General features: G+C 43.4%; 2 protein-coding genes and 1 pseudogene across 4 annotated transcripts; 1 reads left to right on the top strand and 2 right to left on the bottom strand.

Moving 5' to 3' along the window:
• Positions 1-42,981: 42,981 nt before the first annotated feature.
• On the bottom strand, positions 42,982-44,174 carry LOC147460672 (uncharacterized; annotated as a pseudogene).
• Positions 44,175-44,199: 25 nt separating this feature from the next.
• On the bottom strand, positions 44,200-44,843 carry LOC147460671 (uncharacterized). The gene is made up of 2 exons (XM_086503735.1): positions 44,287-44,843; positions 44,200-44,206 (listed from the first exon to the last, which is right to left on the bottom strand). The coding sequence occupies exons 1-2, from the start codon at positions 44,841-44,843 to the stop codon at positions 44,200-44,202; spliced, it is 564 nt and encodes a 187-aa protein (XP_086359861.1).
• Positions 44,844-45,685: 842 nt separating this feature from the next.
• Positions 45,686-104,237, top strand: LOC147460670 (oxidoreductase, zinc-binding dehydrogenase family protein). Of its 3 annotated transcripts, none has more exons than XM_086508392.1 (11): positions 45,686-46,198; positions 46,387-46,608; positions 46,708-46,799; positions 46,879-46,977; positions 95,924-96,052; positions 96,141-96,258; positions 96,520-96,598; positions 96,841-96,950; positions 97,041-97,162; positions 103,421-103,577; positions 103,704-103,838. In XM_086508392.1, exons 1-10 carry the CDS (start codon positions 46,118-46,120, stop codon positions 103,542-103,544), a joined length of 1,176 nt encoding a protein of 391 aa, XP_086364518.1. In that variant the 5' UTR covers positions 45,686-46,117; the 3' UTR covers positions 103,545-103,577; positions 103,704-103,838. The 3 variants fall into 3 exon arrangements, with proteins under 3 accessions (XP_086364518.1, XP_086364517.1, XP_086364516.1); XM_086508391.1 differs by having other exon boundaries at positions 45,690-46,198; positions 46,399-46,608; positions 103,421-103,526; positions 103,704-104,237; XM_086508390.1 differs by having other exon boundaries at positions 45,690-46,198; positions 103,421-103,526; positions 103,704-104,237.
• Positions 104,238-144,179: the final 39,942 nt, after the last annotated feature.

Here is a 144,179-nt window from a genome sequence, read left to right as displayed (position 1 = left end):
TCGATGGAAACTTGCTTGTCCTTTTGAACGCTTGCCATTATTTTTAGCCCAATAACTCAACTTTATCTCCATCATGCACCCAAATAACTTTGCCAAAAGAGATTATAGTATAGTAGTTATTTATATTCTTTACATCCCCTCCTTTATGCAAAAACTTGACCCAATTAGTGCTCTAATCACAAGGCACACCATGTTGAAATCCAAGGTTGAATATTTCACACATCCAATTATGTGTAAAATCTCTCGTCTAGTTAATCATTTTCGTCTTGATACCTTGAAGATCTCTTGCTTTGCTAGTGGCCAACTCTTTGAGTCCGCCACACACATCCTCAATAGTAAAAAAAGAGGCATACATGGGAGTGAATCATAAAATGGAATCTTTCCAACATTTGGTTGCTCGTATAGTTGCTTACAATGTGTGTAGATATCCATAAGACTCAAGTTACCAAAACGTTCAACATGCTTGTCCTTCAAGTTTCTCCAAAATCTTTCACATATGCGTGCTTTTCTTGGACTTGAGAAAATTGGTGCTTGACTTCCCATGTTCTTCTCTTTTTTTTTGAACATTTTGACATTCTTTATCAAACCACCTTTTGTGTGATCTACATTTGTTGATACCATGGACATGCTTTATTGCAAAGATTTATTCGGCCGCACAAGAACAAATAAATTTCTTGACAGCTTTCCATTTAGTTTTCAATGGTGCGTTATATTGAAGCTTTGTCATCCATAACTTTTGCAAACCATTTCAATATACATTGGTGCCCGTTTGAAACCCTTAACAAAGAGATAACTTCTCTTCTCTTTGGTTGAGATTTATCATGCTAAGTTGAAGGCATATGGCTCTACGTAAGAAAAAAGATGTCATGCTTGGCACTGTCTTGGTCGATATGTATGCTAAATTTGATGCGCATGAGAAAGCACAAAAAGTGCTTGAGGAGCTTCCTCTCCAAAATTTCACCTCTTAGAATCCTCTTGTCCCTCTCAATTACAATTGTTCGATAGTCTGTTAGGAATGTCAACAGATGCAAAGCAAGGGCCTCTCTCCAGAGGTAATCACCTATGCATGCATCTTGAAGGCATGTGGCTCTATGCAAGAAAAAAGATGTCATGCTTGGCATTGTCTTGGTTGATATGTATGCTAAAAAGTGGTACACTTGAGAAAGCACAAAAAGTGCTTGAAGAGGTTCGTATCTAGAATGTCGCCTCTTGGAATCCTCTTGGAGTGTCCCTCTCCGTTGTGTTTTGTTCGGAATGTCCGCAGATGCGAAGCGAGGGCCGCTCTCTAGATGCAATTACCTACGCATGCATCTTGAAGGCATGTGGCTCTACGCAAGAAAAAAGATGTCGTGCTTGGCACTGCCTTGGTTAAATGTGGTGCGCTTGAGAAAGCACAAAAAGTAATTGAGGAGCTTCCTATATGGAATGTCACCTCTTGGAATGCACTAATTGCGGGATGTGGCGCAACAAGAGCAGCACTAGAAAGCTCTAGACTGTTTTTATTTGAGGACAGGGAAACATAGAGAGGCAAAGACGCATTGGGAGAATGCACTACGGATATGGGCACCCAGAAGTGGATCTTACAATTGGTTTGATATAGATTGCCTTTATCTATGAGAGCGTGAGCAAAAGGGAGCAAGCCATTCAGTGTGCTCTAGGGATTTTTGAGAGCCTCCTTGTATGCCAAATATGGTGCGATTGAGAAAGCACAAAAAGTGCTTCTTGTCCAGAATGTCGCCTCTTCCAATGCACTGATTGCGGGACGTGCACAATGAGAGAAGGGTTAGAAATCTATAGGTTGTTTTCGCCAGATACAAAGTGACGACCTCTCTCCAGATGGAATTGAAGGAGTACGAGCGGAAGTGCGACGCGAGAGAGAGTGCGAGAAGAAGAGCACGACGATATGGTGAACTCGCTCTACTGTAATGTGTAGAGCATAGTGAGTTCTTATTAGGTTTTTACAAAAGAATATGTGTACATACCTGGCGGCCCGCCCACTTACCTGGGCGACCACATTGGGCTTTATACCCCAACACCCTCCCACTTAAAGTCCAATGTGGTACTTTAAGTGTGAGAGAAGCTACTATACAAGCTAATATACAAGAGATGTAGAGAAGTGATGTACTACCCTACACCTAACTGCTTGCGAAAATGCGCAAAGCTCTCTGAGGGAAGTCCTTTTGTAAGTAGATCAGCAGGATTTTCTGTGGTGTGAACTTTGACAAGATGAAGTTGCTTATCCTCGAGCATTTCCCTGATGAAATGATACTTCACAACCACATGCTTTGTCTTTGAGTGATAAACTGGATTGCGAGCCAATTGTATAGCACTTTGACTATCACAATATAACACAGGCATCTCTTCTTTGATTCCCAAATCTGTTACTAGTCGATTAAGCCAAATTGATTCTTTGCATGCCTCTGATGCTGCAACATATTCAGCCTCTGTAGTAGACCGAGTAACACAATCTTGTAATCTAGAACGCCATGATACTGCTCCACCAGCCAATGTAAAGACATACCCTGACGTAGACCTTCGGTTGTCTAAGTCACCTGCATAATCTGAGTCTGTAAAACCCTTTACACTTAGCTCCTGACTCCCATAGCATATGCGCATACTCTTTGTAGCTTTCAGGTATCTCAATATTACTTTCACTGCCTCCCAATGTTTCTTGCCTGGGTTTGACATGTATCGACTTACTACTCCCACTGCAAATGCAATGTTTGGGCGAGTAGCAATCATTGCATACATCAAACTACCCACTGCAGACGCATATGGAATCTTATCCATTTCAGCCTGTTCTTCCTCAGACATAGGACAATCTTGTTTGCTAAGTTTCACATATGGTGGCAATGGAACACTCAATGCCTTTCCCTTCTCCATATTGAAATGTTGCAAAACCTTGTCAATATAGTCTCTTTGAGATAACCAAATCAACTTCTTTGATCTGTCTCTCTCAATGCGCATACCAAGTATATGACTTGCCTCACCCATGTCTTTCATGTCAAACGATTTTGCCATCTTTGACTTCAAAGCTGAAATTTCTTCCAAGTGCTTGCCAGCAATCAACATGTCATCCACATACAAAATAAGGATCAGCCAACTACCATCCTTAGCCTTCTTTGTATATAGACAGTGATCGAACTCACTACGTTTGTAGCCTTGAGAAAGCATAAACTTGTGGAATTTATGGTACCATGCCCTCGGTGATTGTTTTAAGCCATAAAGACTCTTTAACAACTGGCATACCCAATCTTCCTTGCCTTTCTCAACAAACCCTTCTCGCTGCTGCATGTAAATTTCCACATCTAAATCACCATGCAAGAACGCTGTCTTGACATCCATTTGGTGCAACACCAAATCTAATATGGCAACCAATGCAAGAAAGCATCTCAATGTAGTCATCTTGACCACCGGAGAGAAGACTTCATCAAAGTCAATGCCTTGTTCTTGCTTAAAGCCCTTGGCAACAAGCCTTGCTTTGTACTTTGGCTGACTATCATGAGCGGTGATCTTATACCTGTAAACCCATTTACAAGGTAGAGCCTTTTTGCCCGGTGGTAATTTAACTAGCTTTCATGTCTTGTTTTTATGCAGAGCTGTCATCTCTGACTGCATGGCCAATTGCCAATTCCCGGAGTCCTTCATTTGCACTTCTTCCTTGTAACATGAAGGCTCATTGCAATCAGTCAACATGACATAGTTCATAGATGGAACAAACCTATCAGGAGGTCGCGTGACACGTCCAGATCTACGCACAATAAGTGGCTCAGGCTCAGCCACAACCTGTGGTTCCACTCTATCCTGTCCTTGCTCCTCTTGAGCCCTGACATTTTGTCTTGCACGTGCAGGTCCATCTTCTTGGAAGACAACTCTTCTAATCTCCTCAACCCTCTCTGGTTTAGAATGATATTTGCATTCATTAAAGTGAACATCATTGCTGCGGACAACCTTTCTGGATTCGGGATCCCAAAGTCTGTACCCCATCTCACCAGAATTACCATAGCCTAGAAAGATGCACTTTCTACTGTTTGGCTCAAGTTTGTTCCTAAATTCTTTTGGAACGTGAGTATATGCCTCACAGCCAAAGACTCTGAGATGCTTGTATGAGGGCATTTTGCCTGACCATACCATCTCTGGCACTGAATCCTTCTGCAAAACCTTGCTAGGAGATCTATTTACAAGATGAACAGCTGTTGATACAGCTTCAGCCCAAAACCCATTTGGCAGCTGTGCATTAGACAACATACTTCTGACCTTCTCTTGTATGGTCCTATTCATCCTCTCAGCAACACCATTTTGAGGAGGATTGTAAGGAGTAGTAAGTTCACGTTTTATACCTTTTGACTCACAAAAGTCCTGAAAGGCCTTTGAAACATACTCTCCACCATTGTTAGTGTGTAAGCATTTAAGCTTCTTGCCACTCTGATTCTCCACAAGTGTCACAAACGTTTTGAAAACATTAAACGTTTCATCCTTGTGCTTGAGAAAGTAAACCCATACTTTCCTCGAGTAATCATCTATAAATGTCATAAAGTAAGAAGCTCCCCCTAGAGATAGGTTAGGCATAGGTCCACACAAATCACTATGAACAAGTGCCAACTGTGTATCTCTTCTACTGCTTCTATGCTTATGTGGCTGCTGTGTTTGCTTACCATACAGACAATGTTCACAGAATTCAAAATCATTAAATGAAAAGCCAGGCAAATAACCAGAACGAGACAAGATTTCCATTCCCTTCTTGGACATATGTCCTAACCGGCTATGCCACAAAGAAACGTTCGGCTGCTCGGTTACATTGATTACATTTTTAGAGACATTTGATACATAAATCATGTAAAGTCCTCTAGACTTTACTCCATGTGCTACTGTCATAGAACCCTTGGATATCTTCCACATGTTCTGTCCAAAAGTGGTGACGTAGCCAACATCATCAAGTAAACCTGTGCTGATCAAGCTCTCTGTAATTGCGGGAACATGTCTCACATTCTTCAGCGTGAAAGAAGAGCCATTCTGAAACTTCAATTGAACATCTCCAACACCTAAGATCTCACATGTCTGCCCATTGCCTAGCCGAACATGATCTTTAGTGGTCACATAAGAGGTAAACCACTCCTTGTTTGGAGACGCATGAAGTGATGCCCCTGAGTCTATAATCCAGTCACTCAGTGCATTTCCATCAGATGCTGTAAGAAGAGTTGAGTCCATTGTATTCTTCAAGAAGTAGATGTCTCCTGACACTAGACTGTCATCCTCTGCAACAGTGTTTGTCACATTTATTTCTTGAATCTTCACTGAGGACTTGTTCTTCTCACCATGGTCTTCAGCTTTCTCTTTGCCTTTTTCTGCTTTCCATTCTCTGCAGTCTCTTTTCATGTGACCCTTCTTGCCACAATGGTAGCATTCTATGTCACTCTTGCCTTTAGCACTGCGGGACTTGCTACGAGACTGATTCCTCTTTCCACCTTTGTACTTTTCTTTGGTCCTTCCCTTGACAACTAAGGCTGTTCCTTTGCCTTTGTCCATTGTCTTTCTATTGGTTTCTTCAGTAAGCAGACTTCCTTCTACACCTGCTATGTTCAAACCATCTAGAGGTGCAGAATTACTCAAAGTTGTGCGAAAAGTGTCCCAACTATCCGGCAATGTGATCAACAGGAACATAGCTCTAACAGGTTCATCAAACTTGACACCTTGAGCTGACAACTGACTATAGGTTGTGTTGAATTCATTCAGATGATTGGACATAGGTGTCCCTTCTTTCATCTTCAAGTCAACAAGCTTCTTAAGCCAGTATACCTGTGAAGCTGCACTCTGCTTCTCATAAAGATCACTCAGCTTTAACCATGCTTGATAAGCCGACATCTCGTCTGCTACATTGAAGTAAACGCTTTTTGCCAAAGTCAGCATAATGATAGAAAGGGCCAATTCATCCATTTTGCTCCATTCATCTTCGTCCATATCTTCTGGTTTTATCCCCTTGAGCTTTATAGGTTTTATCTGCTTCTTTTGTACCAACACGTGCCAAATCTGCTTCTTCCACAATGGGAAATTGGTTCCATCCAGCTTCTTGATATTGTAAAGAGCAGTGTCCTGTGATCCAGCCATAGCTACGCTTCACAGTGGTTTACTTTCCTGGGAAAAATTCGGCAGAGTTTCCCCTGTAAACTGACCTCTGAACCAATATCAACCTGTCAAATGAACCAAGAAAGCTTCAGATTCTGCATAAATTCCGGCAGAGTCTCCTTTGTAAAATGGCTCTGGTGTACTAAAAACAGACCAAAAAACAGCTCAAAAAACACTGTCTCTCTGACACTGTAAGCTGCGGGTAAACCTATCCTGCACCTGTACTGTCTCTCACTGTCTTGTCACTGTCCTATAAGCATAGACTACGACAATGCCTCAACGGTAGTAAAGCAAACATGCAATCCCAACTGTCTAACTCACAGTCAATACATCGTAGGTGCCTATCTAAGGGTGCTCGAGGGATGGCTCCAAGACCTGTATCACTGAAAGGATCTCAACATTCGAGAATCCCCCAGCTCAATAAAACCTCACTCGACCCTCAACAAAGGCTGTAGTAAATCTGACAGTACATAGACTTCCCACAAAGTCATACATCCACAAATTTCCCACTGTATGCTGTAACCGCTGCGACGGTTGTTTGCTACGTGACTCACAGCCAGCAAACCCTCAACAGACATACATCATCTCTGACAATACATCCCATGTGGAAGTACCTGCAATGTCAGGATGAAATCTGGAATATCAAGCAGCAAACACAAGCTACCTGATGAACTAGTGGATGTCGCCTACAGTCTGTGTGTAGATACGCCCATGTCGTATGTGACACGCCTCCAAGAACTGTGAGCCGTCCTTCGATGTGTAGACAGCCACAAATCAACACTCTGGGAGTGTCGATATCCTCAGCACCTGCATTCGTAGGCCGAAAACCCCAAATTTACAGAGTCGGATTTGCACCCGTCGAGACCACGTAGTCGAAAATGGCCTGCGCAGACCTTTGTCGAAGCCGAACGGTGGCCGAGATGACCTGAGAATGAAATTCTGAGAACACCAAGGCCTTCGGGCGCTCCCACAGGATTTGGGGCCGTGTCTTCGCCTGTCGAATTTTACTCCAATCTGAGCTGGTGACTCTAGCCTCCTGTAGTGCTGCCCCGAGCCTCGATCTGAGCTCTGATACCAGTTGAAGGAGTACGAGCAGAAGTGCGACGCGAGAGAGAGTGCGAGAAGAAGAGCACGACGATATGGTGAACTCGCTCTACTGTAATGTGTAGAGCATAGTGAGTTCTTATTAGGTTTTTACAAAAGAATATGTGTACATACCTGGCGGCCCGCCCACTTACCTGGGCGACCACATTGGGCTTTATACCCCAACAGGAATCACCTATGAATGCATCGTGAAGGCATGTGGCTCTATGCAAGATGTTGATATGGGCACAAAAACTCAAAAGTATATTGTGAGTCAGAGGCTGTTGAAGATGTCGTGCTTGGTAGCACTATCTTGGTCGATATGTATGCGATGCGAGGGACTCTCTCTAGATGCAATCACCTATGCATGTATCTTGAAGGCAAGTGCTTCTATGCAAGATGTTGATATGGGCACACAAATTCACAATTGTATTGCTAGTTTAGAGGCTGTTGAAAAAAGATGTCGTGCTTGGCACTGTCTTGGTCGAGATGTATGTCAAATGTGGTGCACTTGAGAAAGCACAAAAAGTGCTTGAGGAGCTTCCTATCAAGAATGTCCTCTCTTGCAATGCACTGATTGAAGGATGTGCGGAAGAAGAGCAATGCCAAAAATCTCTAGACTGTTTTCAGCGGATGCAAAGCATTGGAATGCATTGGTTGCAGGATACACACAATAGGAGCAGATTCAGAAAGCTCTAGGCTGTTTTCAGTTTCCTATGGGGAGTGTGCACTCTTTTTCAATAAATGCAAAGCATTGGAATGCATTGGTCACAGGATATGCACAACACGAGTTTTGCCAGAAAGCTCTACGTTGTTTTCAGCTTCCTATAAGGAGTGTGGAATATTGGAATGCATTGATTGTAGGATTTGCCCCACCAGAGAAAGCTCTAGTCTATTTTTAGCAGATGCAATCAACTATGCATGCATCTTGAAGGCATGTGGCTCTATGAAAGATGCTGATATGGGCACAAAAATTCACAATTATATTGTTGGTCAAAGTTTGTTGAAAGATGTTGTGCTTGGCACATGGGTATCAGAATTCATGTGTGATTGCTAGTCAAGGGCTATTGATTGCAAGATATGCGCAATACGGATATGGCAAAAAAGATATGGCCTACTTTTATCAGATGCAAAGTGAGAGATTCTCACTAGACAAGGTCTCTAGGAGTGCTCTGGGCTGCTTTAGACAAATGCAAAGTGAGGGTTTCTCACATTGAGATTGTTGATAAGGATTATTGGTGAAGAAATATCGTACTTGGTGGTGCTTTGGTCTGCTCCCACGATAGCAAAAAAGGCTCTTGATGGGCTTTCCCTCCGGAATGTCATCACCTTGAACGCATTGATTTGTTGGAATTAGGGTTGCAGAGAAACACACACAGCTTGGAGAAGACGAAGGAAGCTCAAGGCAAACAATAGAGAGAGTGTTACTTAGTGTGCAATGGAAAGATAGATAGCCCTAGAGTGATGGGCATATATACAATGCATGGGGGAAAAAACCTCCTAAAGAGGGAAAAAATGCCCCGGTGGTCCTAGTGTGTTCACACACATCACTACCACATGTATATGGTAACAAATCCCCCCTGTAGTGATGCAGTGAACGAGAGCTGGCACATGAGTAAAGGGAAGTGCCATGCCCTGAGGACAGGATCAGTCCACAAAGGGGAGTAAGCCCAAAGCTTTGCGGAAAGCTTCAAGCTTCTCACGAGACAATGCCTTTGTGAAAAGATCTGCAAGGTTGTCCTGTGTTGGCACATAAGCCAAGCTGATCTCTCCTACTGAGAGCCTCTCCCTGACATAGTGGTAATGCACCTCAATGTGCTTTGTGCGAGCATGAAAAACTAGGTTCCTCGCAACTGCCAATGCGCTCTGACTGTCAGTGTAGATAGTGTTGGCAGTGTCCTATCCAACACCCAAATCAGCCATAAGGCGTCTGAGCCATACACACTCAACCGTAGCTGTGAAGACTGCCCTGTACTCAGCCTCACAACTCGAAGTGGCCACAGTAGGTTGCAACCATGATATACATGAACTGCCAAGCATGAAACAAAAACCACTTGTGGACACTCGAGTCTCAAAACAACCAGCCCAATCTGAGTCCAAAACGCATGTAAATATGGCGGCAATGATCCCCCCTTGGGATAAAACAAGCCAAGATGTAACGTGCCACTAAGGTAGCGGAAAATCCTCTTGACAGCCTGCCAATGCTTAGACCCTGGGCTATGCATAAATCTGCTGACCTGTGAGACTGCAAACTGAATATCCGGCCTCGTGTTGCATACATAAATGAGGCAGCCAACAGCAGTTTGGTAAAGAGTGACATCAGCAGGATCACCAGCATCATGTAGACTCAACTTCAAACCTGTTTCCATGGGAGTGGCAATAGGTTTGCAATCCTCAAGTCCAAACTTACATAGCAATGTCTCTATGTAACTTTTCTGACACAAGGCAATACCACCATCACACTGCTTAAACTGTATACCCAAATAATGATGCAATAGCCCCAAATCTTTCATCTTGAAAGTAGCATTCAAATGAGCCTTAAATTCAGCAATATGTCTTTCATTGGTCCAGTGATCAGCAAGTCATCAACATAAAGAACCACAATGAGAAGTACATCACCCTCACGCTTTACATACAATGTGCTTTCTGTTGGACTGTTACGAAAGCCTTGTTTGACCAAATGAGTATCATACCAAGCACGAGGAGATTGCTCCAACCCATACAAAGCCTTGTTACATTTGCACACTTTGTCCTCTTGTCCTTTTATGACAAAACCGCGAGGCTACGTTACATAAACTTCCTCAAATATGTCACCATTCAAGAAAGCAGTAACAATGTCTGATTGATGTACATCCCAACCAAAATGAGCTGCCAATGCACATAGAAAACGCACAGTAGTCATACGACAAGTGGGAGCAAAAGTCTCTTCATAATCTATGCCTTTTTGCTGTGCATAACCCTTTGCAACAAGTCGAGCCTTATGGCGATCGATCTCACCATCCGGCTTGCGTTTCAACTTGTAAATCCACTTCGTACCAATGGCCTTTTTGCCAGGAGGCAAATCACATAAAGTCCATGTGGCATTCTCTATAAGTGCATCATATTCTGATTGCATGGCAGCCATCCAATTTTCTGAATTCTATCCTTCATCAAAAGATAGAGGCTCCTCAACATCATGTAAACTAGACACAGCCAAAGCATAACAGTCTGATGCATAAGATGCATGGCGAGAGCCTGAACGAGTACAACTAGACAAAGGTGCATCCAATTTACTGTCATGCAAAGTGTGCACCAGTCATTTTGGCATACCTCTAGCCTGCTCATTTTCAGCCCTTTCCTCATCAAGTACATCATGTACATCTGCATCAGTAATAGGCTGATCTAGAAAATTTTCAGAAACCCCCATAGGCTGTACATTTGCCTCATTGGAACTTACATTCGTATTTCCACCACTGAAAAGAGGCAACAAAGCGTCACAAATGTCCTGTGAGCTTACATTATTGTCTCTGGTACATGACAGCAAGGGCTGAATAGAATCTTCCACAAACACTACATCCCGTGAAACCAGAATACGTTTTGTTTGCGGATGATACAACCTGTAACCTTTTCTTTCAGCACTATAACCAACAAAAATACATTTGCCAGCCTTATCATCCAATTTTCTGCGCTGCTCTTGTGGCACCAAAGCATATGCCAAACAGCCAAAAACACGCATGTGCTCGATAGAAGGCTTTCTATCATGCCATGCTTCATATGGAGTAATAGACTGCAAAGCTTTCGTAGGACACCTGTTAAGTACATAAGTGGCACACATAATGGCCTCAAGCCAAAAAGAATGCGGCAAAGCTTAACTTTTGACCATACATCGTGCCATTTCCGTCAGTGACCTGTTTTTCCTCTCAGCAACACCATTTTGCTGAGGTGTATAGGACACTGTACATTGGTGTTTTATCCCACGACTAGCCAGAAATGCATTAAATTCATGAGACATATACTCCCCCCCTCGATCAGAACGGAGGGTGCACATAGTACATTTCGAGACATTTTTAGCCATAGCCAGAAATTGTTTGAAGCACATAAAAACTTCGGACTTCACTTTAAGCGGAAATACCCATGAATGCTTGGAGTAATCATCAGTGAAAGTCACGAAGTACAGGTAATTGCCCAAGGACGGAGTTTGCATGGGCCCACAAACATCACTATGCACAAGCTGCAACCTGCATGTGGCCCGAACTGAACCATCCTTTGGAAACTTAGAATGCTACATCTTACCCAAAATACAGCCTTCACAAACATGTTTGACAGGTGCTTCAAGAGGTGGCAAAGAAGCAACCATATCAGATTTCTGCAAACGCAGCAAACTGGCAAAATTCAGATGACCAAAACGTGCATGCCAAAGTTTTGCATCTGAAATAGCCCTTGAATCTGCAACAGCATTTGCAAAATTTTGTCCACACTTGTCATACAAAGTGAGCTTATACAACCCACGGCACAAAAGGCCAGATGCAACAATTTCATCACCAAAACTGAGATCATGAACTATACATCTGTCATCCACAAATTTGACTACAAGTCCAAGTCTAGCAAGTGCGGATACAGACAAGAGATTCTTCTTGATCCCAGGTTCATAAAGTGCATTAACAAGTGTGAAGGAACTGCCATTAGCAGCAGTGAGCACAATCTTTCCAACTCCCTGAACTGGATAAGAGGCGTTGTTGGCACAAGTGACTGAATTCCCATGAGGGACAGACTCAAGAGAGGTAAACAATTCACGATGTGAGGTAATGTGCTTTGTAGCACCACTGTCGAAATACCACACATGTGAATCTGCATCAACTGACAAGCATGCATCATGGACAGCACGATTGTAAGTGCACTCTGCGCTAAAAGCCCATTCTGCATCAACATCAGCAACACAGTCTCCTTTCACAGAAGACTCAACAATGGCTGCATTTGTAGTGGAACCAGCATTTGCACTAGAACCACCCTCTTTCTTCTTAACCTCTTTGGCCTTCAACTTAGGACACGACTTGATCAAGTGATCATTGGATTTACAATAATGGCAACGCATCTTCTTTTTGCCCTTATCACCAAAATTGCCGGACGAAGTACTGCCAGCAGAAGCATTAGGAACAGAATTTTTTCCACTCGCAGTAGAACCATAAGAAGTGGCTGCATTATTGTTACCACCCTTTCTTTGAGAAGCAATAAAAGCCTGTTCAACTGCACGCTGCCTAGTCCTGTTTTTCTGGAAAGTGACTCTTGCAACAGCAATGTGCATAATGCATCAAACTTGACAACTTCAGGATTTCCTTGGGTCATAAGTCTCCAAGTACTAGCAAAAGTCTGGTAGGAATCTGGTAAGGCATCAAGAACAGTCTGCACAATGGAACTGTCTGAAATGACTTCACCTGCAGAAATAAGCTGCTCATTGATATCCTTGACACTAGCAAGGAAAGTGTCCATATCATCTTCCTCATGCATAATCTTTGACTCCAGCTCTTTACGCAGCAAAGCAATTTTAGCCTCATTGAGGCTTGCATAAAGACCTGCTAAAATATCCCAAGCCTGTTTTGCAGATTTTGCTGAACGGATGTGAGGAACAATGGTGCGCTTCACAGACAACGCAATCAATGCATGAGCCTGCGCATCCTTAACATCCCAACGAGCTTGTTCTGCCGTAGGCAAAACAACTCTAACAGTTGCAATCCTTGCAGCAAGACCTGCAACATCCTCAACATCGCCTACATCCTCAGAACCAGGACGTACATCAATGCCCTGCACAATGTTCCAGACACCCTTCGACACAAGAACATGTTGCATCATATAAGCCCACATAGGGTAGTTGTCCCCATCCAACCTGTCCTCAGCAGCAAACATCTTGAACACATCTGTGTTGTTGTTGTCAGCCATGGTAAATGCTGCACCTGATGTGAAAACTGCCCGAAAATAGGAGAAACGGAGCGGGAACAACCTGTGCTATACAGCAAAAACCGTAGAAGACTATAAGGCACCTGTTATGCAGAAAACGGCACTGACAGAAATTCTGCACAAAATGACGAAATAGCCTGTGCAGTACTGTCTGTAGTGGAAACGGAGGCCGAAATGAGCCCAAATCAAAATTCTGAGCAGACCTAGCTCTACGAGCACTCCCAAAATTTTTGTCGACCTGCGAACGCTCGCCAAAGCTCACTGAAATCGGAGAAAGTGAGCAGGCGTGTGCTGGAGCAGCTGGCGACTAAGCTCGGGAGGACGTGACCTGCTCTGATACCAATTGTTGGAATTAGGGTTGCAGAGAAACACACACGGCTTGGAGAAGACGAAGGAAGCTCAAGGCACACAATAGAGAGAGTGTTACTTAGTGTGCAATGGAAAGATAGATAGCCCTAGAGTGATGGGCATATATACAATGCACGGGGGAAAAAACCTCCTAAAGAGGGAAAAAATGCCCCGGCGGTCCTAGTGTGTTCACACACATCACTACCACATGTATATGGTAACATGATTGTTGGATATGCCCAACTGCATTGTGCCAAGGTAGCTCTAGAAGCAGATGCAAATGGAAGGCTTTTCTCCAAATGCATTCACCTACGCTTGCAACTTGAAGGTCAATGGCCTTATGCAAGCTATTGACATGGGTGAGAGAATTAACGAGAAGATACCTCGTCTGACGTTGTTGGTGAAGGATGTGATGCTTGGTAGTGCTTGGTTGACATGTATGCCAAATGTGGTACTATCTTGAAAGCATGGAAAGATGAAAAGTTCTTGATTGGCATTCTCTCTGGAATGTCATCACCTACAACATGTTGGTTGCAAGATATACTCAATATGCATGTCGCAAGAAATCTCTTGACTGTTTTTACAGAACCTCTTTCTCCAAATACATGCACCTACGCTTACACCTTGAAGACCTGTGGCCTTATGGAAGACTTTCACATGGGTCAGAATTCACGATGTGATTGCCAATCAACGGTTGTTGGGAGTATGATGTCATGCTTGGCGGTGGTTTGATCAATATGTGTACCAAATGTGGTGCCCTCCCAATAGCACAAAACCTTCTTGAAGGGGATCCTCCTTGCGATGTCATCTCTTGCAGCAAATTAAGTGTAGGAAATGCCCAACATCGTTGATGCAAGGAAGTGCATCAGCGATAGACATTCAATCGCGCGGTGAGTTAGTTGAAAGGCAAGAGGGAAGATAGACATGCCAATAACCACCCAACCATAGCTATATATAGGCCCTTGTCCCTCTGGATCTTAGCTATATATAGCCCCTGTACCGCATGTGTATCAGCCAGCCCTTGGCCATAGGGCCGTGCCCTCCTATAGTCCTACCCTTGGCATGACATTACTCCCCTCTTGGAGAAGCGTTTTCGTCTGCAAAAACAAAAGTGGTAGGATCTTCATAAGAACACTGACGTTTTCCACAATGGTATCCCTCATGGATCCAGATGTTTGTTTGACCGAAACACGGTTCAGTAGGAGGTCCAATGAAATCAAGAATAACATTTTGATTTTGCACATTGTTGTCCATTTGCAACCATCTTGTGTTACCGGTTCCAATCCAATCATAGTGTGTAGACTCCATTGAGAACGCACATGAGCATGCGAAACGAGTTATCACAACAAAGATGTACCTGAAAGAGTACCTCTTTTCACTTTCCATGAAAATAACTTGTTGACATAACTCATCAGCCAAGTGTAAGTCCTTGACTTGTTATCAAATTTCATCAGTAAACAACCCCACCATAACTAGTGTTCAAGGTTGAGAACCTGTCTTATACATGAAGAGACTAAAACTAGTCGCAAACATGCTTTAACTGATGGTAAGAAAATTCCAAGTAGAGCAATAAATGCTTACTAATTGGATTGCTTGGTGCTAATGTACGCACTTTGCATATCCTTTAGCACAAGGTTACACTTTGTAATCTGCCTATCCTCTTGGATAACTGAAAATACTGAGGTGTGTTTCCCCCACGGTTTACATACGGTCTTCCCAGATGACTGGTAAATGGGGATCACAATATCGAACAACATTGCTGAGGAATCAACGATGTCATGAATAACCATCGTGGTTAACTTGAAAGACCCACAAGCACCCAAACCGAGCCATGACCTCTGTTGATGATTGGTAGACTCCACAAGGAATCTCATAGAGATAATGCACACAGAGTGCAAAATGCTTCATAAGCAAGTAATGTGATGAATATGCATGCCGCTCCAAATCAGCCTTTGCTAAACACTAGGGCCCATAACACCTAGTGTGCATGCATTTAGCAAAAAACCAATCCGAACCTGTTTATCCATGATCATCCTTGCCAATACTTATGGCGAATGTGATGCTCCTAGCACACATTAAAGAGGAATGTAAATAGTTCTAAAAATAAACTAAATACTGTCATGTGCAATCATTTGCAAGGCGTGCTAAAACGTTTGAGCCATAATAGAAGGTGAAACAATAATTACTTCTAGGTACAAACAATGAAACCTTTTCATTAACACCCCATAGCCTTGCTATATGCATAAACAACCATATGTAATGTTGTTTAGCTGCACTTGTACCTTAACAAGTCATTCTAAGTATCCACAGTTTCTGGCCACCGAAATTGCTCCTGATACGTCGTGCTAAAAATGGTCTAGAAAACATATTTGACCAGCACTTAGGGACTTTGTCGTGACACATACTTGAAATAGTGGGCACCAGTGTCAGTCCCAGAGACTCATATTCTCCACATGTGGAATATGTCTCATGTAAGGATGTCTAAAAAAAAGAACATCCTTGAAGTAAAAGGTATACTTGTGCGTGGAGGTAATTGTAAACAGTCTATGACGGGAGTGAGAGGGACCCTCATTAGCCTTGCTCCACACTGGCTAAACTGAACTCCTTGAGTTCCTAAACCATGTTGCATCCCATGTGACAACATGTGCCAAATAAACCCTACAAGTCGTTCTAGAACTGCATGATGAAGAAACTTATGTTGGACACTACAACCCAAATTTCTTGGCTCTTACATGACCTTGTCATTTCTCTTAAGAGCAAAAATGGAGGATAACGTAGTTTGTGCCTCCTGTGTGGAAAAAACAAACAAAAAGAAACAAAACCAAATCAGATGTGTACCTGAAGGCTGAACATAGTGTTCACTAATCTGTAATGAAAAAGCACATGCCCAAATTTTTTGCCTGCAAAGGCTTAGGAACATTAATTGAAAAGTAGTGAAATGCAAGTAGTATTGCACATGTAACCTTGGGTAAAAGGCCAGAGGGAAGATAGACATGCCAATAACCACCCAACCATACCTATATATAGGCCCTTGGCCCTCTAGCTCTTAGCTACATATAGCCCCTGTACTGCATGTGTATCAGTCGGAGGGCCGTGCCCTCCTATAATCCTACCCTTGGCATGACATAAGCATTATCATTTTTTTATTTTTGGCACTGAGAACGCAGTTAATGAACACACTAAAAATTGCACGTTGCCATGGGAATAGCACGTTCCCTCCCATTATAAAAATTGGGGAGGACCGTGCAAACTCTCCCATGCAAGGAGACTTGTATGTTTTTTTTTTTTGAAACATAAAATGAAACAACAAACAATTAATAACATTGATATCTTGTATGATCACGGACATTGAGCTTGAAAAAAATATAACCCTCTTTGTGGTTTTTTGTGAGGTACCCTTACGAAGCACTACGATCGGTATCCCATTTTTGCGAGGTACACATATGAACCACAACAATCGGTATCCCAAACACTTTCAGGTAAAAAAATCTAACACGCTTTTATGAAATCTCTCTCTCTCTCTCTCTCTCTCTCTCTCTCTCTCTCTCTCTCTCTCTCTCTCTCTCTCTTTGCTTCATTTTGATGTTCCTCCTCCCAATTAATAAATATCTTAGACATAAATAACAGCATCAAATAATTGATTTTTTTTCATTTGAGAAGTGTTGAAAGGGCATATATAGTTTCCAATATTTTGCTCAATCTTAGGGTGTTTACACATTAATGGGTGGGCATGCAAGTTCACTTTGGGGTGGGCGGATGAGCTTTACACACCTGCCTACCCAGTTTTGAGGATAACTTAGTTAAAAGCTGCAAACTCTAGCAATTGATGCGCACCCCTTATTGGTTGCGCCTGATTCTGGATGTTGTCGTGATGTGAGCTCCATCCCTGCCCAATGATGGACAAGGAAGCTCAGCTGTCCCTCATCTTTGGGCGCTGTCAGGGGATAAGTGTTCAAAACTTGAGCCAGGTCAGCGTCGGGCTGCTGGTTGTGGAAAAATTGAGAGCGAAAAATTGTCGCACCGCACAATACAACAGTAGTTAATTACTTGGTAATGCTATCGACGCACAAAACTTGCTTGAAAATTGGTAACACCGACGAAACTGATATGCAATCAAGAAGAAGTGTCGTTAACGACACCATTAAATAATGCTAATGATAGTTTAGGAGCTTAAACTCCCATTACAGATCACTCCAGGCCGTTAACGGCTCCGCAACTCATCAAAAAGAAATAATTAAATTAGGTTGCCTGCTCTGATGAGAAAAATCCTAATGTGCCGGTTCCATCTGTTCGATTTGTCTTCTAACACTATCTTGCCTTTTCTTTAGCACTAGACTTTCCAATTTCCCTTCATGGTCGGCTTGCTCCGAGCTCTCAAAACTCGTCCTGCTTGCTATGCCGAACCTTGGCCTTCTTCCCCGAAGACTACTTACGAGCCTTGTTTGCTCTCTCCTTGCTTAAGCCGAGAGAGAGAGAGAGAGAGAGAGAGAGAGAGAGAGAGAGAGAGAGAGAGAGAGAGAGAGAGAGAGTATTCCCTTGGTTCCTTCCTTAGCAAAGGCCGAGAGCGAGCCTTGTGCTTTGGTTAGCGAAGGACAAGAGAAAGAGAGTGTCGTTCTTCCTTAAGCCGAGAGAGAGAGCCGTGCCTTGGTTGCAAAGCCCTTGCTTGGCTTTGATTGTCGAGCAAGAGAGAGAGTTTTTCACGCTTTGATTACTCCTCGCCTCGCCTTGCTTGAGCCAGAGATCGGGAGAGAGAGCCCTGCTTACCGCTTTTCTCCCCTCTTCCCTTCTTTGCTTCTTCGAACCCTCCTTTTCTTTCTTCTTCACGTCAAATTGTACTTGCCTTTTTGCCCTCGCTAAGCCTCCCTTGCTATATTTTGCTAAGCCCATCAATCACGGCGCCGTGAGACTGATGTGGTGCGTGACTTATAGTGATGACGTGGCAGCAGACGGGGTCGAGCTGCGCGAAAATCAGCGAAACTGGGGCCGAATGAGAGCGCACGCCGCTGCTGAGCATTTCTCGTTTCACTAGCGAGAGCATCCTCGTGTTCCCCTGCCTCGCGCTAGCAGAACACTCCTTGCACGCTGCCGTCGTTCTGTATTTTTATGCCATGGGCTCCCCCTTCTTTTATTCACACCACCCTTTTAAAATAGGGTGGCCATTCAACCTCATGTGGTCGGCCACTTTAATCATTGGGCGGCCTTATTATTTGAATGGGCGGCCATTTTACTGCATCTTGGGTGGGCATAAGCCCTTGTTGAGCACCACATTTAGCATACATGCCGACTAAGGCACCGGCAAACACGAAATTCTCTACACTCAATGCACCCCACGTTACGTCATTTCAAATGATGAGCTCATCAAGAGCTTTTTGTGCTTTCTTAACGGCACCACATTTGGCATACATATTGGAAAATCAATTTGGGCGGCCACTTAACCTGCAAGGCAGCCACTTTATAACTCATGTGGGTGGCCTTTGGCCATGGGTAGACCTTCAGTATGGGCGGCATCCGGCCTTGTTGGCTTTTCTTTTGGGCGGGCTTATGCCTTGTAAGGACACCACATTCGACATACATATCTTTAAGCTGCAAGTATAGGTGATTACATTGAAGCAAGGCCTTCCCATCACATCCGATAAAAAGCATCAGAGTTACTTTCCTGTCAGGCGGGTATTACCAATACAACCATTGCCGGCCAGCACTGCATCAATTGACATCCTGGTCATGAGACTCCTCAAGCTATTTCTGCTCCCACATCCCAAACCCTGGACAATAGACAAAACTTCCTACTGAGACACCGCTCGAGCCGACTGGCCTGGTACGAAACTGGCCCCCGGTGAATTTTTATCGGCCAATATCTTGGCGACCGGGACTCCGATCACTGATCTGAAACGACCGATGCGCTCCACGAAGTGAGCACTTCAGGACCGTGCATTCATTTCAATTCTGTCACCTCAGCTGCAGTTGCCCAATCCGGTACGGATCTGCAATCGAATTAAACTTCAAAGTGCCATAACTTCTTCACCGTAGCTCCAATCGACGAGCCGTAAAGACAGGCCGGTAGAGAACTTCAAGCACTACAGTTCTAGATCATAAACTCTCATCTGTGCTCACTTCAAGCATTGCCCTTTTTGGCATCATTTAAGGCATTAGTTGGCCCTTTAAAGCCGCATCTGGCATACACTAAGCATTGAACTTGTCCTGTTACCATGCCTTAACTACTGTTCATTAATCATGTAGGCTTCAAACAACTTGATGTGCACTTTTCTAACATCTTTCTTAGCATGGGAGCGGAGCTACACGACGGCGCCCCTCTTTTTGTGCAGCTAATCATTGGTCGACAGCTGGAATCCACGCCATCACACCCAAGCTTGCCTCGTGACTATTTGACATCCCCGTTTGGAGGTGGGATCTACGGCCAACCTTCCAAAGCGATCGAGGGCCGTCGATGGGGCTTGGGAATGAAGAGGGGAATCCAGAGGGAATGGAGGGGCCAGCCACTTGCAAGAGTTTGTGACGGCGGCTCAATGAGTTAACACTGTGGGGACCACCTTTTGCCTCTCTCTCTCTCTCTCTCTCTCTCTCTCTCTCTCTCTCTCTCTCTCTCTCTCTCTCTCTCTCTCTCTCTCTCTCTCTCTCTCTCACACACACACACACACACACACACACTCAAGTAGATGCGAGTTGGGATAACTTCGGGTTCACAATCAAATTCAAGGGTGTGGGGATGATGGCGATGGGCACAAGGTTGATTTCAATGTAATCTCTCTCTCTCTCTCTCTCTCTCTCTCTCTCTCTCTCTCTCTCTCTCTCTCTATGTGTGTGTGTGTGTGTGTGCACGCACCATGTCGCAGGCTTGTAGAACGACCGTTTCTCTCTTGCTAAAAGTGAAGAAATGAAGAATGGTAATGCTTGCAAGAAGTGAAGAAACAGAGATGCGACAGAAGCTTTCATTTTCAACTTGGTCACATCATGTACTTCGTGTACTTTTGAATTGGTTTGCATTTTGAGTTTTCATGCTTTGCTTTCATTTTCTCAAAAACGAGTCCATCTTTCTTTTGAGGGTGTACCCATTGCACGTGCATTGGGGGTTTCACGTTGAGTGGATAGCTGAGCAAGATTGAAAGAGAAGCATGTTCGACCTCTTATCCTGTAAGGACATGGGTCCTACGGGCAAGGCCATTGGCACGACTGGACAATGTGTACGCTAAGGGGAGGCTATAAGATAGCACGATTGGGTGGAGACTAGCACAAGCATTACCACCTCCCTTTCACTGGTATCCAAGCTATTTTTGGGAAAGGAGACAAGTGGATTGCATGTGCATGCGATGCGCTGCTTCTCTCCCACGATCCGCAGACATCAACGCCTCCGTTGTGCAGCAAAAAGAAGGCAAGCATAGTTTTATGTGCGCAATGCGCGAAGACAAACAACGATAGCTGACCGCAATCGCCCCACATACGCCCTCCACAGCGCACGACTAAGGCGGGCGACCAAGGCAAACTCGATCGGCAACTCTACGGCACCGAGGCTACGAAGTCTTCGTTGGTACCGTTGGTTACACGCATATGAAGGCCCGATTAACCCTTGCATAAAGGAGGGTTGAACTTGCCCCATGAGGGTGAGAGGACAACACTTTAACATCAAGCTATTGAGCCTTGTTATTGTGTATAACAAAGAAAGATAGCATACTTGTGTTGACAAGAAAGCTAGAAGGAAAGGGAAAGATTCAAACTTCAACGAAGTAGTTTCACTCTTCCTTTTCACTTCTTGAAGGCAAGTTTTCCTCCAAAAAATCTTTTTCCCTCAATGAGGTGGCTTCAAAGTGAACAAAAGCCTTCACAAAAACGACGAGTTTTTGTGAAGAATCCACGAAGATGTTCTTACGATGAACGACACGTGAAGCGCTACAATTTCCGCAAGGCGAGGTTCGCATGCGATGCAAATCACCGAGCATAAAAAACACAAAGACTTCAAACTTTACAATGTACAAGTTGACGGTTTTTTTTTCTCTCTCTTTACATTAGTTTGTGTTTACCATGGCTAGTGAGGATATCCCACTTACGCACACTTTTGATTTTGAGCACGTAGATCAAAATCAGGGCACCATGGGTATTACTGACACTAATATGCATGACGATGATGATCTAGGAGATCATGGTCTTGTAGATATGACTACTTTCAAGACTTTGAAAAATCGCAAAAGCGTACTTGAATGCAACCTTTCTGCACTCAATGCAAATGTTACAAATCTTACTCTGCGAAATTTATGAATTCACAGACAGCTCAAGGAGCCACAAGTGGCACGGTTCACGAAAACCAAGCTCGCATGACTCAAGTAGTCCAAGAGACGAGTGCTTCAGAAGATGCAGAAGGTAGCAATGCATTGCTTAAGAATATCACCAATCCTGAGTTTCACGGGGAAGAGCGTGATTGCAACAAGGATGCAATCAATACGTTCTTACACAAATGGAGTGATATTCATAGATTGAGACACACCTCGGATATGAAGATGGCTATGGAAACAAGCCTATAAGTGGTGGATGACATTTCCAATAGATGCTCGTTCTCCGTCTTGGACTGCGTTTCAAGCTTCCTTCTCCAAAGAGTTTTTGGACTCCAATGACGAAGATAAGAATTGGTTAGCATGGGATGCATGCCGCATGTCTGGCCTCTCTCTCACACAGTACCTTTCGAAGTATCGGGAAATCATATTAAAACTAAAAGGTCTAGATGAATTCCAAAAGATACAGGGTTTTAATAGGGGTCTTGACAAAGACTATCGTCTTCATGTCAAGACCCAACATCCAAAAACTTTGGAAGAAGCCATCAGTCATGCCCAAAGATATGATGATGACCAAGAGAGGAAAGGAAATGTTCCCTACTCTAAGAATAATTTTGCTAAGAGCAATGTGACTAAGAGCCAATGGCGAGGTAGATCTCCCATACGTTCCAAGAGGAATAAGAGACAATCTACCTCTCTACACCCGCAAGAGGCTAAGAAGCCTAAGCAATCGTGAAATACTCCACGTGGGTCTCTCAGCAGTGCTGATTTTGAGCGTGTAAAGAAACACAATTTGTGTTGTAGATGTCTTTCGGACCAAGAAAACAAGAAAGATTGTCGTCTTTTGCAAGGCAAAGAAAAGGGCATGCACATAGTGCAACGCCTCACATTAGAATCATCTCCTAAATATTGTGATGTAGAGGTTCTTTATATGGAAGAAAAGCACAAGTGTTGTGTGCCTGCTTCAATGTGGCAACCCACCTTTGGCCCCCATGATTTGATTCGCATGCATGGCACTATTAACGGACAGCGTGTTCGTATTTTAGTGGATGATGGTGCAACTCATAACTTCCTGAACTATAAGCTAGTCAAGAAATTGAAGCTTACACAGACTCCGTGCTCTCACAAGTATGTGGTCGAATAGATGTCTGGCAATGATAAAGCAGTATGGGACACGGTACTTCAAGGGGTTGAGCTTATTGTTCAAGATCATACGATGACCCTTAACTTTCAAGTTATGAACATGGACCGTGCTGATGTAGTTTTAGGACGAGAGTGGCTGCATGGTTTAGAAAACACATTGCACACTAGTTATGAACACAAATCCTTATCCTTTATGGTCAATGGTAAACATGTGCTTTTGCTTGGTGAGAAAAATATACCATTTGAACCTCTTATATGTATAGCCAAGCTTTCCATTTTGCAGAAAGCAGATTTAATAGATGAAGTCTTTTCGTGTTACTGCTTGTCTCCAAGTTTTGTGAATTCTCAAGAGCAAAGTGTTGTGAATTCTAGTAATGGTATGCAAAGTGTTAACACATCTAACGAGCGAAGTGCTCTCAATTTTGATTCTATTGAGCAACGTGTAACTGTTGTAAAACAAACATTACAGGAATTACAAGATTCTCCATCCCAACATAACTCTAGTTTACTTTCTCCTTTTGCACGGAAAAAGCTGACTCACTTACTCACAGAGTATAGGGATGTATTCTCAAGTGATTTACCGTCGGGTTTACCCCCTACACGTGATGTGCAGCATGGCATAGATGTCTTACCAGGCACTAAACCGGTGAGTAAACCACCTTATCATATGAGTGCTAAAGAAGCCAAGGAGGTTGAGAGTCAGTTGGCTGACTACCTCGCCCGTGGTTTCATTAGACCTAGCACTTCGCCTTGGGCATCACCAATTCTATTAGTAAAAAAGAAAAATGGTACTATGTGCATGTGCGTAGATTATCGCAGATTAAACGCCATAACCATCAAGAACAAGTATCCTCTGTCTCGCGTGGATGAGTTGTTTGATCAACTCCATGGGGCAAGATACTATACAAAGATAGATCTTCATTCAGGATACCACCAGGTGCGTATCCTTTCGCAAGATATCTCCAAAACTGCCTTTAGAACACGGTTCGGGCATTTTGAATTTTTGGTTATGCCTTTTGGTTTAACCAATGCTCCAGCTACATTTATAGCACTCATGGATAGTGTCTTACGTCCCTATCTTGGAAAATTTGTTGTGGTTTTCCTTGATGACCATTTACAGTAAGACTGAAGATGAACACATAGAACACTTACGATTAGTGTTTGAACGGCTATGAGCTCATGCTCTATATGCTAAGAAAAGCAAGTGCAATTTCTTTAAAACAGAGATACATTACCTCGGTCATGTGATCTCTTATTCTAGCATCAAGATGGGCACTGACAAGGTCGTTGCCATTCTTCGATGGCCACATCCCAACACGGTTGAGGAGCTTCAAATATTCTTAGGCATGGCTGGATTTTATCGACAGTGTATCCATGATTATGCCAAAATCAGTGTTCCTATGATGGATCAACTTAAAGCAAAAGGTAAGACCTTTTCTTGGGAAGAAGCCCAAAAACACAGTTTTGAACAGCTTAAGGTAGCTATAGCCACTGCTAACATCCTAGCAATCGTTGACCCACTTAAGCTGTTTGTGGTAGAGACTGATGCTAGTGATAAATCAATTGATGCGGTACTTCTCAAGGAGGGAAGACCTATAGCCTTTGAGAGTAAAAAGTTAGATAGAGCTCAACAAAATTATTATGTCTATGAGAGAGAGCTCTATGCCATAATTCACGCTTTATGAAAGTGACGACACTATTTATATGGTGCCGAGTTTGAATAGTTTTTTACCATGAGAGTATCAAATGGTTTACTACTCAAACAGACTTGAAGGACCGTAAAGCTAGATGGACAAAAAACTTTCAAGGTTATGATTGTAAGCTACGATATCGCAAGGGGCGATATAATGTAGTAGCGGATGCACTAAGTCGGATGCCTCAGATTAATTCACTTGCTTTCACGAAAATAAAGAGTGGATTTTTGGAGTCATTACGTGGCAAGTGTGCACAAGATCAATCATACACTAAAGTGTGGAGTGTTGTTTTAAAAAGGGAGGATCCCTCACACTCACATGTCTCTGTACAGCCAGATCAACATGTCTCGGCACGCACAAATAAAAACTCCAACACAAAGAGCTCCTCCCCTACTCAAGAAGAGCTTAAGTGATGGAAGAAATTTTCCATTGATGATGGCTACTTACTCCACAAGGGTAGAGTATGTGTGCCAAAGGACTCAGACACTAGGCGCCAAATCTTATTTGAGTGTCACGATAGTCCAAATGCTGGTCATCGAGGTATTCATAAGACGCATGCCTTAGTTCAATGGCAATTTTGTTGAGATGTCGAGCTCTACATCTTGAGCTGGCATCCACTACGGGTCTTGGCCGCTTACGACATTTACTCACTGGCGTGTTAGGTGACCGACACGGAGGATCTCTGCCAGTGATTCTACAGCTGGACTACACTTATAGTGCCAGCCTAGTACGCTTCTAGCGAGTTCACACTTAGTGACCGCATGTACATATGTGCTACTTTTCAGTTTTAGCACTTAGTCATTTTGTACTCTCTTTTCTGTGAGAAGAAGAAGAAGCTTTCCATCTCTGTGTGCTTTGTGTTTATCTTGTGTAGCTCTCTTGCATCCTCTTTCTTTACATGGTATCAGAGCTTGGTGCAGGCAAGAGAGGCTAAGAGAGCAAGAGCATCACAATCCCTTCGTTCGTACAAGTTTCTGAACAGGTCTCCAAAAGTGCAGTACACGGAGATTTACTGTACAAGTACAGTGGTTGTATGCACGCTTGATTATGGACACTCGTTGAGTGTAGAAAGCGTTACAGGTACCACGATAGCAGGTTCAGCAGATTTGCAGGTTTTTGCAGATTGCAGCTATTTTGTCTTAGTGCTTCAAGATGTCTGACGGTTTCAATCAGATTGTTACTGAGAAGCTTGAGAAAAATAACTACCCTGCATGGAAGTTCAGAATAACAAATTTCCTAAAAGGAAAAGGTTATTGGGACTATGTAGAAGGAGACAATGAAAAGGAACCAGAGATTCCCGAGGCAAATGCTACAGCAGAACAAAGGAAAGCTTTGAGGGACTGGCAACAAGGCTAGAGCAAAGTGATGTATTGGCTTTCTATGAGCATCACAGATGGCATGATGGGCTATCTACAGGATGCTGAAACCCCCGCCATTGCATGGAAAAACTTAGGCAGAGTGTTCGAGGTGAACACCAAGGCCAAGAAGCTTCAACTAAAGTCGGAGCTAAATCAGGTTAAGAGGAACAACCTCTCCATTAATGATTATGCTTTGAAGATCAAGAGTATCATCGAGGCTCTTGGATCTATTAAAGTCTCAGTGGAAGACGATGACATTGTCCGTGCATGCTTGGATGGTCTAGGAGATGAGTATGTACATTTCAGGTCTTCCATGAATACAAGAGACGACATCCCCGTGTTCCAAGATTTGATTTCTATGCTTATTCTTGAGGAGAAGAACCTTGGCACATTTTCTTCTCATGGCATAAATAATTCTGAACAGGCCTTCTATTCTAACTCCAACAGAGGTAGAGGTAGAGGTCGTGGTCGAGGCCCAAGGGGTTGCAGGGGACAATCTCAAGAAGGTCAATCAAATCAAAACAATACAGGTGGCAGGGGAAACCAGTCTCAAGGCAGGGGGAGTCAAAGAGGTCGTGGTGCAGGATCAAGCAGGCAGCAACATACTGCAGATAGCAGAGAATGTTGGACTTGTGGTGAAAGAGGTCACATGTCACGTGACTGTCCAAAGGGAAAAGCAAGTGGAAAGAGAGAACAGGGCAACTATGCATCTACTAGCAGATATGCAGATGACAGCAAAAACGAGCGCATGTTTGTTATGCAGCATGTAATGAATACAATGACTGCAGAGAATTCCACCCAAGATGATGTTTCGTATGTGGATTCAGGTGCCTCTAATCACATGACTTCTCGTGGAGAGTGGTTTAGAGATATGCGCAAACCAAATGTGTCAGGCTATGTGCAGACAGGAGATGACACAGCTCACCCCATTGCTTGTAGGGGACATACCTCTAAATACGAAGAATGGGAAATCAAAGTACTTAGCAGATGTACTTCATGTCCCAAACATTACAAAGAATCTTGTTTCTGTTGGACAAATGGTTGGGCAGGGTTTGCAGGTTCGCTTCAATCCAAATGGCTGTTATGTAGAAGATTTCCAGAATGGCTGTAAGCTGATCACAGAGGGAAAATGTGTAGGCAGAATGTTTACACTGAATGTAGACATGCTTGAGGTAAAAGCTGCATTATTTGCACAGGGCACAGGTGTTGTGGTTGATGTTGACATTTGGCACAAACGCATTGGCCATGTCAATGAGCAGAGATTGCGTAGCATGCAATCAAATCAGATTGTAAAAGGTTTGCCCAAATTCAAGGTGGATGGTATGCATAAAGTGTGTGCAGCATGCCAGTTTGGAAAACAGTCAAAGGACTCATTTCCACATGAGCGCAATGTATGTAAAAAGTCACTTGAGGTGATGCACACAGATGTTTGGGGTCCAACCGATACTGCAAGTATACATGGTTGCAGGTATTATGTCTCTTTCATTGATGACCATACAAGGAAAGTATGGGTCTACTTCATGCGTAACAAAAGTGAAGTGTTTGGTCACTTTCAAGACTTCAAAGTCATGATTGAGAAGGAGACAGATATGCAAATCAAGACATCGAGGTCAGATGGAGGGGGAGAGTACTTCTCCAACGATTTTTCAGATTTTCTGCGAATGCATGGTATATGCAGGCAGTTTACATGTAGATATACTCCACAGCAGAATGGGGTCGCAGAAAGGAAAAACAGACACATTGCAGAGGTTGCACGTGCATTGATGAATGAGAAGAACATGCCTCATCATTTCTGGGCTGAAGCTGTAAATACAGTTGTGTACATTATGAACATGACACCTACAGCTGCGGTGCATGTTGTAGCGCCTGAGGAAAAGTTTACAGGTACAAAGCCTGATTTTGCACACTTGAAAGTGTTTGACTGCATAGCTTACGTGCATGTACCAGATGAGTTGTGTAGGAAATTGGATCCTAAAGCAGAGAAATGTATTCTTGTGGGATATTCCCTTGAACAAAAGGGGTACAGGTGCTACAATCCTACTACACGAGAATTACGAGTGAGCAGAGATGTAGTCTTTGATGAGATGAGCAGCTAGTACAGTAATGCACATGGCACTATTGGGGCTGATGTAAAAGATGATGTGGTTGTACAAAATGTGAGGCCACAGTCACAGGTTTTGAGTGGACCACAAGAGTCGTCTTCTCGTGGCTCTGTTGAGAAGCCATGGAATGGTAGACTACGTACGCAGGTTACTCCACCAACAGGTACAGGGAATGTATCACGAAAAGGAAAGGAAAAGGTTGATGAACCTCCCTTTATGGCTGATGCATCATCAGGGTTTTCACATGTAGACATGGATTCAGATGGTTCTGAACAAAGTCTTGATGAGGAATTTGGAATTCCGGCTGTTAGGACACCTGGTGTAAGGAAAGTACAAGAAGATGCTAGAGGGCAAAGGAGTGACCCAGAACCGCGCAGATCTAACAGAGTCAGAAATCCAGTTCAGAAATTGACTTATGATGGGTATCTAGCGCATCACCAAGCCTACATGGCTAAGGTGATACAGGATGTGGAGCCCACATGTTTTGAGGATGCAGTTGGAAATGTGCATTGCAATGATGCAATGAATGAAGAGATGGCTGCATTGGAAGCAAACGACACATGGGAGTTGGTGCCATTGCCAAGCGGCAAGAAAGCTATTGGCTGTAAATGGGTGTATAAAACCAAGCATAAGGCTGATGGTAACATTGAGCGTCACAAGGCAAGGCTGGTCGCAAAGGGTTATGCACAGACGTATGGCATAGACTATGAGTAGACCTTTGCTCCAGTGGCAAAGATGACGACTGTGAGAGATGTCATGGCAATGGCTGCATCTAGAGGATGGATTATGCATCAAATGGATGTAAAGAATGCCTTCTTGAATGGTGAGTTGCAAGAGGAAGTGTATATGGATCAGCCACCTGGTTATGTCGATCCAGGTTACCCAGATTATGTATGCAGGCTTCTCAAAGCTTTGTATGGTTTGAAGCAGGGCTCTAGAGCATGGTATGACAGGATTGCCAAGTATCTTGTCAGTATTGGTTTTAGGAGAGCTCATGCTGATCATTCACTCTATGTACGTGAGAGTGATGTGGGGATTGTGGTCATTACCATATATGTAGATGACCTTATTATTGTGGGTGACAATGCTATGGAGATTGACCATGTGAAGGGTCTTCTCAAACAGGAGTTTGAAATGAAAGATTTGGGCGAGTTGCGCTACTTTCTTGGCATTGAGATGATCAGGACTCCAGAGGGTGTATGGTTGTCATAGAGACATTATGCTTTGGACATGCTGTCAAAGTATGGTATGGCTGATTGTAAGCCAATTTCTATTCCCTTGGATGTGAATGCAAAGCTGAGTGCAGAGAAGGGTGATGTTGTTGAGGATGTCAAGATGTACAGGAAGATTGTGGGTAGTCTAATCTACTTGACTATCACGAAGCCAGACTTGAGCTACACAGTAGGCTTGGAGAGTCAGTTCATTCAGCTTCCGAGGAAGCCACATTTGGATGGAGTACGACGCACACTTCGGTATGTACAAGGGACTCTTGACTACGCATTGTTCTATGCAGCATATATGCCATTAGCATTGTATGGGTATACAGATGCAGATTGGGCATGTAGCATTGTTGATAGGAGATCTACGAGTGGATTCATGTTCTCTTTTGGGAGTGCTGCTGTTACTTGGAGCAGCAAAAAGTAGCCTACGATTGCTTTATCGAGCACAGAGGCCGAGTACAGAGGTGCAGCAGTTGCGGCGTGCGAGGTAGCTTGGCTACGCACATTACTTGAGGACTTGGGAGTGCAGGTGGACCAGCAGATTGTCATCCATTGTGACAACCTCAGCAGCATGCAACTGGCTAGGAACCCAGTGTTCCATGCCAGGACCAAGCACATAGAGGTCCATTACCACTACGTTCGAGAGCGAGTGTTGGCGGGCGACATCGACTTGGTCTACGTCAGCACAGAGGAGCAGATAGCGGATATCTTTACCAAGGCCCTCGGAGCTGAGAAGCTTCGACGTTTTCGGACTATGCTTGGACTCTGCGACATGCAGAGCTCGAGGGGGAGTGTTGAGATGTCGAGCTCTACATCTTGAGCTGGCATCCACTACGGGTCTTGGCCGCTTATGGCATTTACTCACTGGCGCGTTAGGTGACCGACACGGAGGATCTCTGCCAGTGACTCTACAGCTGGACTACACTTATAGTGCCAGCCTAGTACGCTTCTAGCGAGTTCACACTTAGTGACCGCATGTACATATGTGCTACTTTTCAGTTTTAGCACTTAGTCATTTTGTACTCTCTTTTCTGTGAGAAGAAGAAGAAGCTTTCCATCTCTGTGTGCTTTGTGTTTATCTTGTGTAGCTCTCTTGCATCCTCTTTCTTTACAAATTTTATTGGCCAGGCTTACATCATGATGTTCAAGAGTACGTACTAAACTGCCAGCAGTGCCAAGTTAATAAGGCAGAGCACCTCAAGGTAGATGGCTTTTACATCCTTTAGAGTTTCCACAGGGTAAGTGGGAGAGCATCTCTATGGATTTTGTAGTAGGAATATCTACTACAAATCGTGGCCATGATGCCATATGGGTAATTGTAGACCATCTCAAAAAGATGGGTCGATTCATTCCCACTAAGACTACGGTTAAGACACCCGAATTAGCATGGCTATTTGTAGAGCATATATATAGACTCTACGGTCTTCCAGCTAGTATCATTAGTGACAGAGATTGAAAGTTTGATAATCACTCCTGGAGAGCTGTGTTTCAAAAGTTGTAAATTAAACTTAATCTAAGTACGGCTGATCATCCAAAAACAATGGTCAAACCAAAAGAGTAATCAAGTGCTAGAGGATATGCTATGAGCATACATTAGCACGAAGCAAACCAATTGGGAAGACTACTTACCTATATTGAAATTTACTTAGAATAGTTCAAAGCATGTGACTACAGGGTTTAGTCCATTTATGCTTTTATATGGATTTCAACCTAGATCACCCGTTACGATGGGGTTGGCTAAGGAGAAGATACAACAAGCGAAGGATTTTCTCCAAGACCATTTTGACATGCTTCGAGTTGCTCGACAGAATGTTAAGCAAGCTCAAGATCGATATAAGAAGTTTGCAGATGAGCATCGTCGTCTTGCTACTTTCGAAGAAGGAGACAAGGTTTTCCTCAAAGTTCCGGAGCATTCAGAAAGTTTGAAGACGGGAAAAGTTGCTAAACTTTCACCACGCTATTGTGGACCGTTTACCATTCTCAAACGTATAGGTCAAGTGGCCTATAAGTTAGCTCTTCTAGAGCACTCACAAGTTCATCCTGTTTTTTATTTTAACCGTTTGCGAAAACAGCTAGGACAGAATGATAATGTCATTGACACAGGTGTGTTAGTTGACCTTATCGAGCCGCCAAGCATCCCTCGTGAGCCTGAAAAGATTTTGGATTCTCATGAGCTTCGCACCAGACATCATGTCACACGATTGGTGTTGGTAAAATGGCAAGATAAAACTGAAGAAGGTTCTACATGGGATAATGTCTCTACACCTAAGAAACGTTTTCCTACGTTCATTTTCGAGGACAAAACAATTCTCCAAGGGGGGGGTAATGCAAGGACATGGGTCCTACTGGCAAGGCCACCAGCACGGCCAGGCAGTGTGTATGCTAGGGAGAGGCTATAAAATAGCACGATTGGGTGGAGACTAGCACACGGATTACCACCTCCCTTTCATATCCCCATAAATCCCCAAGGTATGCCGTTATTTTTGTGTGTTCTTGCATTGCAAAAATGGGCATTGCTATATTTTGTGTGTATGTGTGTGTGTGTGTGTGTGTGTGTGTGTGAGAGAGAGAGAGAGAGAGAGAGAGATTGTTGGGTTCTCGAGGGGATATAGTCGACCTTGACAAAAGGAAATGTGTGTGTGTGCGTGTGTGTGTGTGTGTGTGTAAGCACGTGCAAAAGTAGTAGGTATCACATTGAAACTTACATCGCTTGTGGATTGCAATATAGAACACTCATTATATGGTGATTCAATGGCCGACGAAAACAACACATACTCTGAAGATGGTGTCCTTGAGGATGGTAGGACAGCTAGAAGATGTCTTGCAAGCATCGAGTGCCATGAGCGCAATGTTCGTTACATCAATCGGGTGGACCTTATCAACCATATGTGGGATGTGCATTGCCTTATGTTGGGGTTAAGGCCTATGTGCCTTGACCGGTTGCCCAGGTCATGGGTGCCCGCCCACTGTTACCCTATACTTATAGTGAGTATACCTGTATAGGGGGAGCTGCCACTTCACAGTCTCCCCACCCACATCGTGTGTGTGTCTCCTTTTCTCTCTCTTTCACTCTCCGTCTGTGGTGCTCCCCGATCCCCTTCAATTGGTATCAGAGTGTAGGTGCGGAGGGAGCGCGTGTGTGCACAGTCATGACGACAGCAGAGAGCCAGTTTCATTCCCAAAATCGCGTCCGCGCGCGCGCACTTTCAAGAGTGCAAACAGGGTTTTGACTTCGGCATCGGCAAATTCAGCTTTCCGAGAGCCTTTCCACCAAGCGCCTTGATGTTTTAGCCCCCTTTCGAAGCCACTTGAGCTATCTAAAACCTCATTCGAGCTACGGATGAGGAGCTGCATTTTTCAGCCCTCTTTTGGCAGTTTATGCTGCGTTTTTTGGCCGAAACGGAGGTTTTTTGGCATAGCTTTCACACCCGGACTCGGATACATGTGATTCAGGAGTCTACCTTGGGGTTTTGGCACGCTCCGGACGCGCTCGTCATATCAGAATTTTAAAATTCTAAACACTGAATTTTTTGCTGCAGCAGTTGTTTATTGTGTGTCGAGGATTTCACACATGGTTTGCTCTCAAATGTGAGAGTGATATTTGCTGCAAGTTTCCTCACAGGTGGGAGCATACACTGTATGTCTTATGTGGTTTGATGCTCAGGGAGACTAATGTGATTGCATTTTGAGCTCGGCAATGTATGCCTCGAGCATGTTTTTTGGCAGTCATCACAGGTAGAGCAGATATTTGTGTACTAGATTTGCAGGTGTTTGCAATGATGTATGCAAAGTGTGGAGATTGGTGCATGCATTTGGAGTGCGGTTTGATGCGCTTTGGTTGCTCATGGTTTTGAGCGTGTAGTCAGTTTGATTACTGGTTTTGTGGCCGTTTTACTGACGAAACTCTGGTGAAATTTTCCCAGGAGTTTTATGCGCATCATTTATGCGATCTAGGTAGAGATTGCGGGTTGCACTCATCATTTGCGTGCGGTGTTCTCTGCAGGTGGGAGACTTGTGCGTGTGTATGCATCGATACCACACAGTGTGGGCTTGGTGATTAGCTCACGGTTTGACAGGCGTACAGTTATCTTTTGGCACACTCACAGGAGTGAGTATTGTGATGTATGCTTGTGTGGCTACGAGCTAGGTAGCCGGATTCGAGCACTAATGGCTTGAGGTTTTTTAGCAGGTTTTACAGGTTTACAAGTTTACAGGCAGGTTTGAGGGCTTATTTGGGCGCTGAATTTTCAGCCATTGTTTCCTCTTTGCAGGTGTCCATGTATGGCTCAGTTGTAGGTTGATCTGGGACACGTTTGTGACTTGTTTATGTAGCTGTTTAAGAGCTGAATTTTGAGGTTGTTTTGGGGCTGATTTGCAGCCATATTTTACAGCCATATTTACAGACTTTTGTTGATACGATTCGAGCCAGTTTAGGGCTGATTTGGTTGACATTTGCTACTCATTGTTGGTTGCTCTTTTGAGAGCATTATGGCTGATTTTTCATTTGACTTCCAACGTTATGGTCTGACACAGTTTGATGGTGCAGATTTTGTTGCTTGGAAGGAGCATATGCTTGTTGCATTGGCAGATTTGGGGCAGGATAAACCCTTGTGTGGTTTATCGGCGAAGCCCGAGTCTATGCGTGATGATGATTGGCAGGATCTTGATGAGTTAGCCATGTCTACGATTCATTTGCATTTGGTTGAGTCTGTTTACTGGCAGGTCTCGAGGGAGACTACAACTCATGCTTTATGGCAGAGTTTACATGCTATGTACGCGACATCCATGTCTACAGGGGAGTCTAGTCCCACTTCTATGTCCATGGGAGAGATTGGTCCCACATGCAAGTCTCGACGGAATAGAGACTTGACATGTTGGCATTGTGGACATAGAGGGCACATTAGGCGACGATGTTTCAGGTGTTTGAGACAACGGAGGCGACAGATGCGTGATACAGATTTGGGTACGACAGATGCTAGTGAGATCAGTACGGTGGTTACTGAGTATGCTTGTGACGGCGATGTCACATTTACATCTAGCTTGTCTTCAGACAATCTTATGTCTACGGATTGCATATCGGATTGCACATTGTCTTCACATTGGTTACTAGATTCAGATGCTACTTTCCATGTCACGTCGCATCGTGAGTGGTTTAGCACGTTTTCTAGTGGGAGACTTGGTTGTGTGCACATGGCTGATGGTGTTGTGTATGACATTGAGGGTGCAGGAGACGTATGTTTGTCCTTGCTCAGTGGTATGAGATTTACCCTGCGTCATGTGCGTTATGTGTCAGATCTGAGACGTGATTTGATCTCAGTTAGACAATTACGGGATAGTGGATGTCAAATTTCGCTACGAGAGCAAGATTTTGTGATGCATTTGGGTTCGTTAGTGATTGCGAGAGGTGCCAAGAGTGGTACAGGTTACCCATTGCATGTGGATCACGAGAGAGACGGTGTTGTCTCTGTGATCATGCAGCCAGGTAGAGAGCGAGAGAGCAGGCGAGTCTCTTTTGCTTGTGGGTTGCAGGATGCTTTGCATGGAGTGCAGAGCAGTGACCTTGTTGTGCAGGTTGCGTCTACAGATGCATAGGTAGAGCGGGACAACTCTAGTGGGTCACAATAGGATGAGTCATCAGAGGTGATGACAGAGATGACTCACATGGATGCTGAGATGTCGGCTATTGTGGAGTCATTTCTTGATATGCTTATGCCAGAGCTTGATGCAAATTCAGGACAGATGGATACTCTTGGTACACATGTGATATGTGGTGGGCACAAGGAGTCACTCCAGAGCTCGGAGTCAGAGTGCCATGGTCTCTATGATAGGGGACAGGATTGCCATGAGTTGAGTTCTGAGTTGGAGGTGGCAGAGGTTGCCAGGGTTGCATCAACGTTCGGTGTCCTCATGTACGAGATGTTGATCTCGAGGCCCGACATAGCAGCTGCACTGGGAGCATTTGCAGCACGGTTGATTAGTTTTTCGATGACTGATCTCGGCATAGAGCATAGGGGAGGTTTGCAGGTATTGGACCGATACTTGCAGGAGTGCATGAGCTCTTGTAGACTCTTTGCACAGCTTGGAGCTAGCTCTGTGTGGCTTCCGCAGCGGGATGTTTGTCTATCAGTAGAGCCGGATGCACTAGCTCATCGAGAGTCAGTGGGCATAGGTTGAGAGAATATCTCACCTTCTATTAGTTGTACACTAGTAGATCTTTCTTAAAGGCACATTGGCCTTTAAGTGGGAGGTTGTTCGGGTTAAGGCCTATGTGCCTTGACCGGTTGCCCAGGTCATGGGCGCCCGCCCACTGTTACCCTATACTTATAGTGATTATATTGTATAGGGGGAGCTGCCACTTCACAGTCTCCCCACCCACATCGTGTGTGTGTCTCCTTCTCTCTCTCTCTCACTCTCCGTCTGTGGTGCTCCCCGATCCCTTTACCTTAGGGTGGCCATTCCCAAGCGAAAGCCAGGACACTGCCTTGGAGCTCCCAAGATTGGAGTGGCATCGCGATCGTATGAAAAACAATGTCATGCAAGATTTTGGAATGCGGAGCACAAATTTGATAAGAATTTTAAGGCTCAAAAAGCTAGAGAAAAGAGGAGGACTGAAATAGAGTGGGAAGATTTAAGTGAAGAAGAAAAGCTTCTTGTGCCCTCAAGAGATAGCTATACCGAAGAAAAGGTGACAGATGCTATGAAGGACTATTTAGAAGATAAAGAGTCACGGATGACCCGCATTCGTAAAAGGATTGCAGAGGGGTACGAATTGCATGTAAGTTTGTACTACAATTGTTAACCTCCATTGAAATGTACATTTTAATTCTTCCATTGTTGATTGATGTCGCATTTTTATAGAAATGTCCACCAATTGGCATTGGTAAGACACTAAATGACACATCTCAAGAAGATGCATTGCTTGTCACACCAGTGAGTCTTTTTGGTATCTCTACTCTTTCTTCCAAGAATGTTACTATTTCTTAACAATTCATAGTTGAAGTATAATCTTGTTTCAATGGAAGAAAACTCGTACTACAACGGATGAGCGTGGCCCATTATTAGCACATGTAAAGGAAATCATCCCAAAGAGGTTCTTAGATGGCAATCCTTTGGTGTGCACAATGGATTTGCGTAGGGCCGCTTTGAATCTTTCGCCATCCAAGTCAAATATGGCCAAGGTATAATTTTACTTCTTTGCTCTAATTGAATATTGTCTCTTATATTCCCTTTGTTTGCTCAATGTGTAAATTTTAGATGCGGCGTTGGAGTGTTGGGGGGTCCTCCAAACACATTGTCGGAGACTCTCCACTTACCCCTCAAGTGTGCCACTAACCTTGGTCGTCTCCAATGTATCCATTGCCATGGAGGATGGTTTGGGCTTAAGTAATGACCCAAAGCTCTTAAGTGATAGGTGCTAATCTTACATTGCAATCATCATTGTGTAATGCAAACATCATTATGTAATGCAAACCTCTTTAGACCTCAAGTGTTGATCGCTCCAAGTACTTACCAATAATCACCCAATCACACATGGGTACACCAATGAGCTACCCTATAATAATCTAAAATTGCACTCTAATATGTGAACCCCATGTGATCCCAAGAATTGAGGCCCAATAGCAAACCAAAGTACTCAGTGATTCACAGTCACGTGATTACCATGTGATCTACTAGTAATTTTCAAGTAATATTCAAGAGGTCCAAAAGTGATCTTTTTGTGAACCCCATGTGATCTCAAGAATTGAGGCCCAATAACAAACCCAAGTGATCAATGATTCACATTTATGTAATCCCCAAGTGAACTACTATTTATTGCCAAGTAATATTTAAAAGATCCATGGGTGGACTACTTGTGAACCCCATGTGATCCTAAGAGAAAACCCAAGTAATCAATGATTTCAAAGTTATGTGATCCCCATGTGATCTACTAGTGATTTACAAGTAATATTCAAGAGGTCATAAAGTGGTCTTCCTGTGAACCCCGAGTGATCCCAAGAATTGAGGCCCAAGAGCAAACCCAAGTACTAAGTGATTGATAGTCATGTGATCCCCATGTGATCTACTAATGATTTTCAAGTAATATGCAAAAGGTCTAATAGTGATCTTTTTGTGAACCCCATGTGATCCCAAGAATTGAGGCCCAAGAGCAAACTCTAGTGATCAATGATTCACAATTATGTAATCCCCAAGTGAACTACTAGTTAATTTCAAGTAAAATGTAAGAGATCCCAAATTGAACTCCTTATGATTCACATTAATGTGATCCACATGTGAACTATTGGTGATAGCCAAGAGATTCAAAAGTGATCTAGAAGGTCTATGCAAGTGAGATAATTGTGAACTCATAGTGAACTCGTAGTTATTTCTAGGAATAAAAGCCAAGAGGACACCCAAGTGAGCAAGAATTCATAGTGATGTGACCCCAAGTAATCAAATGTGTGAATTGCTAGTTATCCAAATGCAATTCCAAGTGAACTAAAAAAGAACCAAAAGTGAAATTAAAGAGGTCACAAGGAATGAAACCTAAGAAGGACCCATGCTAGCATTGATACACAGTGTTGTGATCCTTAAGTAATCTTTGAGTTAACCTTGCGTGTTGCAAAAGTGAACCTATATGTGATTATCAAGTGAACACTCAACATGTAAAGGACCAAAGGATACAAATTTAGAACATCATGAGTGTCTCAAGCGTGTAAATGATCAAAATTATACAATCACAAGCCTCCATTGAGAGGCCATGACATTAAAAAGAACCCCCCCTTGCTCTTGAGCCAAATCAAAATGTCTTTCACCGTTCTCCAAATCACCATAGGTGCAAGCCACAATTCTTGCCATAATGTGGGTTGGAATATCACATATCTTTATCATTTTTTCGAGTAAATGTTGCTCGCTTCCTATGGGGGCATGCCTTGATGTTAGGGGCAACAAAGCATGGGATGTAGAGCATTTGTAACTGATTTGTGGATCCACCATGTAAGTTTTAGTGTAGCAATGTGGACACTGAAGGAGATCGGGGAGCACCACAGACAGAGAGTCAGAGAGAGAGAAGGAGACACACACAATGTGGGTGGGGAGACTCCAAAGAGTGAGCAGCCCCCTATACACTTATGCTATGTATAAGGTATACAAGTCAGTGGGCGCCCAGACTCTGGGCGGCCGGGCAAGGCACAGACGCCTATACCCCAACAACCTCCCACTTAAAGGCGACTGTGCCTTTAAGCAAGAGAACCTAGTCTAAAGACTACAAAAGGTGAGAGAAAACCGCTCTCAACTCATGCCCACTGGCTGGCTGTGATCGTGTGCATCCAGCTCTACTGATAGACAAACATCCCGCTACGGAAGCCACACAGAGCTTGCTCCAAGCTCTGCAAATAGTCTATAAGAGCTCATGCACTCCTGCAAGTATCGGTCCAATACCTGCAAACCTCCCCTATGCTCTATGCCGAGATCAGTCATCGAACGACTGATCAACCCTGTTGCAAATGCTCCCACTGCAGCTGCTATGTCGGGCCTCGAGATCAGCATCTCGTACATAAGGACACCGAACGTTGATGCAACCCTGGCAACCTCTGCCACCTCCAACTCAGAACTCAACTCATGGCAATCCTGTCCCCTATCATAGAGACCATGGCACTCTGACTCCGAGCTTTGGAGTGACTCCTCGTGCCCACCACATATCACATGTGTACCAAGTGTATCCATATGTCCTGAATCTGCATCAAGCTCTGGCATAAGCATATCAAGAAATGACTCCACAATAGCCGACATCTCAGCATCCATGTGAGTCATCTCTGTCATCACCTCTGATGACTCATCCTGCTGTGACTCACTAGAGATGTCCCGCTCTACCTGTGCATCCGTAGACGCAACCTGCACAACAAGGTCACTGCTCTACACTCCATGCAAAGCACCCTGCAACCCACAAGCAAAAGAGACTCTCCTGCTCTCTCGCTCTCTACCTGGCTGCGTGATCACAGAGACAACACCGTCTCTCGCGTGATCCACATGCAATGGGTAACCTGTACCACTCCTGGCACCTCTCGCAATCACTAGCGAACCCAAATGCATCACAAAATCTCGCTCTCGTAGCGAAATCTGACATCCAGAATCTCTAAGCTGACCAATTGAGATCAAACTCACTGTCCAATCTGGTACATAGCGCACATGTCGTAACAAGTAAGATGCACCACTCGGTAATGACAGTCTCACATCTCCTGCACCTGCTATCGCATGCACCGATCCATCGGTCAAACGTACACTGCCAAGCACCCCGCTAGAATAGCTACAAAACCATTCACAATGCGGCGTGACATGGAACATAGCATCTGCGTCTAGCAACCACTGCGAAGGGAGTGCACTATCCACATGTATAGCATCTCGTGCATAGCTCGAGGTAAAAGTGACATCCCCGTCACTAGTATACTCCGACACTACATGTGCCTCAACTGTCAAAGCAACTGAGTCCATGGCATCACTACATACATCTTTGAGACTGCCATGTCTCCTACGATGTCGCATACGACGAAAACAACGCCGTCTAACGTGTTCAGAATGACCACAATACCAACATGTCACCTGTCGGCGTGCTCGTGAATGTACATGTCTCACACAAGTCCGTGATGACTCGGATCTATCATACATATCATGTAATCTGCGCCAAAGTGCTCTCGTAGTAGTCTCATGCATAACAAGAGCATATACAGATTCTGCAAGGTGCAAAGAGAGTGTAGATAGTGCCATCTCCTCTAGCTCCTGCCACTGATCGTCAGACATGTTTGAAGGTCTACCTACATCACCACTCAATGGTCGATGCAACCCTCGCTGTGTCAATGCGTCAAGCATACACTCTCTCCATGCCGCAAAGTCTGACCCATCAAACATGCGCATCTGTGAGAGGTCACAATCTGATCGATCACCTGTCTCTGCCATGAGCACAAGTAGCAAGCTAGATAGCAAAACCACCTCACCAACAACACCTGGAAACTGTCTACAAATATGGCCAGAAACACAATGTAAAACCTGTGAGACACACTCCAAAATAGAGCTCCCTCAATGTCAATACAAGCCTCGCTTGCTCTAGTATCACACTGCAATCTGTGAGCTAATCACCAAGCCCACACTGTGAGGTATCGATGCATACACACGCACAAATCTCCCACCTGCAGAGAACACCGCACGCAAATGCTGAGTGCAACCTGCAATCTCTACCTAGATCGCACAAATGATACGCATAAAACTCCTGGGAAAATTTCGCCAGAGTTTCGACGCACAATGGCTATCAACACAAAATAACCATTGTCCTGCAAGCTCAATACAATGAGCAATCAATGCGCATCAAACTACACTCAACATACATCAACGGAGTGACCGCGCATAAGCAAACGCCAAAAGATTTGCAATCCGGAAACTTGATCAATGCGAAAACAATGCTCTCAAGAGAGCTCACCGGCACTTGAAAGTGCTCGTCAAAATGCATGTATAATGGGCATCAACCATGCGCCATAACCATATGCAAAGACCATGAATCCAAGCACAAAATCACTACCAAAGTATCCTGTGAAAACCAGTGAAAGAAGCTCCACCTGTGTGCTCCAAAAACCTGCGTCTCTCAAGAGACCGCTTCGGTGGTGTGTAAACGCCTCCGTACTTCGTTGCCCAAGTCTACCAAAAAACCCTCAAACCACAAGCTTAACACAAGCTACAATTGCATCTTCAGCTCAGAATTTATGCACTCAACTTCAAGCATCTCCCGTGCTTCCAAAAGTGCATCAAACTCGCACACAATGCGACAACAGAAAATATGGAATTTCTGTATACAGTCAGTCTGAGCTGAATATCAGCAGAACGGTGAGGAATTTGCAAAAAGTTTCTTCTGCAAAGTTGTAGAGCACGTCAAAACGGATGGGCTCCCATTACAGAATTCTCAGATATGCATTCTACAAGGAGAAAAACGAATCTGAAAACTGTGCTGCTGCGCACATAGTTTTAGGGCAGCACCTTCACTTACACACAATCTTCCACACTCCTTTCTGAGCTTCCACAAGAGCATACATCACTCTCAACTGAGCTCACAAGCTCCCATTGCATTCTCACAAAGCTTCCAAGCTTTCTTAATCTCTCTACCGTTGAGAGCGAGCGAGCTATCGCCTCGAAGCTCTCAAAGCCATCGTGCTCTCCGTGGTCACCATAGCTCTAATACCAATTGAAGGGGATCGGGGAGCACCACAGACAGAGAGTGAGAGAGAGAGATGGAGACACACACAATGTGGGTGGGGAGACTCCAAAGAGTGAGCAGCCCCCTATACACTTATGCTATGTATAAGGTATACAAGTGGGCGCCTAGACTCTGGGTGGCCGGGCAAGGCACAGACGCCTATACCCCAACAGACACCATATGCGAGGAGCATTGTCGAACCTTACTCTATAACGGCCATGTTGGTGCTTTCTCCTCAAGACGCCAGTCATTCTTGTCGGCTTGGTGGGTTGAGGTTGGAGGCCTTGTGTCCCCTGACTGGGCACTTGGCGCACACCATGACTTAGGCGAGTTTGGGTAACATGTGCCTGTATTTGTCGAATGCTTCCCCTTGTTGGTATCTCAATATGCTTGGGTGAAAGAGTACTTGCAAGGATCTGCTTGCAAGCTTCAAGTTGTTGTTTGAAGGCCTCATACTGAGAAGAGCTATTCTCCTCTAGGCCACCTTCAATTTATTGAAGATTATGTCGAACATCATTGATGCATATCAACACCTCATGTTGACTACTAGTGCTACTAGAATGGACCTCCTCATTAGGTTGCTCTTTCACTATCTCATCATTCTCAAACATTTGATCCTCAACGCTCTCTTGGATCCCTTTGCCATAATCTCTATCCAATCTTGGAAGTATGGCACACAAATGTTTAAAGTGCTTAGTCGTGTGGCATAGATGTGTTTACAAAGGCTTGCAAAATCAGGACAATCACAATAGTTGCTTTGCAAGCTTACATGATATCATACTCCTCGAAGGGAACCACTTCGTATATTAAAATTTAATGTCATCTCACTGAGGGTGAACAAAGAGGAAGGATCTTCCTCATATTGTTGTAGAATTTTCTCCCCCTCTCGTAACCTTGTGGTCCGATGCTTTGACGATCCATATCGGTTAAAGCATTCCGAGTTAGCTGCAACACACCTTGTGCTTATTAGCCACCTATGTGGAGCAAGATCTTCTTAAAAAAAGGGTATAGTTACCTATTTCTTGTTTTTGTTTAAAGAATTCCAATAAAGTCCCCCCCCCCCCCCCCCCATGTAGGTTCCACTACTTGAGTCACTGACAAGGGCATGAATCAAATGCAAGATCAACTTGTCGATTAGGGCATTCAACAAAGTATATTTTATGTATTGCCACAATCTCTCGACCAAGTTTGTTGTATCCACATTCCCATGATTAAACATGCGACCAAACTTTGGCCACTTGTTGCGCCAAGGTCAATCGCTCCCACACCAACCATTCGTCACATATCTTTGCACGCTCGTGAACTCTGAGTAGTTTTGAAGGAGCCCTTGAAAATATTGCTCAAACTCTCAACCTCTGTGGCACTATGCATAAGTGCACACATGGAAGAGTAGAGATGTTCGCGCATTTGCTTTGGTACCTAAAGCAAAGAGTAAAGCTTCTTTGTTGCTTGAGCCCACGAGTAGCTATAGCAAATGTTAGAGTTCTTACATACCTTTGGGAAGGTTCTCCACCCAAGCTTTCTTAGCATGAAACCAACATAGGATGACATGACCAAGAACTTGTTGACGAGAGCCATGGACGTCATAAACCCAATAGTAAGGGTCCTCCTCCACCACCTTATGAATAGCCTCAAGATCCACCAGCGATTTATCAATAACTATTGATGTGGGGCACACATTACTCATTCTTGCAAAAATTTTCTTTAGGGTTATCTCAATTGCAATTTGTTCTTGGTCAGTTCTTGTGTCGTTGGTACATAGCATGAGCCATATTGGTAAAACTACACCATTTTGATTAGGCAAAACTGCAACATACAAAGGAAGGCCAAACACGTTTGTCTTGAATGTGCTATCTATTGCCCAAGAGTTGTGTGTAGAAAATCTCATGGCAATGTCTAGCATCCATTCATCTTGAATAACAACAATAAAGGGCCCTGGATTAGGATCTTGTGCTGAGGGATTATACGGTTGGCAATAACACACCTTCCCCCCGACTTGGTAAGTTGCAAACCTTGACCCACATAGCACTCCAATCATCAAGTTAGAAATCTTTCATGTGAAGACCAAAGAAACAATGTTACTATGTAAAAACAATTGCAATAATGCTTAATTTGTAACATAAATACGAGTCACCTTGATTGCGTATTTGGTAAGACATCATTGAAATCTCCCTTTGTATCATAAAAAAGCGATAAATTGCTTGGTCAATAGCCGAAGATCGCTCATAGTACAGCTTCTCTTTAGACAAAGACATTTTTGCGACATGTCTTGTTGTACCCACATCGAACAAATCTTCCATGCAACACTCAATAACATTAGGATGCATGGGTAAATGATACAAATCCTCTCTTGATCCAGGTATATGCCCCTCATGAATAGGGTAAGTGGATATGTGTGCAATCTTTGAGGCATGTCGATATTGAACTCTCACTTGGAAAGGACAACCACATCTCTTGGACCTTCTAAGCCACTTCACAGTCCCATTTCTACGAGTCGTTCTTCCTCTATGCATAAACAACTGTAGTTGTGCTTCCATTTTGGCTCTTAGATGAGCGAACCTTAACTGGCCTCACCTTGTGTTGAACCATAATCTCAATTAGAGCTTGCTCCACACATGAAATATCAACACTTTGATGTTCATGCTTCATGGCATCCTTAATAACTTTGGTGACATGCATTGATTTGTGGCACTCATCACTACCATTAATCTCTTTTTCACACCCGCAACTTTCCACAAGGGCCTTCACATATGCTACGGGTACCCCTTGTTGCTTGATGTCCAAACACCACGAGGCCTTCAAGTTTTTAATTGTATCTTCATAAGTGTGGTGAGAATTATTATCTTCACAAAAATGACATTGAATGATAATACTCTCCCATTCCTCAATGGGTGAGATTTTCAAATTTGGGGGAGTTGCCGTGCACAAACACCAAAAGCCTTCTACATCTGTCCTCAAACATAATCTTTCTTTCATTCTTCTCCACCTTTTTAGGTCAAGCATGCCACTTGGGTCACATACCTGCAATTCCTTTAGGCTTGGTAAATGTTCTCCTTGAAGTGCAAGCTTCATCAAATTATAACTCCATTGGCAAAAGGAGTAAAAAAACCGAGACACATACTTGTACGAATCAAGCGTGGAGAATCCATGTAGCCCATCTTGTTTCTCCAAGCCAAGAAAAGATGTGTCAAGCGAATCCGTGCATGGACTACAATACACTCTTTCCTCACTATCACTACAATTCTCATCATCTTCGTCACTAGTGGAGAAAGAACTCGAACCACCATTTGAAAGGGAATCTAACCATTGGAGGTTTCCACCATCTTGCACTTGAGGCTCAAAATCCATAAAATCCTGGTGTGCTTGAGCCAAATATGGGGTAATGGTACACCCCACCGAAGACGCTTGGCACTCCAAGTTCACAATATGTTCACTTGAAGTTGACACAGTTGTTCACAAAGGGATCACATGTGGTTCACTTGTGATTTGCACAGTTGTTCACAATGGGATCACATGTGGTTCACTTGAAGAACACAATTATGGCTGTAAGTAATTCACATGGAGTTCATGGTGGATAGTTCATGGAGAAGCGTGAGAGAAGGACGGGCTTAGAAAGTGAAGGGGCTAAGTAAATGGGCATGAAAGAGACTAGGAGCATTTGAAACCAAATTTTAGGTACTCATTCAAATTAGTAAATATCCCATGCTTTAATTGCCAATGATGAGGAAATGATAGGCCAACCAACTTGAATGGTCGGCCACTCTTTGCAAGCGTGTGATCACTTGGTTAAATATCACTTCGAGTTTGCTTCTTAGTTCACTTTTGAATTACTTTGGGTTCACAAAGTGATGAACGACTGAGATCTTGTCCACCTCTCAACTTTTCCCTCGACCATCGATCCGACCTCCAAAAAGGGGTGTCAAATAATCACGGGGCAAGCTTGGGCAGGCTGTGTATAACCAGCCTTAATTCGATGCGAACACACAGCTAAGGAAGCATTCAGTTTATCGTGTGTGAGAGTATGGGATACCAGCTGGAGAAAATTGATAAAATGATGGTATTAGTTTGGGAAGGAAAGAGGAAGGGTTTACAACCAAAGCCCAAAGGAAAGGAGCGGGGACGGGCGGGTCGGTCACTTGGAGGCCATGTGCTTACTTTCCTTTTTCATCTCTCTCTCTCTCTCTCTCTCTCTCTCACTCACACACACACACACACACAATGTTTGCAAGGGCGTCTTTCTCTCTCAGCTATTGACGCAGAGGCTACTCCGGTCTCTCTCTCTCTCTCTCTCTCTCTCTCTCTCTCTCACGACCTGCTTTCATAGGGATGCGCGACCTCTGCAGAGGAGAGAATCCTGTCTCGTAAGGGCTGGGGCTTACTCATGTAGCTTGTATGAGGCTGCCTCAGCAGAGCTCGCGAGAACAGAGGCTCAACCTCCTTCGTCTTTGCTGCACGACGTCGCTCCTTGGCCTTAGGCAGACCAATGAGTCTTTGGGATTGTTTGGGCATCTTGCTAATAAATGAATTTTTAAAAAGAACTCCCAGTAGTGGGATGCCCTTCCACTATCGTGTGTGAGAGAGAGGGAGAGAGAAGAGCTGATTTTTATGATCAGCGCGACAAGATGGTGAGAGCTGTTATTGGAGACGAGACATACGTGGAGGGTTTCATAGACTCGGTCTTACAATCTGGCATTACACTACAGGTAGCTTATTGATCTAAGAAAAAGAGAGAGAGAGAGAGAGAGAGAGAGAGAGAGAGAGACTTGCAAAGCACCCGTGACAACGCTAACATTTTTACCATGTTTAGATTAGACGATGTTTTCATTTATGTGCTTGGACACCTGTGTTGGCTTATGTGTACTTTTTCTCACATCCTTGATGACAAATGCAGTTATTTTTTCAGGTTGGGCTTGCAGTTGGGAGAGTAGGTATCGGATCAGGAAGAGATGCAGTGTTTGCTCTTATTCCAACTCCTCAAAACGAAGGACAAGAGGTGGCCCATCTGGAAGGGGAGTCTGCAAAAGAATTAGATAAGAGGAAAGGGACAAAGGGTAAATCTCCTGCTCAGAGCTTGCAAATTGACATGGACTGGGTGGCAGAGCATGCTCGTCAGGTAAGAAGCTAAACAGGAAAGTGTTAGTCTTTCGGATTTGTTCTGCAACTTTCTCCAACAAAGGCTCTAAACACTAAAATTTTATGGGTTTGCCTGTAGGTTTCAAAGATGCTTGTTGGTGGTATAAGGGTAGTGGGTTGCTTCATCCTTGCTAGCGAGAGTGTTTTCAAGAGCTCTGCAGCTTTGCTATGGTAGGTTAGAGCATACGGAAAAATTTGTCTTGACTTTCCCAAGCATGTGTAAACTTGTTTGTCATGTTTTTTTTTGAAGGCAGACATCAAAGATGGTGGCCTTGGCGTTGGACGCAAGCTTTAATAAACTTTCTCTTGACGATCTGTTGCTTATGCATTTTTCATTTAGTCCAAGAAGGTGCACTATCCTCAAACTGACGTGTTGAGTACTTTTTATGGAAGTCTTGATTGGGTAGAAGTGGGTCTACCCTTGATAAACTCAGTTAGATATGCTTAAAAGGCTTTATTGTTAGTAGAATCCATGTTTGATCAATTGTCGAAGTTGACTTGGGTTGTTTTGTAGATGTAATTGCGGACGATTACTCTTCTTTCAAGAAGGGGGGATGTCACAAACTGCTGATGTGTCAAACCACTGAAGATCCTAGCCAACGAGCAGATTCCGCCTGAGGGGCCTAAACCCCAGTAGAAGCAGAAGAAGATGAAGGCTACACCAACTTATAGATCCTCACCCGAGTGGCCCGTTATTAAAATGGATTAGGATTAAAAATCTTAACCCCCAACAACCTAGGGAACCCCGATCGATGGGCCTAAAGCAAATCAAGCGCGCGTACACACACGCTACGTAAAAAGAGATGACATGGCTAGCTGTACGGATGCCCGGGACTTATGGTGACATGTTGATGTGGCAACTATACAGACGCCGTTGCGCTCAGAATTGATGACGTGGCGCTGTTGTACGGAGACGCTAGCTTTTGGGGACGAGATGCTTTTAGACTTAATGCTTTTCATGTAACTGCTTTTGGATGGCCAAGGGCCTTTAAATATGTACAAGGGCTCATTCGTTGGCATTCTACCTGCGGGAGAAGCAGAGCAGAGCCGCACGTGTTGTACCTCGTTGAAGCAATATAAAGAAATACTAAAAGGGGCGTCGCAGTTTGGGGCCAGTGCACTCTCAGGATGCACTCTGAGGATGGAACTACGTCACTCCGTGTCTCGTGTGAAGTCTCTCTTTCAATTCAATTGTTTTGAAGTGCTTAAAAGTCTGTTTAGTCTGTTCTTTTCAGTTGGCACGTGGTGCTCGCCACGTTACGCTCTGTTATCAGAGCAAGTACTCGCTTTCAGCTACTTGCACAAACTGCCACAATGTTAAAATGCTGAATGCTATGCTTGATGTTGAGGGATTGTGGACGTTGGACGTCCCTGTGGGTACTAGGTTCTGATTGTCACGAGACTTTGATGACCACTAACCTTAGTTGTTGGTTTCTTTCCCTTGATATTTATTTAATTTTTGGGACCTTCTTTTTGAAGTCACAAATGGCCGGACATTGTATGACCATTGTGAAACGTCCAACAGCCGAAAGTTTCATCCGCAGCAGTAAAGGTCAGGTCGACACAAGTTGGTCGTGCCAATTGGCACTAAAATCCGAGTTGTAAAAGTATGTCTAGACTCAGCTCGAAGTCATTCAGGCCCACGCAACACTTGGTATTAGGAAATTAACTCAATAGAGCAAATGGGACACATGGCGGCTCCAGAGCTATTTGCCAGACTCATCAGCAAGAGGGGGTGGCCAAAATCGACGAAGAAGAGAGAGGGAGCTGATTTTGACTCCTTATGAACTCCAGTGTGTGTGAGTAGCGGGTGTAGGTGATCACAAGTGACAACTTTAATGGAAAACTTGCCTTCTCCTTTGATCTATGTAGCATGATGATTCCGCTCTCGTGCACCTATCTCTCCTTTTGAATACAGAATTATGATGCCCAGCTCAAAGCCTACTCATTTGTATGTACAATTGTGAGGGTTCATGCGCGATTGCTGAGGCAAGAGTCTCTTGTCCAGGTACTGGATTAGCTAATTGCTAATCCCCCGTAGGTCTAGGTTGTTTCGGAGAGATTTCACGGAAGAAATCTCGTCCGAATCACAGGGTAAGTACCCCTACAGGTGCAGGAGCTCGAGGGCTTGCTACGGATGCGACCGGCATGTGAAACGGAGCCCGAAACAATAAATTACAGTCTGCTGTGTATTTTTGCAGGTTTAGGGTTTTGACCCTTTTTGATCCCTAATAGCCCCAAGAACTTTGGAGAAGTGAGGGGATCACTGTACATGTGTCTTGGTGCATTTTCAAGCAAAAAACAAAGAATTTAGCGTGCTGCAATTTCTTGCCAGGCTTGGGAAAGTGCTCTAATGCACCGGGAATGAAACCGGCCCGTGGGGCGGTAGGCTTTGGCTCTCACCCGAAATTCTTTACTTTACTTTAGACACAGAGAGAGAGAGAGAGTACTTTGCAAAAGGAACCTGCAATGGGAATTAACACTTAAGCACACACACGGCTCGGAAGCTAGAATGCTCCGAGCAGACGCCGACAACCTGTAGGCCCCAAAAATGGCGCCCCTTTCGGTATTTCTTTATACTCTAGGAGGGTAAATTACAAAGAAGAGTCGTGGGAATCCTCTAACTGTATCCCGCTAGATACCACCCATGCTGGCAAAATTTCGGCACCGTATTAGCCCCAAAACTTGCTCGAAACTAATTCCCCTACTGGAACTCGCTTCTACTAGCATAAATCCTCTGATTCCTACCCAAAAGCAGTAAATTCAGTACGCTGTATTTATTGGTTTTTCATCTGTTTTCAGCCCTAAACAGCCCTCGAATTGTCGTCTAACAGTGGGGCACGGTTTCCAATGCTTCTAGCGTCATTGCTGTTGCAAAATGGTCCAAAAACAACGCGTACACAGCGCTGAAAACGCACCTGTTTGGTGAGGTTATGACCCTCACCGGTGCCTGCTTTGGAGTAGCAAGTAGCTACTCCTGTTCCTGCTCGAGGAGGCTCTTGCCTCAGCACAAAAGCATGAAACCACACAGCTGTACATCAGTCAAACGAAGAGCCCTCTTGTGGGGTATCACATAATTGCACATAGGGGGGGGAGAGAGCATTGTGTAGTGTGCAGGTCATCACTCCTAGCACCACATTGTACATAGAGTGGAAAGGAAGCACTCCATAGCTCTTAACCTGTGACAGCTCTTGCAAAATGAGGCCTCCCAGCTACAAATTCAGTGCCACTTCTTCATGCATGAGGAAAGTGCACAAAAATGTGCCACTTGGCATGATTACAAGCATTTTCTTGTTTCGGGGTTGCCGCCTAAAAATCTCCCGACTGATTGCCCAGTTGACTTCGCGGCAGAGTTGTAAAATGTTCCCCTTGTCATTCCGAAGGTAATGACACGAACACATTTCATGGCCCAAAATAGCAGTTTCCTAATTTTTAGGAGATGCTTTCGTTGGGCTCCCATTGGTCATCTGACCATCTATCCTCATTGGGTCCGCATCCAAAAGTGCAATGTTGCCAACTGTCGGATACTTTCTGTTGGTGATTACACCTTGACTTTATGCCTTTATTGAGTTCACGTCCTAGTATCCACCAACTTGCTAAGTGCGATGGAGGGACCTACATGATCTTGCACTGAGCCTAGACATCCTCTTACTATACGAATTCCAGTGCCGACTAACTTCCCGTCTGCGGGTGAAACTACCGTTCACATTGGCCATACAATGTCTGACCATTTGCAACTTCAAAAAGAGTCTCTAAATAAAACAAAAATTATTGGAAAGAAACCAACAACTAAGTTAGCAGTTGCCACGTCCTCGTGATATAGTTAACAACTGCTACGTCCTCGTTACATACCCCCCTCTTGAAATCGCAAACGTCCTCGATTGCATACTATAAAATACACGCCACTGATGATCTTGTGTTGTTAGCACTCTTTTATCATCGCATGTATTTGCAAGAAAGGTCGTAACACATAGATACAAATGACTTAATGAGACCTTCATGCTTTTGTCATTTCCATCTATTACACTGAATTCATATGTACCTTTGATGTGCTAGCCCTATCATTAGACCTCCTTTGCATACGTTGGGTTGGGGCATAAGTAGGTTGTAACCCAAAGGCTTCAAGGTAAAGCTGGTGACTCTGACAGTTCATGCTCTGCCATCCACTTTGCATTCATAGGCGGATAGTTCTTAAACTTCACCAAGTAGCGTCTTGCAACTTGTCCTTTAACTTTTCTGTCCTTATGTGCCAAGACTTGCTCAGGTACTAGGATCTCATCAAGTTCCTCAACTTTTGGCTGATCCTCATATGGCATATCTTCTGGCACATCACCCATGAAGGGTCTTAGAAGACTCACGTGAAACGCAATATGAATCTTCCACGCATCAGGCAATTTTAGTCTGTAAGCCACATCGCTGATCTTGTCAAGCACTTGAAAAGGCCCATAGTAACGCATATTGAGCTTAGGAAACAGTTGTTCCTTGCCCTTCATCTTCTTTAACCTTGCCTTTTTGAACCTTAACAATACCCAGTCACCAGGTGATAACAGCAATTCACGACGGTGACGATCAACAACCTTTTTCTGCTTTGCCCGAGTCTTCTCCAAGGCAATTTTAATTTTCTTATACATTTCATCCATGTTCTCAACATATCGATCTGTCTCAAAGATCTTGTCCTTTGTATGCAAAATGGGAGGAAATTTTTTGCCGCCTTCAACACTTTCAAAAGGTGCCTTGCCAGTCGACGAATGCACCGTATTATTGTACGCATACTCCAGCATAGGTAGATACTATTCTCACTTGCCGTTATTATCTGACACATAGCATTTCGACAGATCCAAGACAGTAGAATTAGCCTCTTCTGACTGCCCATCAGTTTGTGGATGAAACGAAGATGAGAACTTGAGCGTAGTGCCCATGTTCTCAAACAATCCTCTCCAAAACAAACCTGTCATGCGAGGATCACGATCACTAATAATTGATTGTGGCATACCATGGTACTTAAACACATTGTACATGAACAAGTGTGCCATCTGATCAGATTTTATCTTCTTCCTAATAGGGATAAAGTGGGCCTGCTTGCTGAACCTGCAAATAATGGTCCATATATTATTCCCTGTTGGCGTTCTTGGAAGATCAAAGATAAAGTCCATAGCAATGCTTTCCCATGGATTATCCAGAATCGGCAGTGGTTGTAACAGCCCTGGTGGCTTTTGCCTGTCAAACTTGACCTTTTGGCAAATCACGCATACTCGCACAAAGGCATCCACATCTCTCCTCAAGGTAGGCCAATAGAAGAACGTCTCTACCGCTTTAACTATCGCATCAATACTACGATCCCCTGCATACGGTGGGACATGACTCTGTTCCATGACCTTATGTCGCAATGGCCTAGTGACACAGTCTGCCATGCATCATCATAAAACCATCTTTGAGGAGGTAGTGCTTATGATGTTGCCCTTCTTGCAACTGTTTAAAGATCCTTACAAAATCTTCATCAATAGCATATTGTTCCTTTATGTCATCTAACTCATGATGATAAGGAATTGACACAGCTGAAATTTGTGGCTTCCTTGATAACGCTGAGCCACAACATTCTTCTTGCCTTCCACATGCATAATCTGAAAGTGGAACATAGAAAGAATGTTTGCTCATCGCATATGCTTTTGGGATAACTTTGACTGTGTCAAGAAGTATTGCAAGGTCTAATGGTTTGTTTGGACAACAAAATCAGCACCTAAGAGGTAGTGCTTCTGGTTAGAAAGTGCATGAATCACGGCCAAGAGCTCTTTCTCATAGACTTGCATAGTCCTCTTTGGTGCAAAATTGGCTTTTATAAGCTACTACCCGTCCATCTTGCATTAGCATTGCTTCGATGCTACTGCCACACGCGTCACACTGAACCACAAATGACTTCTTGAGATCAGGCAAAACAATTACTGGATCTGAAGTCAACTTTTCCTTTAAGAGACTAAAAGCTGAAATCCCTTTTTGGGTCCATCTGAAAGTGACCTATTTCTTTTGCAAAGCGTGAAGAGGTGATGCTATCTCTGCAAAATTCCTGATAAACCTTCTATAGTAGGAACACAATCCCAAGAAGCTTTTGACATCGTGCACAGTCTTCAAGTATGGCCATGTCTTGATAGCTTCGACCTTTGCGGGATCCATTCTGACACCATCCATTGAGACTATGTGGCCAGGAAAGTGGATCTCTTCCAAGAAGAATTCACTTTTCTTAGGATTGACAAGTAGCTTGTGACTGTGCAGCTCTTCGAACACAATGGTCAAGTGATGCCTATGCTCCTCTTCATTCTTCGAATAGACTATCATGTCATCGAAGAACGTCCCAACAAATTGTTGATGCGAGCGGAAAATCCGGTCCATCATTCTGTTGAAAGTGGCAGGAGCATTTGTTAGCCCAAACGGCATCACTAGAAACTCATAAAGACCAAATGTTGTTCTGAACGCAGTCTTGTGCACATCCTCTGGCCTTATGATCGTAGCCACTGCTAAGGTCTATCGTGCTGAAAATTGCAGCACCCTCTAAACAATCAAGAATATCATTAATCCTAGGAATAGGAAACCTATTCTTGATGGTATTCTTATTCAACGTACGGCAATCAATACACGTGCGCCATGAGCCATCCTTTTTCTGCACTAGGAGCACTAGGAAGCAAAAGGGTGAAGAACAGGCTGACTCAACCCCTTCTCTAATAACTCCTCAACTTGACCTATAATCTCTTTTTGCTGCGCCGCGCTAACCTTGTAGGGAGGTCTATTTGGTGGGCTACACCCTGGCACCAAATCTATTTGATGGTCCTCAGGTCTCTCTGGCGGCAATTGCGACGGTAATGAATCAGAAAAACAGTCACTAAACTTTTGCAAAAATGCTGATCTTTTTTTATCTAACACAGATAAATTTGACCGACAATTATATGAGACATCACGTTCAAAAATCAAGTACACAAAAAGATGATTCTTTATTACAGAAGTGATAGCAGAAGCAAATACAATAGGGACAGACTCCCCTTTGAGCTTTACATCCAAAACATGAGTTTTGTCCCTATGCTGAAGGGTGATCGTCTTGTCGAAGGCATCCAACACGCCATGTACTTTGAACATCCACGGAATTCCAAATAGCGCATCGCACCCTTCCAATGGCATGATATAAAATTCTTCTATGTCTACATATGACTGAACATGCAAACGCAGCTTTCTAATAATAAAAGTAACACACTCTGAGTGGCCAGGACATGCCAACCCTGCCTCTGCCGTGTACCCCATTTCTTCAGCTCTGATGCCCAGCTTCATAGCTAACTCTGGTGAGATAAAGTTTGCTTTGGCACCTGGAGCAAAGAAGATGAGTTCCGTCTGATCCCTAACTTTACCCCATGCTTTGTATAACTCGCTGGCATCTGTACTATGCCTATCACCCACCATGTCTGGCACCAAACCTGCCGTGGGTTTAGGCTTCTTGCCTTTTTGGTCTTCTTTATCATCTGAGTCAGCTGGTCTTTTCTTAATTGGTAGCAAAGTGACCAGGCTGCTCGCATATAAAGCATTTGTTTTCAACCATTAGGACCTTCTTTTCCTTGAGCGACTTACACACAAAAGGCTTCCTTTTCTGTTTCTTTGCTTGCGCTCCAGAAGTCCCGGCTGAGTCCTTGTCTTTGGTGGCCTTTTCTGACCCCTGTAACGCTTCAGGAGCCGTTTTCACAAAGGGCTTCTTCTCTGAATTTTTCTTTTGCTGACCTCCTTTCTCATTGCTCGGAAACCCACTGTACGCTTTACAAAACCTCCGATTGTACTCCAACAAGCTCTTGCATATAGCCGAAGTAAGCTGGTCCCAATCTGTCATGACGTCGGCTTCAAATTCATTTGACAGCCAAGCAGATGCAAACATTTGCTTGAAGTAGATCCAAGTGGCGGGTGCCTCTCCTTGCATTAACAATGTCGTCCACCATGTAAGCGCATTGTCTTTTAAGAAAGTGGTAGCTTTTCTGACCTTAAGAGGCCTCTGTAAAATTCCCTCCTGCATAAGTTGTATCAAACTGTTGGAGGAAAGTGAGCCTTTGCTTTATCCTCGAAGCCGCTGAAAGTGCTAAACTTTATAGTTGCACCTCCTTCTTTGTAAGCTTTCGGCTTTTCCAGTGCCCCCAAATTGTCATAAGGAATAGTCTGCAACATGGGCACTATAGTAGGCATCATCGGCACATCTTGGCCATTAACATTCTGCGTCATAGGTGCCATATCTGGTTGCTGTCCAAAAAAACCAGCCATGCCAAAATGACCCTGTGGCACCCAAAACTGGCCCTGGTTGCATTGAAAACCTTGTTTGTAAGGTGCAACGAAATGAATGTTTAAACTTTGCTCAAGATGAGTGCTCCGAACTGTGCTCAAGGTTCCTGTTTGTTCTTATGGAAGGGAGAGCCTTCCGTTCTTAATGAGAGAGTGCAATGATCACAAACAAAGTGAATGGACACTGTGCGTGCAAGTGTATGAGACTGAGAGATAGAGAGAGAAGAGAAATACGACACCAGAGACGTTGTAAAACCCTCCTCCGAAGGCCCCACTCTCGTCGGCGAGAGTGGTCTACTATTGATCGCACAAACCAGTACAAACTGAATGCATGCGACTGATGCAAATCTAGGCTGGGTCGATGTCGACGACGGGTATGACGAGACCAATCTAAGGGTTGAAATCTGCTACTCTTGTACTACTGTCCCAAAACGCTACTGGCTGAAATCTGAGGCTGAATGGCTGCTGTCCTCAAAAACGCTAATGATCTGAGACTAAAACGCTGATGTGGGCAGGCTCTTAATGGCTGAAAATGCTGGTCTTTAGGGCTGAAAATTGCGGGTCTTATCTGCTGAAAAACGCCAGCCAAAAGGGGGCGATTTGGGGATCTTGGAAAAGCTAGGGGCTGGGACTGTCCTTGCTGAGATGCTTGATGAAAAACGCTACTACTGAGAAGCTATGGCGAGGCTGGCTGATGCTGAAAACGCCGAGGCTGAAGTTCCTTTGCTTGGAGGAGAAAACGCCAGGGCTGAAATCGTCTAAGGCTGGGTCTTGCCGAGAAGTGTCTCCAGAGGGCCTGTTGCATGTGAATGCTTGATGCTCTCCTTCTTCTTTTGCCAATTAGTGCTAGCCTAGGTTTGCTTATATACAAACTTACTGAATTTGCCCTACCTACTTTCCAACAAAAGTCACTTAAAAATAATAAGTGAAAAATGTCAAAAATAGGGAAAATAGGCTAAATGCACTGGAAAATTCCCCTGAAGGATTCTGATGGGAATGCTTATGATCATGTTGTGTGCAACCAGAGGATATGCATCTACACTAAGTGTCTGGACATGCACGGTCTACGAATAGACTCACAAAAGTGCCAGATCACTTCTGAATCTAGACCGATTGGACTGACGGAACCCTTGTCGTGCTGCAGCTTGTCCACGGACACATAGGGTTGGATTTGTCACGTGACATCCCCTCCTTTTCAAAGTGAGGTACTGGTACCGAATTGTATGGCGTCGAGGGAGATTGCCAATAGCATCCGGAATCCTGAAAGGGACTCTTCACCGGCCCACTCTGATGTGTGGATCGTGCGGTACTTGAACTTCATAAAGGTCTGCAACGCTTGCTTCTTTGGGCCGCGCCGAAAGCGACACAAAGTCTTTTGTGGCTCCTTCAATGCTTCAACTTCGTCGAGAGTCATGCTTCTTTCTTCTTCAAGAATCTCCATGGCTGAAAATTCCTGAAACCACTTCCAACACAAGAACATGAACATACCTATTCCATGTAAAGTAAGTGGAAAAAATCTCGTCTTCCTCAAAGACTGTGCATGCAATGTAGCTGAACAAATAGACGGAGTGCCAAATGGTTCACCACACACACGCAAACAATGAGATCGAATCTTGTCGTGCTGATCTAAATCCATCAATTGTGGCAAAACACAACGGAAATGCCCATGCTTGGTGCTCATACTTTCATGTGCTCTTTCTACGAATGTGTCATGCCAAGGAAGAGACATAGAATGTGACTTCCTTGAATGCATACTTTTCAGCTTTTCATGAAAAATCCGCATACATCTGTGCTCATTCATGAGTGAAATGTGCTCAACGTACAATATGTCATGCCTAGGAAAAGGGATCACATATAGACGCTGATTAAAATACAGGAAACGATCACGAATGAAACACTCGAACAATGCGTGCGTACTAATCATGCAAACATATAATACTTCTTGAAACCGGCCTGTTTAATCCAAAAAGGGAGGTAGACCTTAGACTTAAACTTATTTGCTTTCACCCATTTAATTTGTCGCCCACTTTACTTGTACTTTCAAGACACAACAAAAGGGGAAAGGGATACAGGCTGCTAGATTGCACCTGTATGAGAAGATCGACACCAGACTCGCCCCTAAATTAGGCGCCCCTTGCGGTATTTCTTTATTCTTTAACAGAGGGAATAAAAGCTGTGGTTCCCTACAAGCTGCCCCGCACAACCTTGGCTGAATTTCAACTGTTTTGGCCCGATTTCCGCAGCATAACTGTATTAGGACCCTTCACAGTCAGTATTCCCACGCATTGGATGACTTTCCCGACGCATACGGACACTTTGCCAAACCTGGCGAGAATCTGCAGCACGCTGAATTCTCTGTTTTCTGCCCTGAAAATGCGCCAGATCACCTGTACAACGGTCCCCTCGCGTCCCCGAAGCTCCTGGGGGTATTAGAGTCCGTTTAGGGCCAAAACCCTAAACGTGCAAAAATACACAGCAGGCGGTAATTCACTGTTTCGGGCTCCGTTTTGCGTGCCGGTCGCATCTGTAGCAAGTCCTTGAGCTCCCGCACCTGTAGGGCTACTTGCCCTTTGAATCGGACGAGATTTCGCACGCGAAACCTCACCGAATCACCTGTACCTACGGGGATTAGCCGCTAGCTAATCCAGTACCTGTGCAAGAGGCTCTTGCCTCGGCAATCGTGCATGAACCCACACAACTGTACATTGGTCAATTGAAAAGCCCACTAGAGGGGCATAACATACTGCCATAGGGGAGAGAGAGAGCAGTGCGTAGCGTGCAGGGCATCACTCCTGGCACCGCACTGTACATAAGAGGGAAATCAAGCACTCCATTGAAGCTCATAACCTGTGACAGCTTGAAAATGAGCCCCTCTCCTCTCTAAAATCAACGCCCCCTCTTCATGCATGAGGAAAGTGCACAGAAATGTGCCACTTGACACATTTACAGGCCATTTCCCGTTTCGGGGTTGCCGCCTAAAAATCTTCCGACCGGTTGCCCAGTTGACTTCACTGCAGAGTAATAAAATGTTCCCCTTGTCATTCCGGAGGTAATGACGCGAACACATTTTCAGGTCCCAAAATAGCAGTTCCGTAAATTTTAGGAGATGTTGCCATTGTATCTCTCTAGGTCATCCGACCCTCTTTGTACATTGCAACCACGCCAAGAACTGAAATGTAGCCTTTGTAGCAAAGGATTCCTCTTTGGCTAGTCAATGACCCCACTTTGGTTAACCATAGTCCTTGTCAAACCTTAGTGCTCTCTTGTTCTCAGGCTTGGACTCCCTCTGAACAGTTCCACACTAGCTATGCAATGCAGGACAGTTAGATTTCCCGAGGGGTGTTTCCAAAAAGTGAAAATGAATAAATAATAAGGAAGAAATCAACAAAAAGGATAGATAGTAGTCACACGCTGGTGACATACCCCCCTCTTGAAATCTCAAACGTCCTCGTTTGCATCTATGTCGTACATGCTCACAGTCAACACTGGTGTATTCAACACCTGTCAATACATGTACGACACATACATGCTCATTGTCAACCTTGGTGTATTCAACACCTCGTCGACACATGTATTGCCTGCATGTGAACTCTGTCCCAATGACATAGTGGTAGCTTCGCACTTTGCCATTGCTTTGAGTCATTAACTTTCCAATGACAAAATGGTAGCTACGCATTTTGCCACTGTCTTTTAGTACACGTTGGATCCAGTAACACTTTCAAGCATACTCAAACCGACAGTTTAAGAATGCAGTTACACACGTACCCTTTAATAGAAGCAATTACTGTATTCTTGACAAACTGGCAAGAAATACTCACTTCTATAGCACTAAGCAAACTTTTGGACATTCCATAAGAGCAATTGCCAAACTGACAATCTGTACAGCTCTAACATTCATGTAACACGTACTTGATTTGAGCTCACTTTAAATACCATGTACATCATTTGTTTCAGAAGCCATTGTCACACTGACAATCCATGTAGCTTTGAAACTCAAGGGGTCGAGGTAGGTTGCAAATCGAAGGTTTCAAGGTAAAGTGATAACACAGTTGGTGACTCTGCAAGTTCACCTTCTTCCATCCACTCAGCATCCATTGGTGAATAGTTTCTGAACTTCACCAAGTACGCCTAGCAACCTTGCCTTTCACTTTTCTTTCTTTATGTGCCAAAATCTGTTTTGGGACCAAGATCTCGTCAAGTTCCTCGACTTTCAGCTGATCTTTAGCTGGCATATCCTCTGGCACATCACCCACATAGGGTCTGAGAAGACTCACATGAAACGCATTGTGAATCTTCCAACTCTCAGACAATTTCAGCCTATATGCAACATCATTGATTATGTCGCATACTTGAAAAGGCCCATAGTAACGCATGTTGAGCTTTGGAAGAGTCTTTCCTTGCGCTTCATCTTCTTTAACCTTGCCTTTTCAAAGCGTAGAAGCACCCAATCACCAAGTGAAAATACCACTTCACGACGGTGACGATCAATTGCTTTCTTTTGCTTTGCCTGAGTCTTTTCTAAGGCCACTTTGACCTTCTTGTACATTTCATCCATGTTCTGAACATACTTGTCTGCTTCAAATATCTTGTCCTTTTTATGGAGTATGGGAGGAACTTTCTTGCCACCTTCAACTATCTCAAAAGGTGCCTTGCCAGTTGATGAATGCACTGTATTATTGTATGCATACTCCACCAACGGCAAATACTGCTCCCACTTTCCTTTATGCTCTGACACATAGCACTTCAGCAGATCTAGGACAATAGAATTTGCCTCTGCCCATTTGTTTGAGGATGAAATGACGAAGAGAATTTGAGCGTTGTGCCCATATTCTCAAACAAGCTTCTCCAGAACAAACTTGTCATGCGTGGATCACGGTCGCTAACAATCGACTGTGGCATGCCATGATACTTGAAAATATTGCTCATAAACAAGCGTGCCATGTGATCTGGCTTTATCTTCTTCCTGACAGGAATAAAATGAGCCTGCTTGCTGAATCTACAAATGATGGTCCAAATACCATCGTTTCTTGTCTGCGTTCTCGGAAGATCAAAGATAAAATCCATAGCAATACTTTCCCATGGTTTATCTGGAATAGGTAGTGGTTGCAATAACCCTGGTGCCTTTTGCTTGTCAAACTTGACCTTCTGGCATATTAGGCATTCTTGCACAAAGGCATCCACATCTCTTCTCAATGTAGGCCAGTAGAAGAATGTCTCAACCGCTTTAACTGTAGCATCGATACCACGATGCCCTGCATACGGTGGGACATGACTCTCTTCCATAACTTTGCGTCGCAATAGCTTTGTGACACACAATCTGCCATGCATCATCATGAACCCATCTTTGAGAAGATAGTGTTCATGATGTTGTCCATCCATTAGTTGCTCGAAGACCCTTGCAAAATCTTCATCATTTGTTTATTGTTCCCTCATATCATCAAGTTCATGATGATAAGGAATTGACACAGCTGAAATTTGTGGCTTCCTTGACAAGGCCCACAACGTTCTTCTTGCCTTCCACATGCACAATCTGAAAATGGAACATGGACAAGATATTTGCCCATCGCATATGCTTCTCAGATAACTTTGTCTGTGTCAAGAAGTATCGCAAGGTCTGATGATCCGTTTGGACAACGAAATCTGCACCTAGCAGGTAGTGTTTCCAACTTAAGAGCGCATGAATCACGGCTTGCAGTTCTTTTTCATAGACTTGCATAGTCTTTTCTGGCCCTTGCAAGATTCTACTCTCATAGGCTACTACCTTGCCATCTTGCATTAGCACTGTACCAATGCTACTACCACAGGCGTCACACTGGACCACAAATGACTTCCTAAGATCTGGCAACACAATGACTGGATCTGAATTCATCTTTTCCTTTAAGAGATTAAAAGCTGAAATCTCTTTCTGTGTCCATCTAAAGGTGACTGCCTTCTTTTGAAGAGCATGTAAAGGTGAAGCAATCTCAATGAAATTTCGGATAAACCTTCTGCAATAGGAGCATAGTCCCAAGAAGCTTCGGACATCGTGCACCGTCTTCAAATCTGGCCATGACTTGATCGCTTCAACTTTAGCAGGATCCATTCTGACACCATCCTTTGAGACAATGTGTCCTAGAAAATGAATCTCTTCCAGAAAAAATTCACTTTTCTTTGCATTGATGAGCAACCTATGGCTGCGTAGCTCTTTGAATACAATGGCCAAGTGATGCCTATGCTCCTCTTCATTCTTTGAGTAGACTATCATGTCGTCAAAGAATGTACCAACAAACTGCTGGTGTGGACGGAAAATTCTGTCCATCATCCTATTGAACGTAGCAAGAGCATTTGTGAGACCAAAGGGCATCACTAAAAATTCGTAAAGGCCAAACGTCGTTCTAAAAGCAGTCTTGTGCACATCCTCTGATCTAATGCAGATGTGATGGTACCCACTCTTTAGATCTATCCTGCTAAACATAGCTGCTGCTCCTAATTTGTCCAGAATATCATCAATTCTAGGTATAGGGAACCTATTCTTGATGGTATTCTTGTTCAGTGCACGGTAGTCGATGCACATACGCCATGAGCCATCCTTTTTTTGCACCAACAACACTGGAGAACAGAATGGAGATGAATTGGGCTGAATCAACCCCTTTTCTAACAGCTCCTGTACTTGGCTCATTATCTCTTTCTGCTGAGCCGCACTAACCCTGTACGGAGGCTTATTTGGTGGGTTACTGCCTGGCATCAAATCTATCGCATGGTCCTCAAGTCTTTGTGGCGGTAATTGAGTCGGTAATGAATCGAAAAAATAGTCACTATACTGTTGTAAAAACATTGACCTTTCTTTATCTAGCACATATAAATTTGATTCATCACAATCTGACACTTCACGTGCAAAAACCAAGTATGCAGAAAGATGCTTTTTCATTACAGAAGTAATAGCAGAAGCTGATACAGTCGGAATAGACTCCCCTTTAAGCTTTACATCCAGAATGTGAGTCTTTCCCCTGCTCTGTACAATGATCTTTTTGTTGTAGGCATCCATGATTCCCTGTACACGAAACAACCAAGGAATACCTAGCAACACATCACATCTGTCCAGTGGCATGATGTAAAATTCTTCAGCATCTACATAGGACTGGATATGTAGGCGCAACTTTCTGATGATGGGTGTCAGCCTCTGTATGGTCAAGACATGCCAAACCTGCCTCTGCTGTATACCCCATCTCTTCATGTCTGATTCCCAACTTTGAAGCCAATTCTGGGGAAATGAAGTTGGCTTTGCCACCTTGATCAAAGAAGATAAGCACTGTTTGATCCCTGACCTTTCCCCATGCTCTGCAAAGCTCACTTGCATTTAATATGGCTTGTCGCCCACCATATCTGGCACTAGACCAGCCATGGGCCTCTTTCCTTTCCTGTCCTCCTTGTCTTCAGAATCAGCTGGCCTTTTCTTTTGAGGACAGTTGTAAGCAATGTGGCTAGGCTGCTCACAGATAAAGCATTCGTTCTGTGACCTCAGGACCCTCTTTTGCTCTTCCGACTTGCGAGGAAAACGTCTTTTCCATTTCTTTGGTGGTCCTTTTTTGATTTAGCCGTAGCTTTGCCTTTCCCTGCGTTGGCTGGCTCCTGAGTCCCTTTAGGAACCTCATTGGAAACGTACTTCTTAGCTGAATTTTTCTTGGCTGATCCTTCCTTGACGCAAGTATTAAATTCACAATCTTCTCCCTTGAGCAAACCATTGCTAGTGTTTGCTACCTCGATGAGTTGCGTCAAAGTAGTAACTTTGGTCTTCGTGCAGTACTTTCTCAATCCTTTTGGGTAGGCCACAACAGTATTTTTCAATCTGTTCTGTCAATGGCACAAACCTATAGGAAGTTAGTGGAAGTAGAGCTTTCCAAAACTTCCGATTGTAGTCATCCAGATTCTTGCAAGTGGTAGCATTAAGCTGGTGCCATTCTGTCATGACATCTGCTTCAAAGTCATCAGATAACCATGCTGCTGCAAAAATCTGCTTGAAGTAAATCCATGTGGACGGAGCTTGCCCTTGAAGCAATAAAGTTGTCCACCATTGTCTCGCATTCCCTGTCAAGAAAGTGGTTGCCTTGCGGACCTTTGAAGCCTCTGTAAAGTTTCCCCCTGCATAGGCCTTGTCAGACTGTTGGAGGAATGAGAGAGCCTTCTTCCTGTCATCAAACCCTGTAAAGGTCGTGAATGTCACACCTTTGCTACCTTCTTCGTACGGAGTTGGCCTCTCCAGTCGTGTTAAGTTGTCATATGGAAGTGACTGAAACATGGGAACACTGTTAGGGTTCATCTGTGTTCCTTGACCGCTATTAAGTTGACCTGGAATGCCATATTTGGCTATTGATTTAATATTCCAGCCATACCAAAATTTGCCCGTGGCATCCCAAATTGGCCCTGAGTGCTTTGAACCCTGGTAGCATGCCCGTGACACCATACATGGGGTTAGGCATCATTGTTTGAGCACCCCCGAACACTGTTCCTGGCGTATAAAACCGATATCCAGGTGCATGACCAGCCATGCTCTGGAATACCAATCCACCTCCAAAATAGCCAGGGTGTACTGAAGGTGGTGGGAAGACTTGTTGCGTAGCTTGTAGGTTGCTTCCCTGCCCATTAGAACCAGCTATAGGTTGCTGAAAAGTGGTTGGCTGAACTGGTACAGCTTGAAGGATTGGCATTTCAGCCACTTGTTCTTGCACCTTAGGCACAGGTTGTGGAAACTGCATGTTCTCCGTCAAGTGTACAGGTGTTTCCATTGACTCTGCAGTATGAATCACCTGTGCTTGAGCCTTAACAGGCTTTTGAATATGATCCAGTGACCCAACTTGCTGAGACGGAAGAGGAGGTTGCAGAAAGGCTAAAAACCTCGGATTCAACATTACTTGTGTGAACGTAGCCACAACAGTAGCCAACTAAGTCTTGAATATATCATCATCCGTCTGTGGTGGTCTTGAAGACTCACCCACTTCATGTGTCTGTGACCCTGCGAAGAGGAAACCTCTTCAGTCACATCATCTGGTCTGTCAGCCATAATTGCAATTCCCTGTGTCTGGTCTATGATCCCCTGTGTCTTCAAGGACCAAGGCTCACTTCTATGGGAAAAAGTGATTTAATCCTGGGGATGGAACCATGAAACCGGCCTGTTTAATCCAAAAAGGGCGGTAGACCTTAGACTTAAACTTATTTGCTCACCCATTTAATTTGTTGCCCACTTTACCTGTACTTTCAAGACACAACAAAAGGGGAAAGGGATACAGGCTGCTAGATTGCACCTGTATGAGAAGACCGACACCAGATTGACACCAGACTGGCCCCTAAATTAGGCGCCCCTTTCGGTATTTCTTTATTCTTTAACAGAGGGAATAAAAGCTGTGGTTCCCTACAAGCTGCCCCGCACAACCTTGGCTGAATTTCAACTGTTCTGGCCCGATTTCGGCAGCATAACTGTACTAGGACCCTTCACAGTCAGTATCCCACGCATTGGGTGACTTTCCCGACGCATACGGACACTTTGCAAAACCTGGCGAGAATCTGCAGCATGCTGAATTCTCTGTTTTCTGCCCTGAAAATGCGCCAGATCACCTGTACAACGGTCATCTCGCGTCCCCGAAGCTCCTGGGGGTATTAGAGTCCGTTTAGGGCCAAAACCCTAAACCTGCAAAAATACACAGCAGGCTGTAATTCACTGTTTCGGGCTCCGTTTTGTGTGCCGGTCACATCCATAGCAAGTCCTTGAGCTCCCGCACCTGTAGGCTACTTGCCCTTTGAATCGGACGAGATTTCGCATGTGAAACCTCTCCGAATCACCTGTACCTGTGGGGATTAGCCGCTAATCCAGTACCTGTGCAAGAGGCTCTTGCCTCGGCAATCGTGCATGAACCCACACAATTGTACATTGGTCAATTGAAAAGCCCACTAGAGGGGCATAACATATTGCCATAGGGGAGAGAGAGAGCAGTGCGTAGCGTGTAGGGCATCACTCCTGGCACCGCACTGTACATAAGAGGGAAAGCAAGCACTCCATTGGAGCTCTCAACTTGTGACAGCTTGAAAATGAGCCCCTCTCCTCTCTAAAATCAGCGCCCCCTCTTCATGCATGAGGAAAGTGCACAGAAATGTGCCACGACACATTTACAGGCCATTTCCCGTTTCGGGGTTGCCGCCTAAAAATCTCCCGACCGGTTGCCCAGTTGACTTCACTGCAGAGTAATAAAATGTTTCCCTTGTCATTCCGGAGGTAATGACGCTAACACATTTTCAGGTCCCAAAATAGCAGTTCCGTAAATTTTAGGAGATGCTGCCATTGTATCCCTCTAGGTCATCCGACCCTCTTTGTACACTGCAGCCACACCAAGAATTGAAATGTAGCCTCTGTAGCAAAGGATTCCACTTTGGCTAGTCAGTGACCCCACTTTGGCTAACCATAGTCCTTGTCCAACCTTAGTGCTCTCTTGCCCTCAGCCCTGGACTCCCTCTGAACAGTTCCACACTAGCTATGCAATGCAGGGCAATTAGATTTACCGAGGGGTGTTTCCAAAAAGTGAAAATGAATAAATAATAAGAAAGAAATCAACTAAAAGGATAGATAGTAGTCACACGCTGGTGACACTTCCTGTGAGGGTTCTCTAGACCTATGCTAGAGAGCCAAGATCGGTTCTTCTTGAGGGGGTTCTTTGGACCTAGGCTCGAGAGCCAAGATCGATCCTTCGTGATTGATCGAATCTGTAACGAGGTTAGCTTCACTAGAAAAAGCATCAACTAACACATCATCCTTCTTGTGAATAATCACATCTTCTTCATGCAACTCATCATGCTTGTGAGCAATCACATCTTGTTCATGCAAATCATCATGCTCATCATTATCATTCAAATCATCATGTTTATCATTGTCATTCAAATCATCATCATGCAAATCATGTGTGTCATGCTTTGGAGAAGAAGAGACTGAGAGAGTCTCCTTTTCCCGAATCTCTTGCATCTGTGCCTGAACTTGAGAAAAGAGTCGCAACAACTCTTGCATGTGTCGCTCTTGCTCATGCTCACGCTGTATGGCCGCCTTTCTTTATGCTTCTCTTTCTGCGTGTCTACGATGCATTTCTGCTTTTCTTTCTTTGCATTCACGATCAAATTCTGCCATTTTAACAGACTTTGACATTCCAAGTCAAGAATCTGTTGCTAAACTGGCTTTATTTGACAAGAAAATAATTCTAAATGAATTATGGGATTTATAAGTGAGAGGGTTTTCTCGCTTAGAACAACAGGAAAAATAATTCTAAATGAATTATTGGAATTTTAAGTGAGGGTTTTTCTCACTGGAGACATCCGAGTACAGAGTATTCCTAGTGCGTTGTTCAAAGTAATGACGAAAGCACTGAGAACGGGAATATCTGTAAGGCCACTAGGAACGAGTACTTCTGATGCGTCACATCGGATGGGTGACAGGGAGCATCGGAAAGAAGTATCTGACCATCTGGGAATGGACATCTCTGATGCGTCATAGGATGGGTGACATAGAGCATCGTGAAGGAGATTGTACCGTAAGTTCGGTAGGAAAGGACTAGGTGATGGGTATTCTTGATGCGTCACAAGGTGGGTGACGGGTGCATCGGAAAGGGAACATCCATAGTCGGGAGGAAATTCCGAACTGTGTTAGAATTGTGCACAAGGAAAAGTAAGCACAGAAGGAATCTAGACTTAACAGTCGGACAATTAGTCTTACTCAAGTTTGAGAAGGTAAGACTTAAGAAACAAGCGTCTCATAAGGGGAAGGTGGTAAAACTTTCTACCCGTTATTATGGGCTGTTTAAGATCACTGAGCGAGTAAATGATGTCACGTTCCGATTAGCGCTACCGCCTAATTGGAAGATCCATAATGCTTTCCAAGTCAGTTTACTCTGGCCGTATGTGGGACCGCCTCCAAGCCAGCTTAGTGCCGAGGATCCTCCTGAGGTTGAGGAAACGGAAGAAATACTCCAACCGGAGCTGATAGTAAGTCATCAGGAGCGGTCTCTCAAATCCGGAAAGATAACACGGAAGTATTTGGTTAAGTTTAAGAACTATTCGAATCTAGATGCTTAGTGGATGACGCAGGAGGAATTAGCAGCTTATCCCGAGATACTGGAGGTATATGTCCAAGCACTACAATTGAGGTCAACTGTTTAGAAGCCAGAGGGATGTTGCTAATTGGACTATTTTCTTATTTTTAATGATTAATCTCTTTTTTAGGATATTTTATTGTGTGCACTAAGAACTGTTAAAAGATTGTAGCTACAGGAAGTGCCATCAAGAACGGACAACTCTGATGTGTCATTTGATGGGTGACGGTAAACATCGCGAAGGAGTTTCCGTAAGTTTGGTGGAAAGGGTCAGGTTACGAGTGCCCCTGATGCGTCACATGATGGGTGAGGGGTGCATCAGTAAGGGGGCATCTCGTAGGCTAAGGAGGAAATCCGAACTGAGTAAGAAAATACGTGTAAGAACGCAAGCACAAGAATAAAGATGGGTTCAATGAAGCTTTTTACGAAAAGTAGGAACAATCGCGGGAAGGCAGACACTTTCCCGTGAGGAATCTATGTTTGCATTGCATTCGTGCATGTGGTTGCATCCAAGGACGCCTGGGAAGTGTTGTTAAATGCATTGGTTTTAACTTATAAGGTTTTATTGAGTTTTTGGGCAGGTTCAGACCAATTTTAAACTATGCCGGCCGCCCACTTAATAAGTGGGCAGCCACTTAGAAGATAAAGCAACAAAACCAGCCAGTGAATTCTCTCTCCCTCGTGCCGTGACCAGGGAGCTATAAAAGCACCACATGCCCTCACTCACGGGAGGTACCGACATCAGCAAGAGAAGACTCTGCCGCAAGAGATCGCGAGACTACAAAGCACGGAAGTCGCTTTTCTTGCGCAAGAGCGACATGTATCTATTGTGAATTCGCCATACGAATTGTTGTCGCGTGTTTGTGTGTTTTGTTTTGCAGGAATCTCCCGTCTTACGGGAAGGCCCTTCACGGGAAGTACGGCTTCACGCCTAAGTCCCTGACGGGAAAGTACGGCTTCGCGCCTAAGTCCCTTACGGGAAGGAACGGCCTTGTGCCCAAGCCCTTTACGGGAAAGCACGACCTTCGGGTCTAAGATTACAGAACAGAGGGGTTTCCTCGGGTTCTCGTGCTTGTATACGAATTCTCCCTGAATAAAAGAATACTCTTAACGGGGGGGACCAGCCCATCTTCTGGTCCCCAATACTGTGTCGATCTTCTCCCTTCTCATATTTGCAAAGTATTTTAATTTTCAGATTTTCAAGTGCTCGTGTACGCTCCCGTTTTGTGACAGTGGTATCAGAGCATGGTCTCCTCTCTTTCTCTGTAAAGGAGGACGACTCTGGGAAGATACGGGAAGAAGCCATGACAAGCCAAGAGAGAAGTAAGCAGGCGGAACCCTAAGTCCTGCAAGGAAAAGCTCGCAGAGTTGGATTTTTTTTTTTTTCTCTCTGTAAGAAGTCGACACAAGGCTTGAGATTCTCTGAGAAGGCGACAAGAGCATGATGCTCAAGAACCTAGAGAATCCAAGGAGCGGAATGCTCGAGATCCTTCAGAATCCATAAAATATCCATGAACGTCAATCCAGAACTATAGCCATGAAATCCCGTCATTTCGGGAAGGATATGAAGAAGGTCTCTAGACCTGGGAACACTTCCAGTCAAGTTTGATACTTTTGACGGAAGGGAAGATGCCCCGAAAGCTACCGCTTTCATTCGACAGTTTGAAGTTGCCTTTGCAAATGGCAATTTGTGAGAAGCTTCGAAGGTGAGGCATGTGACCAAACACCTCAAGGGGATTGCAAGTGCTTGGTGGTATACCCAAGCTCAAGGAACTTACAACGAGACTTGGCTTCAATTCAAGGCTGAATTTTTCGACAAATTTTTTTCCTCTACGCTATGAGGAAGGCATCCAAGAAGATTGGGATCGGTTTGCCCGATAGAAATACGAGCGAGTCAAAGCAAGTAGTGGTTCACTCTTGCCAAGGTAGCTCCATTCTTGATCCTCTCTGAGGAAGGAAAGATGAACAAATTTAACGAAGGACTTTTGCCCGAATTTGTAAACCCATCTGCAAGATACTTTGCAGCAGATGGTGGAGTCAGCAATAAAAGCTGAAAGTGTACACCTTGATGTACATAGAATACAATCCCCGCAGTGGGACGAGAACCATTGAACCCGGAAACAACGAATTTTTGTTACCTCTCCTCGAAGGATACGTTGCTATCCGGAGAAAGTTTGGAGTAAGGGAATTCAATCCACTCCTGAGTTTTTTGAATAGAAGACCCTCAAACTTCAAGTGAGAGGGCAGGTCTGATCAAAGTTACGTCTTTGAGGAAGTTACAAAGCGTTTTCTTTTTCGCACGAGGATTGCATAAGTCTAGCCAAGATTGATCACTCTTGAGTGCTTATGAGAGTAGGGTTGAGTCAGAACATTGTTTTATACGATGAACTACTTTGCTTAACCATTCGGAAGGTCTATAATTGATATGGTATCCGGTAATTCTCGAACAGATTACCTGCTACTGCGGATAGGAAATTATGAAGGAACCATTCTGAGCTTTCCAACAAAGAAAAGCTTTCATTAAGCTTGAGTACCTTATGAACCAACACCCCTACCCGGTAATATGGTAGTGCTTTTTGCACAAGTGAATGAACACTCTCTTTAGGAGGGAAGGAACAAGCGACGACTACGGCCTGTGCTTGAGGAATCCAAGGATTAAAATCCTAGATTATTTGATGAGCAGGTTTTGCTCTAAGATCGAGCCAAGTGATCATCAAGTTGAGCGTCTTCGCTCTAAGGATTTTACGAAGGGAAGGTAATTTCCCAGGTTCACCGAAACTTTAACACAGCTTAAGAATTATGTACACTTTTGAGTACATGGATAACACACGAAGATGCAGATCTATGCCAAGGAACTGGACTAGAGTTTGTTATACTCTCTTGAGCGCCTTTTTGTGCGCAAGGATACTCCGACACGAGAATCTCTATTTGAGATGTGTTCGGTAGAAGGAATTTGAGTTTCTCTATGGAGAAGAGGTTTTCTGATGGTCGTTGATCATTGAGTACGCTATGTGCTTTTACCATTACAGTAGCAACTTTTGGTTGCGGTATATGTTTCTCCATGAGCAGGTCAAGTAGCATTTACACGCTGCTGGAATAAATTCGAACTATTTTGTTCGTAAGAATATAATTCGCCAACCGTTTTAAAAACGGTAAGAATTACCTTAACCACATATGGGAGAACATCATTGAGATCTAAAGCGTGTTCGCCCTTAAGTAGGCCGAGTTTGAACTTATGTTCAGAGAATGATATGGCTAGAATTTTATCTGCCTAAGATTTTGCGAGGAGTCCTAGATGCTTGCAAGGATGGCCTCTGCAAGGAAGAGACGCTAATGGGCGTCAGGAAAACACTGCTGGTGATAATAACTTGCAGGAGGAAAAGATTGGAAGGAAGTGCCGCCGTGCACAAGGAATCTTCGGACTGGAACCATTAGCCTATGTTGAGCGTCGGCCCGAAACAAGAACCTTCTTTAAGGTGATCGCAAATTGTGAAAGAAAGACATCGAGCTTAATGCTCTATGACTTGAGCATTCCCTATGTGGGAGGACACCAGAGGTTTAATACCCTCTAGACTAACAGCGCAGGATTATGCGTAAAGACAGATACCTAGATTGATTTCTAGGAGGATTATTCTTTTCGGATTGAGAAGGTGGAATTGAGTTAATAGACTCTGGAATGAGGAAACTTCCAATCTGTTGGAAAGACGTGAATGACAAGGTCTTACATGGCTCGTAAGTTTGATAATTGGTGAAGGATATCCTCGAGGTACTAGAGGAAGGACATGAACCGGTAAGGTAAGTATTGAAGTATTGAATTTTTGAATTTTTGTTTAAATTAATTTTAAAGTTCTCTTTTGAGAAAGAACTAGCTCAACTCACCATTGAGCAAGATTTGGAATCTTTCCGGTTTCTCCCTGGCAGTTCAGTTGGACCTCTACAGTTGAGGACAACTGGTTATAAGTGAGAGGGATGTTGCTAAACTCGCTTTATTTGACAAGAAAATAATTCTAAATGAATTATTGGATTTATAAGTGAGGGTTTTCTCGCTTGGAACAACAGGAAAAATAATTCTAAATGAATTATTGGAATTTTAAGTGAGAGGGTTTTTCTCACTGGAGACATCCGAGTACAGAGTATTCCTAGTGCGTCGTTCATAGTAATGACGGAAGCACCGAGAACGGGAATATCTGTAAGGCCACCAGAAACGGGTACTTCTGATGCGTCACATCGGATGGGTGACAGGGAGCATCGGAAAGAAGTATCCGACCATCCGGGAACGGACATCTCTGATGCGTCATAGGATGGGTGACATAGAGCATCGTGAAGGAGATTGTACCGTAAGTTCGGTAGGAAAGGACTAGGTGATGGGTATTCCTGATGCGTCACAAGGTGGGTGACGGGTGCATCGGAAAGGGAATATCCATAGTCGGGAGGAAATTCCGAATTGTGTTAGAATTGTGCACAAGGAAAAGCAAGCACAGAAGGAATCTAGACTTAAGAGTCGGACAATTAGTCTTACTCAAGTTTGAGAAGGTAAGACTTAAGAAACAAGCGTCTCATAAGGAGAAGGTGGTAAAACTTTCTACCCGTTATTATGGGCTGTTTAAGATCACTGAGCGAGTAAATGATGTCACGTTCCGATTAGCGCTACCGCCTAATTGGAAGATCCATAATGCTTTCCATGTCAGTTTACTCCGGCCGTATGTGGGACCGCCTCCAAGCCAGCCTAGTGCTGAGGAACCTCCTGAGGTTGAGGAAACGGAAGAAATACTCCAACCGGAGCAGATAGTAAGTCATCAGGAGCGGTCTCTCAAATCCGGAAAGATAACACGGAAGTATTTGGTTAAGTTTAAGAACTATTCGAATCTAGATGCTCAGTGGATGACGCGGGAGGATAAGCAGCTTATCCCGAGATACTGGAGGTATATGTCCAAGCACTACAATTGAGGTCAACTGTTTAGAAGCCAGAGGGATGTTGCTAATTGGACTATTTTCTTAATTTTAATGATTAATCTCTTTTTTAGGATATTTTATTGTGTGCACTAAGAAGTGCTAAAAGATTGTAGCTACAGGAAGTGCCATCAAGAACGGACAACTCTGATGTGTCATTTGATGGGTGAAGGTAAACATCGCGAAGGAGTTTCCGTAAGTTCGGTGGAAAGGGCCGGGTTACGAGTGCCCCTGATGCGTCACATGATGGGTGAGGGGTGCATCAGTAAGGGGGCATCCCGTAGGCTAAGGAGGAAATCCGAACTGAGTAAGAAAATACGCGTAAGAACGCAAGCACAAGAATAAAGATGGGTTCAATGAAGCTTTTTACGAAAAGCAGGAACAATCGCGGGAAGGCAGACACTTTCCCGCGAGGAATCTATGTTTGCATTGCATTCGTGCATGTGGTTGCATCCAAGGACGCCTGGGAAGTGTTGTTAAATGCATTGGTTTTAACTTATAAGGTTTTATTGAGTTTTTGGGCAGGTTCAGACCAATTTTAAAATATGCCGGCCGTCCACCTAATAAGTGGGCAGCCACTTAGAAGATAAAGCAACAAAACCAGCCAGCGAATTCTCTCTCCCTCGTGCCGTGACCAGGGAGCTATAAAAGCACCACATGCCCTCACTCACGGGAGGCACCAACATCAGCAAGAGAAGACTCTGCCGCAAGAGATCGCGAGACTACGAAGCACGGAAGTCGCTTTTCCCGCACAAGAGCGACAGGTATCTATTGTGGATTCGCCATATGAATTGTTGTCGCGTGTTTGTGTGGTTTGTTTTGCAGGAATCTCCTGTCTTACGGGAAGGTCCTTCACGGGAAGTACGGTTTCACGCCTAAGTCCCTTACGGGAGAGTACGGCTTCGCGCCTAAGTCCCTTACGGGAAGGAACGGCCTTGTGCCCAAGCCCTTTATGGGAAAGCACGACCTTCGGGTCTAAGATTACAGAACGGAGGGGTTTCCTCGGGTTCTCGTGCTTGTATACAAATTCTCCCTGAATAAAAGAATACTCTTAACGGGGGGGGGGACCAGCCTATCTTCTGGTCCCCAATAATGTGTCGATCTTCTCCCTTCTCTCACATTTGCAAAGTATTTTAATTTTCAGATTTTCAACTGCTCGTGTACGCTCCCGTTTTGTGACAAAATCAATCACGACAGCACCAAATAACCACTTCAAAACAATTCACAGATCACAATAGATTTGCACTGGCCCGGTGGAATTCCGTGCCTAGAGATATTGGCCCCAAACACTTGCGCCCCTTTCGGTATTTCTTTATGTATAAAAAAATCAATGTCAGAGTACAAGAGCGGTTAGGGTTTCACTCTCAGACTCTTCGTCTAGATGCTCTGCAGAGTGAGCCGTACACCACGTATGTAAAGATTACAAGGGATGCCAAAAGCAGAGCCCCAAAAGCTTTCCAAAACAAAAACAAAAATTCTCTCTCTCTTTCAAGAGAGTAAAAATAAAGCAAATCTATTCTCTCTCTCACAACTCCAAATTGTGTAGGCAAAAACCTGGCAATTTGCGTCGCTAGGAGGTTGCCTTTTTCCCTTGCCGTGATTCTCGCCGCAATTCATGAATTCCGTACTGCTTGCCACGTGGCATTTGAGCCTCCAGTAAATTAGGGTTTCAACCACTTTAGGGTTTCGGCTAGCAGTTAGGGTAGGGTTTCTAGAGATTAGGGTTTCTGGCAAAAATTAGGGTTTGCAGGAATAAGGGTTTGCATGAATTAGGGTTTGTGGCAGTTTCTGCTCTCGGTAGCCACGTCATGACTTTGTGACATACCCCCCTCTTGAAAGCATTGTAATCGCCCTCGATTACGCCTGCAAAATTGACAGAAGCCATAAACCGTCTTAGCAGACACTGACTGTTAGTACCCACGTACTAGGAACATACATCTAGCACATGTACCAAATCGACAGTCACATCACACGACATCACATGACATTCAACATTTATTCGGATCTTAGACCATGATTTATCGGCAATGTAGCTAGCAATCGCATGTAGATCCAATCAGAACCTCATCGATGTCCGACTGACTAACCCCTATTGCAACCATGTCTATTCGAGATCAATCAGACCTAAATGTTGCAGTCATTTCGTCTATCAGTTCCTGCACTCAAAAAGAAGTCAAGAACAAATTAGTATCATAATCAGGAATTACATTTCATAAAGTCATCCAGCAGAATACTGTCAGCTCTCAGTATCCCTGAAGCTCAAAGAAACATCAGTGACTTTAGTATCAAAATCGAGGTATCTATTGACAAAGACTCCGCTCCATTCTTGTGCATCCCACTGCACCAGATCTCCGGCCAAGCTGAATTCTGGGTTCCATTTGGAGTAGACTATGCTAAACCAAAAGCATCGAGGTAAAGTTTCACAATCCGAGGAGTATCTGCTATGTCCTCCTCCTCCATCCACTTCGCATCAAATGCAGGATAGTTCTTGAACTTAACCAAGAACCGCCTTTGGACTTTACCTTTCTTCGTATCCTTATGTGCCAAAATCTGTTTAGGAACAAGGATCTCCTCGTTTTCGTTCACTTCGGGTTGCTCATCAGGCTCCCCATCATCAGGCACATCACCTTTAAAAGGTTTCAAGAGACTCACATGGAATGCATTGTGAATCCTCCAAGTATCAGGCAGTTTCAACCGGAAGGAGACATCATTTATCTTTTCAGTGATCTGGAAAGGTCCATAGTATCGCATACTAAGATTTGGAAAAATCCTCTCCTTTCCCTTTTTCTTTCTCAGGCGTGTCTTCTCAAAACGTAAGAGCACCCAATCATTCTTCTTCAATTTCAAGTCGCGACGATGGCGATCCGCTGCCTTTTTCTCTCGTCCTTGAGACTTCTGCAAAGTCTCGTGAACCTTGGCAAAAGCCTATCTAAGTCTTGCGTATATTCATCCGCTTCAAAAATCTTATCTTTCGTGCTTAGGAAGGGTGGAACCTTCGCAACACTTTCAACAATCTCAACTGGCGCCTTCCCCGTCGAAGAGTGTATCGTGTTATTGTAGGCAAATTCCACCAAAGGTAAGTACTTTTTCCATTGAGTCTTCTGATCCGAGATACAAGACTTCAATAAATCTAAAACCACTGAATTGGCAATCCTAGATTACCCGTTAGTCTGCAGGTGGAACGATGACGAGAACTGCAACCGCGTGCCAATGTTCTCCCAAATTGCCTTCCAAAACAAACTTGTAAATCTGGGGTCTCTGTCGGAGACAATCGTCTCAGGCATGCCATGTAATCTGAAGATCTGGGCCACAAACAGTCTCGCTAAGTGATCCAGCTTGACTGTTTTCTTCACTGGAATGAAATGAGCCTGTTTGCTAAATCTGTCAATAACAGTCCAGATACCATCGTGACCACTCTGTGTTCTCGGGAGAGAAAAAAAAAAGAAATCCATTGCAATACTTTCCCAGGGGCGGGTGGGTCTAGGGAAAGGCTATAACAATCCCTGTGCCTTATGCCTGTCAAACTTGACCTTCTGGCATACTAAGCAACTACGCACAAACTCTTCCACATCTTTTCTTTGAGTCTCGGCCAAAAGAAATATCTGTGTACCCCTTTCATGGTGGTAGCAATGCCGCGGTGACCCGTAAAAGGTGGACAGTGGCATTCAGTCATAACGTTTTCCCTCAACGGCTGTGTAATGCACAACATGGTTTTTCTCATCAAGCAGCCTTCCCGAATGGAGTATCCTGCTACTGTCTCCCCATCCCATATCCGTGTATCTGTGGCATATTGGTCGACCATATCCTCGAAGCTCCTATGATGTATCGCGGAAAGACCATATCCTCGAAGCTCCTATGATGTATCGCGGAAATAGCCAGAACCAACGGCTTCCGAGACAAAGCATGTGCCACCACATTCTTCTGTCCCTGCACATGGACAATCTGGAAGTGAAACTGACAAGATGTTCGCCCACCGCATCTGCTTTTCCGAAAGCTGCTTCTGTGACAAGAAGTAGCGCAAACTCTGATGGTCTGTAAAGACAGTAAAATCCGCTCCGAGTAGGTAATGCCGCCACTGAGTAAGAGCATGGATAACCGCCAAAAGCTCTTTCTCATAAATCTGTGCTGTCATCTCCGGCCTAGAGAACAATCGGCTCTCGTAAGCAATGACATGGCCTTCTTGCATTAAGACCGCACCCAGACTACAACCACAAGTATCACAATATACTTCAAATGACTTCTGCAAATCCGGCAAAGTCAAAACTGGTCCCGTAGTCAATTTCTCTTTCTATGTCTGAAAGGCAGTCACCTCTGTGGATCCCCACGAGAAAGGGACTCCTTTCTGTGTCAAGATATGCAAAGGGGAAGCAACCTCTGCAAACTTTCGAATGAACCGCCTGTAGTACGAACACAGTCCCAAGAAGCTTCTAACTTCATGGACATTCTTCAAATCGGGCCAATCACGTATAGTCTCTATCTTGGCCGGATCTATTTGCACTCCTGCTGCTGAGACAATGTGTCCCAAAAAGTATATCTCTGAAGCAGATGATCTCTGTGTTCTGCATCATTCTTGGAGAAAACAATGATATCATCAAAGAAAGTGCCAACAAATAGCCTGTACTCTCGAAAAATCATGTCCGTCATCCGGTTAAATGTCGCAGGAGCATTGGTTAAGCCAAAAGGCATCACCAAAAACTCAAATAACCCAAAAGTCGTCCGGAAAGTTGTCTTGTAGAGTCTGCCCGTGCCAATCTTGCTAAAGCACGAGGATCCCTGTAATCTGTCGAGGATATCATCGATCCTAGGAATCGGAAATCTGTTCTTGATGGTGATTTTGTTGAGAGCTTTATAATCGATGCACATTCTCCAAGAACCGCTTTTCTTCAAAACTAACAACACCGGAGAGCAATACGGTGAAATACTAGGCTGGACAAGACCCTTTTCCAAGAGGTCTTTCAGTTGGTTCATAATCTCCTCATTCTATGCTCGGCTCATACGGTAAGGTGGCCAGTTCGGTGGTGTGCTTCCTGGTATCAGATCAATGATATGATCTTCAGGCCCTCTAAAAAGCAATCGGCATGAGTGTGGAGAAAAATCTTGGTGGTCTTTTGTTTAGGTCAAAACATATTCAACCTTTATCCATTGTTCAGTTCTCTCCCAAAAAAATGAGTAAAGAAACTAAAGTTCATCAAGTACAATCTTTGAGCCCTTCATTTGTTAAAGTCGCTTTCTCGGCCCAGTAGTCAACCACGGCGTAGTTCTTGTGGTACCAAGGGCTTCCGAGTAGAACGTCACTCGCGTGCCCTGAACACCCCTGTCATTGCAAACGAAGTGTGGACCACTAAGTTCGAGCATTCCCCTTAAAGTAAGAGGCAACTCTCCAAATTTTGGAGTGCTCTGAGTAGCGTCCTCCCGCGAAAGCCTTGTCAAACTGCTGTATAAAAGACAAAGCCTTCGAAGCATCTGAGTATCCTGAAAAAGTGTCAAATTTGATCGACTGTCCACCTTCCTTAAACTCTCGGACTTTCTTGCTTTTATCTTCCAGAAAGTCATAGTGGTTGGCTTTATAAAAATTCTTCTTGTTCGCATAAAAGTTGCCGTCATCAGAGTCTGAACTGTCTGTAGATGAGTCCTCGGTAGAACTGTCAGTCACTGGGCGAGATTTAGACTTCTTTGCCTTTTTCTTGCCCTTTCCGAAGCGTTGTTTCTTGCTTCGCTTTTTTCCTTTTCTGTCTTCTTCGCTCGAATCTGAAGAGCTAGAAGAACTGTCAGAAGAAGAAGAAGAAGAAGAAGAAGAAGAAGAAGAAGAAGAAGAAGAACTGGGTTCAAATCGAACACTCTTCTTCTGTTTCTTTGCCTTCAAATGTCGACTAACGACCCAAATAACCCAGGAAGTCAGTGCCTTTCTTCTGCTTTTTGCCGTGCTTTTTAGCTTTCTTTTGCGCGTCAAAAAGCTGAGCAATCCGTGCACCTCTTCTAATTCCTTCTTTGAATATTTCTTTTGATCAGAAGGTTTCTTGAGAGCGGGTTTCCGGGGTGGTGTTGTGGTTTTTTGCCACTGCGCATGCACTTCCTGAAAAGAAGTCTCGCTCATATATTTTGCCAATTTCGGATCCTTCGCAAAACTGAGCATCATCTTTGTTGCATCGCCGATCAATTGACGACGCTCCATCTCTCGTCGCTCCGCCTGAGTAGGCCAAGGCGGGCCATACTCTCTACCGGAATCTTCGTTGTGATCCGTGCTCGCAACTCCAGATGCAGAGGGAGTCGATTGATCCTTGCGTGAAGCCATAGGTGTTGCGGAAAAAAAAATTGGGGATCGGATTTCCCGTAGAAGAGAAATTGGCCGTGCTCTGATACCACTGTAACAGACTTGGACACTCCCAAGTCAAGAATCAATCACGATAGCACCAAATAACCACTTCAAAACAATTCACAGATCACAATAGATTTGCATTGGCCCGGCGGAGTTCCGTGCCTAGAGATATTGGCCCCAAAGACTGGCGCCCCTTTCGGTATTTCTTTATGTATTAATCAATGTCAGTACAAGAGAGCGGTTAGGGTTTCACTCTCAGACTCTGTGTCCAGATGCTCTGCAGAGTGAGCCCTAAACCACGTATGTAAAGATTACAAGGGATGCCCAAAACCAGAGCCCCAAAAGCTTTCCAAAACAAAAACAAAAATTCTCTCTCGCTCTCTCAAGAGTAAAAATAAAGCAAATCCATTTTCTCTCTCAACTCCAAATTGCGTAGCCAAAAAGCTCGCAATTTGCGTCGCTAGGAGGCTGCTTTTTCCCCTGCTGTGAATCCCGCCGCAATTCCCGAAATCCGTACTGCTTGCCACGTGGCATTTCAGCCGCCAGTAAATTAGGGTTTCAACCACTTTAGGGTTTCAGCCAGCAGTTAGGGTTAGGGTTAGGGTTAGGGTTTCTGCAGATTAGGGTTTCTGGCAGAAATTAGGGTTTGTAGGAATTAGGGTTTTTGGCAGTTTCTGCTCTCGGTAGCCACGTCATCACTTGTGACAGCCATTCTTTCTGCTTGTCTTGCTTCGCGTTCTAACTTCAGTTCCTTAAACATCTGGTCCAAAGCCTCCATAGGAGTTAGTGCAATCCTTGACGTAGATGGGGAAGCGGGAGCGTTGAAAAAACCTCCTGGTGGGGAAAAATCTTCTTCGCCTCTCTCATGCTCATCACCTCTAAGCGAAGTATCTATTCCGCTTTGAGTGATGACCATTCTGAAGTCGTGGGTTCTTGGGTTCACGAGGAACTTGGGTTCTTGTGGGTCTTGATTCTTGGGGTTCTTGAGTCTTGAGGTTCTTCTTTAGCTTGCAATCTGTGTTCGAGAAGGATCTTCTCTTCACACGAGTTCTGCTCTTTTTCGCGGGTGCACCCCTTGGCGGCCTTGCGCTCATTCCAAGGTTGCTTTTTCCCACCTCACGTCGATTGGCCGGTAAGTGCACGGTCCGCTCTCAATGAGTGAAAAGAGGCATTAGGGGAGGCTGGACAAGCCCTTCTTTCTTGGGATTCCTGTCACTCTTCAAAAACACAATTAGGAATCGACACGCCCAAGCGAACTTGGGTTCGTGCGACCGCAACAAGCAAAAAAATTCTTGTAATTCTTGTGGTTTTTTCCTTGAGTGATAGAGAACACTGCCAAAGCTCTGATACGAATGTTAGGTGCAGCGGAATGAATGTTTGAACTTTGCTCAAGATGAGTGCTCCGAACTGTGCTTAAGGTTCCTTTTTGTTCTTATGGAAGGGAGAGCCTTCCGTTCTTAATGAGAGAGTGCAATGATCACAAACAAAGTGAATGGACACTGTGCGTGCAAGTGTATGAGACTGAGAGATAGAGAGAGAAGAGAAATACGACACCAGAGATGTTGTAAAACCCTCCTCCGAAGGCCCCACTCTCGTCGGCGAGAGTGGTCTACTATTGATTGCACAAACCGGTACAAACTGAATGCATGTGGCTGGTGCAAATCTAGGCTGGGTCGATGTCGACGATTGGGATGACGAGACCGATGTAAGGGCTGAAATCTGCTACTCTTGTACTGCCATCCAAAAATGCTACTGGCTGAAATCTGAGGCTGAATGACTGCTGTCCTCAAAAACGCTAATGATCTGACACTAAAACGCTGATGTGGGAAGGTTCTTAATGGCTGAAAATGCTGGTCTTTAGGGCTGAAAATTGCGGGTCTTATCTGCTGAAAAACGCCAGCCAAAAGGGGGCGATTTGGGGATCCTGGAAAGGCTAGGGGCTGGGACTGTCCTTGCTGAGATGCTTGATGAAAAACGCTACTACTGAGAAGCTATGGCGAGGCTGGCTGATGCTGAAAACGCCAAGGCTGAAGTGCCTTTGCTTGGAGGAGAAAACGCATGGGCTGAAATCGTCTAAGGCTGGGTCTTGCTGAGAAGTGTCTCCAAAGGCCCTGTTGCATGTGAATGCTTGATGCTCACCTTCTTCTTCTGCCAATTAGTACTAGCCTAGGTTTGCTTATACAAACTTACTGAATTTGCCCTACCTACTTTCCAACAAAAGTCACTTAAAAATAATAAGTGAAAAATGTCAAAAATAGGGAAAATAGGCTAAATGCACTGGAAAATTCCCCTGAAGGATTCTGATGGGAATGCTTATGATCATGTTGTGTGCAACCAGAGGATATGCATCTACACTAAGTGTCTGGACATGCACGGTCCACGAATAGACTCACAAAAGTGCCAGATCACCGCTAAATCTAGAATGACTGGACTAACGGAACCCTTGTCGTGCTATAGTGTCACGTGACACATCCAACCCTATGTGTCCGTGGACAAGCTACAACATGATCAACGTTCAGTCAGTCCAGTCAATCTAGATTAGAAGTGATATGGCACTTTTGTGAGTTTGTTCATAGACCGTGCATGTCCAGACACTTTGAGTAGATGCATATCCTTTGGTTGCACACAGGATGATCAGAAGCATTCCCATCAGAATCCTTCGGGGGAATTTTCCAGTGCATTTAGCCTATTTTCCCAATTTTTTACATTTTTCACTTATTATTTTTAAGTGACTTATGTTGGAAAGTAGGTAGGGTAATTTTGCTAAGATAATATATAAGCAAACCAGAGCTAGCACTTTCTGGCAGGAGAGGCAGCAGGAGCACGTTGCTCAACAGGCAACTTCTCAGCAAGACCAATCCCCGTGACAACTCTGGCGTTTTCTCTCAACAGAAGTCCTAGCGCTTTTGCATCAGATTAGCCTTGGCGATTTGTGCACAGCAGATCAGCCCCGGCGTCGTCAAGACATAGCAGATCCTCCTAGCGTTTTGCATTTGCAGAACAACCGGCGATAGCAGCAGATTTTCAGCCCTAGCGTTTTGCATTTGCATTATACCCTAGCGTTTTGCAGATTCTCCACGACGAAACCTCAAGAACCATCAACGTTTTCGGTTTTCAGCCCTTAGACACCGCAGATCAAGTCCTGAACCTCGCAGATCTCACCTTCCCGCAGCAGTTTCTCGCCGCACGGTCAGTTTCCACAAGGTTTACCGTTTCAGCCCGGAAAACGCAGATTTCAGCATCTGCGTTTTCAGCGCGTCGTCGTCGCATCGTCGCCATCGACATCGTCACCGACATAGAGTTAGAATTCAGCAGATACAAGATTTGCAGATTTCAGCACCTAGCGTTTTCAGTTTTCAGCCCTTCTTGTCGTCGTCCTCATCATCGTCAACATCATCAGCAAGTCCAAGCATTGTAGAGATTTGTGCAATCATAAGTAGACCGCTCTCGCCATAGAGAGTGGGGCCTTCGGAGGAGGATTTTACAACGTCTCTGGTGTCGTATTCTCTTCTCCAGCTCTCAGTCTCATGCACTTCCATTCACAGTGTCCATTCACTTTGTTTGTGTCCATTGCACTCTCTCACTAAAGGAACGGAAGGCTCGCCCTTCCGTAAGTAAAAGGAACCTTAGAGCACAATTCGGAGCACTCATCTTGAGCAAAGTTCAAACATTGATTCCGCTGCACCTAACATTGGTATTAGAGCTTTGGCAGTGTTCTGTATCACTCAAGGAAAGAACCACAAGAATTACAAGAAATTTTTTGGCTTGTTGAGGTTGCGGGAACCCAAGTTCGCTTGGGCGTGTCGATTCCTAATCGTGTTTGGAAGAGTGACAGGAATCCTAGGAAAGAAGGGCTTGTCCAGCCTCCCCTTGTGCCTCTTTTCACTCATTGAGAGCGGATCGCACTTAGCGGCCGGCCAATCGACGTGAGGTGGGAAAAAGCAACCTTGGTGTGAGCCCGCGGAAAAGAGCAGAACTCGGGTGAAGAGAAGATCCTTCTCAAACACAGATTGCGAGCGAAAGTTAACCCTCAAGAACCTCAAGACCCTCAAGAACCCAAGAACCAAGACCCTCAAGAACCCAAGTTCCTCGTGAACTTAAGAATCCAAGACCACAAGAACCCAAGACTTCGGCGGATGGTTATCACTTGAAGCAGAATGGATACTTCGCTTAGAGGTGATGAGCATGAGAGAGGCGAAGAAGAATTTTCCCCACCAGGAGGTTTTTCCGACCCTCCCCCTTCCCCATCTACACCAAGGATTGCACTAACTCCTATGTAGGAGTTGGAGCAGATGTTTATGGAAAGGAAGTTAGAACGCGAAGCAAGACACGCAGAAAGAAAAGGAGAAATAGAGCGTGAACACGAAGAAAGAGTGGCAGCCATACATGACGAAGCCAAAGCAAGACGAGAACAGAGCGACCGACACATGAAAGAGTTCTTGCGATTCTTTTCTCAAGTTCAGGCACAGCTGCAAGAGAATCAGGAAAAGGAGACTCTCTCAGTCTCTTCTTCTCCAAAGCATGACACACATGATTTGCATGATGATTTGAATGACAATGATTTGCATGATGATGATAAGCATGATGATTTGGATGATAAGGATGAGCATGATGATTTGCATGATGAAGATGTGATTTCTCACAAGCATGATGATTTGCATGATCAAGATGTGATTTCTCACAAGCATGATGAGTTGCATGAAGATGACGTGATTGTTCACAAGGATGATGAGTTAGTTGAGGCTTTTTCTAGCGAAGCTAACCTCGTTGCAGATTCGATCAATCACGAAGGATCGATCTTGGCTCTCGAGCCTAGGTCCAAAGAAGCCCCTCAGGAAGGATCTATCTTGGCTCTCGAGCCTAGGTCCAAAGAACCCTCACAAGAAGTATTATGTCTTCGCATGATTGATATGCACGCATTGTTCGAGTGTTTCATTCGTGATCGTTTCGTGTATTTTAGTCAGCGTCTTTATGTGATCCCTTTTCCTAGGCATGACATATTGTACGTTGAGCACGTTTCACTCATGAATGAGCACGGGTGTATGCAGATTGTTCATGAAAAGCTGAAAAGTATGCATTCAAGGAAGTCACATTCCATGTCTCTTCCTTGGCATGACACATTTGTAGAAAGAACACATGAAAGAATGAGCACCAAGCATGGGCATTTCCGTTGTGAATTGCCACAATTGATTGTTTAGATCATAAGAGAAAGATTCGATCTCATTGTTTGCGTGTGCGTGGTGAATGGTTTGGCACTCCGTCTCTTTGTTCATCTACATTGCATGCACAGTCTTTTGAGGAAGACAAGATTTTTTCCACTCACTTTACATGGAATAGGTATGTTCATGTTTTTGTGTTGGAAATGGTTTCAGGAATTTTCTGCCATGGAGATTCTTGAAGAAGAAAGAAGCATGACTCTCGACGAAGTTGAAGCATTGAAGGAGCCATAGAAGACTTTGTGTCGCTTTCGGCGCGGCCCAAAGAAGCAAGCTTTGCAGACCTTTATGAAGTTCAAGTACCGCATGACCCACACGTCAGAGTGGACCGGCGAAAAGTCGCTTCCAGGATTCCGGATGCTTTTGGCGATCTCCCTCGATGCCATACAGTTCGGTACCAGTACCTCACTTTGAAAAGGAGGGGATGTCACGTGACACATCCAACTCTATGTGTCCGTGGACAAGCTACAGCATGATCAGGGTTCAGTCAGTCCAGTCAATCTAGATTAGAAGTGATCTGACACTTTTGTGAGTCTGCTCGCGCAGACTGTGCATGTCCAGACACTTCGAGTAGATGCATTCCCATCAGAATCCTTCAGGGGAATTTTCCAGTGCATTTAGCCTATTTTTCCTATTTTTGACATTTTTCACTTATTATTTTTAAGTGACTTTTGTTGGAAAGTATGTAGGGCAATTTTGCTAAGATAATCTATAAGCAAACCAGAGCTAGCACTTTCTGGAAGAAGAGGCAGCAGGAGCACCTTGCTCAACAAGCAACTTCTCAGCAAGATCAACCCCCGCGACAACTCTGGCGTTCTCTCAACAGAAGACCTAGCGATTTTTGCGTCAGATTAGCCTTGGCGATTTGTGCACAGCAGATCAGCCCCGGCGTCGTCAAGAAGCAGATCAGCCTAGCGTTTTGCATTTGCAGAACAACCGGCGACAGCAGCAGAGTTTAAGCCCTGGCGTTTTTGCATCTGCATTATACCCCAGCGGTTTGCAGATTTTCCGCGACGGAACCCCACTCTCGTTGACGGGAGTGGGGCCTTCGGAGGAGGGTTTTACAACCTCTCGGTGTCGTATCTTTTCTCTCTCCTTCTCTCAGTCTCATTCACTTGCACGCACAATATCCACTCACTTTGTTCGTGATCATAGCACCCTCTATAAGACGGAAAGCTCTCTCTTTCCCTAAGAACTAAAAGGAACCTTGAGCAGTAAAGGTCACTAATCTTGAGAAAATAAAACATTCATTCCGCTGCACCTTACATTGGTATCAGAGCCTTGGAAGTGTTCTGCATTACTCAAGGAAAGAACCACAAGAATTTTTTTGCTTGTTGTTGCGATCGCACGAACCCAAGTTGACTTGGGCGTGGCGATTCCTAATTGTGTTTTATTGAAGAGTGACAGGAATCCCAAGAAAGAAGGGCTTGTCTAGCCTCCCCTTGTGTCCCTTTTCACTCATTGAGAGCGGACCGTGCACTTAGCGGCCGGCCAATTGACGTGAGGTGGGACAAAGCAACCTTGGTGTCAGCGCAAGGCCGCCAAGGGGTGTGCCCGCAGAAAAGGGTAGAACTCGGGTGAAGAGAAGATCCTTCTCAACCGCGATTTGCAAGCGAAAGAACCCCTCAAGAACCTCAAGATCCTCAAGAACCCAAGATTCTCCCGAATCAAGGACCTCAAGAACCTCAAGACCCTCAAGAACCCAAGTTCCTCGCAAGCTTAAGACCCCAAGATTATAGTGCATGGTCGTCACCCGAAGCGGAATGGATACTTTGCATACAGGTGATGAGCATGAGAGAAGCGATGAAGACTCGTTCCCACCCGGAGATGATCTCTTCAACCCTCCCCCTTCGCCATCTACGCCATACCCTATGGAGGCAATGATGAAGTAGATGATGGCTATGATGGATAAACAGGAAGACAAGCGTGTTGCTTTAGAACGCGAGCGCGACGAAAGAAACGCAAGATTGGCCGCACAACAAGAAGAAAATCGACTTGCTCTCAAACGCGAGCGTGCTGAACGAAAAGAACGCAAAGCAGAAAGGGACGCCGAGCGAGAAGCTCAAAGGGAGATTCGTAATCAAGAATTTATTTCCCGTGTCCTAGCCTCGAAGACCGAACCACCCAAAGATCATGGGAGTTCCTCTCGTGGTGCAAGCCACGATGCGGATTCCAACAACCTAGTCACCGAAAAAGTGACTTTCAGTAAGTATGATGGTAAGATGGATGCTACGGTGATTCATTCTTGGTTGCATCAATTTAATGCTTATTTTGCGACAACTAAGAAAACAAGAAATAGCAAAGTTTTGACGGTAGCTATGTACCTTGCCGGTGATGCCATCAATTGGTACCATGCATGGCAAGAGGCACAGCTAGCCGCGCACCTAGAGGCAGCCGACGATTTCACGCCCCTCTCTTTTAGTTGAGATGATTTCCAAGACAAGCTCAAGGTGCGGTTTATGCACCTTAGAACCTTGCACGTTTGAAAGAGGATTGGCGTAATCTCAAGCAACATGGTATGCCAGTCATGTCTTTTTTAACCGTGTTTTGCAGCTAGGCACTCAACTACGCAAGTCGGATGATGAGCGCAAAGAGGCTTTTCTCTTTGGGTTAGACGAGTACATCAAGTTTGATGTTGATGTCTTTGACCCTGCGGATCTCAACAAGGCGGTAGCAATCGCTCTCGCCCAAGAGATGAAGCACAACAAGGGAAAGCCTAAGGAGAACAAGTCTTCTCAAGGGACATCTTAGAATTCTCAGAACACACAGAATGGTAAGAACGGTAAGAACGTTAAGAATGGTAATTCTTCTAGCCCTTCTTCTAATTCCTCTGAAAAGAACTCTAACAATGAATCTAAGGGTAAAGCTAAAGCACCTGCAAAACCTAAGCTAACGCCTGATGAAAAAGCTTCTCAAGGAATTATAGGAGGATACATCACGGCGGAAGAACAAGTGATTTATGCTAAAGAAGGTCGATGTTTTCAATGTCATGTCAAGGGTCACATTAAGAAGGCCTGTCCTAAGACAATCCCACCTAAAGAACCAAAGGCACCCACAACTACCACAAACTCTGTCACAACACAACCTGTATCTTCTCATGACCGTGACACACACATTGATGAATCTCTCATAAAGTGTTATGGTCATATAAAAGGACAACGTTTTATCATATTGTTTAATCCAGGCAGTATGCATAATGTGATTAGTCCCCCTCTTGTTGAGAGAGCCCGCCTAGAGGTTAGTCAGAAACACCGTTCAACAAGCTTCTTTTCGTAGGAAATTTCTTGTGTCTCCTCTCTCAGGATGTGATATGATTTTAGGCATGAAATGGTTTCGTGAACTGAACCCTCTCGTTGATTGGGAGGTTCTCACTCTCACTTTGCATACCAAAACAAATTCCCCCCTCATCATTCGTGCTGAGGAGGGCTTGCATTCTTTGCCTCTCATCTCGCATGTGTAGGTAAAGCGTGAATTACGACGAGGAGCACAAGCGGAATTCATCTATGCTGCCCCAGTTTCCCAGAGCATTCAGGCTCCAAGTAAGTATTCAGAGTTTATGAAATTTAAACATCTCTTTTTGTAGGATGATCTTCCACCTCGTCTCCCACCGGAGCGGCCGGAGGACCATCGCATCGAGCTTATGGAGGGAGCACAACTTGTAGTAAGGCTCCCTACCGTTTGAACAAGTCACAGGAGGAAGAGTTAGAGCGACAACTCACGGAGTTGGTGGCTAGAGGATTCATATGTCCTAGTGTAAGTCCTTTTGCTGCCTCTATTTTGTTCGTTCGCAAGAAGGATGGTTCGTCTCGTTTGTGTGTTGATTACAGGGCTTAAGCAAGATGACCGTCAAGAACAAGTTTCCGATGCCTCGCATTGAGTATATCCTCGATAGGCTCAATGGGGCAAAGGTTTTTAGCAAGGTCGATCTCAAAAGTGGATACCATCAGGTATGGGTATTCAAAGGCGACATTTTCAAGACCGCCTTTTGCACCGAGCGAGGGCAATGGGAGTATATTGTTATGCGTTTTGGATTGAGAGGAGCCGTGGGTACGTTCAATCGTCTCATGGTAGGTCGTTTCGGCGACATGGTAGGTGTATGTGTGTTCATCTTTTTAGATGATATTCTCATTTTTTCTGCATCGTGGGAACAACATGAAAGAGATGTTGAAAGGGTAATAATTCGTTTGGATGAGTGTCAGTTGTACATTGCAGCTTAAGAAGTCTGAATTTTTTCTTACTGAAGTCACTTATTTGGGTTATATCATTTCTGCAGAAGGCGTCAAGCTAGACCCTGCAAAGGTGGAACAGGTTCGTAATTGGGATTTGCCCAAAACGGCATATGATGTGGGTTCTTTTCTTGGGTTATGTCAAGCATATAGTTCGCACATAGAGAATTTTGCACGCATTGCTGCACCTATGACTGATGTTTTGAAAGGGGTAAAGACTCACCGTCAGCGCGTAGACTTGTCCAAGGCAACCATTGAGGCTTTCGCAGCCCTCAAGGTTGCGGTGACGGAAGCTCCGTGTCTTATCCTTGCTTCTTGGGATGATCCCTTTGAGGTATGGACGGATGCGAGCAATGTCACCATAGGCGCTGTGCTCCAGCAGCATGGTCGCCCAGTAGCTTTCCTTAGCCGGAAGCTCAATAGTGCAAAAAAGAATTATTCAGTTTATGATAAAGAACTTTTGTCTGTCATTCACTCTCTTAAGCATTGGAAGCATTTTATGTATGGTAGAGAGTTCACAGTGCGCACAGATCATCAAGCTCTCAAGTGGCTACAGTCTATGCCTAGTGCACATTGAAGTGATCTCCAAGCGCGGTGGTCACAAATTTTTGAGCAATTTGGCGGTTTGATTGAGTATGTGCCTAGAAAAGCTAACCCTGTTGCAGATGCGTTGAGTCGCAAAGGACAGATTTTGGCTCTTGAGTCAAGAACCACATTTTCTATACAGGGTGAGTCTTGTGAGAGCATGAAGAATCAGTATGCAGATTCGGAGTTTAGTAAGTATTGGTTGCAGGCTCTTGCTTCCCAGGGGCCCAACAACTATCTCATTCGTGATGGATTGTTATTTTTTCGTCAGCGTCTATGTGTGTTGCCCTCTCTCAGGCCAGCCATATTGCATGATGCACATGACTCTCACGGGTGGGTACAAGGGTATGAACACCACATTGGAAAAGATTGAACGATTTTTCTATTGGCCTAAAATGCGAAAAGATGTGTTTAGTTATGTCACACATTGCACTATATGTCAAAAAGTAAAAGCTCCTCGGGGTAAGCAGCAAGGCCTCTTGCTTCCGTTGCCTATTCCCGAGGGATCTTTTCAGGATATCTCTATGGATTTTGTGACTAACTTACCACCAAGTCAGCATTCAAGGAACACTCAATGTTTAACTATTGTTGATCGTTTCAACAAATTCTGCATGTTGATTCCTTGTAAGGCCACAGTTACTGCACAGGATGTTGTACGATTGTTCAGAAAGCATTGGTACCCCCTCTGTGGTTTGTCAAAGTCCATTGTTTCAGATAGGGATATTAAGTTTACGTCCAACTTTTTGTGTGCACTCTTTGAAAATTTTGGCACAAAGTTGAATTTTCCATCCGCTTTTCATCCACAGTCAGATGGTCAAACGGAAATTTATAATCAGTTGGCTTTTGATGTGTTGAAGTCTTATGTTCATGATCAACAGTCTCAATGGGAGCTCTATCTTCCATTGGTTCAGGCTATTCTCAATGATTCCTTCTCTTCTGCTATTGGTCGAACTCCGTATGAGGCAGCTTTTGGCCGCCGATTCCAGTCATTGTTGACTCGATCGGTCAGTCAAATGCCTGATGCCAATGCTGAGAGTCAGTCATTGGATTAGATTTCTGAGAGTGTGAAGCTTCGGCTAAGCAAGGCTCAGGATTCTTATTCTAAACAGGCTAACGAGCATCGTCAGGAGGTCTCGATCAAGGAAGGAGATTGGGTGTATCTACGAATTATGAAATAGCGTCTTAAGCAAGTTGGAAAGAAATGTCCTAAGTTATCTTTTCGTATGTATGGTCCTTTTCCAGTCATCAAAAAGATTAATAAGGTTTCAATGAAATTGCAATTGCCTAACTCATGGTCTATGCACAACGTTTTTCATGTTTTTTGGTTGAAAGTGTTTCAAGGAACACCTCCAAAGGACGTTTCGGAAGAAGAAGAACCGGAGATCATCGATGAAGCAGAAGTCATGGAGCCGGAGCAAGTCTTGTTGCATCGGTTTCGCCATGGTTCGAAGAAACAAGTACGACAGTATTTCTTGAAGTTCAAAGATCGAGGAACCCATGAAGCGGTGTGGGTAGACGAAGAGTTCTTCAAGATTATCCAGAGTTGTTGGTAGACTACAAGAAGGCCATGCAGCTCGGTACCAGTACCTCACTTTAAAAAGGAGGGGATGTCACGTGACACATCCCAACCCTATGTGTCCGTGGACAAGCTACACCATAGCAGGGTTTCCGTCAAGTCCAGTCAAGTTAGATTAGAAGTGATTAGAAGTGATCTGGCACTTTTGTGAGTCTATTCGTAGACCGTGCATGCCCAGTCACTAAGTGTAGATGCATATCCTCTGGTTGCACATTGCATAAGCATAAGCATTTCCATCAGATTCCATCAGAGTCAGTTTGGGGATTTTTCAGATGACTTTATTCCATTTTTCTCTATTTTTAAAATTTTTCACTTATTAAGTGACCTTTGTTGGGTATTTAGTAGGGCAAATTGGGTAAGTTAATATATAAGCAAACCCAAGTTAGCACAAATTGGCAGATGAGCAAAGACATAGCAGGCTTCCCCAAGCAACAGGTGTCCCACCCTCTCTCAGCAAGACCCTCTCCAATCCCTTGGTGAGGCCCTCCCTTCCCTTGGCGTTTCCAGGATCAGCATCGCCATCCCTCAACCCTCAGGCCTGGCGTTTCCATTCTCCCCTGGCAGCAGCCCCCCCAAGAACTACTAACGCCAGCTAGCAGTCATCAGGAGTAGCGTTTTCCCCCTTCAAGCTTACAACAACCAGTGTTTTTTGGGATCGTTAAAGATCAGCCCTTGCAGCGTTTTTGCTTCAGGCATTATAGCGTTTTGTTGTCAACCATTGAAGACCTGCAGCCAGCGTTTTTCTCAGCCCTGGAACAACCCAAAACGCAGCCCAAATCCGCAGCTATGTCAGCGTTTTTCTTCACCATTCAGCCCCTACAGGGACAATAAAATTCAGCCGACAAAACAGTCATTTTCAGCCTTAAGACAGTAGTAGAAAATAGCCCATTTCAGCCCCGAACAGTCCATAAAAATCAGCAGATAGAAGATCCCAATTTTCAACCACGAAGTCGTCGTCGTCATCGCCGTCGTCGTCATCGGCATAGTCCCATTGCATCAGTCCATTGCATTCGCATTGTACACCTTTGTGCAATCAAGTAGACTACTCTTGCCGACGAGAGTGGGGCCTTCGGAGGAGGGTTTTACAACCTCTCGGTGTCGTATCTTTTCTCTCTCCTTCTCTCAGTCTCATTCACTTGCACGCACAATATCCACTCACTTTGTTCGTGATCACAGTAGCCTCTATAAGACGGAAAGCTCTCTCTTTCCCTAAGAACTAAAGGAACCTTGAGGAGTAAAGATCACTAATCTTGAGAAAATACAACATTCATTCCGCTGCACCTTACAAAGATTGAGAGATAGAGAGAGAATACGACACCAGAGACGTTGTAAAACCCTCCTCCGAAGGCCCCACTCTCTATGGCGAGAGCGGTCTACTTATGATTGCACAAATCTCTACAATGCTTGGACTTGCCGACGATGTGCAAGATGACGAGACGGGTTGAAATCTGAGAATGCTAAGGGCTGAAATCTGCAAATCTTTATCTGCTAAATTGTGACTCTATGACGGTGACGACGGCGATGACGACGATGCAACGACGACGCGTTGAAAGCGTAGATGCTGAAATCTGCTTTTTTTGGGCTGAAACTGTAAACCTTGCGGAAACTGACCGTGCGGCGAGGAACTGCTGCGGGAAGGTGAGGTCTGCGAGGTTCGGGACTTTATTTGCGGGTGCTAAGTGCTGAAAACTGAAAACACTGATGTTCCTTGATGTTCCGTCGCGGTAAAGCTGCAAAACGCCGGGGCTGATCTGCAAACCAAAAACGCTAGGGCTGAAATTCTGCTGTTGTCGCCGGTTGCTGTGCAAATTGCAAAACGCTAGGCTGATGTGAGGTTCTGCTATCGCCGGAATCTGCAAAAGAAAATTGCTGGCTGATCTGATGTTGAAAACGCTAGGTCTTGGCTCTGCTCCAAAAACGCTAGGTCTCTTGGGGGGTTCTGCTGAGAAGTTGCCTGTTGAGCGTATGCTCCTGCTGCCTCTTCTGCCATTTAGTGCTAGTCTAGGTTTGCTTATATACAAACTTACTCAATTTGCCCTACCTACTTTCCAACAAAAGTCACTTAAAAATAATAAGTGAAAAATGTCAAAAATAGGTAAAATAAGCTAAATGTACTGGAAAATTCCCCTGAAGGATTCTGATGGATTTTGATGGGAATGCTTATGATCATGCTGTGTATAACCAGAGGATATGCATCTACACTAAGTAACTGGGCATGCACAGTCTACGAATAGACTCACAAAAGTGCCAGATCACCTCTAAATCTAGACTGACTGGATTGACTGAACCCTTGTCGTGCTGTAGCTTGTCCACGGACACGTAGGGTTGGATGTGTCACGTGACACCCCTTTTGACTTTTAGGCCCTTTCGGCGAGGATCTGGAAGTTGGAGGGAACTTCTTCTTCTTCTGGTGCTTCTAGGGTTTAGGCCCCTCGCGGGGGTCTGTAGGCTGACCAAGGCTAGGCTCGGGGAGCCCTAACCCGCTGGGTCTTCAATGGCTTGACACGTCAATTGTTTGTGACAGAGTCCTCATTATAGGACCTTAGCATTAGAACCGAGCCTAGATAGTTTTTGCATGTGTATCAACTCTTATTAAGAGTAAACTTACTTCTAATAAGTGACCAACATAATAAATGTCGTGGGGCTTGCTTTCTACCACCCTTGATGTCACAAATTGCTGACATGTCAAGCCATTGAAGAACGGAGCCGACTTGCAGATCCCGGCCGAGGGTCGTAAACCCTTAGTGAAGAAGCAGAAGCAGCAGAAGAAGTTTTACCAACTTGCAAAGTCTTGCCGAGTGGGCTATTTTTAAAGAAGACTTCCCACCAACTTATGGGACCCCGTCCGATGGGGCCCAAGTGACATAAAGGCATTAAAATAAAGGACCAGCACATACACACAACTGATGACGTGGCAGCAGATGTATGGAATTCCGTAATTTAGGGTGACATACTGACGTGGCAGGCAGTATGGAATTTCGCATTTTACGTTGGCAGTGCCACATGGCACCGTGTTTTGCAGGCTGGCAGCTTTTGGACAAGATGCTTTTGAACCAGTTGCTTTTGAGTTTACTGTGCAGAGGGCTTATTCTCTTGCACGCTTCAGTGAGAAGGTGCAGAGCGCGAGTATCGGCATTGTGATGAGTTCAAGTAATATAAAGAAATACAGAAAGGGGCGCCAAGGCTTGGGGCCAATACTCTCTGGGGCGGAATTCCGCCACTCTGTGTCCCGTGTGCTCTCTTTCTTTCAGTTTCAGTTGTTATTGAAGTGCTAAAAGTTTGTTCAATCTGCTCTTTTCTATTGGCACGTGGTGCTTGTCTAGTGATAGTGGTATCAGAGCCTCAGGGGTGTGCTTTTCTGAAAGCATACCGGTCCCCCCAAAGAGCAGACAGAGCAAACTGACGCTTCCAAAGTCTATTGGAATTTTATTTAAAGTATCTTTGTGTCCCGACCTCAGACTGATTAGCCACTCCCACCCTTCATCGCGCATCGTGCGCGCTCCCATCTTCACCGCTCTGTCTTACAAGGCATAAGCCATAAAGAACCCAAGACATTGCGTTCATGGATTCGGCAGAATACTTGCAGTATCTCCTCGACGAGCTTTGCGACATTCTTTTGCGGCATCCTTACTAGAATCTTCCGATGCTTTAAAGTTTTCAACAATTTTTGAATTACATGTTACCCCCTCGAATGCCCCATGTGGTACCACCTCCTCCAACACTAGAAAGTACGAGAGCTTTCAACTAGCAACCCTCCCAGCCGTTTGTTCCGATCGGGGGAGTCTTCAGGAATATGGTGCAGCCATCTGACCGTGAACCTGTGCAACCGCCTTTGCCACCGCCATCGTCCCCACCTCCACCGCCACCAGGCTGCAACGGTTGGAGCCCATATGGATACCCTTATTATCCGTACGCGGGATACGCTCCTAACCAGCTGAAAGATTTAAAGGATGGCAGCATGACAATCAAACTTTTTACTTTTTTTTGGGATGAAAGATCGAAAGAAAGCATTGCAGTTCCTACAGCAATTCAACAACATCTATGCTCTGGGGAGCTATTCAGAAGAATCCAAGATTTCTCGAGCAGCGGGATTTCTTAAAGATAATTCTATGCAGTGGTGGAGTTCAATCGCAACACAACCGCATGCTCCAAGGACTCGGCAAGCTTTCAAGACAGTCTTTGCATGCAGTTACACGACTTCTCTCTTTGAAGTCCGGATTTTGGCAGAGGGGCAACTTGAAATTGCTTGCCATCGAAACCATCCATTTCTATAACCAGAGGTTTCTCGACGTGTACCTTCCGGTGTCCTTCTTTAGGTTTGTTCCCTTGGAGGCCCAATGCGAGCGATACACCGTTGGACTACCATCACCATTGCAGGAATATTCTCTCTCCAAGCAAGTCTCCACCATGCAAGAGCTTATGGACCATGCGGGGGGAGTGACAAGGTAGTCGTTGAGTAGCTTCATACCGCGGACCGTTTGTCTCGAGGGAGTGCTCATCGGCGCTGTTTGTTGTGTCTTGTAACATGCATATGTGAGCATTTGTGTTGCATTGTGATGTGTCAATTACTGAATATTCCTAATTGGACGAGATTGCCTGGGTATGTAATTTTAGTGCATCAAGACACCCATGGAAGATGAGTACGGTCTGGGTGTGATGGCTAATTTTACTACGCCGGAATATCAGAGTTCCGATTTGGACGAAAGGAGAAGCTAATTCCTTGATCCAAAGAGCAGAAAGGAGAAGCTAACTCCTAGATCAAAACAGCCGAAAGGAGAAGCTAACTCCTTGATCAAAAGAGCAGAAAGGAGAAGCTAACTCCTTAATAAAAAGAGCAAACTGATTGTCCCTCAGAATGTGTCTCGGAAATTTTTGAGCTAACTTGAGTTGTTTTGCAGATATCCTGTAATGGAGGACGATTACTCTCTTTCAAGAAGGAGAGATGTAACAAACTGCTGACGTGTCAAAGCCTAAAGAATGGAGCCAACTCACAGATGTGGCCGAGGGGCCTAAACCCTAAGAAGAACAAGTAACAGAAGAAGTGTCACAAAGTGATGACGTGGTTGCCCCAGAGCAGAAACCCTAACCCTAATTTTTGCCAAAAACCCTAATTGCTGAAACCCTAATTTTGGAAACCCTAACCCTAAAACTGCAGAAACCCTAACCCTAACCCTAAGGGCAGATTTCTGTGTTTTGCGTTGGTTGATGACGTGGCAGGCTGTACGGATTTCCGTGATTTATGCTGGCAGTTTTTGGCTTTGCTTTTGGACCAAAAGCTTTTGAGTTTTAAAGGCTTTTCACTGTAATTGCTTTTTAGGCCAAGGGCCTTTAAATATGAGGTTAGGGCTCATTCTTTGGCATGCTTCCTGGAGAGGGTGCAGAGTCTGGAGTACCGGCTTGTACTTTGATGATGCAATACAAAGAAATACCGAAAGGGGCGCCAAGGTTTGGGGCCAATACTCTCTCGGGTGGAATTCCGCCACTCTGTGTCGCGTGTCGTCTCTCTCTCTCTCTCTCTCTCTTTCAGTTCAGTTGTTATTGAAGTGCTAAAGTTTGTTCAGTCTGTTCTTTTCTATTGGCATGTGGTGCCCGCCTTGTGACAACGTTTCCACTGCTCCATAGGGATGTTTTGGATTGCTCTAGTGTGTCATGCACTGATCCTCTTGTTCTCTAGATACATAGACTCAGAGAGACGCTCTCGAGAAACAGGGTATTCACTCAAAGGGCAGCTGATCGAATTTCACGAGCACTCACTCCCTATTGCATCCCAGGTGGCGTTGTACAATTGGATTAAGCCGCTTAGTTACGCGACTAAGACCTTGGAAAGTTTATACCTGTTACCATAGAAGGCTGCATCAAAACATGGCTTTTTAGTTATATTTTTTTAAAGCGCAAACTGCCCAATGGGCTACATCACCCCTTTCATGAGGGTCAACTTACAAAGAGAGAGAGACTCCCAAAATGGGTGTTTGGATGTTTTTCTACTAAATAAATTCGTATAACGATGGTCAATGTTGTATTTTGCAGAGTTTCGTGCAAAAATTGCTCCTTTGAGTTAGGTTATGGCAGTAGTTCCTTTCGACCTTGTGAGTGGAGAGCAGCAAAGACTCTTTCTGGTTTACACTCTATCAGTTGCTTGTACAGGTTTGAGTGTAGGTATGATAACAGGATTCAAAAGCTGCACTTCTTTATCATGCTGTTTGGCTTGGTAGATTGTCAATGATATTGTCTATTTCCTTAATAGGGCACCCGTTTATGCAAAAGAACCAACAAAGAAGCGATTACTCGATACTCTCTTGTCTGCTGTAGATGCAGAAACAACTCGCTTGGAAGCTGCACTTGTTTTATCAGATGGATCTCTGGTACTTATGCTCATGTGTAGAACGTTATTTACTGAAATTTAAGAATGAATAAAGTCATCATGGCATGAATTACTTAACATGTTTGTTCCTTATTTGAGAATGAGTAAAGTTTTCATGTCATGAATTACGTAACATGTTTGTTCCTTCTATGACTGTACCATGGTCACATTGTGTCTAGACTCTAATGTAGCTTCATGGATTCAGTTTAAGTTTGTGTGCATGGATATTCTGCTAGCAATTACCTTTAATCTCCTGGTGAAGGTTGTGGAAGATAAAGCCCTGATTGGAGACACTGATCATGAGGTGGAAATGTTCCTACCATTTGATTGTCCTCCTACAGGTATCTTAATATCCAGAGGGTTGAATATGAGTACTTTTAATGGGAGAAAATAAGCTTGATTTTAGAAGGAAACGATTTCGTACTGGAGCTGACAGAAGAGGAAACTGTTAATCAGGCATTGCAATTAGATCAAAAGCTGTAGATTTTTTCGCGTTAATACATAGCGTTTGTTAGGGCATGTGTGGTGGTTAGATTTCTAATGTTATCAGACTAATTTTGCCTTTGGTGCTTCAATATTGAAGATATTAGGAATGGAGAAGTTTCTGGCCTTGCAATTGTAAGCGGCTCAATTCAAGCACATGCATATGGTTTCTCTCGTGACCCATGGTCGCGTGCAGCCAGCGATTTAAAGGCATGGCATCTCTCTTCTTGCCTTTTTTTACATTCATGTGGGACAGTAGCCTTTGTAGCTAAACTTTAAATGTATGGTTCTTTTTGACAGGCAGATATAGTGAAGAGCCTAAGAAGCAGGCTTGAAATACTACATGATGAAATAGATAATTTTTCAAAAGATGTGAATCCAATCACTAATGGCGAGCACACTGTGCATCCTCTTCAAAGAGTGTGAGTGACATGTCAAATCATTACTCTTTCAATCTATGCTCAAGAGTAGCATTGCCAATATTCTGTTCCAGTTAGTTTAGATGATTTCCCATTGGCATGTGGTGCCGACCATTTACACATACTGGTTGAATTGCAGAGCATGTCGCGGGTGTGCCTCGGCCCTCAAGTGGTGTTTCTTTGTATGTATGTTTGGTGCAGATCCACGTGGTTGGCAATTCTTAGAGTATTAACGGGATTTTTTGAGTGAACACAAACAACTATTGTTAGACCTCATAGTTAGGTCCTAGATAAGGCACCCTAGGGCAGTCACTTCTGTAGCAGTTCAATTGAGTCGACACGGCCCGGGGTAGTTCCGTGCCCTCAGAGATTGGTCCGAAAGAGTGGTGCCCCTTTCTATATTTATTTTTATATCAATGCTCGAGCAAAGTTAATAAGCCTGCTGGTCCTCTCTGCTCGAAATCTCGTCAACAATCTGAGCCAGAGAGTGGCCTTGGGGTCTTATTTAAAGCCCTTGGCCATGGAAAAGCAGTTTACAAGAAAAGCTTGAAACTCAAAAGCTGTAGTCCCAAAAGCCGGCGCTGTTTCCAGCCAGCGCAAATTACGGAATTCCGTACGCTGCCATGTCAGCGCTGTCAGCGCGTTTTTCGGCTGTCTGTACAGCCAGTCAGCGCGATTTGCGGTGGGTCCGTACAGCCTGCCCGCCAGCTTTGTTTTTAATTCCTAATGTCCCTAGGGCCTCATCGGACCGGACCCTATAAGTTGTTTCGCTTATAACTTTTGGTCCTGTCGGTTGGGCACGCCACGTCATAATTTTGTGACACATGGCAATGCTTTCCCAAGGATAGGAGGGTATGGGTAAAGACTGTAGAAATCCTGGTGCCTTATGCTTGTCAAACTTGACCTTTTGGCATACTAAACAATTGCGAACAAACTTGTCCACATCCTTCTTGAGGCTCGGCCAGTAAAAATAATGCTCGACACCCTTGAAGGTGGTATCTATGTCGCCGGAAAAAAAGTGGACAATGGCATTCTGTTCAAACCTTTTCCCTCAAAGGCTGTGTAACACACAACATCGTTTTTCGCATCAAGTAGCCGTCCCGTGTGGAATTGCGTGCAACTATCTCCCCGCTCTGCAATTGGTTAAAGATATTTGCAAAAATCAGGATTTGTGGCGTACTGATCTACCATATCCTCGAAGCTTCGATGATGTATCGCTAAATAGCCAGAACCAAGGCTTTCTAGACAGCGCATCTGTCACTAAATTTTTCTGTCCCTGAACATGGACTATTTGGAAATGAAACTGTGACAGGATGTAAGCCCACCTCAGGATGTTAGCCCACCTCATCTGCTTTTCCGAAAGCTGCTTCTGCGACAAGAAGTAGCGTAAACGTTGATGGTCTGTGAAGCTCCGAGTAGAAAACGTCGCCACTGAGTAAGAGCATGGATAACTGCCAAAAGCTTTCTCATAAATCTTTGCAACCTGTTCAGAACGTGGAAACATCTTGCTCTCGTAAGCTATGACATGGCCTTGCATCAAGATTGCTCCCAAACTGCGACCACATGCATCTCAGTAAACGTCAAAGGGCTTTTGCAAGTCTGGGAAAGCCAATACTGGTCTACTTGTCAACTTTTCCTTGAGACAATAGTAGATAGGCTCCAAGTATCAGGCAAGCCCTCACACATGGCACGGTTAGACATAACTGCTAGAAGCTCTGCTAGTAAATCTCTGGCATGCGTGAACTGCTCAGCCACTAAGCCATCATGATCATATGCTCTTCCAGTCCTCATCCTATCAATGGCCTCCCTCACCATCTCAGCGGTGAAAAAAGCACATGTGTGTGGGCATGGGTCAGGGGGGTCGGGAAGGGGGGGTTGCTCAGGAACTGTGTACAGAGATGATGCATACTGGCCCCAAGCCTCTGTAGAAGTGATGGCAGGGGTGGGGGTGGGGGGGGGGGGGGGGGAGTGCTCATGAAAGAGCCGCCGTGCCTCACGTGAGTCCTGACTCAAGAATAGCTGGTATAGATCCTGCTCTGGGCGAGCCAAAAATGCCCTCTTCTTCCGCCGCACTAGGCGTCGGAAGTCAATCTATGTGTGTCTATGAGTGATGTCCCCCAAAAGCACCTCCCTCTGAAGTCTAGCTCTAGTGTCCCGGCATTCCTCATCATACCAACTGTTCTGGGGCATGCTCCCCGAACGGCGTCTCTGCTCAGGCTGGGTATGTGGGTATGCCTCTGCTGCTGCATCATGTAGTGTCTGTGTCAGTATAGTAGTAAGCTCCTCCAGAGGTCGCCCTGGCTCCTCTGTGCACAGGCGTTTGTAGATCCCATCTATGTATACAGAGTCCGTCTCCCGGGTGAAGGTGTAGCAGCCCGTAGCTTGTGTGCTATACTAAACTGAAAAGAGATGGTCAACGACACAAGAGCATGGTCCACTGCCACACCAACAGGTCTGGGTCCAACCGTGAGATCTTGGATACTAGAGATGAGGCTCGGTTGTGCCATGACATAATCCACTGTGCTGGCTCCATGTCTGTGTGGAAAGCATGTAAAACCCCTCGTAGCGGGAAATCTCTTTAGGCCATTCAAGATGGCCAATCCATGTGCAGTCCCCATGTCTATCAAGTGTCGTCCATACTCAGTGTGTTCTCCATCCTGTGATAGTCTGGATAGGCCTGTCTCTGCAACATCCAACTCTCTCAGCATCTCCTCTGAAGTATCATAAAAACTGTCTGATGATGGGCAGTCCTAGCATTGAAATCCCCTAGAATGATGATGTCACCATCTTTAGAGAACTCCTATATGTCATCATCCAAAATAGAGAAGGGGGACTGTCCTCTGGGTGGTGCATAAATTGACGTACTCGGGGGAAAGTAGCAAATAGCAATGTAAAGATATCTGCATGTCTCTGCTCTCAATCTCACCCACATGTACCTAGCTTGCTCATCCCTGCGGGCTATATGCATCAATGACTGCAACTCCTCCCTGAATAACACTGCCACTCCTCCTGAGCCCCGCCCTCTGTGCTCTGATCGTGTCTCGTGTCTACAAGCTGTCTACCATCTATATCCACTAATGTGAGGCATAGATTGCCTCGGGGCTTGATGTGTCTCAGAGTAGAAGACGATGTCTCTTCCTGTAAAACTATCCTCAAAAGCACCTACATCAAGGCGCATAGATCCATTACAATTCCAGGTGGCAACTTTGAGTGTGGTCCCATAGGTCTCGCACCGTCATGTGGAGGGCCGCTCTACAATCACCACCCGACCATCTTTGTAGAAGGCCGTCTTTCCCTTCTCCCTTGCCGCTTGAATCTCTGGCATTACCTCTCTCATATGCGCAAGCTGTGTGAAAGTGAGGTCATCTCCAAGGAATATCCCGTTTTCTTTAGTGTAGGGCGCTTCTTCAAGAAGTCCTTCTTTGCCTCCATGGATGGGAAACGGATGATTAAAGCTCTCCCTTTTGAAGTCTCCCCATTGCCTTGTGTCTTCTTCCCTACCCTCCATGCCTTTGTATGAGTAGCCTCACTACCCATCATGCGGAGCAGTCCTTCGACTTCCCCTTCCACATCATCTCGGTCTTTTAGACTGGTTACTCTTATATGCAAGGCTCTAGTTTTCCTTCGCTGCTCTTCTTCTAGAGTCATGTTGATGATTGTAGGAGTGGGGACGGATGTGGTTTCTTTCCCTTTCCCTTTCTTAGCGACTTCTATCCATTTCTCGGCCTCATCCGCCTTCTTCGGCGTCTTCGTGATCACATCCATCCACGAAGACGTCTTTACCACCTTCTGTTTCTCCTCCTCTGTGATCATCCGTACCTGCTCCTTGATGACCTTGATCTCCTCTATCACCGAGGGCTGGAATTCCCCTTCTTCCAGTCCACTTCTTACTCTATCCGCAAGCTCTCGCTTGAGGGCTGTGACCTCTTCTCTAAGTGCTTGTGAATCCGCCTTAAGTGCTTGTAGCTCTGCGTGCAAGTCCGAGAGAGAGTTTGCTGAACCAACCAAGTTGGCGATGAATTAGATGATTATACAATGGGGGCTACTTATTTGCTGCCTGGGGGCCCTTAAGCACTTATACAATGGGGGCTAGATTATTTGAGCACTAGGTTCACTAGTGGGGCCATACTAGAGCTAACCTTGGGAGATTCTTTCTTCATCTGGCCTACAATGTGGTTGTGAAAGCGTTTTGTGGTCCTTTGTGAATTGTGCTACTGCATTTTTTGCAAGCTTTCCCTCCTACAATGGTTTGTGCAATCTTTTGCTTGGGAATGAGCCTAGGCTCATCCAAATTACATGCAATATTCTTGTCCTTGTTATTTTCTTCATGCTCTCTCTCGTTATGTAGCTGTTGTGTCAAGTTGTAGGTGATAGGACATTTTTTCTGTTTAATTGCACATTTGGGCATGTTCAAAAGGGGCTCTAGCACAGGAGGATTTTTGTTGCCATGCTTGCCAGTGCCTATTCAGAGATCAACATCTTGCCAAAAATGGAGAATAGTTTAATTGTAAGGCTGCAGGTAAGGTGGATATGCCAGTAAGTTGATTGCTGTCAGCCATCCATGGTATTGGACACATTTTATCTGATTATCCTACAACTCCTGCCACTTATTTAAAGTGGTCTCACCAGCCAGTCAAGGGCAATGTTCCCATTGTGAATGAAAGTACAACTCGTTTTCGAGCGTTCTAAATTTGCATTGCAACGCTATGTGGTTCTAGTTTGGCTAGCGTATAATCTGTGCCGCCTGCAATCCCCACAGTACAGATGCAGAGTACAATGCCATATGATACATGATGGTTCATTGTGTTGAAAACCAGGTGGCCCTTGGTATCTATGATCTCTCGGCTGATTAGAGCCAAGGCTTCCGTACTGCATGATATCATTCGAGCGGAATTAGCTGCCCCCCCCTATGGAGATTGAGGCGCTTACCAGATCAGTCTCCTTTGTACACAGTCCGTGGGATACTACCAGAGACAGATATGCCAGGGTGGCTCTAGAGTCCTCTAGACAATTAGCTCTTAATGGGGATACATCATGCTGGTATGCACAGATGGCATCATGGTTTCAGACACATGGTTTCACCATGAACAGGTTGCCTCCTTTTCAATACTCTCTACAGGCACCCTTCAGGTCTCTGACGCGGGTAGAGATTAATAGACTCATTCGTCAGGATCTGATCCAGCTATGGATAGAGCCGATACAAGAGTTGGGCACAAAGATGGCTTTCTATAGAGAGCATCTTCTCCACCTCACGGGGGATGGGTTTGTGATTCGACCTAGCTGGACACGCATCTTTCTCACGGTTTGCGTTGTGCCATTGGCCAGATATGCACATCCTCACATCAGCTCGAGATTGAGACTGGCAGATTCAGAGGGACACCAACAGATAGCAGGATATGCCGCTTATGCCATCTAGAGCCAGAGACAGAGGTACATTACATATGTCATTGCACAGTGTACTATGAGATACGAGGCCGTTTTCATTGTCTATTCAAAGAAGGTTTTGGGCCTCTATCTAGGGTCATGAGTTATGAGGATCATAGATGTCTTGGGCTATGTCTACTTGAGTTACACAGACATAGAGAAACTTTACTGAGGAGAGCTGAAGAGAGACAACCCCAAAGACAGATCACAGATTTCTTTACACTAGATATTGTACACCTAGAAGAACAGACAAAGGAGCAGCCAAGAGTGGAGAGGTCTGCCCGCACTACTGGCATTCTCATAGACCGAGCATTGGAGCTAGGGAGATCTAGATGACCCCGATGGAGAAGAGAAGCTACACAGCTTCGAAGGAGGCTACAGCAAAGGATTTGAGCCATACTTTTTCGTCATCCAGAGTGCAGATGAAGATGGATCTCTACTTCCCTCCCATATTGTCTACACATTGTACTGCTTAGTTCACACATTTCACGCCTTTCACCTTTCACACCTATCAGCTTAGTTTAGGATTCCGCAGTATTTATATTTTGTTATCCTAGTTTAATTTAATTTGTTAATCTGACTTTGTATCAGATACACCGCATTGTACCTTTCTGGTCTCATAGGTCACTTTGGCCTTTTGAAGACGTTAATATAACATTTCATTTCATTTCTCTCTCTCTCTCTCTCTCTCTCTCTCTCTCTCTCTCTCTCTCTCTCTCTCTCTCTCTCTCGATCATTATTAGAGTTTTTGTCATCGGCTATTTATATTAATTTGTTATGTTCTCAAGCAGTTTCTCATCCATAATCCTTTCCTGAAATACGGAACTGGTTTTGCAGGGAAGGTACTTCAGAATTCAGGTGTAAGCTTCCTCGCCGGTTGCTTTTCCCATGGTTGGAAGGAGTGTTTCTCTGTGACTACCTGCAAGAGGGTGAATCTCTACAGGTATCTCTTGTTTGTTAAAGCTGGCCCCCAACGTCTATGAGTGCTTTTAAGGTATTATTCTTGCGTATGACGCCATAGACTCTGAATATAAAAATGGGCCAGGTGTTACTCTGACGAGACACCATTTGTCTCTGCACCCCTCAGTGCTAAGGTGAAGAATTCAACTTATCTTTGCAGGATGTGGATGGTCGACTTAAGGATCTCCTTCATGTGAACAACCCTCTGGATCAGGGCAGGATATTGCAACATGAAAATGATGTGGAAGTTCTGATGAGAAGGTCTTTTTGGGAGGCTTCTGTTGGCAATGCGAACATCCACGAGGACAAGAGAAAGCAAGCAGGTTCCATATCCAATGCCGTGAGTGGGGCCATGATGCTCAAGGCTATTGGTGTACTGTCATTCTGTGTCTTGTTGGTGTCAATTATTGCTTCTTACTTCATCACAGTGAGGAAAAAATCTGCAAGCTGATAGGTTAGAGTAGTCTTAGTAGGAAGATTGAGCCTCGATTCCGAAAGGTGCAGCCAAATAGTATCCAATGTAGTCTTGAAGGCATGCTTAGCAAGCTAGTTGCCATTATTAAGTTGATTCTTGTTTGCAATTATCGTGTTGAATAAGTGAATTAGTGATATATAGACATTGAGAAGTGGATCACACTCTTTCTTATGTAGGCCATTGTGACTTTGTAGTGATTTTTTAAAATCTTTTGCCGTATTGCTTCTACTAAGGGCCTTGCAAAGGCCCAAATGGTCTTAGTGAACTTGGTGTGCAAAGTATATTGTAGTGTCTTGCTAGCTTCTACATTTCTAAAATCAATAAGTTGTGTGATCAAGCTGTTCCCTAGTTCACTCCTTATGAGGAATGTGTTGGCCAAGTCTTCCAAAAGGGAAGCTATTATTCACAAAACTTAAGGAACATAACCCATTAAATTTGCTAAATTTAAAGGTAATGAATGAGGCTAAAACATAGTGGCGTCCACATAACCTCACTAACACATAATAGGCCTTGGCTGTGAGGTATTGAGGCATCATTTCTATGCTCACAGGAGTGCCCGATTGCCTCAAATTTTAGTGCGGATGGATGCTATAGAGCTGTCCAACCTTAGTGGAGTATGTGGTTCAGTCGAAAGATTGTTGAGCCATTTTGAGAACGAACAACGTTGTGTGACCCCTCCCTCTTGGAAACAAGACGATTGCACTTGTAAGTCAAAGGGAGTTGTGAATGGGGGTGTTAACTATTGACTTTAGTTGTATGTACATAGTAAAATTACTAGTGTATAGGTGTGTTGAATACAAAGAGCCTAGATTGCTTGAATTTGGAAATTGGAATAAACTTTAATATTTAACACATCACATTAGCCCCCTTTTGCAGCCCGATCTCTCCACTGCGTCAAAGAATCTTCATTTACAGATGTATAAGAAGCCTATTGGATATTTTGAGCACGAGACTTGGGAGTAAGAAGAGAGATGCCTTCATACAGTCTATCTATAGGTTGACTCTTAGGTATTATCTCTCCAGTCTGATTGATAGGACTCCTTACTGTCTTTGATTGTATCATGGATCAACTGTCATTCGCATCGCAAAACAATCATTTTGTGATACATGGTGATGGAAAACCTATTTCCTTCCTTTTCTTGAGCAGTCTCAGGTACATGTGGGCCACTCATGAGAGATAGTTGACAAGTTAACATTTGTTTTCCTATTTCATAAGGACATTAAGTAGGGTTTCACACACACTCAATTGCATCCTCTTATGTAGGGCATTGTGAATTTTCACTTTGTTCAATTACTTGCATGCAGGTGAACATGATTGTCAATGACCACATAGAGTTTTGATCCGTTGTTGTATTGCTTCTTTTTGGAGGCATCTCTGCTCGTCCAGTAAAGACGAGTGTCAAAAAAATTCGGCATTTATAGACCCGAAGAGTTGGCCCACCTCATAAATGGTTTTAGTGAACTTTGTGCTCAAATATATAGTAGGATACTACTAGCTTCTACAATCAATAAGTTGTACAACCAAACTAATACCGACAAAACAGTGAGAATCAAGAACTTGTCTAGACTTTAAGGACATAATCACTAATTTGCTATTTTTGAAATTCATATATATGGTATTCCTAATGGCTTCAAAAAAAAAAAAATCACTACCTACATAGTGCAAAGACATTCTAAAAGAGAATGAAACGTTGAAGACAAAATAAAGGAGTAAAGAAACACAAATGTACCAATGTACACTCCACCATCTCTTTATATGGACACAAAGTCTTTTGACTTTTCACCATGTGTCTGGTCATTTCCTAAACTCACCTTTCACTTTTGGATTTATGTTTTGATTTTTTTTTTGGTTTTTTCGAGATTGGGTGGCCTAACCCTTGATTTTACTTTTTTCATAAGTAATGAATAAGGCCAAAACATAGTGGCTTCCACTTAGTCTTACTAATATTACTAATGTATAGTAGGCCCTAGCTCTAATTGTAAGAAACACTAAGGTTTCGTGAATCAAAATCCATGATCTTTTCTATTAGCTTTTGTTGTGGTAGAAATTCTTTTACCCAAGATTAAAGTAATTTCAAATTAAAAATAAGGTTATATTAATAAATGTTAGCATGACTTACTATACTTAAAGAAAAATTTCAACCTCATCAGAGATAATTGAGGCCACAACGAGAGGCTTGTAGAAACAATTCACTAAAAAAAGTTACAAATAAGAAAATTTAACCTTATAGAGAAGCTCGACGAGTAGGGTCTAATGCACATGCCTAAGAATGGAAACATGTACTATGTTGTGTCAGTGAGTCGGGCTTATGAATTGTATACCTCCTTTTGTGGATATGTTGTCCCTTCAAGGTACATGTAGTGATTGAGGTTCATTGTACATGCTTTCTTGAATAAATATATAATCTTCACTCACATTTATGAGTATGGCAAAAAAAAAAAGTTTTGCATGCAAGCCTCCTTGTTGTGGACCCTACTACATGTCCTTAGTTAAAGAACCATCCATAGCTAAAAGAGTTCATGCATTTTCAAACTTTACCTTAGGACATACTACTTGAACAGCCAAATTCTGCTACTTTAAGCAAGTATGAAAGGCGAGGAATTGTCGGGTCTTTGAGAATCGTGTCTTGTGCTAGCTTCTTGGAGATCGTGCAAGAAAGCAAAGAATTGATTGTTTCACTTGATAAAAGAGAGGACCTAGACGAATGGTATTGGGCCATCAATGCTGTTCTGATAAGTTAGAGCTTGCCTTTTTGGACGTACTTTGAACCCTATCATGTATCTTTATGCTCTTGTGGATGCCCTGGCTCGGATTGTGAGCATGGCTAGTCTTGTAATTATTTGACCTTAAAAAATACGATCAAATCAAACTATGAGGATTCTTTATCCTCAACGTAGGAATTAATGCTAGAAATCAAGAGAAGTAAGCACTAGATCCGTGAGGTCCCTAGCTCAACATGAGATGTAACTACATAATCGTTGGTACATTTACTCATCAACGTGGTTGTAATTGGCATTATCATCTATTTACTAGGCTATGGAGTACATTGACTACTCCCACCTATACTCATTATCCATTTTTTTTTGTTTGACATACATTTTGGACTTGTAATATCCATGTTTAGTTGAGTTCTATGTATCACTTATTTGTAGTAGATTTTGTTTTGAAGGGCAAGAATTAGTGACCTCACAAAACAAATAGCCGGAACACATTGGAAGACTTGATGTTCAATTAATATCACAAAAGAGCCACTTCTTGTGTGATTGTGTGGGGATTGTCATGGAATGACCTTTCATGTTATATCACAACATTGTGATCCTAACGAAGACTTGAATATAAGTTTTGTATCATTTTTCATATGTTGCAAAAGTTGTCTTGTGTATCAATTAAGCACGTGTTTAGGAGCTTAATCTATTAAATGGTAAACATTTTTCACGTGGATAGTTTTTATTATATATTCTCACCTACAAGGCATGTGGCCATGTGAAAAATTCAAACCACTATTGCTAAATTTTGATGAATCTCTCACTGAGAAAAATAGCCTCTTATGATTTTTAAAATAACAATAATAAATTATCTATTGAGTTTTTATATCTCTTGTGTCACTTAATGCAAGGTGCCATCCGCTATTGAAGCTAAGATTTTTGAAATTATTTTGCCATCCAAGCAAGCATTTGTTCTAACCTTCCAACCTAGTTGTCAATGAAGCAAATGTTTGGGGCACAATAAATGTCACTACATAGTTGAACTTACATCCACCTCTGTGTATATGTGTGAGGTGTGTGTGTGTGCGGCGCACGCATTCATGCATGCATGCATGCATGTGTGTGTTCTTGGAAGCATGCATGCATGCTTCCAAGAACTTAAGCTCTCTTTTCCGTAGCATGTCTAATTGCGTTGTACAATTAAGAGCCATGGTGGAGGATGGATGTCACATCGTATTGTTGTTGACACCATCTACAAAAGGAGATGTAATGATGCTAGTTAGCAAACCTTAAATATTCCTTTTTTTTTCTTTGGCATGCCCAGAAGCCTTAGCGTTGCCTTCCCTTTTTCCCTTTCGAGAAATAACAATTTTCATATTTCTAAATTGAAAAACTTTATGATTGGGAAAGGGGATAGTAGCGAATCTTTAATAAGAAAGAGGGGTGATAAATGCAATTTGTATTAGGGAAAATTACCAAAATACCTCTCTAATATGTGGAAATTCCCAAAATATCACTCAAATTTCAAAAATTTCCAAAATACCCTTGTATATATTTTGGTTGGATTGTAGTGCCTTGCTCACTTTGCATCATCTATCTTAGAGAGAGAGAGAGAGAGAGAGAGAGAGAGAGAGAGAGAGAGAGCTAGTGGCAAATCTACATATGAGAAATATTAGAGATAAATTGACTAAATTTGAAGGTTTTTACTTGAAATCACACTAACTTTCTCTAAATTTTGTACGTTTTCTCACCTTCAAATTTAAGATTTAGAAGTAAATCTCAAAACCTCTTAAGGCGAGATTACACTAAGTGAAGGTTTTTTTTGGAGGACTAGGGAAGAGAGGCCAGTTGTGTTACGGCTCCTAGAGAAAGGACACATGAACCCCTGAATATCTTATGTTTGGCAACCATAGGAAGCACGAAAAAGTGGAGTAAAAATGGATAGCTTATTTGAATTGAAGCATGTCCATTAGCCAGCGTGTGAGTTTAAGACTCTATGGCTGCATTTTACCTCTTTTGGCCCTGGTTGGTGTTCTTGAATCATCTTTCTATGTACTCAATTTTTGTATGTGATTGTCAGTTGAATTTATCTATGTTAGATAAAGAAAGGTCAACATTTTTGCAAGAGTTTAGTGATTGTTTTTCTGATTCATTACCATCTCGGTCACCGTCGAAGAGGCCTGAGGATCATGTGATAGATTTGGTGCTAGGATAAAGCCCACCAAACAGGCCTCTCTACAAGGTTAGTGCAGCCTAGCAAAAAGAGATTATGAGCCAAGTAGACAAAAGGGATTTCAACGTAGTTCTTCATCCTTTTTCTCCTCAGATGGGTTGCATTTATATGCACGTATCATAAAACTTATACGTATAAAGCGCTATTATATACCGTAATCCCCAACTATCCGAATAATTTTTTTTCGATCGAAATATTTTTCAATCAAAAAGCGTAGTTATAAATAAAAGCATCGCCACTTTTAATCGAAAACATGACTGCCTCTTGCATTGTCAGCTTTAGAGAGACCACCACCAGTATAGACCCGTCAGCTTCAATAGACCACCAACAACACCCACAATATTCATGTATAATTTTTTGCTTAGATTTCATGAGTACTAATCTTTTTTTTTATGTGTTGTGCTAGAATTGTGTGGTGTAGGAGTTAGTCTCTCACCACAAAGTTGGCTGACAGACTACAGGCCACTTCGTGGTGTGCAACCATATGGCTCACTCTAGAAGTGAGCAGAATTTAGTATCTCTTCTTGTGGTGTGAAAATATACATTACTATGACTCTTTGTCACTAGGGACACTGTTTTGTGTCTCATAAGCGACAAAAACATCATTGCTATCAGCTTCGCGATAGAACGGCCGCATAAGCGACGCTCATAACAATGCAAAAGCATTGTATAAGTGACACAATTTGGCATCGCTTATGCGAGCCCGTCATTGCTTAAGCAATGTAAAGAATAACCGTTTTTTGGTGTCGTTTATGCAACGTACTGTTAAATATGTTGTTTAAGTGACGCTTGCTGATTTTGATACACGTGGTTCCGAAAATGGTATTGTAACTATTGGCTCTTCTCAAACCCAACTAACTCCAAATTAATTTTGCTCAAAGCTTGTGATAAGGCAATTAGAATGAGCTACTCACACACAAGAAATTGAGCTAGATTGAAGCTCCCCAAGTTAGACGTATCCTTACTGGCCCCTCTACCCTAAAAATTGCACACAAGAAGAGGAAGCAAAAGAGACTTTTAACGTCGTAAAAATCATCCCAAGGGGAATCAAATATTCTATTCGATGAGTTTTGTTAAGCCCCATTATGAGAGAAAGAGAGAGAGAGAGAGAGAGAGAGAGAGAGAGAGAGAGAGAGAGAGAGAGAGAGAGAGAGAAGAAGAAGAAGAAGAAGAAGAAGAAGAAGAAGAAGAAGAGAGTTTTAGCGTCGTAGAAAACTATCCCAAGAGACTAGAGAAGAGAGAGAGAGAGAGAGAGAGAGAGAGAGAGAGAGAGAGAGAGAGAGAGAGAGAGAGAGAGAGAGAGAGAGAGAAGAGACTAGAGACTAGAAAAAGAGAAAAGTTTTAAACATTGTAGGAACAATTTTAGGAGACGTCAAAGATCTATTTGACAAGTGATAAACTCAAATGTTGAGAGAGAGAGAGAGAGAGAGAGAGAGAGAGAGAGAGAGAGAGAGAGAGAGAGAGAGAGAGAGAGAGAGAGAGAGAGAGAGAGAGAGAGAGAGAAGAAGAACAAGAATTAATGACTGGGGATCTCATTCACGCTTCAGACTCTAGTGTATGTTTCAATTGCACTTAAACTTTATGATGCGTTTTTGCTCAATGTAGATTGGAGTCTACCTACACAGGTTTGATAATCCATCTACTAATAATTTTTTTCTCAAACTCACAAATTGTGAGTGATAAATGTATTAAAAACCAAAAAGCTACAAAGTAAGCCATGCTGTTCGATTCTCGAGCCATGGCATATGTGGACATCCTAATCACCCACCACCAATATGTTAGTTGATAAAGGGTGCCACCTTGTGACCGATAATATCACAAGGAAACTAAGTCCGGGGTTGCCACCAAGGAGATAGCCCTACCACTGCACACTCCTTGCCGCCAAGCGAGTGCCCAAGGAACTTAACGTTGAGAGAGAGGAAAGCCAGACTAACAGTGTACCCGAAACTTGAGCTACATGGATGATGAAAATGGAATTGGACCTGATCTCTTCAGATAGATAATTCTAGTGTTAGAATTTAAAGCTAATGGTAAGTCCTCAATTCAATCAGTAAAACTGGAATAGAGACCAGAACTAGACTGGAATGGTTATCTGAATTGAATTAGCCAACTGAAAGGATAGACAGACTGGACAACTGGAAAAGTGATTGCAATTTCAAGATTCATATTCAGGATAATCAGTACAAGATGGAATGGTTTGAAGCTCGAATGATTACAGTAGTAAGGATTACAAGATTACAGGTGAATAGATTGCTGCTAGGAAATTGCTCAACGGTTAAGCCAAAAGAACTCCGAAGTAAGAAGCAAGAAAATAAGCAACCCGATTACAATGTAATGGGTCCTATTTATAGCCTTCTAGAAGTTACTGTGATAACTGCTGTGGTAATTATTGACTGATACACTGTTCGGCTTCCAGGAGACAGTTCCCGCCTGCTGAGACTGTCTTTGCCTTCTACATCCTTCCCTCCTTTCTTGAATTTTGGTATGACTCCAAAATTTTTGAAAAATCCACCAACTGATTCTGAATTAGTGTTGAGGAACTCGTTTGGATTTGTGGTTGAGGTCCAAACCCTAAACCCTAAACCCATATGTCTGTTTCCTAAGTCGGCCGATGTTCCTCTTGAGTTGGCCTATGTTCCTCATGATAGTACTCCTCTGGAGTCGCTCGCTCTCCTGGTATTGCTAGCTTTATGCCATATTTCATGCTTGTTGAGCGCTTGACACCCCTATAATTGTAATTCCAAGGGTGTCCTGCCAAAGAAATTCCAACGCGAAAATCCACCGTCTGACTCTGAGATGGAACTACCGAGTATCCTTCCACTGAACTCGCTTCCGCTTGCCCTTCTTCGGTGTTGGTGCTTCAGAAGTTCCAATGCTAGCATTGTCCTTCTGGATAAGTCGATAAATGGCCTCCTGCTTCAGCTGATCCCGTCTTGCCGTGGACATCTCCAATTCTTAAGGCATGAGAGGATTATATGTTTTAGTGTCAGGATCATACAGTGTACGTCTTCCCTTTGTCAGACGGCATATGGCCAACTTATGACAATGCGAAGCTGTATGGAGCCATCCTTCAGGGAGAGGCTGATTTGTTTTAATCCTAGCTTCAAAGCGTATCTCAGCCATTTCCCTGTATTGTGGGCCTAAACCTGGTTTAGCCGTAATATCCTTTTCAAGGATCTTGTGGACTCCACAGTCAGTTGAAGCAGTTGATTTGTGATCTTGGTGAGTCCTCTGAACTGGATCTTCCATTGGCCCATCCATAACTTGATTCTCTGCATTTCTCCTTGCAGCTCCAATACATTATCCATTTGCAGAGCATCATCGATCAGTCTCTGCTAGCTTTTCCATTCTATAGTGGATCGCTCATACCAATCCTGAAGATCATTAGTGATAGTATAGTATGTGAGCCGATCTAGTGGTTCTGGATGTTGAGGATACAGTGCTGAAAAAAACCTAGGCAACTCAGTTTCTCTAGCTGGTAAAGCATACAGGAGGACCGGGGAATCGGGTACAAACTCTAGAAAGTTGAGGACAACCTGGTTCTCCTGTTGCATCATCTTTCTGGTAACTCTAACAAGCTGAAACAGTCTTCGGAGAGCAGTTTCCTGTTCTCCTACTATCATTTGAGTTTGAGGCCCCTTACTGGTGGAAGTCTGATCGTCAATAAGAGCTTGTACCCTCTGATCCAGAACTCCCTTGGCAATTTTCATTTCTAGCAAGACTTCTTTCAATTGACTTCTGACCTCTTTCATACATTTATATGTTGGCCTGTTCCCCAGTAGGAGCTCTAATTGGATGGCTAGGGAATGAAAGTCTGCAGTAGACTGCCGCTGCCAGGGTGGATTAGCCAGTTTATCATCAGCAGTTAGTGCCCATTCAGGTACTCTCTCTTGCAGCTGATTCCTACTAGGATGTTCAGGTAACTGGCACAATTCCTAATCATGAAAAGCGATTGATTTCCAATGCTGGATCATTTCTCTGGCATCGACATATAGTCGTTAAAATCATTCAAGATAAAAAAGAAGAACATCATCCTCCAGATACATCCTAGTTATAGGATCTTGCTGATGTCTTAGCCTCTTATTCAGTGTGATGAGCTGTAATGAATGTTGCTCATCACCTTTCAGAATCTCAGTTCACAGCTTTACCTTTCCCCTTCACATCCGAACTATGCTGTGACTGGTGTACTGGTGAATGTCCAGTGTGGCTGGGTTGTTGATCTCTAGCCTGTTGATCTCCCGACTGCTGATCCCTATATTGCTATGGCTGGTCTGTATTGGGCTGATTGCCCCCTGTTGCAGCTGATCCACCAGCATCAGATCTCTTGAAGGCAGAGATGGAGGAGAGTCGTCATCATCATGCCTTTTTGCTAGTTCATCCTCCTTCTCTTCCTCTTCTGCTGCTTTATCATCATCCTCATCGAGGTTATTCTGCTGTTCAATATAGTCCAGGATGGCCTGATTTTCCAAAGCACTATTGTATTCAAAAAGTTTATCCTGCAAATCACTCTGCATTGTTTCCATGAGCGCACTCATATTATCTATATTACATGCAGAGATATTGGATATGTTCAAGGGGTAGTGTATAATGGTTGAAAAGTTTGCATCCTACCTTGAATCTTTCTTCAAACTTTTTGAAGAGAAACCTAAACTTGAACGTGAATTTCCTACTGAATTTGAATGTGTACTTGAATATGAAAATGGCCTAAAGACCTGAATCACTTGAAGAAGAGGAGAGTTTTCTACTTTGTAGAAGGTATCTCAATTCAGGGGATGCGAAAAAAAAGAAATACAAAATGATGGATTACAAGAAGACAGTGTGGGATTAGATCAAAATGAGAATGTATGATGTGGTCAGTAAGCCATATCGGATCTTTGCAGAAGAAGAAGCAAAGGAGGAGAACTTGTTAGTGCGGAGGCAGTATGATGAATTGAAGTAGCAGTATGAGCAATTGCAAAAACAATTGGACAATAGAAATATCATCAATCTGAACAATCGCATACTCAAAGTGATACTGTAATGTTGGATAAAATTGAAATTGAAGTTCATGTACAGTCAACTAAAGATGCAGTTACAGTTAAAGTTACAGGTGAAGAGACAAATGATGCAGGTAGAAAACAACAACTCAAAGATCCAATACTGATTATTGTTGAGGATATACTCAATAAGGAGAATACTGAGGTTACAAAGGAAGAAACTGAAGTTGAAGCGGATGCAGGAATTGGTGGAGATGGCAAGGCAATTGTAGCTGAAGGAGAAAGTACAAAGCAGCAGTAGACTGAAGTTAAAGATCATTTTGATGGTGATGTTTCTAATTAAGGATGGGTTCTCACAATGTTTGATAAGAATTTCCCACCAGGTGTGACTGGTGTTAGTGCTTGATGTGTTAGGGTACTTATCTTTTTGGATTGTAACTAAGGTCTTAGTTTTAAACCTTAGGGGCATGTTTACACAAGTGCCTAATGCCTAGGTAGTTTTGAATACCCAAATTGTCTTATGACGTGTAGCAGTTTTTGGATTTAACCAACGAGTAGTTTGTAGTCTTCCTGTAGTCATACTACTAATTTGGGCCTATAGTTTGATGATGACAATGAACACATAGTGAAGCAGTACCTTCTTTCTCTCAATCATGGTGTTTATTATTTACATGCTTTGCAGTTTTGTGACTTAACATGCAGTATATTGTCTTATCTTTCTCCTGCACTGCATGTTTCTTGTACTTAATACCTATTAGGACTAGAGCCCCTAACACTATTGGACACACAATGTCAAACAATGAAATCTGTACAATCGTCATTCATGGAATGTGAGATGGATATGAGGGACTGGCTCAAGGGCTCATTATATTGAGAGGGAAGCCATCATTGGATGAGATGGAAAAGATTCTTAGAGATGAAGATCAAAGGTAAGTAGCCATGATGATAATACATGATGGAGGAAGAGTAAAACCTCCAAACATCAATGATATGGCTCTCTTTACAACAATAGAAAGAGGAAGATCCACCACACAAAGAAGAAGAGGAAGACATCAGCCCAATAATAACTAAGATGATCAATCTTATGGAGGTAGCTCATTTGCATGTGGTAGAGGAAGCCATTCATTTAGAGGTAGACCAAGAAGAAGAGGTAGCTGTAACTACCATTCCATACAATGCTTCAAATGTTCAAGGTATGGGAATCTTGCTAAGTATTTTTGGAGTACCTAAGCTGATTGGAAAGGAAATCAACCAACTACATGGATCAAGAAGATAGAGAAGGAAGCTCACAATGCTTACAAGAGGATACGTTGTTGCTAGGTGAAAGCATGAATGGGTGGACAAAAAATCTGTGAAAGTATGATGGGTGGACAAAAAAGCTATGGCCGGGACAAAGCTATTTTTGGAAGTGTTTGAACAAATATGGTTGACCAAAATGAAAAAACCTATGGCATGTTATATATCACTAGATAGCTCTTCAAAAGGAGAATCTAAATCTGTAAATGGGTACACAATTCAGAATTGATATGGAAAAATTTCACCAGTTTCCACTTTTGAAAACCAGATTCCCACCCTTAAAAGTGTACCACCATTCATGCTTTCACCCTTGTAACTTTGATACTAGTGACAATGGAATTATATACACAATAGATAGTACTTCTAATACTATTGCAGGTAAAGGAGGCATACTCATTCAATTGGGATAGGAATGAAGAAGACCCTTGGCAATGTTTTCTTTGTACCATCCCTTACCAAGAACCTTCTCTCAGTTGGAGCTATGATAAAGAAAGGTCTTAAAGTAGAGTTTGAAGGTAGGCAATCCCTTATTAGAGATTCAAAGAATCACTACAAAGTGATAGCTAGAGAGAAGAAGGATGGAAAGCTCTTCAAGATAGATGGATTTACTTCAACACTTTCAACTAGAGATGAGGGAAGTTCAGCCACTCTTTCAACTCATAAAGCATGGCCAAATGAGGTCCACTATGCATTCCTCAATGGACAGCTTGAAAAAGAAGTGAAGCAACCACAAAGAAGTGTTTCTGCAAAAACAAAGCACTTAAAAAGAAATTTGAAGTAAGAGAAGCAACCAGAAGGATGCATGGTTGTAAGTTCAAATAATTTCATATGCAAGCAAGGAAAGAGCTTATATGGAGTCAAGCAAGCTAGGAAGAAATACTTCAAGTCCAAAGGAAGCAAGGATGATATGGTGACGGATGCATACCATTAAGAAAGCATATCCACAAAGAGGGAATGGATTCCCAAATCAAACTTTGAGCAATGTGACTTTATTCTTCTTAGCTCTACTATGGATCATGTTGAAGCTACTATACACAAGAACAATTGTGGCAGAAGGCAATGACAAGATGAAATTTTGTACGCAAGTGATCAATTGAATATTCAGGGATTCAATCCATTAACATCGGAGAACCACTGGCTGGAGCAAATATGATATCTAGGCGAAGAGATCTCTACTTTCAAGCATAGATTAGCACTTAGCATGATGGATATTCCCTTAAGGGAAGAAGCTGAACAATAAGGGAAGTCTCCTCATGCAAGGTTCATGGATAAGGGAAGGCTTGTTTAGAAAGTCTTCAATTTCACAGAGATTTGGTTCCTTCAATTCTTGTTTGGTTTCAAGTTTCTAAGATTTCAATTTTCTCATTAGAGATGCTTATGGACTTGAGAGAAGGTGTTAAAGTTCCATATTTAACACATCATTTTCAATAAAGTAGAAACAAAGGGTCAATCATGTTCGCATGGTACCTTAGCATGGTTCTTTGAAATCATTTTGGATGGTTATGAATCCCTACATCATCATCTATACATGTTGGAGGACACTATAACAACTATCTAGAAGACAACTAAAAAGTACCTAAAAGGTAGAAGCAATTTCTAGAGGTTCAACAACAGACTTGTAGGAGTGCTATCAGCCACCTACAATGGTGATCTTGTGGAGAAATAGAAATAGAAGTTTCTCTATTCAATATAAACTAGAATATAGTTAGAGGGTTTCTCTTAATTCCACTCCTACCATTTCTAGTGAAAATGCCAAGTTGGCTACCTGCAAAGCTGCAGACTGCACACAAGAGCCAACATATCAACTTAGGAGCTACCTACTAGGAGATACAACCATAATCTCTTCATGAATTGTAGAAAAGAAGGTTCTTCACATTATGATGCATCTAAATACCAAAGGAATCCATGAATTATGCTCAAACTTGAGAGCTATAGCTATGTAAATATGTGACACTACACTAGTTCTGTAGAGGAGATTGTAGAGAGCACAAAGAGAGAGTTGAGAGACATTGTGAGACATTAGATCATCTTGTACATAGTGTTTGTAGAAATTAGGGTTGCAGGAAAACACACACAGCTTGGAGAAGACAAAGGAAGCTCAAGGCACACAATAGAGTGTTTTACTTAGTGTGTAATGGAAAGATAGATAGCCCTAGAGTGATGGGCGTATATACAATGCACGGGGGAAGAAACCTCCTAAAGAGGGAAAAAATTCCCCGGTGGTCCTAGTGTGTTCACACACATCACTACCACATGTATATGGTAACAAATCCCCCCTGGAGTGATGCGGCGAACGAGAGCTGGCACATGAGTAAAGAAAAGTGCCATGCCCTGAGGACATGATCAGTCTACAAAGGGGAGTAAGCCCAAAGTGTTGCAAAAAGCTTTGAGCTTCTCACAAAACAATGCCTTTTTAGGTCATTTTTAGATATCTTCTAGGTGGTTGTTGTAGAGTCCTTCAAGGTGTATAGTTGATGACATAGGGATTCATGACCATCCATGCTAAGGTACCATTCCATCATACTATCAGGCCAACATGATTGACCCTTTGTTTCTACCTTATTAAAGAAGATCTACTTGATTTTAAACTTTAATAGTTGCACTTTAGAATTCTTGAAAATCAATGGTGTTCTTCCAAAAATTAGAATGTGGGCATGCGTAACTAATCATGGTGGGGTTGTAAATCTTGATGGTTGTGATGGTGAATGTGATGAAGAAGTTCATTATGGAGATCTTTGTGGCATCGACAATGATTTAAGCGATGGAAGACTTGGTGATGAGGTAGGTGGCAATGAATATGGTGTGGGAGAGCTTGGTCTTGATGGTCATCTAGGTGGTTGTGAATGTGGTCTCGGTGATGATGTTGAAGGTGGAAAATGTAATGGGAGAGCTGTTGAAGGAGATTTGGGTTTCAAAGATGATGTTCATTCTAGAAAATGTGATAGTTGGATCTCAATGGCAATCTTGGTGGAGGCGAGGGAGGTGTGGGAGCCAATGACGGAGATTTGGATTTTGGTAGAGATGAGTGTGGGCTTGGTGGTGGTGCTCATAATGTGGGAGTTGAAGGCAGGGGGCCAGATCCTAGCGGCGAGTGTCGATGAGTCTAATTTGGGTGGTCCTTATAGCGGCAATAAAGGAGACGATATTGTGGATGTGGATCCTAGTGGTGATGTTGGTGGGGGAAATCCCAATGGCAGTAAACTCAATGAAAGATTTGAATGTGGGAAGGTGGACCCAAGGGATGATTCTCTTGATTTGGCTAGTGAACTTGATGCATGATTTGAAGATGGGGATCTCAAGGTGGGTGATGAACCCCTGTTTTTAATACTTAATGGCAACAATGTAGACTTGCATGTCAATGATGATATGTTCAAGCTGCTTTGCCCAGGTGAGGGCCTAGATGGCAATGGTGGGTCCGATGTGAGAGCCAATGATGAGGATGTGGATGATGATAATGGGGTAGAGATGGCGCTCGAGCTAGTGTTGGTGCCGGTGCCGGTGCCAATGAAGTCATTGGTTGAAACAATGAAAACCCACACAAAGCCCTAATCATGCTGCTTTTGCAACATCCAAGGCCATCAGGAGAAATAGTGCAACAAAAAAGCACTTTCTTACCTTGCATACCATTTTCTCTTTAACCTTTTCTTCATATCCCTTTGGTTGAAGCATGTAAATATCCTCCCTTAAGTTTCCATAAGGAAACATCGTGTTTACATCCATTTGCTCAAGATTCAAGTCTTGACCATCCACAAGACTTAAAACTAATGGAATTCATTTATACAACATGAGAAAATATTTCATTAACATTAATAACTTTCTTTTGAGAAAACCCATTTACCACAAGCTTAGACTTGTATATCTTTTTCCCACCTTCTTCCTCAATTTGTATACCCATTTGTTTTGTAGTGCCCATTTACCTTTAGGCAAATCAATTGATTTCCATGTTTGATTTTGATGTAATGAGTTCATCTCTGCTTGCATGCTCTTTGTCCACTCCTCTTTGGATTCATGTTGCATGGCTTCTTCATATAGATTTGGATCTCTAGAATCTAAGACCAGGAGATGGTTGAAGGAAGGAACAAATCTCTCTAGAGGTCTACTAACTCTCGTAGATCTTCGGGGTGGTATAGGATGAGGTTCCTCATCTTGTTGGCATTGTTACAAGTTGTTCACCACTTGCACTCTTTGAGTCTTCAATATCCTCAAGCTCCATGTACCCATCACATGCGTTCTTAATTTGTTTTTGTTCCACGTAATCTTGTACATATTGTGCTTGTTGAATTTAACATTTCTACTCCTAAAGATTTTACCCTCTTCAGGATCCCATAGGCGATACCCAAGTCTGCTTCTCCATGGCCAATGAAGAAACATTTCTTGGACTTTGTAAATAACTTAGACCCTAGACTTATGTCTATGTGCATGAAGGAATCACATCCATAAACTTTGAGAAATGCATAGTTCACCTTTTTACATGTCCATGTCTCTTCTAGATTTCCTTCATCTAGTGTCATTGAGGGCGACCAATTTATCGAGTAGATGGATGTAATTACTACTTCTACCCAAAGCTCAAGTAGTAAACATGTATGTAGCCTCATGCTTCTTTCTTGTTCCATGATTTTCTTGTTTATTATTTCTAAAACTCCATTTTGTTGAGTTGTCCTTGGGGTTGTCATTTTCCTTTGAATGCCATTTCTACCATAAAATCTTTCAAAAGCTTGGCTACAATACCTGCCTCCATTGTCAAATCTGAGGCATTTTAGTTTACTATACCTCCATTTTTCACAAAGGCTTTCCACCTTTGAAAGATAGAAAATGCATCAAATTTATTTTTCATCAGATATTTGAGTGTGTGATCCATGCATGTGTAGTGCAAGAAGGAGAAGAATAGAGACACTCTGTGTGGATAGAGAATAGAGAAACTCACTCTATCTCCTTATTCTTTATGTATATGAAGAATAAGGGTTACTGTAGTTAGTGGGTGGTGGGACAGCGGACGTCCGGCTTGGGCAAAGGTATATCCACCTTTAACCCCAACAAACTCCCACTTAAAGATCAATGTGTCAATAAGTAGGTCCTACTAGCTAAACTACGAGTATGTACAAGAAAATAGAAGAGAGACACTCTCATCCCATGCCCACTAGTTTGCTCACTTGATCTGCATGTAGTTGTATCAGCTTTAGTGGGATAGGTGACCGTGCAAATCCACACTAGAAAGTGCATGCAAATCTTGTAAAAAAATATTTGTATGGTCTACATGGATCCATGAAGCATCATTGTAGTGTCAATCAACATAGAACTAACAAATCCCTATTGTAAATGCTTTCAGTATAACTGATCAATTGGACCTCAACACTAAAAAGTCAAACATGAGACGCTTGAATGCTGACAAAATCTACGCAAACTTGGTTGTGCCAGCCTTCTCAATGCTCTGTGCATACTCTACAGCATTTTGACTATTAGTCACGTATGGATCTGTAGACTACTGGAGGACCACCTCCCCCTCATCTAGAGAGACTCGATGCCTCCATCCTGGCATAACCTCATCAATCTCTAGCATGAGCATATCAAAGAACTCCATGTCCGTCATTTTTGCTTGTGTCTCTAGAGAGTAGACCTGCTCTACCTCTATCTGTATAGACTCTAATAACACCTAATGTGTCTCACTAGAGTAATCCCACTCCATACCTACCTTGGCAATGTCCACTGACATGTCTTACACATCTACATGATCTGTCTCTTGAGCATATTGGATCTCACCGGCAAATGAGACATGTATCATCTCTTGCTCCTCACACGTCAGTGTTGTCATTGAAATTATGTCGTCTTGTACCTGAGAAACTTACAGTGGGTAGATAATGTAGGATCTACCTCCTCGCACAATGATTAGGCAACCCAATTGCATATGGAAATCCTACTGTCAAAGAAATATGTGACAATCACTATCCCTCAAACATCTCACTTAGATCAAGGCTCTTTCCAATCTCAGGAACATAACGCACATGTTGTATTATATAAGATGCACCACTAGGTAATGAAAAGCATACATCTCACACACCCTCTATGTCATATCATGATCCTTTAGCTAGAGGTCGATGACCAAAGCTACCACTAGCAAAAGTGCTAAACCACTCACAATATGATGTGATTTGAAACGTTGCATCCTTATGATATGACATGGAATGCTGCATACTCCCACTAACAAGAGTGTTCAACCACTCATGATATGATGTGATATGGAATGTTGTATACTCATCTAGCAACCATCAAGAGCAAGTGTCATCTCTATCAGACATGAAAACAAGAGGAATACTAGAGATAAATGTGACATCACCATCACTAGTATACAAAGCCACCCTCTAGTAGTCTGTGTCAAAACCATCTCTGCATCACGCATACATCTCCACTGCTACCTCATACATTTGAAACAATGACGTCTAATGTGCCTTGTGTGACCACAATTCCAACAATGCATGTATCCGATAAGAGCAAGACCGCAATCTCTCACAAATCGTCACCGTGCACTACGACCTATCACACATAATGGATGTCATATCCATGAAGAGAAACTTATATGTGTCAAAGTGGGAGATCACTTAACCACTACTCTAATCAAGCATGAAATCACATCAATCCAATGCTCGCATATGCAATATGTAGCTTGACTAAGCTCTACCATGGACAAGGTACAAAAGGAGTGTCCAATGTCTACTCTAAACCAAGCAAAATTCGTGAATAAATAGTCGCTAAGTGATAATGCAAGCAACAAGAGTATTAACAACTCAAGCCATAGATAAATAGCTCTCAATTGAGCATAAAGCACATAACCATACATTCAAGTCGTGAGAAAATATGGTGCTCAAAGACCCATCTCACAAATAGTGCTACAAATCTAAAAATTGTGTAAATCTATACCTGTTATCATGATGAACCTGTTACTAGTGACTACCTGTAAAGTGTATGTTGTAGACTTATGATCAAAATGTTTGTCAATCAGAAACAGTGCATACCATATATCTTCCTATAGCCACTACAAGCATACAAAAAATCTCACTCCTGCGAGAGTGGGTAAGAACACTAAATTTGTGTCCGAGCTGACAAAAAATGTCAAAATGTGAGTAAATACTCCATCACTATCAAAGTGGGAGTAAATTGATCACTATCTAAGTTGCATCGTACGTTAAATGTTAAACGTATTATATGCATTTAATGGGTGTATATTACATTTTTCATAATAAAACGATCGTATAATATGGAGACACGGCATTGAAATTGGTCTCCCAAATTATTTATTTGCACTTCGATCGAAAAAAATTAATTGAATGTTTTTTGGTATATAGGACATCGTCGTGTGCTTTCCCAACCATTTTCAAACAAACAAATATCATTTGAGTTTTGAAAAATAATTCTCTTTCTCTTTTAGTTCAGAGTTTAGAAAAATAAAAAATTACTAAAAAATAAAAATTTAGGTCAAATATAAGATTCAATTGTTAAATATACATTCAAATTTTGCAATCAATGAAAACTTATAGTAGAATTTACACTTTTGTTTTTAATTTTTAAGTTCAAGTTTTCTTAATAATTTCAAAAATTAGCAAGCTCGCTCTTTTTATGTTTGAGTTTTTTCACACACAAAGAGGATAAGTTTAGGATTTTAAGTCGTCTATCATTGTGTTGGAGTATATACTCACACTTGACTAAACGTGTTTACTCGCACTTGAGATAATAATTTGTTTCACTCTTATTTTGAATGTTATTGCTTATTTATCCATTAGGAAGAGGATGGGGTGTAGGAGGGCCTCTTTATTTGCCATGAGCTAAAAAGACTTAGACAATGAATTAGATTCTCTTCTTGAAATGTGCTTATGAAGGAATTGATAAGACCTAGACAATGAATTAGTTCTCTTTTCAAAGTGTGCTTATGATGGAGTTGATGTAGGATATATTTGACTACTTATTGTTAGACATAATCAATGAATAAATTTTGTTCTTCAAGTGTGCATTTTGTTAATAGAATAATCAAGTTACAAGTCTAATGTTTACTTGACAACAATAAAAATAAAGGATCATGCAAAAACAGTTGTACTCTTGGAAGAACGGATCCAATAGATGAAGAAGGACCTATTGCAAATGAGGAGAAAGAGCCAATGTGCACTCAAAATAGAGAGCATAATTTTCATAATATTTATTCCTATAGTGAAATGCATAGTATAGCATCCTTCAAAGCAGGTTTTTCTAGTCATGCATCTAAGTCAAAGAGAAGTTGTATCAATGGTATCGAAAAAGGGATGCCTACTGATCAAACTCTTCAATCTTCTAATAAACAATGGCTATACACACTACATTTAAAGTGGACACAAGCATTTCTTGCATGCGGCATTCCTTTCAATGAAATGTGTAACCCTATCTTCAAAGATCCATTGATGTGCACTGCAAAGATTATAATAAAATGCGCATGTTGACAAAGTAAAGGATGAGGCAAAAATTACGCTTAAATGTGTAGTGTTAGAATACGTTCCTACCTTAGTTGTACTATAGCCTTGGATGGATGGACTAATTGTTAGAAGAATCCTTTGATCAATGTGATGCTAATTTGTCCCCGAGGTTCAGTATTCTTAGAAGCCATTGACGCACCTTTAAAAGAAAAAAAATCACTTTCTCACAAAGGTATATGAGTGTGTCATATCAAAACCTGAAGGGGCAAGGAATGTAACAGCCATCGTCATTGAAAATACTGCAAATCATAAAGGTGTAGGTCTTGTAATTCAAGCAACGTACGCGGAATTAACTTAAAGGCAATGACGTCATTGTCACTTAAACCATGATGTGGCACTTAAATTAACTTTAACACTAAGATAATTGTCACTCAAAACAACATTGTGTATTAAAGAAAAATACAACATTGCACACATTACAATAACATAATGACACCTTCAACTCTAAAAAAGAGACTTGTATCTATTCATATTTTGGTCATAGACTTGAATAAGCTACAATATTCATGCCAAATATGTGGGCTCCATTTTTATATAACTACAAATCAAAGGCAAAAGTTCAATTTTTGGGATTCTTGTCCTTGCCTAAATCTAGTGTTCTATGTATTTCTTTTACAAAGGCTGTCTATTTTGGATCAATTGGCTCAAAAATGCAATTAAGTATGTGCTTCAAAACCCAACGTAAAGAATATACATTCATAGCTTTAGAGAAGGGAGGAGGTTGATGGAGATGCACTCGAGGGCAGTCCAAGGGTAGTCTTGAATGTGATTGTTTTGACATTCCAAAGATAGATTTGCTAGCTTTGAAAATGTCTTTGTAGTTGGAAACAAGTTAATACTACCCCAATCTATAATGTCATAGTAAACACCCTTGTTGAAAAAATGCAACATAATGTTGCGAGGGTGAAGGTCATTGTGCAGAAAATCCTAATGATGTAAATACTTCAAAGTTTGTAGAAGTGCATTGACATTGTGTAAAATATTCTCCTGAAAATGCTCTATGCCGCCAATTGTATGCAAAAACTCCTTAATGGTAACCTTGCTTCCATCAAAATGACATGTTTGTATCCACTGCTTCACATGGCTGCCATTTTCAGTACTTGAAAATAAGCATTGGTTGAGGAGAGTATAGCCTCTATGCTGGATATTTAAAGCCGTGGATTCTTCCGTGACTTGTTGAACTCCAATTGGTCCATGCGGCTGGATCTTGAATACCTTAGCTACTTACACAAGGTCTGTGAAAGCAAGATGTTGTACACAAACTTGCTTCACATATGCCCATCTACCTTCTCCAATTTGGGGATCTTGCAGGTGAAAAACATGATGGTCTTGTAGGAGATGTAACACTACAAGATCAAAGTTTTGGTCTAGTGCTCCTACTTCCACATAGCTAGGCTCTATAGTAATGGTGGAGGCATGAGTGGTAGCTGTCGTTTTTGCTTCAGTGATTGGCTTGATAGGATCAACCTATTCCCTTTCAACTCTGTGTGGAATTGATGAACTAGCTACATCCTTTTGCACACTAGACAGAGGGAGTGTACATCAAGTTTTTGTATAACATCAAAGGCAATCAAGATTTGCCTCAAAGTTTTATTGACAAGTCCCCACGTTTAGTTGCCAATGAGAATTGCAATCCCAAATGACACTATGGGGATTACAATTGCTCAAAGCAATATTTTGTTAAAGTGTTGACAAAATCATTAAAAATGGAAGGTTTTGCAGACTCAAAACAGTGGTGTAACTGCTTCTCTTCAGTGCCATGTAGATAACGAACAAGCACTTCAATGGCGGATCTTTGATGCGCTCGTGGTAACTTTGTCTTTGACATGGCTATTAAAACAAATAAAGGTTATATTTAAAAAAGATAAACAATTCAAACACGTTATCTAGTATGTTTAATATTTAGACACATTTAGATGATAGATAACTTTAAGTTTAAAGATTTGTTGTACCAAACAAATAGGAATAAAAAATTTCAGCACTAAAAAATTTGAAGAGCATTTTTATTTAAAAAATAGTCATTGAAATATATTTAATTTTCAATAAAATTTGAATATAGAATTATCATCAATAAATGCACTATCAATGTAATCTCTAATGAAGTGTGAGACAAAATTCTCAAACAGAGACCACTAGCAGACTACGTCACATAAAAGAACCCCAAATTGTGTGAGCTAATAGCTCTAACACAAGAGTGGACACTACTATTTAAATGATTGAAAAATTCAACAGTCAATCTGGTTACTATTGAAGTGTTAGAACAAAGCCTCTAATATAACGCAACAGCCAAATCATTTATCAATACATCTAGAAAGAGCTACCTATCAGAGAAGCTAGAAGCACGTAGAGATTACGTATCTTTCCTCACTTATAGTAAGCTGGAGACGGTGATGGAAAGACAAGCGGAGCTTCAAATTATCACTCACTATTAGTTGCTATTATTTAGGTGAGTTGGATATGTAAAAATAAATCATATACAATATAGTGTAAATGAGAATTTGACACAAGTGAAGATGAAGAGAAAGATAAAATTAACTCTTCACTCTTCAATTGTTTCAATGTGTATACTTTATTGACACTATAGTCTAGCTCAATGTGTATACTTTATTCACACTATAGTCTAGCTCTGTGTCCCTAATGTGCATAGCAAACTAAAGTTCGTAGCGACATTCTAGATATCTACATATTTCTTGTCAGCATCTGAAGTGTGAAAAAAGTCTCATACACAACACGAAGTGACAAACCCTAGCCTATCTTTGAAGTGCAAGGATGTAACCTCTACACATCATGAGTGGAATTCTACACTCCCTATAGCCCTCTCTGGAGTGAAACCGATAGGTTTACACAACCACAAGAAGGAGTGCTAGTTTCTATCTCTAGGTCTAATCATTGTTTTGTAAGGTTTAAACTTTAACCCCTCTTGCATAGCCACCTCACCAAGTCCCACGGGGTAGTCAATGAAGCTAGAGAGATGGAATCAATGGTTTACAACCAAGCGGGAGAATCTCAAGTGGATGGACGGTAAAAGAAAAAGGCCGCGGTCAATGCCCGTGAGGTGACTCGAACCCACCACATGCTCGTTGATAGGGTGCTACCCTACCCACGTGGACGAGTAGCTTTTGATGACATCTGAAGCAAAACTCAACCTTATATGGTGAATACCAACAAGAAAAAGTAAACTTGGCCAAAAATGTAAACTCAAACAACATCCGATAGTGCACGTTGTTTTTTATTTTCAAGCCCCACTTGCACATCGTTGATCCCATGGCTTGGGGTTCATTAAAGACTCGTGGTCTTTAGTGCTAAGGCTTGCTTAGGGGTACCTTAAAAAGTTGGGGTAGTGTCCTTCCTAGTCATCATATCAAAAACTAGAAAATGCCCAAGAATGATTGCCACTTACTATAGCTTGGAAAGTAGAGAGCTATTTAAAGACACTCTTTCCCAAGGGTTACAATTCTAGAAACATGAATGAACCTCCCATGGATTAAAAATTGGCCCCTAGAAAGGTGTGGCAAAAAGTTTGGGTGGTGATTGGAGATTGAAAAGGTGTGGCAAAAAGTTTGGTGGTGAGAAGCAAGAGATAAGCATGACCTAACAAAAGGATGTGTCAAATGTGTTGACGCTCCCCCATTGCAATCACCACCCCTAACATCAAAGAGGTCATAGGCAGATGCCAAAGAGAGTTATCTACACGTTTGATGTGGCATTAGAGTATAGATATTGTGAGCACAAAATTGCGCTCCCCAAAGCACATTTTTTTGGGGGAGAAAAAAGGTAATCTACAATGGCCCCCCTATATTGCTTAGCTAATTAGCCCATCTTTGAGGCAATGATACTAATTGTGCCTTTGCTAAAAGTTGTGCTAAAGGTGACAAGACATTCCCAATTCATCATTTACAATTAGGGATACATATATGTTTAGACCCGACTTTACTCTTTACTTCCTTCTTTTTCAAATAAGGTACATTTGTGGTAAGCCTACTTCACTCACAAAACCCTACCCTAAATGGTATGAAGGCCACTCAACAAAGAGAGATATGTCTATGTGCCACTAAAAGTGGTGTAACACATGGCACCCATGGTCTCACTCGTTTTTGGTTCTAGGTTTACGTTTTTCTAGCGTCACAAATTGGGAAATATACTCTCCTTTTCACGTGTAAAGCTCTTTACCAGTATTAGTAGCTAAGATGCCTTTTGGTACGCAAGGTAAGAAATTGTTCTAAGTTCCCATGGGAAAACGTGAGACGTGTCTTTATATTATCTTTCATCTATAGCACAAGATCTCTTTCCATATGACTTGTAAGATCTGCTCGTAAACATGGGGCCCTTGCACCTAAATTTGAACCTTTTTTTTTTTTTTTTTTTTTGCTATACTCACAATTGTAACCCAGAAAGGAATATACAATTTTTCTCAAGCACAATAGGTACCAGATACACTAAAAGGGGCAACACAATTCTTGAGATACTAAAGCTACTTAGAGAGTAGCATTTGGTGGTTGTTGGTGGAAGTCAGACTCCAAATGGCACAGATTACTTGACTCCAGTCTTCAGAGTTCCTATTTTTTCCGATAGCGATGATCACTTCCGTGCTTTCTTGAGTAATCTCTTTGAATTTGGCCATCAAGTGGTCTTTTTCAAAGACCTACTTGTTCCGTCTTCCATGTTTGTTTGAAGTAGCGGAAGAGGACAATCTGTATGCAGATCAAGATAGCTTAGTTCTTTCGCATCTTGTCTCCCAAGAGTAGGCCATTCTTAAAAAAAAGAGATCTTCCACGTATTTTGTATCCATTTACATAATTTTCTTGCTAGGCCTCTCGAAGTTGGATAGTTTAGGAACAAGTGGATGGGATCCTCACTAGCTGCTTTGCACCCTGAGCATCTATGTGAGTATATCCCTCTACTTAATACCTTGACCTCAGTTGGATTAGCTTTCCAAAGCGCTTTCCACACAAAGATCTTCAATCTTGCGGGCCACTGATGGTCCCATATATTGCTTGCTACCAACACCCAACTAGATTCTAGCTAGTGCTTTCACCACTATTTATTGAGTGGAGAGAACTAGTCTGCTTTGGGCATAAATTTGCAATGTACTTCCTTAGTTTGTGGCTTAGCAACGTTTCTATTCCTAGGCCCGTGCCAACATTTCCAATCAAGATCTAGTTCACACATTGGCACAAGCATATCTTCAAAGCCCTCAACAGCTACGTTGATAAGTAGTCATTCTGTTCCATTTGAGAATGAACTGGATGGCCAGGTAATCTACATCTTTCTATATCATGTTGACCCTATCCGCAAAATGGGTCAAGTGAGTGAGACCTTTGTTATTAATTTTTTTGGCAATTTCTCTACGTAACACATTAAGAACTTCACTTCCCACTTTGTAGAGCTAGGGAGACCAATGAGTTAAGGAGTTATTGAAGATGTTCATTACTAGGGATCATTGAGGGTCCCATATTCTACTTGCTACTGACACATAGTTGGATTATGGCCAGTGTTTTCGCCACTTTTTATTGAGTGGAGAGAACCAGTCTGCTTTGAGTATAAGTTTGCAATAGATTTGGTTTAGTTTGTGGCTTGGAGAAATTTTTGTTCTCCAGCTAGTGCCAAGATTTCCAATCAAGATATGCTTTACACACTGACACAAGCATTCTATTGAGGCCCCCTTGACAGCTCTGTTGATCAGCAATCATTCTATTCCATTGAGATTGAACTGGATGGCCAACTAATCTACATCTTTCCATCTTGTGCTGGCCCAATCCGCAAAATAGGTCAATTGAGTGAGACATTTGCTATTAATTTTTTTGGAAACTTGTCTCCTGAACGGATTAAGAATGTCACTTTGCACTTTGGAAAGTCAAGGAGACTAGTGAGTTATGGAGTTTTTGAAGTTTTTGGTTGCCCCTCTGCATTCCAACGTCTCTGCTACTTTGGTGCATTTGCAAACCAGCTCGCCCCTGTAACCACCATGTTGGGGTGTAGGCCAGGTGGCTGTGGGAAACCACCCTTACTTACTTTTTCCCCTTTTCAATATAGGGAGAGAAAGTGAGAGAGTTTACTACTCTCTCATTTTCCTCTCCACTAACCCACTGTGGTGTGTATCATCTTCTTTCCCCTTCTCCTTCCATCTCTAGCACACTCCTTCCCTCTCTTACACACTCCGCACTAGCATTACAATTGGTATCAGAGTTCAGGTGGGAACGGCATCGGTGGAGATTGCAGATCGGGGAAATCTAGAGAGGAGATTGAGCTTGCAGGGTTGAGCTCGACCTTGAGAGGGAGCTCTACCGGATTGAGCATTCGAAGTAGCATATTCAAATGTCGAGGGAAATCATTTGGTGGGAAATGAAAGACTCAAGAGATGTGATTCCAACAAGGAAGAGGAGCAACAATAGGCGGGAACGATCTTGAGCGCACAACTCTAGCACTGTTGCTTATATCCCAATTCAACATAGAATCTAAGCCGACACAGTATCTTCGGGCTGGTCATAGCAGCTACTCAGGGCAGATAAGGTTCGAGAGCACACAATGGGAACAAGAAATAAGCGTTCGACAACACACACACAAGCAATCAGGCAGGCTTGCAGCAGAATCGAGCTTGGCATTGGAGCTTGAGGCTGAGGCATCAAGTAAAGGCAGTGCTGCGAGCTTGTGTGGTAACACACACACACACACACACACACACACACACACACACGTTGTGTAGCGAGCAGCCTTCGAGCAGCGTGTAAACAACTGAACCAATTGAACACATCACTACACGAACTTGAAGAAAATGGGAGTGATCGCGAGCCAGAGCAGACCACACACACACAATCCTCGTCCTGTGCCTCCCACACACATAGTCGACGCCAACAGTTGGCTATGCAGCTATTTTCGACAGAGAAGTAAAGAATTTATTTTTTTCACAATTTTGACTTTATAGACTTTGAGTGTGTGCAAGGCTTCATTCATACACACACTCCGAGCCGAGAACCCGTGTGTAGAGTCGCAACTTTGAAGCCTCGACATTGAGTAGGCAATTTAGGCAGTTAACGAGCTTGGGGAATTGCCAAACCAAGTCGGATTTACAGTGAATCGGTAACAAGCAAGCAAAGTCTTAATTAGGCAGATATACAATTAACAAGGAAAACCCAAAAGAGAGAGAGAGAGCGTGCACTCAATGCACACACGCACGCATGGACGCGTAAGCCCGAGCATTACTCGGCATCAGCCCATTTCTTCGATTTCTTTTCGAATTTGGATTTCAACGACCCGACATCAGTTTCGACACCAATCTGACTCGGCCTCTACTGTCCAACACCGGCTTCGAGCATAGGTGTTGACGGGAGCAAAGCGAACCCCAAACCCCGACGGCCTATAAAACGCCGGGGGCCGAATGGCACGCCTCGAGCCTGTCATGGTAAACTGAACAGGGGGCACCACCTAGCTTTGAGCGGCTAGGACGCAGACCACGGTGATGTGAACACCGCAAACTTACACACACACACACACACAAAGAGAGAGAGAGAGAGAGAGAGAGAGAGAGAGAGAGAGAGAGAGAGAGAGAGAAAGAGAGAGAGAGAGATTTGGAGAAAACCCTCGGGGGTGTGAGGGAGAAATATTTTTGCAGTATTTACAATGATCTTCCTTCCAGCGAGGCAGTACACCGTGGTGATAGAGAGATAGGGAGAAAAGATGGCGAAACTACTTGGTGCGTTCTCTAAAGACGACTAAATGATTGTGAAACTTGCTACCAAGAACGTGTGTATGTGCATCGACCATTGGAGTCGAAAGGTGGACGTGGCTCCCTTCACATGGTGCAATTCCCAAAGCAAAACATCACACAAGCCCTCTCCCCGTGATGCCAATAGTGCCAACTCTTCCCACTAAAACTCTACCAAGTGCTGACCTCTCATGAACTGCCCCCCCCCCCCGATAGTGACCTCTCACTGCCCTTTTATAGGTGTTGGCTGCTTGGATTAGGGTAATCCCGGTTTGATTAGTGCAAGCTAATCGGGGAGACAAAGCAAAGCGGTGGGCCTGGTGTGGTTGACCCTTGCTTTGTCTTGGGAATTATTTAAAATGAAAACCTCTAGGTCGGCCTTTGTGACCATCACCTAAAGAGAGGGAATTTTACAAGGCTTGGGTGAAAACTGAAAGAAATGGTGATGATAACCTACGAATTACTGAAAATGGCGTCGTGGTTGCGTGATGCCGGCGAATGGTGTGTTGCCGGTGCGTCGGTGTAGCACGTATGTCTTTTCGGGGTCGGCCGGGGCATGCCTTCGGCGCATTTCTTCTTTTTGTTATCGGCGGCGCGTGATTCGGGCCGTCTTCTTTGTTGTCGATGTCGATGGCGTAGAATTCCTTCGGTTTTCTTTTTTGTATGTCATGTGTGATGCATGCGTATATGCGTGTGTGTATGTACATGTGCATACGTGTATGTGTATATATATAGAGGTGCATGCGTGTATATATACATGTGTGTGCGTATGCAAGCGTGGGAACGTGGGGGTTATTGTATATATCTATATTTTTTTTTTAAATTTTTTTTTTTTCGACAGTGCTGTGCGCGACACAGAGACGGAGGGGGCCGGGGGGGGGGGGGGGGGTGAATGGTGTGTGTGTGTGTGTGTATATATATATATATATATATATATATATATTTTATTTTTATTTTTTAAAATTTTTTTTTTCGACAGTGCTGTGTGCGACACAGAGACGGAGGGGGGGGGGGGGGGGGGGGGGTGAATGGCGTGTGTGTGTGTGTGTGTGAAGCGGCGCTTGCACGGGCTGGTGGAGAGAGAGAGAGCGCGCGCGGGTGTGGAGCCGGGTGCCACATGCGGGCGAGACAGAGCGCGAGAGAGAGCATGAGGGTGGGGGAGATGGTGAGGGAGGGGAGAGGGGATAGGGGTTGTGAGGACTGTGCATGGCCGAGAGCGTGCGTGGGTGTGGATGAGCGCAAGGCCCGGGTTGGGGGTAGCCGACAGAGGGCGAGACAAGGAGGGGGGGGGGGGGGGTGAGGTATAGTCAACGAGAGAGAGAGAGAGGAATTATGTGGCTTAGGGGTGGTTCCCACTAAGGGAAGAGAGGGAGATAGGGGTTGTGAGGGGGGGGGGGGGGGGGAGAGAGAGAGAGAGAGAGAGGATATGGTGGGGGTTTAGAGGATAGAGGAAGAGAGGGTGAGAGAGATAGAGGGATGGAGAGCGCTTGCTCTAAGGCCCGCTGTGGCTGCTCCCAAGAGGGAGGGAGAGAGCTAAAGCTAGTTGTAGATAGGGGAGGGGGGGGGGGGGGGGGGTTAGTAGGCCCGTGGTCCGCCAGGGTTGGGGGGGAGGAAGAAAACAGGGGGGGGTGCTTAAGGCCGAGGGGAGTATGGACGAGAGGGGGTGGGGGGGTATAGTGGTCCGCCGGGACTGGAGTGTGGACAAGCACAGAGAGAGAGAGAGAGAGAGAGAGAGAGAGAGAGAGAGAGAGAGAGAGAGAGAGAGAGAGAGAGAGAGAGAGAGAGAGAGAGAGAGAGAGGGGGGGAGAATATTTGGAAGAGAGAGAGAGAGAGAGAGAGGGGGGGAGAATATTTGGAAGAGAGAGAGAGAGAGAGAGGATAATATCTATGGCGGCCCGTCGGGGCTGGAGTGTGACAGAGACACCAATGCACCTATCGGGCCGGATGATGCAACGACAGAGTAGGAGAGAGAGAGAATATTTGCGGAGCCGGGCAGTAAGAGAGAGAGGGGTTGTCTTTTGGCGATAATGGAGGGGTGTGACCAAATTGGCGGCGCCCCACTAGTGGTTAACCTTGGGGGGGTATGGTGAATGGTAAAGGGCTCTTTTTTTTGGTTTTTTTGTTTTTTCCCTTTTTGGTAACAAACCTTTCCTTCCTTAGGGTGTGGTTCTCACGGTCACGGTTTCGAAAGCTGGCCATCAGCGTCTATGGCTATTTGACTAGCTACTCCCGTCCAACACTGGGAGACGACATCGACATCAACGATTTACTGCTCCGCATTGGCACATTGATTTTTGATACCAATTCTAGCGCATCGGCTCAAATTCTTACACGTTGCAGCGGATTCCTAGATATGCGACCCGACATCAGTTTCACGGGGACGACTTTTTCCCGCGATCGAAAATTGTGCTTGCCACACGCACGGGTGAGGTAACCTTTGGTGGCTATTCGACTAGCGCATTTTTGCCCGGCGGCAGAAATCAGCACATAGTGACACCGACACATAGGTTATAGGTTACAGGGGTTTTTCCCGCCTATTCACACATAGATTCTCCAGATTACCAGACACAACGCTTTCACAGGCAATTTGGTAGTCATTTCGACAGTAAATTCTCTTCGGACCAATGCGTTGACACTTGCATTTTTTTGTGAGCACACCTAGTGCTACTAAGCTATTTTGAGAGCAGATATCCCCGCAGGGATCACTTTTACTATATGCAATAGTTCTTGGTACCTGTTTGAGCGCGGTTTACTCATGTACATTGAGTTGCAGACACTGCCCATTGTACTACGTGTGGAGCCATTTTTGGCAGTTTTTCCCGATCGCTTCTGAGACCCAGACCGGAAGAGCCCTTTCTAAGACTGTAGCTAGTCCATTTGTGTCTACATTAGTCTTTGGAGGATTGATAGCGTGAGGTTTTCTTTGAGTTGGGGTGTGCTCAAATGTTGAGACACCTTCAGTGATACAGGTAGTTGTAGTTTCCCATTTATAGTACCCTTGCCATAGGATATGTATCTTGACTGATTTTTGTGCTTTTGACACCAAGTTGGCGGTCACAGAGTAGTGGCTTTGTGCCGTAGATGCCCAGTTAGTGCGGTTGGCACTTTTATGTGTATTTTGAGTTGAGTTTTGAATCCTCATACAAAGGAGACTCTGCCGGATTTCCTTCCCGCGAGTCGTGACTTTCATAATTGGCACTTTTGAGCCCATTTTGGTTGAGATTTCACTCCCGATACAAAGGTTACTCTGTCCAAATTTCTGCAGCTTCTCGCCATATTTTTGCACCTCTCAAACCCTCTTGTAAACCATGGCTTCTTCTTCAGAAAAGGAGAAGTATTTCATTCGCAAGTTTGATGGCAGCAACTTCACCATGTGGAAAGAGCACATGAAAGATGTTTTGACAAACAAATGCCTATCAGAACCGTTGAAAGAGCGTGCAGAAGATGATGACTATATGCAAGCTTAGCGGGAGCCTTTGGATGCAAGAGCCATGGCTACGATAAGTCTACATCTAGCTGAATGAGTGTTCTTCACTATCATAGGAAAGACAACGACCAACGAACTTTGGGATAGCTTATGTTCAACATGGGAGAGCAAAAGTGCATCCAACAAAGTTTTTCTCATGAAAAAGCTTATGAAGCTCAAGATGAAAGAAGGTAGCACAATTTCTGGTCACTTAAATGAGTTCAACTCCTTGTGCAGTAGTTGACATCTTAGGGCTTTAAGGAGTTTGACGACGAACTCAAGTCTATATTCTTGTTATGCTCTCTACCCAATTCATGGGACATCTTTTGCAGAGCTATTAGCAATTCGGCTTCGAATGGCAAGTTAGTGTTTAATGTTGTCACAGATGCGTTGCTCACTGAAGAAATTTGACGTACATGTCTCGACAGTGCTAGTCATGGAGATGCATATATGGCTGGCAATTCAACGAAGGCAAGAGGCCGTGACAGGAATAAATACAAAAGCAAAAGTAGAGAGCGAAATCCTCGTAGTTCTAGCAGACACAGGAACTCAAGTAGAGACTGCAATACCAAAAATGTCGAGTGCTACTATTGCCACAAGAAGGTCCATCACAAAAGGATTGTCGCAGTTTCCTAAGAGATAAAAAAAACATGCAAAAAGATAATTCTAACAAAGACAAACTTACGATAAAGATTGAGGAGCTCAATGTGGTTGAGTCTCCCATACCTACCACTGCAGTAGAGGATGCTCCTTCTTCAAAGAGTCTCGTAGCCTCCTCTCCCAAGATGAGACGATCCTACAAACTCTAGGGTGCTCTGATTACATCTTAATGATGCTGATGAAACCTGTCTGGACGCTCCTACTACTCTTGAGAAATCCCTCCCCACTTCTCTGTGTCCAACCATGCCAGGTTTGGCTCCTTGGCTTTGTATTTGTCTTGTGCTTCTGATCAACGGTGTGACATCATCGCAATAGCCATGCCCATGATCTAGTCATTGGAGATGAAATCGTATCCCTTTGTTGGCATGTACTCTTTGTGAATGGCATCATTGATGTAAATCTTTCTCTCCGCATCCTGAGCATCCCAATGCTCCATCACAGAGTACCCAAACTCAGGTGTACAAAGCTGGCAAGTCCTCTGATGCATGGCCTTTCTGGACCTATCCATAATTGATGCCCCATCCGTGGTCTTGTACACCTTGCTAGGACCAAATTCATGTGGTCCCCAAGGTGTACATGGTGTACCCATCGGTATACTATCTACTGAAGAGAGAGGTGGAATCTCTCTCAAAGGTGTGGACGCATCAGTAGAACCACTACCACAGGAACTGCCACCACAACTTGAACGATGAGATCTCCATCATCTCAGAGAGGAACCAAAAAGTGCAGTCTTTGGTGTAGATCGAGCAGTCGGCGTAATTGGGATGCTGGTCTAAGGTGTGATGCCACCAGTCGGTGTGACTAGAACGTTGGTATGAGAGGTCAGAGCAACTATAGATGGTATACAAGGACCTGCTTTCCCAAACTACTGTGCGTACGTACACTGCTCTTGGAAAAACTGTGAGAAGAAAGAACACATATGCTTCAGTGACATGCATGTTGGAGTAACTAAAAAACTAAAAATCAAAGAGTATGGCTCCTTGTCATCTTCAATGGTTTCAAGAACTATTTTGAAACAGATATACAATACGTTAGTTCACTTAACCACAAAAAAAATCTCAAGAAACACAAATAAACCACAAATCACTAGGAATTCATTGTCGATAGTAATTAGAATCCATTAATCAAAAGTAGACATTACAAGAGAGTTCTTAACAAAAATCACTAGTTAATATCTCATCTTCTATGAGAGCTGATACACTAAAGACATCTATCTCTTATGAACTTCTGCATCTACAACACCTGCAAATTTTTTTAAAGTAGAGAAGCGGCTACATTTTTTTCAACTTCTGCATCTCTATGTGAACTTCCTCATCTATCTCTATACTATACACCCACGTCTACATGACATTGTATGTAGATCAAGGACAAACCCTAATACGTAATAGTCTATCCTAAAACTCTTCCGATCAAATTGACTCTCATACCCTTAACTGAAACCTAAGTAGCTAGCCCTAAGTAACCAAGCACGGCTCATGCTCAGTCTCAATCTCAATCTTAGTAGACTGTAGAGGACCCACCACCACTCCCTGAGACAGGCACACTCCCTTGTGCTAATAACTACTAGTATAACCGCTATACCACACTCGCTATGGATCCCATCACACACACTTATGCTCCTCCCTACACACATAGTGTATGCACTTGCAATGTTTGTGCCCCTTACTACACCCATGGCTTCTACTACCATAACCCTTTCACCAAGATACATCATCTCTTGGCTCTTGCTCCATTATGTAATAGAGAGATTTGAAAAGAGTTTCACTTCCTCTTATGGCTGTAGTTGCTTAATTTTGTAAAATTGTTTGATAAGGTCGATCTTGCACTCACTTCTCTTGTCTCTCTTGCCCTCCGGATCGCCCTAGTACATTATCCTTGTTGTCAATATTGTACATTTGATCTCCATATCATTTTTTAGAACTTTTGATACATTGTGATCCAATTTTGTGAAGGTTAGATGACAATTTTCTAGTTGTTAAAGAAGATATGACTATAATGCTCATGACAATGGAATTGTATGGATTTTGTTTCTTATCGCCTTTTACTTTGGATCTTGGTGTCTTCAAGCAAAGAAATTAACGCTATGTTCATGGCAATGGGAAGTAAATCCATCCCTAAGTGCCTTTACATGTCCAACTCCGATCGGCTAAAGCGAACATCGAGCTAGCCCTAAGAAGCTAGCCCTAAGGAGCTAACCCTAAACGGATTGAAATATAAGCGACTTTACGCAGCCGCTATTCTTAAGCGGCTAGCCTTAAGTAGATTGAAATGGCCAAACACTACCCTAACCTAATCGACTTTACACAACCTATCCTATCTCGCCGGACACGACCATCTACTAGCGATCAAACCCTAAGCCGCTGTCCCTAAGCAGCTAGCCTTAGCTAAGCAGACTAAAGTGGCCAAATGCTACCCTAACCCAATTTGGAGCAGCCAAACCTAAGCTGCTTTATGTGGCCTACGCTAACGATCCAAACACGGCCATCTAGTAGCGGCCAAACCAAAACACGCCAACCCTAAGTGGCTGGCCCTAAGAAAATTGAAATGGCCAAACGTTGTCCTAATCTGACTTAGAGCGGTCTAACCTAAGCACCCTAATCATTCGAAGACGCCCATCTATTAGCGGCCAAACCAAAATCTGCTAACTCCAAGCAACTAGCCTAACCCCATTCATAGCGGCCAAACCTAAGCGGCCTTAGGCAACCTACCCTAACCGTCCAAACACGGCCATCTATTAGTGGCTAAACCAAAATCTGCTAACCCTAAGTGGCTAGCTCTAAGCGGAGTGGATTGAAACAACCAAACACTAAGTTTAAGCCGTTTGAAATATGTAGCTAGCCAATTTTAAGCGGCAAGTTGTAAGCTAATTAAAATGGCCAAACCCTAACACTTTCACCTAAGCGTTTAGGTCTAAACGGACTAAAATGGTCAAAAATATCAAATGAACTAAGTTTTAATTTAAGCATGAAAAAAGTAACAAGTTTTTTGGTTAACACTAGTTTGGTATCTCGACACTAAAATGTCCTGTGAACATTATAAAGTCCCAAACTTGGAAAATCAAAGGTCATTTCTATTGTCCAAACAATGTCAAATGGATTTTTCATGAAAGCTCCCCATGGAGAAACCTTAAATAGCAAGAAAGAGCCACTTTTGATATATATAAAAGTTTTCACAAGTTAAATGGACACATCGACGTCCCCTGTTTTTTGCCTATTTTTGTCCTACCCACTCATATTGAATGATTTTTTCCCGAGTCAAATGAATTTTGTTTGTCACAATACTTTATGTGCCACTGTATATACTTACAAACACCAGATACTCATGTAATTTAAAGCCAATGAGTTTTTCTAATATGATTTATGCACCACATACTAGAATCCACACACACTTTTGTAGATATGGTATTAAAGAACCTTTTTTTTAGTTAAATCATGATTCTCAAAACAACTTTGTAGTGTTTTTCTTATGTTGGGCCAAGTCACACACTATGTAAATTGGTAAAAATTCATTATGTTTTTCCCTTGGTATTTTTTATAAAATGATCCAAAAAGGACACTGTAATGTTCGATTGTGGTACCACATACAAACCAAAAAATCTATCATAACTCTACAAAATAATCTCACCTCCTTGTTGCTGATGAGTGTATGAGTGAAAGTTTGAAGCCCGGTAAGTCCCACAATATCAAGCAAGGGAGAAGAGGAGAGCAAGAGACTTTAAAAAAAATGGGTTAAATAGGAGAAGACAACATATGGTTTTGTTTTTGCAGGTTGCATCGGTGTAGGTGGCGGTGTAGGTGTCTATATGTTTGTCGATATAAATGTCAGTATGTACGTCGGAATAGCCGTCGATATGCGCATAGGTAATTCAAATTTTATTTATTTTTTAAAATATGATCTCCCTCTAGGTAAAGCAATGCATATACCAACACCAGCCACAACAACGTCGATAATTTGACGTCAGTAAATGAAGCCATCTCTTGTAGTGCATGAATGTTGATACTTGTTGGCAAAGCCCCCCATAACACCTTCTACAAAAAGATCTTCATGGATGGTGGCAACTGAGGAATCTAGATGCTATTAGAGCCACCGCCCCCCATCTAGATTTCAGCCATTGCTTGTCCCATAGCTTGTTGAAGCTTTTCTACCCTAAATTTGACCTTTAACAATAAGATCAAATCAAACTATGAGGATTCTTCATTTTCAATCTAGGATTTTACTACTGTGAATCAAGCAAGAGAAGTAAGCACTAGATCCTTGAGGTACTTGATTCAACATGAGATATATCTACATGATCGTTGGTGCATTTACTCATCAACATGTTCATAATTTCCACCATCATCTATTTACTTGGGATTCAAGAACTATGTACTACATTAGCTAGGGGACATCTACTCACATTATCCCCTTTTGGGGGTTATATATACAATTTGGATTGTAATATCCATGTTTAATTTTACTTAGTTGTGTTCTCATTGTGTGATGAAGAAGAAGAGAAGTTCTTGTTGGGTTTTAGGCCCCATGGCCGCGTTGTGGCTGGGCGCCTGTCCACTTACTTCTATTGTTTGGTTATAATGAAGAATAAGGAGAAGAGAGAATTGTCTCTCTAAGCTCCACCACATCCTGTGTATACTCCTCATCCCCTTCCCCTTCTCTCCTTCCCTCTCTTGCACTCTCCGTAGCTGGGATCTACAAGTGGTATCAGAGTCCAGGAGCACGGCTCCCGAGCCCCGGACTATTCGCATGTGCAGTGACCCCGAGCAAGGGGAGAGTGGCACGCTCTGCAGGGATCGACACACTAAGGGAAATTGGGGAAAATAAAGGCTTGAATCCTTGAAGCAAGTGAGTCTGGGCTGCAGGTCGAGTAGGAGACTTCAAGAAATTGAGCTTGCAAGCAAACAATAGGGAGAGCAGCTCACGAGCTGTAACAAGCCAAGGGGAAGCAAAGAAATTGGCACAATTGAGCAACAACTTTCGATCAAGTAGGGAGCATGAGGCATCGAGCCTGTGCAGCATTATCAAACACACACACACACACACACACACACACACACACACACACACACACACACACACACACACACACACACACACACACACACACACACACACCCCTCAAGAATTTTGGGGAGAAGCTATTACGATGGCTGCTTATTTGATCAATTGGTCACCTAGTACACCACTAAAGTACAAGTTCCACAGGAGATGTGGATGGGCAAAGAGCCCAATAATGACAAGTTACGTGTATTTGGGTGTGAGGCATTCTCACATGTGCCAAAAGCGCTTAGATAAAAGCTGGACTCTAAATCACACAAGTGCATCTTCATTGGATATGGTGTGGACGGAGAGATGGGATATCGTCTCTGGCACCCAGAATCTAAGAAGGTTATATGCAGCTCACATGTGATTTTCAATGAGTCTAAGATGCATAAAAATCCAATGAGTATCACAAAGTACGGTTTGAGGGTGTTGCCTCACCACCAGTTACACATAATTTTGGACGTGCTAGTGATGCACCTTCCACTAGTACACATAGACATGTTGGTGCAGAAAGAGCAGAATCTAGTAGTCAAGTACTTTGGAGATCTACTTGTACATCTCATGGACTCGAGCGTTTTGAGCCAGGATTGGACTACTTACTAGTCACTGATTGCGGTGAACTCACTTGCTACAAAGAGGCCATTCAAATGGACGATAGCATGAAGTGGGAAGAGGATATGCAATTTGAGTATAGCTTGATCTTAGTGATAGAAACTTGGGAATTGACAGAGGTACCTGCTGGTAAACAGGTATTGCCATGCAAATGGGTGTATAAGAAGAAGTATATCACAGATGATCCTTAGCCTAAGTATAAGGCTAGATTGATTTCAAAAGGGTTCAAGCAAACGAAAGGCGTGGATTTTGATGAAATATTTTCTCCAGTGGTCAAGATGACTACACTGCATCTTATGCTTGGTCTAGTAGCCATTAAGGACATGGAATTGATCCAAATGGATGTGAAGACAACATTTCTTCATGGGGATCTTGAAGAGGATGTCTACATGAAACAACCAAAAGGTTTTGTGATAAAGCGTGAGAAGCCAACACGGGAAGAACTGGTATGTAGACTCAAGAAAGCTTTGTATGGATTAAAGTAAGGCTCACGACAATGGTACACAAAGTTTGATAAGTACATTCAGTCCCAGGGTTACGGAGCCAGGAGGATCACTGCTTGTACACAAGGAGGTTGAACAATGGTACCCTTGTCATTTTGATTCTATACGTGGATGATATGCTCACATCTAGGAATTCAAAAGATGAGATTTTGCTTCTCAATGATGCCTTAAGCAAGCAGTTTGCTATGAAAGATTTGGGTGATATACATCACTTTCTTGTTATGCATATCAAGAGAGATCGCAAACATGGTATACTTGAACTTTTGCAGGAAGAGTATATTCACAAGGTCTTGCAACTCTTTAATATGCAAGGGGATAAAGCATTGAGTACCCCAATGGCTGCATACAAAGAACTTAGCAATCATGATTGTCCCAAATCGGATGCTGAAACGGCAGAGATGAAGAAGGTGCCATATTCTTTGGTAGTTGGCAGTCTCATGTTTTCCATGCATTGCAGATGCAATGGGAGTGGTCAGCAGGTTTATGGAAAATCCAGGTAGAAAGCATTGGGAAGTAGTGAAGTACATCTTGAGATACATCAAGCGCTCATCTAGCAAGTGCTTACACTTTGGAAACAGTGATGCATCCATAGTTGGATACACTGATTTAGATTATGCGGGTTGTGTGGACACTAGGCTATCCACATCTGGTTATGCTTTCTTTTTTGTTGGAGTGGCAGTTTCTTGGAGATCATGTATCCAGAATTGCACTTTATCTCCACCACTGATGCAGAGTATGTTGTAGTTTCTAGTTTCAGTAAGGAAGCTATGTGCTTATCTCGTCTAGTGGGAGATTTTGGTATACACCATACTCCAGTACTACATTGCAACATCCAGAGTGCGATTGCGTTAGGAAAGAACGCCATGTTTCACTCCAAGTCAAAACACATAGAGGTCATGTATCATGTGGTACGGGATATTTTGGCTAGCAAACGCATTGAGTTAGCCAAAGTTCACACGATGAAAACCCAGTAAATGCTTTAACAAAGAGCTTAGCTTTAGAGCGGTTTGCACATTGCATATAGATGACGAGCGTAGGGTGAAGCTACAATCATGCTTCACATTTTGTACATTTGTACATAATAGCCTCTACATTGTTTAGCCACTTGGGCCAAGTTGGCCTTCAAGTGGGAGATGGTTGGGTTTTAGAACCCGTGGTCGGCTTGTGACTGGGCGCCCGCCCACTTACTCTATTGTTAAATTGGTTATAATGAAGAATAAGGAGAAGAGAGAATTGTCTCTCTAAACTCCAACACATCCTATGTCTCCTCATCCCCTTCCCCTTCTCTCTCTCTCCCTCTCTTGCACTCTCCGTAGCCGGGATCTATAGTTCTAGCCTCTTACATAGTGTGTTCTTTTCTAGGGTTTGTTGTTGCTGTTTTTGTTGTGTGTGTGTGTACGTGCGTGCACACATGCAAGTTTAGCTATACCCAATATTAGCAACATGTATGGACTCCCTAAAAACAGGCATTTTATGCAAGTGGAATGACATATTTTGTTGTTGTTCTTATTTCTAAGACGCAAGGAGTAGTGATCGCACAAAACACATAGCTGGGAACACATAAAAAAGGCGTGATATTCAATTAATATTGCAAAACAAGGTACTTATCACGTGTAACAATTCTCTCTATTTGAACTTTCATGTCATATCACAACATTGTGATCCTATTCAGATTTTTCTTTTTCTTGGTCATACGAGTGTAGAGAATATATAAGCATCACCATAAAATACAGTAGAGGCTCCTCAAATCATCATGCATGAGCATACAAAAGGATTACAAGGTTTGCATCAAGATGGGCATAAAAAAGAATTACAAGATTTGCATCAATATAGGCTAAAACAAGAGCCAACACAAAACCACCAAAGATATCAGGAAGCTGCATAGATCATGAGATTGCAAAGCAAAAATCGAGACCATGTTGCTGCATAAGGGAGGAACCCAAGATTCCATCACCTATTGAAGAAGATTTGAGGAGGGAGAGATGCAACCATGTGCCCCCTACTTCCACCAGAGGAACCCATGCCTCTGACCTTTAAGGAAAAAAAGAGGATATCTAAGCTGCAACCACCAAACCATTGGAACCAAAAAAACAGTCTTATTGGCAAATCCTTGCAATAAGAGATCGAAGGCTAGAAGGAGCTACCTTTGCAAGACTAATAGCTCTTTCCTAAAGGCAACAAATTTGGACCACCAAGGGAGAGAAGGGAGGGTGGGCCTGCACCCTTGGCAAAAAAGAAGGGGTTAAGAACTGCCTCCCAGAGAAGAAGAGGGGGGGAGGAGCAACCAAGTGACCCCTCTTCAAGCAAATCCTTGCTTCTTGAAAACAGATCGGCTCCACTCTCCACCATGCAACAAGCTACACTTGTAGACACTTGCTTTGCTACAAACGAGACTTGGAACCTCTCTGCTCATGCCACCTTGAGCATGCCATGAATGGCACACCTAAGAGATGTCCCCAAAAATTGTGTCCTAGATGA

The sequence above is a fragment of the Adiantum capillus-veneris genome, chromosome 3 (assembly GCF_014529385.1).
Source record: "Adiantum capillus-veneris isolate H3 chromosome 3, ASM1452938v2, whole genome shotgun sequence".
Taxonomy (NCBI): domain Eukaryota; kingdom Viridiplantae; phylum Streptophyta; class Polypodiopsida; order Polypodiales; family Pteridaceae; genus Adiantum; species Adiantum capillus-veneris.
Note: the sequence above shows the minus strand (reverse complement) of the source record. Positions and strands in the feature narration are given on the sequence as shown.

What these genes read in the sequence shown, in the direction of transcription:
- LOC147460671 (XM_086503735.1), bottom strand. Translation starts at nt 44,843, where the DNA reads ATGGATTTTGAGCCTCAAGTGCAAGATGGTGGAAACCTCCAATGGTTA.
- LOC147460670 (XM_086508390.1), top strand. Translation starts at nt 46,118, where the DNA reads ATGGTGAGAGCTGTTATTGGAGACGAGACATACGTGGAGGGTTTCATA. An exon ending in TGGCAGAGCATGCTCGTCAG is followed by an intron (nt 46,609 to 46,707) that starts GTAAGAAGCTAA and finishes GTTTGCCTGTAG; the next exon opens with GTTTCAAAGATGCTTGTTGG. An exon ending in AGCTCTGCAGCTTTGCTATG is followed by an intron (nt 46,800 to 46,878) that starts GTAGGTTAGAGC and finishes TTTTTTTTGAAG; the next exon opens with GCAGACATCAAAGATGGTGG.